Below are 110,170 nucleotides of genomic sequence, written 5' to 3'. Positions count from 1 at the left end.
AGCAATCAGCTGGAGTGAATTGCCTTGTTACAAAGCTGAATAGAGCACAGCTGTGCCAAAAACAGTCTTACTGGTCTGCAAATCAAGGCCAAAGGCTCATATCAGGGATGTGCGAGCATCATTGTGAACACCGACTTCTGATGTTGCCTCAATTCTGGTGAAAAGTAAGTGCATTGAGTATAAGGTAAAAAAAAGGCTATTCTTTTTTTTTCCTTAGTGGGTGAGGATTCGTGAAGACCCTGGTTTTCTTACATTTTAATACTTTAAAGGTGGTAGAATAAGGTAACAAAAGACAGCACATAAATTAGGTTACAAGGTGGTGATCTATATGCCCTTATGGCATGGCTGGACCCCAGGCTAATATAGAAGGTGCTAGTGAGGGGGACATTGGTTAGCTGAAAAATAAATGCAAATTTGATCACATTTGAATTCCTAAATATTTTAAGTATTTTGTTGCACATGTATGTATGTATGTATGTATGTATGTATGGGGATTCTTCTAACCCCTTCCCCAGATGTGGAGTTTGGGTAACATTTTGACTTGATGATTGCTGTTTCTTCCAGGCTGGAGTGGGTGATTGTGGTTCTCCAGATGTTGGACTTCAACTCCCATTAGATCCCATCAGCTTGGTCTATGGCAGGCACCCCCAAACTGCTGCCCTCAAGGTGTTTTGGCCTACAACTCCCATGATCCCTAGCTAGCAGGACCAGTGGTCGGGGAAGATGGGAATTGTAGTCCAAAACATCTGGCGGGTCGAAGTTTGGGAGTGCCTGGTCTATGGTCAGGGATGTTGCTACAGGCACTATTAAGATGGTTGGGTTATAATTTTAAATAAATTGGAGTGGAGAGAGAAGTATGTGTGTGAAGAGAAAGGTGAGTAAGGAGTGTTTGAAAATGTGGCTTGGGTTAAGGATTCAGCATGTTCTGCGTCGGGTGTAGCGATGTGTATAGATGTTAGGAGACTATATATTTATTAGATGTTTTGCTTCCTCACATTTGTGAGTTCAGCAGAGAGCATCCTTTTGCAGCTTAAAAAGCAACTTAGATAGGCTAGTTTTAGCCTTTCAGTTTAAGTAATGCAGGATGCTTTAAAGCAGACTGGATTCTCCTGATACCCCCCCTTTTTCTCCCCCTTAAAACAATAATCACACAAACAACATTATAAAAGGTAAAAATAGCCTTTACTCAGAGTTTCTGTTGCAGAATAACAGATACAGCAGCTTTGTTCAGGCAGGCTTAAAATGACAATTGAATTAAGCGGTGTCTGAACTACGAAGCTCAGCCATGCAGATTGTTCTCAGCTCTCTGGCTTGTGTTGGGCAAAAAACTTTTTTGCCTGGATTTTCACATTTTGAAACATGGCAACCCTAGGTAAGGAGAATAAATCTCAGAGTTCTCTCTAGCAAACTGGTCCAGGAGCTTCAACTTCTAACACTGCACAGGTAAAACATTCCCTCAAAGGGAATGTTTAAAATGCTGCTTAAAAATTCTTTGTCAATAGCAAATAAAAGCTAGGAAGGATAAATATGCGTAGCATGGAAGTCTAAGCAAGCTAAAGAGAGATCAGTGTTGTTTCATAAAAATCACCTTACGATCCTGAGCGCACATAAAGATATGCAAGGTGAATATATTCTCTTAGATGTAGAACTGGTGCAGAATAATATTCTTGTCGATGTGTAAGGTCTTAATATGGATGACCCTAGACTAGGGATGAGGAACCTCTGCCCCTCCAGAAGTTAATGGACTCCAATTCTTATCAATTCCCCCAGCCAACGCAGCTAGCTGCTGGTTGGTGATGGGTGTTATAGTTTTAAATACTCTATAGCGCCATAGACACCCCCCCCCCACCTCTATTTTAGGCCCTCTTGGATAAGTAACCTGTATCCTAGTCTGAACCAGGACCACCTTCTAGTGTTTTTTTTTTTAAAGCCTGGGTTTGCCAGTCATAAGTCCAGTATAAAAGCCTCTAGGCAGAGTCCTCCCACATCAATGGTGATTTAATATGAAGCTACCAAAAGAGCCTTTTCTTTGGACAATTCACGAATTGTCACATGAAATAATTTATGCAGCATGGTGACACTGGGGAAGTGAGCTTCCTAAATGTTTAAGAACACTTGAAGGCTTTTAAAGGGAACTTATTATAGCTTCTACCTTTGCAAAAAAATAAAGTTGGAATTGAAGTTTCATTCACTTTTTCTTTTCTTTTCTTTTATTATTCTTGCTGGCTGGATTTAGGGAAGCCTCAGCAGTTCCCCTCCACGGGGTACTGAGCTGAGAGGGTGCAAAGCCCATTTAAAAAGCAATTGTGTATGTGTGGAAAATAAGAAATATGGGAGGGCCCTTGGGACTGTGGCTCTCGCCCTTGTTTTATTGCTTGGGGGAGTTTCGACACTCTTCACGCTTTTTTTAAAAAACACTTTTGTGAGCCGCCTTGCAACCGTCCAATATCAATACCGCTATGGGGGTGCAGTTAATATGCCACAAACTAATATTCCTACTGAGAGGAATAGACTCTTTAAAAAAAAGAAAGGGGGAAAGAAAAGCATTTAGGAAGCAGCCTCATTTACATGAGGAGCCTTTAATTATGGCGTCTCAGCTGAGCAGTTCTGAGGCGCCCCCTTAAGCCTCCTCGTGGCGGGGGCGGCGGGGAATTGCGGGCGCAGTGCATGCCGGTCCCGAGGCGGGCTTCACCCGCCGCCTCGTCACTCGCGCTCGCGCTCTCTCTCTCCCTCAGCGGCTATTCCGCCGCCATGTTGCATTGGGCCCTGGCTGCTGCCGCCCGCCCCTAGTGTCTCGCCGCCCGCCCCTCGCCCTCGCGCTGGCCGGGCCTCGGCGGGAGGCGGATAAAGAGAACCGCAGTCGGGGCGGGGGGCGGCCGGGGCGGGTAGAGACGCTGAGGGAGCTGCCGTTGCCGCTCCTGCTCTCGCCGCCCGCGCCATGTCCGGCAAGGAGGGGACTCGGGTTGCGCTGGCGACGCCTCACGGTACCTGTGAGCGGACCGTCAAGGGTGAGTGACAGGCCCGGCCCGGCCCGGCCGCCTCGCTAGGCCCGCCTCCTGGGGCTGGGCGATCCCGCGCCTCGCCCGTCAGTTCCCCTCGCTCTGCGTGTGTATGTGGGGAGTTCATACGTGCTGCGGGTGCGGGCCTGAGAGGCGGGTGCTGCTCGCGTCCTCATGCCCGCTTCCTCACCCGAGGGAGGGAAGAGCGCCTTGGCTGCTTGTTTGTATGGCGCCTGCCTGCGAACGTGGTTGTGTGGTGGACGTCCATCGGGATGCCGGGGCGGGTGGGGGGATTTTTCTGTGGTGAGCTACGGATGTTGTAGTTGTTTCCTTTATGCAGCGAAGGTGTGGGTTGGGTTTTGTTTGGTAGTCCTCCGAACAACCCTCGAGTTGGGCTAAGAGAGAGTTTGTGGGGTTGCCTCCCCCCACCTGAAATTTCGCAGGGATTTGCCTATTTGAATCATGGGTTTTCTGATTTGTGTTTTTTTCCAAGACAGGGAAACAAAAAGGGGTGAGATGGAAGGGAAATACAGTACATTGACGGTTCCAGCTGGTATCGCACAGCTGTTCTCTGTCCAGGGCAATCTATTTAAAATGTATTACAATCATTATGTATTTAATTTATACCTTGCCTTTCCCCCTGATGAGCACTCAAGGCAGCTTACAGATAAAAAGAACCACTAGGAACATGATTAATATTATTATTGAAAAGCTTTTCCTTGTCAAAGGCAGTATAGTAGAATGAAATATTATTATCTATATATTTATACCCCAACTTTCCCCCTGATTGGGACTCATGGTAGCTTACAGATACGGTAAAAACACAAACTGCTAAAAACATCATCATCGTCAAAATACAGAGTGATTTACTATATATATATATATATATATATATATATATATATATACATACATAACGTAGTAACAAACAAAAAAACAATAACACTGTTCCCCCCCAGACTTTTTAATTAGCCAAAGGCCTGGGAGAAGATCATTTTTTGCCTCCCTCAGGGGCCACAACAGAAAAGACCTGTTCTTTTGTTATCACCCTCCCAACCTCATGGAAGGGGGCACGCGAAGGAGGAGTTCAGGTGTTGATCACAGGGTCCAGGTTGGTTCATATGGGGAGAGATAGTAATGTAGAAAAAAATCATTAACATACAGTTAAACTTTAACAGAATTAAAACTATATATATATATATATAAAAAATATGTATAAAACACTGACAATTACAATAAAAACAGTGCAGCACCAGTCCTTTCATAAAATGCCATAAGGTCACCAAATGAATGAGTTGGATTATGTAGAAGGAGACACTCAGTATTCATTGCCATATAAATCACCAACAACCTGTTAAACTTGGCTTGGTAGTTCAGTTGAGCACATGTGTGTTATGTGCACAGTAGAATGTACCACTGAGCATCCTATCCACTGTGTTTTGCACTAGCTGCAGATTCTGAATACAGTGGTACCTCTACTTACGAATTTAATGCGTTCTGAATGCACATTTGTAAGTCGAAAAAAATTGTAAGTCGAATCCCATAGGAATGCATTGGGAGAAAAAATTAGTAAGTCGAAGCAACCCTATCTAAACCGCATCCAAGATGGCGGACGGAGCTCCGTTCGTAAGTAGAGTTATTCGTAAGTAGAGGTACCACTGTAAACTGTAAGGACAGCCCTACATATAGTGCAGTTTGGTGATTCAGCAATATAAAAATAGCAGAGGTAAATAATAAGATGAAATAAAATAAATAATTTAATATGGAGGCTACTGTATCGAAACTGTCTCTGTTCAGGAAAGGGTTCAGCAGCCAAAAATTGGGTGTTTTTGGTGGTAGAGTGTCAAGACACATTACATTCATTCTACACCAAGTGGACTGGTTGACACTGCTTCCAGGTCCAGTTTCCTATCCTGATTTTTAAAAACTTTTATGTACTGCCTTTATGCCTATGAATCTGTGGCTTAAAACTGCCTTTGCAGGCTTGCTCCTTCCATACCATCAGCTCCCATAAACAATCCGGCCGCCAAATTTTGCATGAGCTGCAGATTCTGAACTACCTTTAAAGGCAGCCAATGCACTGCAGTAGTCCAAACTAGGGTTACCAGTGCACAGGCAACAGAAGTTAGGCTGCCCCTGTTCAGATACAGCTAGGCCACCAGTTGAAGGCTCAAGCAACATAATTTATCCAGAATTACCCCCCCCCCAAAAAAAAACCTATGCATTCCCTCCTTCCAAGAAAGTATATATGTAGTATTCAGCCTTGATTGTTGTAAATCTTAGATTTATTTCAACACCATCATCTTGAAATCAGAAACACTATGTCTGATCTTGCTCTAGATGTAGTTTTGTCATTCTAAAATCAGTTGATAAGAAATGTAGTATAACATAATTTGGTTACAATTCCTGAAACTTGAGTTCTTTGCATGGTTTAGGAGTGGCTCTGGGAGAGAGCAGAGCTTTTGCCATGAATGACTGTTTAGCAAGTGGAAATTAACAATCTGACAGACATTTTATTTGTAATCTCTTATTTGTTTTTTCTGTGAGTCAGTGGCCCTTAAAAACAATTCAAATATTTCCCACCCCTGCCTTATACTTACCATAGTAAAAAGACCCAGACATGGATTAGTCTCCTAACCTGGTTACCATCTTCCCCACTATGGGGAGAGCTAATTTACCTATAAATTGGTATGTGCAAATGTGTATCCTCTTTTGGGAGAGGCAATACATATATTGTGTACTGGGCCCAAAGAACTCTGTTGGTACACTGATCCCTCTTGTGTGCCCCAAAACCTGCCCCCTCAGACAACCCCTCAGATGTGGGCAGGGCAGCAGGACCAGACCTTTGTACTCGTAAGGCTTGTTCACATTGCTGAGGCAACAGCTCTCCTTGTGGGAAGATTCTCTAGCCACCACCTTCAGGAGTGTGCTGTCCAAGGTCCTGACAGCCCCTTCCTTACCTGTTGTGACCCTGCCTTGCTTTGCCTGCTGTGACTGAAGGGCAATCTGAGCCTTCAGTCTGCTTTACTGGATGGGGTTTGGTGTCCCTCTGCTGAGCCCTGCTTGGATCTACCAACAAAGAGCAAATATCCAAATGGGGAAAAGTTGCTACCAGCACCACTGTCATTACCGTAATTCCCACCCCATGTCCTTCCTTTTCACCTAGGGAGATTAAGCCCTCACTTACAGTGCTGAGTGCGGCAGCAGCACACCTGCCATTTACCACTTCACAGGGACTATCCCAGTCAATTAGACAAAAATAAGTTAAAACAATCTCCTTTAAGGAACAAAACAAGTCAGAAGGTGGGGTGGGTGCCCTTGCGGCATTCTCCTTTGGTGTCATCCCTTTGGGATTAGCCCACTGGCACTGGCCTGTCACATTGCAGCATGTTGCTTTTAAGCCCCATGGGCAAGAAATTAAGCCAGAGTTAATTTTTACTGTCATATCTCCATTTGGTACTGCCATAACCATGGAGCTTCACAAATGGTTGAGGAGAGGTGATGATAATATTCTGTGTCCGCTGCCCCTTTCCTCCACACTGTCCAGCACAAACACAGAAAAAAGCGCAGAGTTTGTGACTTTCTACACCAAACCATAGCTTGCGCTAACCACAGCAGCTTAGAACCCAAACTGTGTCCTGAGCTTCCCAAAGTAGCTGGTTTATAATTGCTTTTCTGTTTCCAGTTTCATTGTCAGGTTTTTTTGTTTTGTTTACTCCAGTCCTTATGGTGAAACAGCCTGTGGAGGTAGATTATAATTATGACTTTGTTTAACTGAATTCAGACATCACACCAGTTCACATTTAGCACAAACTGTGGTTTTTCGGTTCACACAGCTCCTCAAACTGCTTAATGAACTTTAGTTTGGCATTATGTCTGAACTGAACCATACTCTTGTGCTCTAGACTAAAAAGGGAACCAGGAAAGGAATGTACAAGTTGCTACAGTCACAAGATGTAGGGAATATGTTTATTTCAAACACCCTTTTATTTCTCTAATAATAGTGACTGCTACTTTTTCAGTGTGGAATACTAAATCAATGCACATGCATTTCTGAAACTGAATGGCCTTGCCCTCACTGCCAAGGAAATTAAACCCTGTAATGTATTCTATCCTCACACATTCAGCCCCCTCATTTTCCTAGTACTGTATACATACATAAATAACCAAGCCAACTGTGTTTCTTTCTTCCTCTTTTTTTTCACTTTTTTGTCTGTCTTGGATCAAAATGGTGCTCAGAGCTTTTTTCTAGTCACTGATTGTAAGTAATATTTGTGGTATTTCATTTTCAGCTGTCCCTTTTCCACCAACACACCGATTAACATCAGAAGAAGTGTTTGATGCAGCTGGAAAACCTCGGGTTGATATTTTGAAAAACCACCTAATAAAAGAAGGTCGGGTAGATGAAGAAATTGCACTAAGAATAATCAATGATGGTGCTGCAATTTTAAGAAGAGAGAAAACCATGATAGAAGTTGAAGCTCCTATTACAGGTGCAAGCTCTGGCTAACTGTTGCCACTTTTAATGTCATAAATGTATGGAATGAGGTTTCAGTACCTTTGGAAATAAAATAATTTAGGTAGAAAGATTGACGGCATAGAATTTTCGCATGAATGGTAAAGAAAAGAAAAAGGGATTATACTCTATTAGCTTTGAAATATACTGGGGTAGTGATGTCATTGATAAGCCTTGAGCACCTGTCCTCCCACTTTTTCTTCCTCACTTGCTACAATTGCAAGGAGTTGATTTTTTTTTTACTTTTGCTTTCAATTGACTACAGTTTAACATTACATCAGAACATAAACCATTTAGTACAGTACTAGCTATGATTTGCGGCCAGGTGGGGGGAATATTCATAATCTCTGGTTGGAAGTTGGCTTGTTTCAAACAAATCATAGTTCATATTAACCACAGTTTGTTGGGTTCAGATGCAATGAAAAGCTGCAGTTAAAATGGCATTGTATCTAATCTCCTTGCTGCTGTGCTAAAGGAGGAAGCAGAGGGTGAGTGTGCAAGTCTCAGACTTGTCTCATATCATTCTTGTCATTATACAAATCATGATTTATTGTGATGTTTGAACCAGCTCACTGTACCTTGGATGAAGCTTTGCTTTTCAGCTTGCTAAAAAAATACAATTTAATGGTCCAGTGGAAACTTGAACAACATAGCTGCCAAGTTTTCCCTTTTCTCGCGAGGAAGCCTATTCAGCATAAGGGAAAATCCCTTAAAAAAGGGATAACTTGGCAGCTATGTTAAACAAGTCTTTCTGAAATTTTTAATTTGCTTAATGATTTTAGTAGTGATATAATTTACACTTCTGAAATTGAAAACATTGAAATTTTATCTAAGGCTTGGTTTGGTCATTTATAAGTTTGGTTATGTATCAAGTTTTGCTTTTCATTTTTATTTTATTTTATTTTATTTTATTTTCAGGGAGGCAGGATTAAATACTTTAGATTTCTTAATTGTAGAGTTTTAGCATTTCCCAAAACACATTGGACTTCATAGAATAAATAACATATTTATGCACCCTTATATTGTCATGCTTTTAGACTTTTGCATCATTTGCTTTTGCTACACATAAAATACCCATCACTTTATGTGCAAAGATGATGGTGCCTTGTGACAAGGAATGCACAAGCATTTCTGCTGCTTATCTGAAAGAGACCAAGCAAAGAGACCAATTATATCCAAATGAATGTTTCCCTTCCTTTGTGAATGTTCACTAAGTCTTGAATTTTTGTTTAGTGTTTCATTAGTGAGTGACCACACGCAGGTGGCGCTGTAGGCTAAACCACTGAGCCTAGGGCTTGCCGATCAGAAGGACGGCAGTTCGAATTCCCGCGACGGGGTAAGCTCCTGTTGCTCGTTCCCAGTTCCTGCCCACCTAACAGTTTGAAAGCACGTCAAAGTGCAAGTAGATAAATAGGTACCGCTACAGTGGGAAGGTAGCGGCATTTCCGTGTGCTGCTCTGGTGACTTTTCTTGGTGAGGATTGAGATTACTAGTGGGAAACTGATGGATGTGCATCATTTCTGCCTGGGATGAAGGCCCTCGGACACGGCTGGGACATGGACACTGCCTACCACCTCTCCAACCTTACTTTAGGTCCTGGACAGAACAGAGAGATCTTGGGGCAGGGAAGGGGGGGGAGGTGGTACTCGCAGGATCAATGTGATCATGCACCCTGCATGCAGCAAAGCTCCCAGGGAGAAATTATGTGCATAGCATCACTTTCCTTACGGGGATTTTGGAACTGGTAGTTAAGAGTTTGTGCCAGGAAAAGCCACTCTACCAGGGCTTTCATCATTCCCCCCACAATCCTCCCCCCCCCGAAGATTAGTTACTGGTCTTTGGGGCAAGGAAAGGGGGAACACTTGATGGTGCTTACTGAGTCAAAGCAAGGACAGATTGCCCTTTCAGCAGGCTGTGAACACAAGCATTCAGGCTGGGGCGCTGCTCACTTTTGCAAGTACTCCTAGCATCTTGAAGATTGAATTGGCATGATTTTTCATAGACCAGAGGTTAACTAATTAATTAATTAGATGGTAGATTAATTTGGAAAGCTGGTAGATACATAGGCAGTGGAGGTTGCATCATAAATAAAATGAGTTCATTAGCAAATTTGACAATGTTTATTTCCTTTTAAATTAAGACGTTTGTATATTTCAGAATATAGCTTTATTCTTGAACACCTAGAACTGGTAGGTATTAGTAATCTACTGGTTACTGCAAGATGATAATAGGGGGGGGGGAAATTGGAAGAGTTGGCAGGTGTAATTGGTGATTAAAATAAATCATGTCAAATGGCTACAGAAAGTTGATATGATTAATTCTTTGCTGGAAAGAAAGGCTACCTTTTAATATTTTGGAACTGGACAAAACACTGGAAAATATTGCATAAGAAATATTGGTTCTGAAAAGAGATGGGTTTTTGTGCTTTATTTTTTAATATAAGAATTGCTTTAAAGTTTTAGATTTGGATATTTGAATAGTATGACATCAAAAATGTGAAGGTTAATTTCTTCTGCAGTTCTCTTCTGCATTTTTAAAATATTGTATTATAAATTTATTACTGTTCAATGCAAGTTAAATACTATCGGCTTAACTGGTGTTCTGACTGACCTTATTCATGATTCATTTCTTGGAAATTAACTTTGCCCCCTGATGCATGTGTTACTCAATTAACAACAGGTAGGTCTTTCCTCAGTTAGCAGCCTTATGTCCAACTTCCCAGATTAAGAGTTCCTTTCTTTGATAAAGCAGATGGTTCTCTGCTTGCTACACAGATGCTAGACCTTTTAAGAGCGGTTTTAAATCAGTTTTTACTTTGAAGTCTTTCTGTCCCTTTATCTTTATGAAAAAATTCCCCTATCCCTCAGGAGATAGTGCTCTTTTTACTTTCAGGCTGAGACTTTTTCAGCTAAAGAGAATCCGCTTTCTGAATGCATTGCAGCTGGAATATCATACTTTTGACTGGTTTCCATATATAGTGTGTCTACCTCCATTGTGTGTGTATGTGTTTCTCTCCCCCCCCCCCCAAAAAAAAAACAAAAAAAGTATCTATCTATCTGGGATCGTAGCCCCAGAGAATTCTACAGCAGCATTAGGAAAAAAACTGGGAGCCAAATACACAATGCCTTCTATTAAGTCAAGTATGTTTTCCTATCTACCACCATTGAGGGTAAAGCTGCATGGTGAACACCACAGGGAACATTCAGTCAGACTTGGCTGTGGAATGGGATAAATTTCGTGGTCACTCAGAAAACAAGTCCATATGGGAAACTCTGTTTCACACTACCTTGTTAAACAGAGTAAATGCATGAAATGTCATGTGCCAGAGTTGGTTGCCTCCAGGACTATATGCCATTGGTGTGTGAACACTTCCACCCAGTACCATGTTGTCATGGGAGAAGTGAAAATTACATGCAGAAATAGTTAGCAGGAAGAAGAGGGGATGTAAGGACAAAAAATGAAAGGAAAATTAGGAAAAAGAAGAAAGGTCAACATGAGGAAGAGATTGGAGCAAAAGTTATGGTAAAAAATGAATGGAACAATAGCAAGTGATAAATTAATGAGGAAAAAGAGGACAAGTTTGCTTGAATACAATTTACGATTCTAGTTCTGCCATAATCTAGACTTGAGAAAGTTCAAATAACTTTAGTCTTCCTTTAGGGAAGCTGGCAATAAAAATGTTTGATAGCTTCTAGGGTATGCAGATAACCTACTGAATAGCTCTGAACAGTTTATATGTTCCTAACACTTGAACATTCTTGGTGGCACCTGACACTGCAAATATTTTTTCCCCAGTCCTATTAATCTGAGTGTGAACAGTAGCTGAAAAGCAGATGGTGCAAGATTGGTGTTGGGGTGGGAAGTCATTGCTACTTAAAATTAAGATGCAATGACTAGATTCTTGACCTGAAATTCTGATTGAATCAAGTTTGGGTGGTTTCCCCACCAGTAGAACTTCATCATGGTTTTTTAATCAGCAGCATTTTTATTGCAGTGTGTGGTGACATTCATGGCCAATTCTTTGACCTAATGAAGCTATTTGAAGTGGGAGGATCACCTGCTAACACAAGATACCTGTTCCTTGGTGACTATGTAGACAGAGGATATTTTAGCATAGAGGTAATTGAATGTGTGTGTCCTGATGTTAATATCAACAATGGTTTTCCCATTTATTTGCTATAGTAACTGTTTCACCGTGGTAAGATGTATGTTTCTTCTTCTCTGAAGGAGGTGATGATAAAACTGCTATTAAAAAAGCTGAGTCTAGATTCCTCAGCTTTGGAAAATTACTGTCCCATTTCAGGCTTACTGTTGCTCAGCAAGGTCCTAGAGTGAGTGAAGTCTTGTCAGCATCAGGCAGTTTGGAGGACGCTAGTTATTTAGAACTGCTCCATTTTTTTTCTTTTGCCTGGATTCAAGATGGAAACTGTTTTGTTTGTCCTGGTGGGTAACTTATCCTGAGATCACTGAAAATATGACCCCACTGGTTCTTCTGGGCCTCAGGGCGGCTTCCAATAACATAACAATAACATCAACCATATTATGTGCCTACACCCTTTATTAGCCTTACTTTGGTTTGTAATTTTTTCCACAATCACAATCTTTCACATATTGCTACACCATAAGGCAGTGTTTGGGTCTGCTAGAAGTTCCCATATGCTAAAGGACTTCTGTTCCTCCTCTTGACCACTGACATTTGGAGTGCCTCGGGGCTCTGTTTTGCTCCCATGCTTTTCATAATCTACATGGAATTGTTGGGAGAACTAGTGTAGAGATTTGGGCCGCAGTGTCATCAGTATGCAGATAAGACACAGCTCTTCTTGTTTCTGTAATCTAATCTCAAGGAGGCGATGGAAGTTCTGAACAGGTGTCTAGAGGCAGTTCTGGGATGGATGAGAACAAGACAGATTAAGCTTAATCCTGACAAGATGGAAATTTGGCAGGTTGGGAAACTGCTGATCTGGATGGATGTGTGCAGTCTGTTTTAGAGATGATTGCACTCCCCCTGGAAAATGAGGTAGACCGTCTGGGTTTGCTTCTGTGCTTGGCACTCTTGATGAGGGCACTGGTGGCCAGAACTGCTTTTCATCAGCATTGGCTAATTTTCTAGCTATCACCCTATCTGGAGAAAGTAGCTTGCCTTAGTGGCACGTGCACTGCTTAGATCCAGGCTGGATTACTAATGTGTTCTATGTGAGGCTACCTTTAAAGATGGTTTGGAAATGCTGGTGCAGAATGCAGCAGCAAGAATGCTTATATGGGCCCAAGCAGGTGCAGAATGCAGCATCAAGAATGCTTACTTATATGGGCCCAAGCAGCTGGAACACATTGCACCAATTCTGTACCAGTGGTTGCCTGCTGGTTTCGTGGCCCAACTTAAATTTGAAGCTGATAGGTTTCAAATTTGATTTGAAACCTATAATAGCCTCAGAACATTTATGTACAGCAGTCTATTCTCTGACTTGTCAATAAGAGATGCTGGATTGATGGGTCGCTAGTACAGGGACTTTCTGGGAGTGGCACTGGAATCCCTCTGGAATTTTCTATCCCCGCCCAAGAAATAACTGTGGCACGCATCATTGTCAGTTTTTAAGAGAAATGTTAAAACATGTTTATTTCAATCCACTTTTTATTAATTTTACTAATTGATTAAAATTTGCTCAGATTTCCTTCTAGAATGACCACCCTTGCCACATGATAGGCCTGAAAAATAAGTTGTACCCCTCTTAGCTGTACGTTGCCTGCTCCTACATTACTGTTGGAAGAACATCAGTAAACCATTAGGAAACTGACTGATAGGAAGCAAGCATTCTAGAGTTCTGTGAAACTAGATTCAAAGATTCACTAGATTAATTGTGAACAGCTTTTTATCTTTTTTTTTTAAAAAAGAAAGCAACTTTCCTATGTGCTTAAAACACCATACCATACAGAATAGTGTGCTCTTGGAGCAGAGACACCTAGGTTGACAACTGTGTGTGCAACGGCATCTTAAGACATTTGTATGCATTTTTTTGAAACACTGGGCCTTTTGAAACTGATGTGGCTGGTTTTATAATAGTAATGCAAGGACATTCCACTGTGCTGCTGTACACAGGACATTTTGCACAGAATTTGATACTATATTCTTGCACTAACAGGAAATATTCATTAGCATACCTCTGAAGTGTCAGGCAGTTATTGCCAAGTAGTAATGGATTTTAGGTTACCACCATGTGTGAACTCAGCTTCAGCCAGAGTAGAATTACATACAAGTGTGGATTGAAGGATCCATTGAGCAGTATGTTTAACCCTTCTGCTTGTCAGTTCTCATCTCATCACTTCCCCAGTAGGTTTGTTTCTTGATGGGGAGGGGGTAAAGGGGTATCAGGGGAAAGATGGTCTCAATATGCTATTCCCACCTGCCAATTATTGCCCTTGCCTCTCAGCAGTAACACAATGTAAGTTGGGGAATTCTGTCTTATGGTATTCTGTGTCATTCCTTTCCAAATTGCCATGGTAATTTTCTAATACACTATCCTGAGTTCTCTGAAGGAAGGGTGGTATACAAATGTGATAAATGAAGTTTAGGTGAGCATTATTCTATATGTCAGCTGGATATTACGCTGTAATACTTGAAATGAGGCTATCACATATGACTAGTACTCTTGTTTTTCAACAGTGTGTGCTATATTTGTGGGTTCTGAAGATTCTGTATCCAAGCACATTATTTCTTTTGAGAGGCAACCATGAATGCAGGCACCTCACAGAATATTTTACTTTTAAGCAGGAGTGTAAGTATTAATAACCGTGGTAATTGTTTGCTTCCTGAATACTTAGTTATCAGTCCCCACCCTCCTTTTTTACACATTTTTGTCTTGCTTCATATGTATTTAAATGTTTTCTGGGATCTGGTGCAACATTGTAGTCTTGAGATATAATCTATAACAGTACTGTGTATGTGTCTCTTTTGTGCACTTTCCCATGAAAATATTAGAATAGGACATATCAGTATGGTTATTTCTGTAATAAATCTTTGTCCTTTCAGCCCAAGTGGCTGCCAGGATAGGATGGCAGCCTTCCTTGCTATTAGACTCACATGGATTTCATTAAGTGACTTACCCCTATCTACAAATTGATGGCTCTCCTACAGCTCTTACGACTGTGCCAAACAGCAACAAACCCTTTGAGCTTAAGATAACAACCAGCCAATCAATTAAAAAAAATGAAGACAACATGTAAATACATTTACCAAGAAATGAAGCTAGATCCATATATCACAGGTCAGTTAGCTAACCTTATAGAAAAGATGCTTTAGTATAAGAAGGCGGCTGCAGAGCCTACATACAGATTGGGGCTTCCAGCAGATCAGGTACATGTGGACCATATATCCACTTTTTAACTGAGTCAGGACAACTTCCTGCCTGCAGTTCTTGAGGGATACACCTGACCATGATCAGAGTATTCCAGCATTGGAATTTAAGATGGCAGGCTGATTGGAATTTTGTATGGCCAACTGGGCTACTAATTATTTTTAATGGAAAGGTGATTTTTAGTGTACTCATTTGCAAAGCTGGTATTACATGAGCAGTATCCTTTCACATTCTAGCATATCATATTGTTAAGACACATGTCAGCTTATATTCATCTAGTTAAATGTGCTTTGCCAGAGGGTTCTCCCTTTTATTTTATTTTTTGTTTAAATTATGATACCCACTCATCAATTTTTCAAGGAACCATCTTGATAACTTATTTTTATGCCATCATAAACAAATGTATGTCATAGACTATGTCTCTCTCTCCCCACCCCCACCTTTATAGGTAAAATAAAATATTCTGAAAGAGTCTATGATGCTTGTATGGAAGCTTTTGATTGCCTTCCTCTTGCTGCACTTCTAAACCAGCAGTTTCTTTGTGTCCATGGTGGACTCTCTCCAGAAATAAATACAATAGATGACATTAGGAGGGTGAGTGTTACTGTGCTAAAGGCATGGGGATGTTGGGGTCTTTTGTAATGGTCTTGAAGTGCCACTCTGAAATGTAAAGCTAATTCTTTTCTTGTCCTTTGTTAGACATCAAATGAAAATTAACTGCAACCCTATACGTGCCTGCTAAGAAATAAGCCGCATTGAGGCTTAGTCCCCACTGCGACTTAGTTCCTGGTAAGTGTACATAGGATTGCAGCCTAATTCCCTGATTTATGGAGTTTTTCAGTCTGAGAAGGTAAGTGATAGATGAAAAAAACATAAAGTAATGAATATCCTTTTATTTCTTTGGTATGATTGGATGTTTGTGATCTATACAGCTTAACAAGAGAGTGAAAATAATAAAATAAAATGGACATACTGAAAATGAAGATCACTGTGGTGTTTTTCATTTAAACAGCTAGATAGATTCAAAGAGCCCCCAGCATTTGGACCAATGTGTGACTTGTTGTGGTCAGATCCCTCTGAAGACTTTGGAAATGAAAAATCACAGGAGCATTTCAGTCACAATACAGTCAGAGGATGTTCCTATTTTTATAGGTAAAAAATAAAAGTGATCAAATTGATAAATGATTGCATGAAAGCATTACTTTATACTCATAGTTGTTTCATTTTACAGCTATCCTGCAGTTTGCGAATTTTTGCAGAGTAATAATTTGTTGTCTATTATCAGAGCTCATGAAGCACAAGATGCAGGGTAAGTATCTTGCCCTCCCATGATAAAAATATTCAGTACTCAAATATTCAGATTCACCACTTCCTTTGTGACACAAAGTCAACTGGTCTTATTTTACAGTTATAGAATGTACAGGAAAAGTCAAACGACAGGGTTCCCATCATTAATAACAATTTTTTCTGCACCTAATTACTTGGATGTCTACAATAATAAAGGTAAGAGCATATTGCTAAGAAAGGTAAATATGTCTGGAACAATCTGTCTTTGTTTAAAACATTTCTAAACTGCTTATTATTTTTTTAAAATCTCTTGTGTATGCTATTTACAAAAAACATTAGACATTTAAACAAATACAAGATAAAAGAAATACAGTGCTAGCTTGGTTTAAGAACAGCTTAGTTTATGAACAACTTGGATTAAGAACACTGCAAACCCAGAAGTAGGTGTTTTGGTTTGTAAACTTTGCCTTCGAATAAGAATATGTTTCGCTTCCTGTTGAGTGTGTTCCATTTGTAAATTGAGTCCCCCACTGCTGTGGGAAAGCACGCCTTGGTTTACGAACGGACTTATGGAACGGATTAAGTTCGTAAACGAAGGTACTGCTGTAACACAATATAAAAGCATAAAAGCAAGTGATACAGAAATTCAGGGGATTCATGCACATTAATCATGGTCCAGTCTTACAGGTCAGGAAAGCCTAGATAAAAAGATACGTCCTTACAAGACACCTGAAGCAACTGGTGGTTGCTGCTTCTTAGTCTATAGCAGAGTGAAGGGTATTCCACAAAAAAGGAGGGCAACAGCAGAAAATGTCCATGTCCACTCACCCCCCCCCCCTATGATATGCTGGTTATGGTTTCACAAGTAGAACGTTTGAGTAGCTGAGGGAATGAATGAATTGTACAATATGTACACAATTGAACACAAATGTTCACAGTAACTTGTAGAAAAGAATCCAGGAAGTTCTTTAAAATGCTATGGTCTGGTTCTGCTTCATAGATTCTATGCCAGGCATAGGCAAACTTGGCCCTCCAGATGTTTTGGAACTACAACTCCCATCATCCCTAACTAAAAGGACCAGGAGGGCCAAGTTTGCCTATTCCTGTTTTATGCAGTGCCCCGCACGGTCTGCAGAGGCACATTCCCATATGCAGAACCATCTGGAAACTTCTGGAAGATTAGAAGAACTGAAGTGCAGATGCACTTATGTTTCATTACATATCCACTCAGGGTAATTTCTCACACACACATGGCCACAGCAGAAAGGGTCCTCTCTCTATAGAGCTGCTTAAATGTTTGCCATAAGTTTGTTAGATATCTCTCCAATATTCAGTTGTTTCTCTTTAATCAAGATTTTGCACCATGGAGAGAGAGCTTTGTTTTTCAAATGCCATAAGTGCAGCATCTACATTCCAAAATCAGGCATTCATGGTTCCTGCCTTACATGGTTGAGTGAGAGCCTGGTCATGGAAATCTACAAGTACTTTCAGAAACCCAGTGAAAGAATTTACAAATTAAATGCTCAGTGCCACTGTGGGTTAAACCACAGAGTCTAGGGCTTGCTGATCAGAAGGTCGGCGGTTCGAATCCCTGCGACGGGGTGAGCTCCCGTTGCTCGGTCCCAGCTCCTGCCAACCTAGTTTGAAAGCACGTCAAAGTGCAAGTAGATAAACAGGTACCGCTCCGGCAGGAAGGTAAACGGTGTTTCTGTGTGCTGCTCTGGTTCACCAGAAGCGGCTTCGTCATGCTGGCCACATGACCTGGAAGCTGTACACCGGCTCCCTTTGCCAATAATGCGAGATGAGCGTCGCAACCCCAAAGTCTGTCACGACTGGACCTAATGGTCAGGAGTCCCTTTAACTTTACCTTACCTCCCAAGTCACTATGTGAAAGAAGCCCTTCAAGACATACTTCATCATACCAGTCCTCCTGTATTCCTAGGCGGAACTTCTCTGTAGGCTTCTGCCTCCCACACTTCATTGTGTTCTGGCCCCCTTTCCTGCTGTTTCTTCAATATCTGACCTGAGTCGCCTATATCTGGCTCCTTGTCACCTGCTGATCCAGAGTGTCCCACGGACAGCAACCCTTAATACCAGTAAAGCCTTCTGGTTCCAAATCTTCCCCTTCTAAGAATTAGAACTAGATATTGAACTACCAATGCATTGTCTTCAGCGTTTAGATTCTGAAGTGGGGGGTTATTGGGTTGTTTTGATTTTGATTGTATATTTTGGGGTTTTATATTCTGATTTTGTACTGTGAACCACCCTGAGACCTCCGGTATAGGGCAGTATATAAATTCAATAAATAAACAAAATTATAAATCCTCAGCTCCTGAGCATTTCAAAACTGATTGCAATATTTAATCCTTCAGTGGTTATTAAGGTTACTTCTTCCTTCTAGTCAGGACTCAGGGGGTGGCAATCAAACTCATAGCCCTCATGTAACTGATAATGAGTGTGGCACAGATCTGTTACCTACACTCTCCAACTCAGTTCCAACAGATGAGAACGGGTGGGGAGAATGAGGACAGTATGCTCACATTGCAGGTCGGACAAAACCAGAGTTGTTTTCCTCTGTTACAGCGTAGGACACACAGAGACAGACAGACAGACAGTGATGGAGGGCAGCAGGTTGACAATAACTTGTAATATAATTCACTATTATCCCTATATTGCAGCTTATGGTGGGGGTTACCACAAATTGTGTTGTGTTCTCCAGATTTCAGGTGAGGGCGCAAGCTGCTTAATAGTAGCTTACAACAAGTCTCTTTAATGGAAATTGTGTATCACAGATACAAGCCCCCATTGCAGTACTACAGAGTGTACATGTGTTATCAAGATGCAGGTAGTTACACAGGATATGCATTTCAAGTCTAAATCACCTGAAGCGCATCCACATTGAAAACAAGACAGCACAGGAAGAAATAACTCCTACAAAAAATACTTCAGGTAAATCTCTAACCATCTCCTTTGCACCACCAGCAGCGCACTGAAAGACAGCCCTCAGTTAAAAGTAGACTCATTGTGCTTCACTTACAAGCAGACACTTGCTTTTACCCCATCCTATAATGTAGAATAGAGATCCCAAATAGGAAAGCAGAGTGTGACTAGCCCTCTGGAAACAACCGGCTTCACGAACCTCACCCAATGCATAGAATTCTATAATATGTGGGATGAGGGGCCAGTGTTCCTAATCTCCAACACCTTTCTAAAATGTCACTACTGTATATGTGTGACTTCACAGAAAACTGACTTATAAGAACAGGTTACAGGTAAGCAACTCTGTATTCACTCTCTAGTGCCTTCGGAAAGTGGGACTAACACTGTTTGAAGTGAGATCAAGCTTGCACTGGAGGCAGCAATTGTGTGAGCCAGTGCCTCTATGAGTGGGGATAAACTTCTGGCCCAGCACTTACCCTGTGTATTCCTGAGATGATGGTGAGATGTTGAACCAGCTCTAAAAGAGTGTAAATACTCCACTGAAAAACTTTTTAAAAGGAGGAAAGTGGAAAATAAGGCAATAAATACCCCCCCCCAAAATGATGGGGTGAAAAGAAGGTTCCCCTGGAATGAATCCAAGTAAGCATTAGTGGGAAGAAATAGGAATAATATGAGGGTTTCAAAAGCAAGGAAATAGCTAATATGAAAACAGTGCTGTATATTTTTGAAATAATTCTCAAAAGGATTCAAAACTGATGAAGATGCTGCATTTCATATAGATTGAAATGGAGAGCAAGTGTCTGAGGCACTGAAGAAAAGCCTGGGGCACTCTAAAGCCTGGCTTTAGAGAATGCTCACATGAGAGTTTGGCTGAGACAATGGAAAGACAAGGATGGAGCCTCAGTATTAAGAGAGAGAATAGGCAGCAGGTTTAATTCTTCTTAGAGCAATGTCGCACAGCATCATGTATGTGCGTGGCTGTCTGGGAAACACTTTCCAAGCAGTGTCAGGAGTTTACAGGAGAGACATCCCCACATCTACTAGCACCCAAGACAACCAGGTTATATACTGGGAGTGGGGAACAAGAGCTTTCTATTTTCTGTCTTCCTAAGGGGAGCAGAAGTTCACAGATATCAGGGTACTTGGCACCTGCTTATACATCTGTTCACTAGTGGTGTGATCCCTTCCCTGTTGGATGGAGGGGAATGTTCCCTCCTGTGCCATCACTTCAGACTTCTGCATTAATACTCTTCCTCTAGGGAGGTGGCTTGGTTTTAAAGTGCTCTTTCTCTGGTACAAATCTCCACACATCTAGTGAAAGACTTGTTCTTGTTTATATTTTGATTATGTATTCTGTTTTATTCTGTGAACCGCCCTGAGACCTGTGGGTATAGGGCAGTATGTAAATTTCTTAAATAATAATAAAAGACCGAACTTAATACTGTACTAAAATATATGTGCAGCAGGAGTGTGGGGGGTGGGAATCAAAACCTCAGCAAAACAAGATATATCTACAGAATGTTGGAAAGTGTTTAGAGATTGGCCTCCCAAAGTAACAATTCCCACAACCTAGGTGCTGAAACGGAAACCTCTGATGATAAAGAGATGCAGAGCGAGTCCTCAGATGAGAATCACAGTAGGTAGACAGGCTTATGTGGAAGAAGGCAATCCTTCTAATAGCTTGTTATATGTAACAATCAGCACTTGAATTCTTTCAGCCAGGACAAAATTAACTATCAGAATTAATATGCTCTGAAAAACCACCATATTTTGCACCACCTAAAGTCTCCAAACACATTTAAGAGACCGTGTCCCATAGGGTGCATTTCATTAATCTCATCTGAATGTGACCAAGATAGTACAATTTGCATTCCTGAATTATATTTGAGTCAGATAAATAGACACATGTCATGTAGACACGATATGTTAGTACCTAGTAGAAGCAGCAGCAGCAGTATTTTGTGAAAGTCCTAAGGGATAATTGCAGCTAGTCATTCCAACGTACCTACTACTTCAGGTCAGAAGGAATGTTTCATTACTCAGGAAGAGACCATCTATGTTAGTGAATCTGAGCTATTGTAGATGCCATTACTCAGCTTCCTTATCTTTTGCACCTTTACTTTAGCTAAGACCAGTTGGCAAGGCCACAGTTGTTCTGGATGAGAAAGAAGCACAAAGGTCTCTCAGTATACCCTGATACAGTGGTGGTAAAACCTCAAGTCTGATCATCTTGTGCAGAATGAGAATTTGACTCATCTAAAGCTTTAACTGGCTTTCCTTCCAGGATCTGCAACTTTCAGGGAGAGCACTCATCTATCTTTGGAAATTCCTGCTATGTCCAAGATGACACTAGCTTGTGTTGCTGCTGCTTGTTAGAGGCCATATTGGATTACATCCTGCAAGTTCCACTGTGTGCCCACTATGGTTGTGGCGGAATAGTTACAGGGGCTGTTTAAGCATAATGCCAAATGCTAACTGTATAGTGTTACAAGAATAGAAAAGGCATGAGCCTGGTGCTTCTCTCCTCTTGTGCTCTGAAATTAGTAGCTCCTAGTCCTTGTTTGTGACAATGGTTTATTATTTTGTTCAAACAAACCGATTCATGGTTTCTGTTTGCCTGCTAGCCAGGCTCACAAACTAAGGGGCTTGTGCCTGCTTAAACTCAGATATGAATAGCCTCATAGAATCTACAATTCACACAACTGTTGGCTGTTTAAAAAATGTCAAACAACCCTCAGGTTGATAAGGTGTTGGAATTACCGTGTTTCTCATATTTTAAGGCATCCCTACAAAATAAGGCATTGCAGGATTTTCCTGAGGTGGAAAAATATAAGGCATACCTCGAAAATAAGCCGTACCGGGTGGTGGAAGAAGGTCTGTGGCAAAGAAGGGTTGCTGCTGCCGCGTTAACCCCCGAGACCTGGCTGCAGCCTCAGCGCGTGCAGCCCCAGAACCCGGCTGTAGCCTTTGCGCGCGGACACCCGGGACCCGGCTGCAGCCTCAGCGCGCAGCGCGCGCAGCCCCAGGACCCGGCTGCAGCCTCAAAGCGCAGCGCGCGCAGCCCCAGGACCCGGCTGCAGCCTCAAAGCGCAGCGCGCGCAGCCCCAGGACCCGGCTGCAGCCTCTGCCTGCCGCGCGCGCAGCCCCAGGACCCGGCTGCAGCCTCTGCCTGCCGCGCGCGCAGCCCCAGGACCCGGCTGCAGCCTCTGCCTGCCGCGCGCGCAGCCCCAGGACCCGGCTGCAGCCTCTGCCTGCCGCGCGCGCAGCCCCAGGACCCGGCTGCAGCCTCTGCCTGCCGCGCGCGCAGCCCCAGGACCCGGCTGCAGCCTCTGCCTGCCGCGCGCGCAGCCCCAGGACCCGGCTGCAGCCTCTGCCTGCCGCGCGCGCAGCCCCAGGACCCGGCTGCAGCCTCTGCCTGCCGCGCGCGCAGCCCCAGGACCCGGCTGCAGCCTCTGCCTGCCGCGCGCGCAGCCCCAGGACCCGGCTGCAGCCTCTGCCTGCCGCGCGCGCAGCCCCAGGACCCGGCTGCAGCCTCTGCCTGCCGCGCGCGCAGCCCCAGGACCCGGCTGCAGCTTCTGCCTGCCGCGCGCGCAGCCCCAGGACCTGGCTGCAGCTTCTGCCTTCCGCGCGCGCAGCCCCAGGACCTGGCTGCAGCTTCTGCCTTCCGCGCGTGCAGCCCCAGGACCCGGCTGCAGCCTCTGCCTGCCATGCACGCAGCCCCAGGACCCGGCTGCAGCCTCTGCCTGCCGCGCGCGAAGACCCGGTGGGAGCAGGTCTGTGGTCTGTACAGATACCGGTACCGGTACTTATTTTTTAATTAAGACATCCCTTGAAAATAAGCCATGCTGTGTTTTTTTCAGGAAAAAAATTAATATAAGACATGACTTATAATATGAGAAACACGGTAATGTGCTAGCAGAAAGGTTTGCAGTTATTATTGATTGCTTGATATATAATTTCAGCTAATCACTGAAACTTTTTTACAGCTGCTGTATTGAAATATGAAAATAATGTTATGAATATTCGGCAGTTCAACTGTTCCCCACATCCTTATTGGTTGCCAAATTTTATGGATGTCTTCACATGGTCTTTGCCATTTGTTGGAGAAAAAGGTACATCATATCATGAAACAAGGCATAAAAACAGGTTGTTGCTCAAACATTTTCCGCTTACCTAGTGTTACATTTATGCAAGTAGATTTAAACGCATGCTTTCAATTGATAGCCACCAATTCAGACACCACCTACAAACTGTATTTTTGCCCATTGTTTGATAATCATTTTGGGTTTTGTTTCAGGCAGGTAGCTAAATTACAATGCCTGTTCCAGGCAGGTAGCTAAATGTGATGCTTGTTGAGCCCTGCTGTTTGACTGTTAGGTGGGTTCAGCATAGTACGTTACACAGGGTACTATAGTTGTGCTTTAAATTGTTGGGCTGCAGATTTTTATGTATGTATGTAAAACAGACATTTCCCAAAATTTATAACTGACTGGTAAGAGTCAGCAGCCATCAATATACTGTACAAGCACTCCCCGTTTTAGGCGCAACTGATATGCATGCAATCACGCACAGCACCAAACCCAGAAGTAACTCGGAAATGTAATAAAAAGTGTCATTAGAATGGCATGGCAGGATGGGGTGGAGTAGGGTGGAATGAGGCAGAACAGGGTGCTTTAAATTGCATGTGATTTCACACAATCACCTGGAACGCAACCCCTGCTAGGAGCAAGGGCTGATGCCTTCATGCCCTGTTTGTGAGCTCTCTAATGGCAGTGATTGTTCTTACTTTATTTCTGATCCAGCACTGCTGTTTTTTTTATTAAATTGACTTACAGTGAAGGACTTGAAGTTGACCTATTTAGCTTTTCATATAATTTTGTTCTCTCTCCCTCCAATGTATTTTGCATTTTAGTAGTATTGTATCATTTTAAACTATTCAGCTTATAATAAGTATTATGATATGTTGGAATTTTTTTAAATTTAGTGACAGAAATGCTGGTGAACGTTCTGAGTATTTGTTCTGATGATGAACTGATGACTGAGGGTGAAGATCAATTTGACGGTAAGGGGCTACTTTTATGACTTACGGTTCTGTAGTGTGAATTCCTGAAATATTTTATTCTGTGCATAATTTGTGAACTTATAAGGGTTTCACTTTTGAGGAATGCTATTAGATTTTTAAAGGGGAGTCTTCAAATGATTCTGGTATATTAAGAATTGAAAACTTGGTGTGCTTATATTTTCTATATTAAAATTCTTAATGTAAAATATTCCATTGCATACAATAAAAAGACACAAGACCTGCTTCTTCATTGTCTCCCCCTGTCCCCTGCGACGCACGCGCACACACACACAATCAAACAAACAAACAAACACACACACACACAATTGGCATCATGCAAGGAGCAGAGTAGGGATGAACTATAATAATAATATCTTTACTACGGTCATAGACCAGCAAAAAAGAAAAAGAAAACCAATAATACATAAAATAGATAGTTCTTAAGTATCATAGGGATGAACTATTTGGCCCCAACACTTCCTACACATCCCCAACATATTGAGGGCTAAACCTCTTCAGTAGGGAACTTGAGGAGGCTCCCCAGCGCAGTCTGGAACCCTGACTTGGGGGCTAAATCATAAGTGGAGCCTGTGCACGTAGAAAAGACTCCTTGCTGCACAAGTTCAGCCCCAAACACTGTGGGGAGAAAGATAAGGGATTGATAGCAAGGGAAATTTCTGCTTCCTGATACATGTAAGTTATTATTACTCATTGCAAGGAAACCTGTGAAGCCTGTTTTGTTTATAGAACTCTTAAGTGAATTTGGCCGATATACGGTTCAGTAGCTACAACTTTTACTTTGGGGTGCTTTTTATACTATATATTTAACAGTGTTTGTTTGTATATTTGTGTTACTTGAAATTTATGTACTTCCTACACTTTATATCATCATGTCAACAAACTCACTGAATACTGAACAGACGTTACAAATGCTACCAATATATTTAAAAAAGGCACTCAGCAGTATGCAGTATTCTATGAGAGTAGCAGTTTTCCATTTTTCCTCCTCATTTTTCTTTTCAACTTCCATTCTTTATTATCACTGCCAATGTAAAAGCTCTTCCTTTTAGTTTTCCTCACTCACCTTTTTCTCCATCGTTCACTTTCTTTTTTTCTGGACTCTCCATCTGAAGAACGAATCATATATGGCAATAAAAAAGGTACAGACAAGACGGAGTAATATTGTTTTGAAATATGACTTACCAAAGTTATCAAAGTAGAGAACACATTTATATATTTTCCTTATATAAATGTGTAGTATTTGTTTTATTGCCAGTCTTTCTGTGCATGAAGGGTTTCTCCTCTTTTCCATTCCCCTTTTGTAGTAGCTTTCATATTTTCCCTACTTTTAATATCTCTTTTTCTGATCCTGCATGTGTAGGAAAGTTTTCAGTTGTCTGCCTTGTTTATGATTTTAGTGTAAGCATTCTACATTACAAATGGTGCATGAAATGTGATCTCTGTAATGTTTCAGTTGCTGTTTGTGCAGTAATTTTGTTCTCTTCTAGCTAATATTTGTATGAGAAATATTTGTAATATTTGAAATATTTGTATGAGAAATATTTGTATGAGAAACTATTGTGCTAGTTTCAAGTTGATGTACAGTCATACCTCGACAACCGAACGCTTCGACTTCCGAAAACCTCAACTTACAAAGACGGCCATGGAACAGATCGTCTTCGTAAGTCGAGGTACCACTGTATATAATAGTAAGTTAGAATAATTTATATTGCTAGGGTAGCTTCTTCCACAAAGGGAAGAACTAACCAGGCCTACAAGCAGAAATTCGCACAAAGACTTTTGCTAGCACAACAAGGCTTTTCCTGCACCATCACCTCCCCACAAGCCCCCTGTTAAAAAAACAAAAACACCCCCATTTGCATGGTGGAGGTCAGGAGAACCTCCAGAAAGGCACATGGGAGCATAAGCATAAGTGTTTGCACTGATAGAGCAATCTGCTTGGCGCTATGTGGAATTCCTCCCAGAACTTTCATAATGAGCAGAAGTACTGTATTTTCCTGCATATAAGACTACTTTTTAACCCAGGAAATCTCAAAAGTCGGGGGTCGTCTTATACGCAGCCACAGAAGCAATTTCTGGCGCTGTGGACATTTTGGATATGGGCAGCGCAGGCATGTTCAGCCCACGGACAATCGTAGGAAGAGGGGTAGTCTTATACGGCGAGTATATCCCAAACTCTATATTTTAACTGGAAAAGTTGGGGGTTGTCTTACACGCCAGAAAATACGGTATATTTTAATAGCTTTGAAAGAGCCTGTTTCTAAATATTGCTGCAGTTATTGCCGCAGATCCAAAGAACTGTACAACTTGCTCTACACACGTGAGGGAGCTTTCGACTTGTGTTTCTTTAATGGTCCTCTCCCAGCCTCCCAGTTGCATGGAAAACCTTTGGGGGGGCTTTTTAAAGCTGTGATATCGCATAGTGGGGATGGCTCTACTGTTTAAAAGTAAAAATTAAACATTCCATGTTGCTTGCCCAAATCCTTGGGTGCACCAAATATAACCCAACCATAACCTTTATTGACCAGGCTTTGGGGACAGATATTAAACACAATTACGATAAAAATGTAAATTATGCAATCAGTATGCTGGTAGTGGCATGTTAGATTGCCTACTAAGTGTGCATCTTAAATAAAGAAGAAATGTCCCAGTAATTATCTAGTCTTCCTTCTGAAAGCTATATTGGAAACTGCCTTTTGTCCCTTATATGTCTCCCGGTTGCACACTGTATTAAGTACAGCCTTACAGTTCATTGGTTGAGGAGACAACTTCCATTCTAGTCTCCATCCCCACCCACCTTTCTGCTTTCTTGTGTTGTTGGCGGGATTTTTGTCGTTGTTTGCCTCTGACCCTGCCCACCCCCTGGCAGGCTGCCCAGAAGGGAATGTGGCCCTTGAGCTGAAAGGTCCCCCACCCCTGTCCTACAGTCGCTGTAGACCACATCCCTGTAGGAAAATCATGTTCGTGTGTGTATGAGAGTCTAATCTAATTTTCCCAACAAATTTTTCCGTGTATTTTTCCGTGTATAAGACAAGCTTTTTTGACCCAAAACTGAGGTTCAAAATTTAGAATCATCTTGTACACGGGTAGTGCTGGGGGGTGATGGGTGAAAAGTTTTTTGGCACGAGCCTGAGATTGTAAGCGGCAATTGGCCGCTTGATTGGGGGGGGTGTGCCGAAAATCTCTCACCCGCCAGAATGCAGCACACAACCGCTCGCATCGCTTACAATCTCAGGCTTGTGCTTCTTTTCAGCAGGTGAGCAATTTTCAACATTCCCCCCCCCACACACACACACAATCAAGCGGCCAATTGCTGCATATAATCTCGGGCTTGCACTTCGTTCCAGCGGGCTTTCAATTTTCAGAATTGACCGCTTGATTGTTTGGGGGGGGGGATGCCAAAAATCGCTCACCCACTGGAATGCAGCACACAACCATTTGTGTTGCAGCTTCCCAATTGCTGCCATTAGCCCTCCTGATTGCTGCTGCGGCAGCCAATAGACAGCTGCCCTTGTCACAGCAAGCAGGCACGTGATTGGCAGGTGCTGGTGGCGATCAGGAAGCTGATAGGTGGTTTCTGCTATCAGCTTCCTGGGGGGAGCGGGGGGTCCGTTTACTGCATGTGTGGCAAGGAGCGGCGGCCTGCTCCTCACGAGCAGTGTTGCCCAGCTCCACGTGATTGTATCCTGCCTGTTCCCTAGCCTCCAGCAAAGCAGAGCAGCTCAACAACTCTCCCCCACCAAAGAAAGCAAAGTGTGTATGTGATTCTGCTGCGAGAGAACAGCTGATAGGCAGCTTGTTGGACGCATTCGGCTGGCAGTGTTTGTCAACCATTTTCCCTTAAAAAAGCAATCTCCCCCGATTTTCTAAATTTGGAGTCCCCAGAAATAGGGGTCGTCCTATACATGGGGGCGTCCAATACACGGAAAAAATACGGTATATGCCTGGAAGAACCTTACAAGTGAAACAGCACTTATGTTGGAATGAAGTATACATGCTATGAGAGGGGATGTTAGCTAGCTTAATTGAATAAATGAATCACTTCCCACAACAGAAAGTCGTGAACTTATTTACATGAATAAAATATAGTGAGTGAGGGAGATAGATGGATGAATAGACATGCTGTTCAGTGTTCTAGAACATTGTTGATTTGGAGCACATTCAGAATGCCAGCTATGGTCTACGTTCCATACTCTTGTTTACTCCTTGAATTTTCTAGCAGTCAAAAGCCTAAGAATGAAATGTGATCAGTAAACAATTGGCAGCAATTAATAGTCTTGATATTTGTCACTTAGTGTTTAGAACTGTTTAATCTTTTCAGGATGTTTGGTGATCTGTGGACTGAAGAGATTTGTCTGTGATGAGGCATCTTTATTCAATCACCTTAAGTTCCAGGCTGAAGGAGAACCATATGTTATCACAGTTTTATTGATGGTCACATTGTATGCAATTTTTGTTGTGTGCTCCATTAGCTTGAGACTTTCTTCTTCCATTGGAAGTAGGTACAGCTGCAGCACGAAAAGAAATAATCAGAAACAAAATCCGCGCAATTGGCAAGATGGCAAGAGTCTTCTCTGTTCTCAGGTAATTACTATTCTCAACTTGCCTGATCTGTTTATATGGAAATACTACGTATTAGCAGCTCCCTACCTGCTCTTGCAATTAAGTGTGACTGTAACTTTTTAAATAGATGAGTTATCTATTGCTAATACTGTACTTCTACTAAACATTTATTTAGCACCAATGCTTGTTTTTCAGAATGTGGAGCTAGCCTAACCCTTTCTCATAGGGTTGAATAATGAGAGCAGAGCAAAGGTGATGGCAGGTTCAAAGGGTAAAAAATAATGGCAGGAAAAACTGTGCCAAAGAAATGGGCTCTGAAGGACAGGTGCAAAGGAGGAAAGGGAAATGATGTCAAGAAGCAGAATTTAAAGGCAGCAGGAGTAAGAGACGAGAACAAAGGGATCTGGTATTTTGTTTCGCTTAAAAATAATAATCCTGCCATATCCAAGCTCAGAGTAGCTCCTGACATATATTTTTGAAAGGCAAGAAGATGCCAAAGATGTACAGTCATACCTTGGAAGTCAAACGGAATCCGTTCCGGAAGTCCATTCGACTTCCAAAACGTTCAGAAACCAAAGTGCGGCTTCTGATTGGCTGCAGGAAGGTCCTGCAGCCAATTGGAAGCCGCGGAAGCCCCGCCGGACATTTGGGTTCCAATGAACATTTGCAAACCGGAACACTCACTTCCGGGTTTGCGGCATTCAGGAGCCAAAACGTCCGAGTAACAAGGTGTTCAGGATCCAAGGTACGACTGTACGTATAATGGGAGGAGGAAATTCCTTCCTTTCCTTCCTAAACACCAGGGAGCAGGGCTGGCAGACCTTTCCTGAGATTGTGTTCCCCAGCCTTCACTTTCCTCTCACTATTCTAAATCACACCCTCCCTGCTATTTTCACTTGAGGTATTACATTTCCTGGTTTTCAATGTTAGATAGGAGATAGTGGATTTGGGGGATAAGAGGAGCAAGAACCTGCATGCAAGTCTGAAGCATATTGGGTATGAAGACCTCTTTGGGTAAAACAGTTTTCCCCCTCTCCCCTTTTTTGTCTCCTAAATTCAGGGAAGAGAGTGAAAGTGTACTGACACTCAAGGGTTTGACTCCCACTGGAATGTTACCTAGTGGAGTATTGGCTGGAGGACGCCAGACCTTGCAAAGTGGTAATGATGTTATGCAACTTGCTGTGCCTCAGATGGAATGGGGCACATCTCACTCTTTCGCTAACACCACACACAGTGCATGCAGGGAATTCCTTATGCTTTTCAGTTCTTGTCTTAGCGGCTGATGATAAAGCATAACTTTATGTATTAATCAGGCAATGTAAAATCAGTATTTAACCAGGGTATTAAACAAAAAGCAAACAGTATTAGTCACGCTTTGCTAATCTTTGTCTGTCTTTGAGCGTTCCTTGATAGAGCATTTCAGATAGCAAGATTATTTATGAGCTGGAAAAAGATTGGCAGGGTAGGTCAGAAAATTAAAGAGCCATCGTTATTCCATCAGATATCGAATATGGCCTTATCCTTTATTCCTACAGTTTTATTACAGACGTAAATCTGTTTAGTAAATGCCAGTTGCCTTTTAGTATTGATAGCTACAAGTTTCCAAGCTCAATTTTGCATTCCACGGATGGAAAATGTGCTTTGTTTTGTACCCTGGTGATTGATGCCAAAGTTTGTTCCTTCCTGTTGTTTGTCACATGTTCTGTGTAATACTACTTGACCTCCCTGAATTGTCCTTGTAAGTTGCTATTTCCTTCCTCTGTAGATGTAGCTGCTTTTTTTAGATCTGTCTGTCTTTCTCTAGGTATCACTGTATGTCTGTATAAGTGTGTAAAAAAAATTAAATCACTATCTCAAACACTTGTCTGTCTCTTGATGTACAAGCAACTTTGTAGCACCTTATTTTTGAGGTTGGCTTCATTTAGTGCTGCACACGATGCATTCCAATGGCTAATGTAACTGAAAAATAGCCAATAGCTGTTATAAAATCCAAAGGGGCTAAATGAAAACCTTGTAAATAAGTCAGACTCCAAGGGAGTTTAAATGTGCTTATATTTTTTGCATGAAAATAAAAAGAAAATACACTTGTAATCTGGCTCATTTAATACTTTATAAAAGCTGATGGATTAGTTGTTGCCAGAAGAATATTGTGAGATTCCTTTTTTTTAATTTCTTCTGACTATATAGTTCTTTTTTTTGTAATGGATGTCAAGAAAGAAAGTGGGCGTCATAACATTCCTGAGCTTTATTAACAGAAAACATTTTAGTTTTCTGTGTTGATATTTCTGTAATATCTGAGTTCAGTTTTACAGCACATGTTTTCTCTTGTCTGTCAAAAAATTTTTTTTGCCACCTAATGTAATCAAAATTCAACATTTTAATGTAAATTTGTGAAACTTTTCTGGTACTGTGTCAGTCTAAAGTAATTTTTCTTTGAGTTAACACCTTTTTAAATTATGTAAACTGTTTTATTTACTATCATTATCCTCTTGGAGCATATTATGTCTGCAAGTTCACTTTTCATATGTCCTTATATATGTATGTGATCTGTGAATGTCTGTAATAGCAAATGGTGTGTATGTTCCTTGTATCATCAGATTTCCCCCTCTAAATGTTACTTTCAGTGTGTATATTCACTACCCAGCTTGCATATTGTCGTTTTCTCAGCAGTATGTAAGCTGTAGAGAATTGGAACATATGCATTTGATCGGACTTGATAATGTTGTCTCATGTTTGTTTTAAAACAAGACAAGTAGACCTGACATATAACATCAATCAAAATTTTTAATTTCAGCATGACCACAACTTAGAATTTTAACATTTATCTTTACTCCTTTAGGAGCCTCAAATGGCAACAGTTTAACAGAAATGTTGTGAATACAGTAGATTTGTAAGGTGCTCACACAATTTCTACTGTTGTTGATAGGATAAACCAGATGATTCCTGTTGCAAGTTAGATGTTTCTAATGTTTAATGGAAAGTTGTAACACAAATCTTTCATCACTTACAACAATGAAACGTTATAGTAAATTGGACAAATAGAAAACTGGCATTCAGGAGTCATTTTGTTTTCCAAAGGAGTAATGGCATAGTGTTGTCTACATTAAAATTAATGTAGTAGCAATATAAATCAAATGGCTTCTTGTGATGAAAGATTTGATTGAGCACCATTGCTTTTATCCTATATTTTATTTTATTTTTTTGTAAGAGCAGCTGCATCTTATGGGTGAAGCTGTTGGGAGTGGGCATCCAGCCCTTAATAGCCTGACATTTCCATTCTTTAATTCAGGTAATCTTTCAGAACTATGAGGTACAAATGAAATACTACATCAAGATATTTGAGTTTTGGTATCTCTTTTGCTAGAGGGGGGGGGGAAACCCCTGCCAGAAATGGGATTAGCATTTCAGAGAAGCTAATTCAGCTCACTAGTTTGTGCCAGACCTGATGCAAGTTAGGTAATTTCATCATGTTTGGTTGGAATTACATGCTTAAAATGGTATCTCTGATTGTGCTGGTATGTATGTGTTCTTGCATCCCCACAATCACCCCCCTTTGCACTGTTGTTGTCTAGGATTTAACCATCTTACACACTTGTAGATGGACTGGTCTCTTAGTAAGTAGTAAGATGGTTGAAGGTGAACCCTGATAAGTGCACTGTTGTTGCTACTGTATTGCTTGCCCTAGGAGGAAAAATTACTTTAAGAAAAAGGCAAATGTTTCCCTGTCTTCCTTGACTAGACAGAATTATTTTTAAAAGACAGTGACATTTATGTCACTGGTTTTCAGTGGCCTGGGTTGTGGTGCAATGGAATTCAGAAAAAATATATGATATTGTCTCTTAAGTTTGAATGGTGCCCAGTAAACAAACCAGGCTTTGCCTACAAACTAATGCTGTGGCCCTCTTGCTATGTTCACACAGAATGATAAACTGTTTTACCATTACAAGAAGGAGCCTAGTCAACCTTGTGCTCTTCTCTGCCACGTTTAGCACAGCCACAGGGAGGAGATTGGAATCTTCAGCTTCAGTTGTCAATTAACCACAGTTTAGGGATAACATTTAACCTGAACTGTTCATAAACCACAGTTTGAAATTGGCTTCTTTCAGTAAACCACAGTTAACACCAACTGCAGTTTATCCAGTTTCAAATGTAACATGAAACTGCAGCTAGTCAAAAACAGAAGCAGAAGCTTTTGGTGTTTCTTCACAGCCAATCCTATAGGAGCAGAGAGGAACAAAGAAGCCCACTGCCTTCCTAGGTTTATTCCTACAATAATAAACCGTAATCTATTGTTGCGTCCAAACTCAGACTCTGTATGTCAAGGAGGGCTTTTTCAGTCCCATCCCCAGATCAAGGAGCGTGGCAAGCTGCTTTTGAAACTCAAGGGTGTTCCTTAAGAAATTTGAAGTGGGCTTTTGTATTAGAGGAAAGTTTTATTAGAGTCACTTGGGACTTGAGTTTGGTTATTCCTTAAAGAGGTGAAATTAGTTTCTACAATGTTTTTATTAGCCCTCTTCTGTTCCCGCGGTATCTTGGGAGGTTTCCACTACCATCACTACCCCAAAAAAGCCCTGATTAAAAAATAAAACAGTGTTTGGGTTGTTGTTTTTTAATGCACATAAAATGCATTTTGAAGCAAAACTTTTATCACTGTAACCTCTAAAAATATATGCCAAAACAAATGTTTCATCGTATTTCAAAGAATACGGTTCTGCACTTAAATGACAAACTGACAATCTAAAGCTTGAGAATTAAAGGTTGGCTTCATCATCTTTATCAATGGTTTCATTGTGGGTGAGTTTGTAGGTAATTCTGTAAACACAATATTGATCTGAAAGACCTTGTTGCCCATAATTTCTCCCATTTTCACTCCTCTATATTCATTTGTAAATTTTGTTCCCACCTATTTCTTAATCCTACTGATGGTAAGCGCAGAAGAGGAACTTTTTTTGATGGTAATAAGAGATCATTGCTTTATAGAAAACAGGTATTTGTCCTCTAAGATCTTACTGGGATAATGGCATGGGTCACTGCTTTTTCAGTTGTCATGGAGAGTACACAGAGATGTTTGAATATTTCATCTCTCCAAAGGAAATTACAAAGAAAAATAGTTAATTCTTGATGATGTGATCATCAATTTGTCTTACCTTGGCTATCAGTGAAGGGTCTTTACATTCCTTCTCATGTGAAATAGTGTTAGTCTGTTAATAAGCATATTAGAAAACGTGCAGAAGAATATCCAAAGCTTTAGTTTTTCATAGCTACTTTAAACAGTAGGGGGATCACATCCATTTTTAAAATCTGGGGATTCCCATTATTAACTGCAGCTCACCTACAAACATGCAGACTTTCGTCTTCTTAGTTTGCATGGGAACTGGTTACATTTTTTAAAAAATATCATCGTATGTAAAGCAGCAGTTACTCATTATGATGATGATAAGAAATATTCCTTTCTTAAATTCTTGTGTTTGGCTCTGGAGTAAAATACTTGATATTTTATTGCATGTTGTTATTGCGGACTAATGAAGAAAGTCCTCCAGAAACATTACAAACTGTCCCTTTCAGCCCTTTCCATGTTGTTGGGAACTAATGTGGTTTCTTTAAAAATAAATAAATAAATGATAGTATCAAAGCCAAAAAAGCACGGAAATTTTTATTTTCAAAAAGGACTTCTTAAATCAACCTTCAGCTAGTATAATATTAATCATATTTTTTCTGCTATGTGATATTACACTTCATCTTTCTCATTCATTTTGCATGCATCTACTCACTTCTGTACAGCCACAGTAGAGGCAATTGAGGCTGAAAAAGGTATGGTCTCAGTAGGGATTGGGGTCTGGGAGGGAATTTAAAAGTCTGTTCTGCTCTTTCAACTTGCACAACCAGAGATGAATCAATACACTGATTCATTTGTTGTTATCTGTAGCATTTTGTCTTGTCTTGATGATGACTGTTGCCTTTTGCTTTTTGGGTGATTTGCTTTTTCTGACTGTGGAATAGGGATGTGTTGTTTTTTGTTAGCATAATAGCATGCTATGTTTATGTCCCCTCTTTTAGTTGACATACTTCCTCTGGTGATAATGGATTTTAAATGTCTCCAATCCAGCAGGCCACTTTTAAGTATATGCATGGCTTGAACACTCAAATTGAGCTTTTCATATTTGCTAGCTTCCTCCCCCCCCCCCAATATTTTGAATGTCACGTCTCAACAATACATCATAGCCCGGAGTTTCAGAAGTAGTTTCTAGTGCCATACAATAATGCAGCCCTCCTCCTCTCTTCCAATGTGCTCAGATATCTTCCCATATGGTTTTCTGGATTGAAGTCTGTGTCTTTTCATTTCTTTCTCATAACCCATCTGGTAGTGCAAGATTTAGTTTTATAAAGGTGTTGTTATAGCAGTGTGTGCACATGTCATTGTTCTTCAAAACTGAAAAAATGTCTCATTATCAGTGTTCAAAATAAAATGGGCTCCTGTCTGATGTATGAGGTGATCTGTTGAAGTCTAGGTACCATCCTTATTTTAAGGTGGCTTCCAAGGCTGTTGTGGTTATTCTCACATGTTTAGCCTAGGTATTCACAGTCATATCTTGCATTGCTGCCAACTTTGGTTTTTGTGTTCTCATAAGGGACGCTTGGAATGCCTAGTGGGCTTAAGCAGAAATTGGTATGATATAGTGAAGAAGAAAAGTCAGAGAGGCTGTACAACTCTGCTCACTTTTTACAAGACAAGTGTAAATACATAAAATCACATTTAATCTAACTTACTGGTTTTGTAGGTGTCCCCCCCTTTTTTACATTTTGATATTATTTCCTTAGATGTTATTAAGAATACGCAGAGCTTTTTCCCATTACTGACCTGTCTAATTTGCATTTTGTTAAGCAATACGAGGATTCTCTCCACAACATAAAATCTGCAGTTTTGAAGAGGCAAAAGGACTGGATAGGATCAATGAGCGAATGCCGCCAAGGAAAGATGCTCTTCTTCAGGGTGGCATTAATTCTGTGAATGCAACAAATGCCAACGTAAACAAGGGGGCTGGCAACAACAATGCACAGTGACCATCGCATCTGCTTACTTGCCTAATAATTCGCTGAGGACTGCTTCTTGATAAGACAGTAGTCAAAACATCCCAGGGAGATACAGTCCGCATGCTTTACCCGGAGCGAAAGCACAACTTGATCTTACAGAAGAGAAGCCATGGTGCTTTGGAGATGACAGCCACTCTTCTAAAAGTGACAACACGAATATTAACAGTGCATATTTGGAACTCATTTGTGGAGAGAGATCCAGGGACAAGCTTCTGCTGTTATCACTATAGACTTAGCATGTTACTTTTTTTATCATTGTCAACACTTTTTATGTTTACAGAATGGGATTGTAGAGCTAGGTGGTGGGTTTGTGAGGTGGTTTTCTTTTGTTTTTAAATTGGACATTCTAATGCATCCGTATTTATTTAATGGTCTTATGAACTGTCTTTAAATGATAGTTTTACAGTGGTCTTAAAATATAAATCTGAGGCTGCAGACAAGTCTGTGTTTTAAATAAGTGAGGAAGAAATGCCAAAAATCTTAGCAATTATGTAAATTTCTGGTCTTGGGTATACTCCTATTGCTAATTCTGTATAATATTCAACATATTATTTTTAGTTAAAACTTACCAGAAAATTTCTATATAAAAATGTTTATTACTTGAACCATAATATTTTAATTTAGAAACTTTTTTGCCCAACTTTTTGAGACTTTCCCTACACTTGAATGTTAAAAGAACTATTAACAGTTTTAAAAAGGTTAAAATTAAGGTACTTCTAACTGAACTTTGTACATTACATTTAAAGTAAATTTGATTCATATCAGATCTGTAAAGCTTGGCTTTGTATTTTCTGTATGCATGTTTTAATTTTGCAAATATTTAATATATAGACCTAGGATGTACAGGAGAAAACATCCTACAGGTTATGCAGCACAGCTGTTATGGGTATTTTTAGTTTATTGTATTAAAGTTGCTTAAATAGTTAATAATTGTTGGGCTGAGTGGCTGCAAGTGTGGTCCTTTCATTCTGTTTGGTTGTTTTTGTTTTTGTTTTGAACTTTTGGCCATACAATGCATAATTACTCTGGACATTAAGATGTTAGTGAAGATATAAAATCAAGATGCATGTTATGTTTTTGATAGCTGGACTGTTCGGTTGAAATAAAATCAAACCATGTGTTGATCTAATGAATGATGAACTGTAGTCAAATTCTCCCGACATTTTGTTACTTAACTTTCTTCTTCTGTGGGAAGCTGTTGGAATCTTAACGGCAGTGGATTTCATCTGCAGTTTGTTTGCCACAAAGTGGAATTTGTTTGTGGCCCTAAGTTGGCTATTTGATGCATGTTTTAAACCATTGAAGTACCAGTATTTTATAATAAGAAGCGCACAATAAAGTTTGTGCATGGGCCTCAGCTCGGATTGGTTTGCTTCTGTTTTTGTTTGAGTAATGAGGAACGCAACAAAACCAACCAACCATTCTAGTTGACCACCTGGGTTCAAATACCTGGAATGGGGAGGTTCCCAGCACATTTTAGGATCTTTGATGTCCCCGAGTTAAGGAAGCCTCCCTATTTCAGAAGTTTGCTCCAACTTGAGGAAGGTGACAGGGGCAGAGCTGGTGTGCTCATTCCTACAATCCTTCCTCATATAGTTACTTGGGTGTAGAGCAGTGCTGTACTTAATTAGACTATTATATGGTGATTAGATCTCAAGCACAGCTAACTAAAATGGCAAAGGGAACTTTTTCATTTGAAAGTCGGTGATGGTTTTGCATGTATGGACAACGTAGAGTTACCAGCTCTGTTTATTAATGATGTGTGTAATTTGGGGTGGGGTGTTGTTAAATACCAAAGTTTATTTTTATTGATTTTTTTAAAAAAAATAAAAATTGGAACATAACAGCCATATTCATGCCCAGCATTCCCAGCCTTCTCCATCCCTATCACAGGTGACCTCCCATGACCTACGTCACAAGCTGGTTGTGAGGTTTAAATGGGGAGAGGGAGAACCATGTATGCCACCACGAGGACCTTAGTGGGAAAGTATATAAATTAAATAAATAAAGGTAAGCCCGCAGGTACAATACAAAAGCAGCGAAGAATGTCCCATTTCCATAGCTGCCAAGTTTTCCCTTTTCTCGCGAGGAAGCCTATTCAGCATAAGGGAAAATCCCTTTAAAAAAGGGATAACTTGGCAGCTATGCATTTCCAGTGCCTCATGTATACGATCATAAATGTGTATGAAATACAGTGGAACCTCAGTTGCCGCTTGACTTCCGAAACGTTCAACAACCGAGGCTCAATGGGCGGTCGGCAAATCCCTCTGAGAAAACGCGAGAAACGTGCCTTGGAAGCTATTCAGCTTCCGATGGGCTCGAAAACAGAGGTTCCGCTGTATATTGAAGGGGGGATGTCATCGCCTCCTACATCAATTAGAACATGCAGCAAGTATATGCTATTTAACACCAATGCTGCTCTACAATAAATGTGTTGAATAAGTAATAAATCTGATTAAACAGATAAAGGGTGGGGGAGGGGTGAAGTGGGTGTACATAATGTGGGACAATACTGACTCTCTTTTCCCCTTTCCCCACAGGTTAATCTGAAGCTTCCACCTTTTCCAATCTGCTATGCCATTCACTAGAGGTGAGATTTCAAAACAGCAATGTCTCTTAACTTGTGAGGTGGGTGGTTGGTTGGAGAGATTAAATGCTTAAATATCTGAAATGTTTAACTGCAAGAAAATGCAGTTCCAGTCAGCTGCATTTGTTGTGAATTGACTCAGTGACTTGGCCACAGACTTATTCCATATTAATTTTATACCTTGAGATGTCCATCAAATGACTTATTTACGTGCATTACTTGAGGCACAGCAGCTGTCCCAGAAGCAAGATAAAAAAACTGCACACAGTGCAGTTTTGTTTTCTTGGCATAAAATATTGGTTCCTTTTAATGTTTGTGCCCTGATGTCTCGAGGATGCCAGAGCAATATAAACTAATAAGGGACAGCCCTGCCACATTCTTTTAGCATCTTCACGTCCTTATACAGCCTGAACACAGACATAATTATTCCGAAATGCTTGTCAAGCATCTTCTCAATTTAGAACTCATTCCAACTGCTGGGAATTACTATTTGTGGTATAAGCCTGTGGGTTTTTCCAGACTTCACCCTCCCTATGTAGAAGGGCTCCTGTCAGTGAGGCTTTTGATCTAGCAGAGGGATCTCACGTAGAAGAGAGGCGGCATACAAATGAACAGTGAAATTAAATGAAATACCTCATGCCACTGAATTTTCATATAATCAGGATGCATAAACCTGAGTGCTGGCAAGGTCAAAAGTTTTGTAATAAGATTCCTAAATTGGGGCATACAGGGACCTTCCTCTTTAGATAGTGGTGGTGCTTCGGGTTACGCGTTTTCAGGTTACAGACCGCGGGAAACCTGGAAGTACTGGAAAGGGTTACTTCCAGGTTTTGCTGCTCGTGCATGCGCAGAAGCGCCAAATTGCATCACGCACACGCAGCACTGCAGGTTACGGACGCTGCGGGTTGTGGACATGCCTCTGTCACGGATTACGTCCGCAACCCGAGGTTGCACTGTACTTCACTTCAGTATGTACTAAGCTAGAGCTTTTCTGTTTAGGGCAGAATAACCAAGGACTCCCAAAGTCTGTCCTGCTGGCACTACACTGCTTGAATAGTAAAAGTGTTTCTATGACTAGCAAGTAACAGGGACTTTGGCAGCTCAATTAGATGCCTCACTCAAACACACAGTAGCAATATGGGTTCAGACTATGGAGAAATGGTTCTTGAGTAACATTACCATAGCTGCCAAGTTTTCCCTTTTCTCGTGAGGAAGCCTATTCAGCATAAGGGAAAATCCCTTAAAAAAAGGAATAACTTGGCAGTTATGAACATTACTACCATATGAACAGGGTTTTGATCACTTCATACAGTCGTTGAAGATCTAGTTAAATCATAATCCTCATACAGTACTCCTTTTAATTGATGCTGTTCCATTTTACCAGCAGCAAGTATTTACATACTTTGAAAACTGGAAGGGTGAAGGATAAAGCCCTGGCTTAGGCACTTCGAGACTGCAACAATGTGTTGTAGTGCAAAGAGCTGCAGGTTTCAGCTCTTAGTTTTTTTAATTGTTTTTATTAAAGGTTTTCTTGGGTTACAAAAGTACATACATCTCTGTTTTTGCATCATACAGTCCTTTCAACAGATCAGTTCTATTCAATGTTAGACATTGATGTTTGTATACAGTATAAGGTTGTGGGAAGAGAGGTGGGGTGTAGTAAACTTAAATTTTAGTGTATGTGCCAGGTTTTTGTGTTAGCGTCACATGTGTAGGTTCCTTTTCTATTCATTCATTCATTCGTGTTCATTGGGGGGGGGCATGCTTAGTTGCCTTCAGTGAGTTTTGTTTGTGTATGAAGGGGAAGGATTGTTGGGTCAAGTTAGTCATGTCGATTCGCATGGTCCGTGGGTTCTTGGGTTGTGTGTATAATAAACGGGAGCCACACTGGGGTAAAGGCATCCTTGTTTATTTGTCCCTGTGCTCGTTTCGGTTTGTTGGTTAGCTTTTCTAGTAAGGCTATTTCCCATACAGTTTGGTACCAGTGCTCCATGTTCAATCCTGACAGCTCCCTCCAGTGTTGATGCTCTTGGCTCTTGAGAGTAGGTGGGGAAATGTTCCAACAGGGCTAGTTCTGGGGTGGCTTCTAGTACCTGTTTTGCTATTTTGCATATTTACTGTTCAGCAATTTGTTGAAGGTTTCAGCAAGACAGCCATGCAATTATTCAAAGATACTTCATTTCATTATAGCCTTTTCTTCTCACCCCCACCCCCCCCCAGCATGTTTTGAACTGCTGCAAACTTTCTACATATAGGAAAAAATTCCTAAGTAGAAATGGCTCTTCTATGTAAATGTGAAATGATCACAAGAATAAGGTGTGGTTGTATCCTACTATTGTGGTTCATTAAGTCTACTCTGAGTAACATAGCTACAATCCAAGGTTACTTAATATTTCTAAATAAGAGATATTGGTTTATATTAATGTATTGAGTATAGCCACAGTAACAAGAAAAAGACACTTCACTACAACTCAAACAGCAGGTGTCTTATTTTATATTGTAAAGTACATGATGTGCGAAATTAAGGCAATTATATGTGCAAAATAAACTATCCTTTAGAAGCATACTTGTTTACATTGTCTAGGATAACTTATGTTCTTATATGCAATGATAGTCATTTGCCCAAGCAGCTCATTTTCCATTTTCTTTGTTTCAGCGTGGTCTATTGACCAACAAGAGCCAAGAGCAGACGCCTGTAATCTCCACTTGTGTCACTTTGTATCATTGTGCCCAAAGTCTTCTGAAACATCTGGGTGAACATCTGTTTGATTTGTGCAAGATCAATCTGTGCCAAAAGAAACAAAGCAAGGTTAGCATATAGCAGACAATTCATGACTCCTATTAAACTCAACAGGCGGGTCTAGTGCCACTGAAATTCCTGATGGATTGTGCCCCATTCACCAGCACCAGGTATTAAAAATTCAGTGCCAGTCATGTTCTGCATCACCCAAACTTTGATGATGAGGAAGAATTAATGTGACACCAGAAACACCGTCTGCAACGTTACAAAGCTACTTGAGATATAGGTTTGCCTAGCTCTGCAGCCTCCATTACTCCATGAACAAGTAAGTAATGCATATATGCTACTCTCTGGTACAGTGGATGATGTGTAATGCAAGCTGCGTTTCCACATCGGGAGAGAATTTTATCATGTTATTTGTATGCTACCTTTCCTGAAGGCATACAGTGGTGCCTCGCTAGATGAATGCCCTGTAAGACGAATTTTCCGCTATACGAATAGGTTTTGCGATCGGAGGTTGCCTCGCAAGACAATGAGGTTTATGGCCACCGCTTCGTCTTGCGAAGTGTGGCCATAAAAACCTCCGATTGCAAAACCTAGCAAAAGGGGAACGAGCTGCAGCACAGGAAGAAGGCAAAGGAAGATCAGCTGAGAGGCGGTGACAGCTGTCACCGCCTCTCAGCTGATCTTCCTTTGCCTTCTTCCTGCGCTGCAGCTGGTTCCCCTTTGTTTTCCACTGGTCTCTGCCGGTGAGGGGCAACCAGCAGAACACAAAGGGCTGTAGCGCGGGGAGAAGTGGAGGAACTGATCCGTTCCCCCACTTCTCCCACCACCACCACCACGTCATGGACACCCGGGAGCATCAGACGGGGCTTCGGAGAAGCGCTGCACCTCTCTGAAGCCCCGTCCGATGTCGGCTTTGTGCCAGGCGGCAGTGGGAGAAGCGGAGGAGCCGCTTCTCCCACGCCGCCTGGCACACAGCTGCTTGCCTCGGCAGCCGCCACCTGAAGACAGACGGTGGCTGCCGAGGGAAATGTTCCCCCGAGGGGGAGGCAAACGACGAAAAGCCCCCTCCCACGCCGCACTTCGGCTCGGGGACTGGCTTGGCGGCAGTGGGAAGAAGGGGAGGAATTAGGCTCCGCCCCCATGTGCTTTGGCTCGGGGAAGCAGGCAGGGAAATGGCAACAGCCCGGGAAGCTGCGGGCTGTTGCCATCCCCCTGCCTGCTTCCCCGACCCAAAGCACATCGGGGGACAGATCCGAAGATCGGTGGGCGCTGTTTGCCGGGGTTGACAAGCCCCGGCAAGCAGCGCCCCCCGATCTTCGTGTGACAGGCGGTAGGGAAGGCAGGCAGGCAAGAGAGCAAGTGCCTGCCTTCCCCACCACCAGTCCCCCGGAGCCCATAGGAACACATTGATTAAGTTTCAATGCCTTCCTATGGGAAACCGGGACTCGCTAGAGGAAAGATTCGTTACACAAATTGACCCGTGGAACGAATTTAATTTCGTCTAGCGAGGCACCACTGTAGTTTTCACTATGGAAAGATAGCATACAAATAACATTTTCAACACTGTGATGTCTCACCAGCAAGGGGTGAAACCAGCCTCGGGTCTCACTGTGGAGCTTTCACCACCCCACCCCCCACCCCCAGCGCCTGGTGGATGGGAAGGATCCTACCTGCCCAACTGAGCAAGCCCTGGTATGCCAGCAGCAGGGGACCTCACGGCTCCTTTTGGAGGCGCTTTCTGCTGGCATGGTACCTTTTTCCGCTGGGAGGAAGAGGCAGCCAGCTTGCCACACGCACCCCCACTCCCTGAAGACGGAGCAGGTGGCAGGAGCCAAGTTCACAGGGCCTGTCAGGCTCTGTGCGTTGACTGCCCTTGCGGGGTGGTAACAGACAGCCCACCCTCCCAGACAAAGGCAGCCAAGTGCACAGAGCCTGGTCCTCAAGCTCTGGGTTGCAAAACCACTGTATCCACGCAGCCTCTGCACCCCCTGGCTGAGCCCATCCAACCCCCTAAGTGGCAGCAGTTGAGGCAAGTGCACACAGGTTTGCCTCAGCAGGTGAAGTCTAACTTCTCTGTTGAGGGGTGTGCACACCTCAATGGAGAAGTGTCCCCCAGCCACAATCCTGCTCATGTGCAAGCAGGAGTGGGGCTGGCAACCACTTTAACGGAGCCCCCACCCTACTGCTGGCTTGTGCGATGAGAGGGCAGCGGCATGCTAAGCCAAGCAGTTTAAAGCAGCGCAGGGAGGAACAAGCTGTATTGTGCCTCGCCAATGCAGCTTGTTTCTCCCTCTGCCGGTATGAGGGCACAATGGCATGGCAGCTTCACTCAGGAGGCAGACGTTTCACCCAGAATGTGAAGCTGTCATAACAGTCCGTCCCTCCTAGCACTCCTATTGGTGTATTGCCAGGCCTAATAATATGACAAATCAATCACGCACAATAAATAAAACACATGAAACAGTACACTGCTTTCATTCTTAAAGTGCATGGCTCCAGCCTGTCCCCACCTCATGTTCATAGCCAGTCTTTCTACCTGGAAAGCCTCTAAAGCAATGACTCAATATTGAAGACTGAGGTTGGGGCAACTATCACTGTCAGGAACAATGTGGCACTGAGTCTGCTACCTAAAAGAGTAGTGCTTTCTGTCTTCTAGATCTGTGCCAGCTCAGGTAACTGGCATCACCACTGATGGCCTTTGAATCTATACAATGTGCCACTTGGATTGTACAAGTTTAATAAAGAAAGCTGCTTACACCAGAAATTTTTCAACAATTTGTCAAACGTGTTTACAGCTTCTGTTACCTTTCCATTGTGCCTGAACTTCATACAGCAAAAGACTCTAATGCAGGCACCCCCAAACTGCGGCCCTCCAGATGTTTTGGCCTACAACTCCCATGATCCCTAGCTAACAGGACCAGTGGTCGGGGAAAATGGGAATTGTAGTCCAAAACATCTGGAGGGCCGAAGTTTGGAGATGCCTGCTGTAATTCGCGTTTTAATAAAGGAGCAAAGCTTAGTGCAAAAGCCATTTGACCCATTTGGAAGTATGGACACAGATTAAATAACCAGCCTTTAATTACCAGTACATATTAGGTAAAATTTACACATAATAAATTCTTACCTCACTGCGAGTGACTACAATTCGAACCAAGGTAGAGTCATCTGTACCAGCCCCTTTCATGGAATGATAAAGCCTCTCTGCAAAAAAGGCTGGGCGATTCAGAGCACATTGCACTGCAATAAAACAGTATTAAGATCAACTCAAAGTTGACACTGACAGCTTATAGCCACAAGAGTCTAACAGCATCAACCTGCCAGAATCTTTAATCCAAATTGCATTTTTGTCATTGCATCCCCCCCATATTATAACATAAAGATTATACAAAGAGCAACAGAGTCCAAAAGCATAAAATTATCCAACCCAATAGTGTCATTAAAGTAACCATCATGTCCTTACTAGGCAAATTAGAGTTAAATGTTATTAGACAAGTCCTAAATGGTTCTAGGGAGGAAATGGGTGGTGCATCTAGCCCAGGCCCCAGTGAGGACTTTCTTTAGGGAGTGTGCCTCCTAGTGGAGGGAAAGGATAACTGCACCACCGGCAATCTGAAGCAGTGGTACCTTGGTTCTTGAACAGCTTAAGTTGTTGAACAAATTGGCTCCTGAACGCCACTAACCTGGAAGTAAATGTTCCAGTTTGCGAATGTTTTTTGGAAACCAAACATCCGACATGGCTTCTGCTTAAGTGCAGGAACCTCCTGCAGCCAATCAGAAGCTGTGTCTTGGTTTTCAAACAGTTTCGGGAGTTGACTGACTCCCGGAATGGATTAAGTTTGACAACCAAGGTACATCGCATGTGCAACTTAAGCAACTGACATCAGTCCTCTTATTTTGCATAAATTATTTTACAGGTCTGGGAAGGGCACTGAAGCCCCAGCTGATGGTCATTTATCAGTGAAGTTTCTAGCACCTAATAGTTGTAGGTGCTTGGTAAATAAATTGCCCATAAAAATGTCCTCATTGAACAATGAAATGCAGGAAAAGTCCCTTACCGATAGCCTTCAAGCCACGTTCTACATTTCCTGAAAACTCCCGGCCAATGCTGCTTAATAAATCTCGGTTAGCAACCTGCAAAAATATGAATAGAAAATGTTAATTTTTTGCCAAAGAACTGATGGAAGCCAGATCTAGTCCAGTCTAGTCCACACAAATGGCCTCCCCTTCTTGTCTACCTGAGAGTAGGCTTCAACTGTGGCTTTCAGCTGGGGAAAGCTTCTGGTTGCCAGGACCATATTGAAGGCAGACTCATCAGTCCCCAGCTTCCCTTCACCAGCTTGGAAAAGGCGCTGAGCATCTTGTTGAGCCTTTTGATAATCTACAGTTTGATTCTCATCCCGATTACCCTGTAAGAGAGAAAAAAAATTGGTTACTATTTTATACAGTAAGCCCACAACTTACGTGGGGGTTACGTTCCAGGGATCGCAATTGAAATTGTGTATAGTCGGAACTTATTGGGTTCAGTGGCAGGTAGAATTGCCAAGTCTCTTTCCCTGGATGCCCACCCTCTATTAATTTACTTTTTTTTGCCAAGCACACAGGTTAAATGCATGCAAGTTGCAGGCTTACTGTACTACTAGCCTTGCTTGCAAGTTGCCTTCAGCTAATTGGTGATCCCTTTTCTCTTTCATTTAGACATAGCAAATCAAATGATTAAACATCTGGCCTCCATTTATGCTTTACAGTATCCTTGTTTGAACACAGCTATGGCTCCACAAATATGCAAAATGAAATGAGCAAACCTAAGATCAACTGTTCAGTCATCTCATGATTTAAACCATCTAGAGCAGGCATGTCAAACCTGCGGCCCTCCAGATGTTTTGGACTACAATTCCCATCTTCCCCAACCACTGGTCCTGCTAGCTAGGGATCATGGGAGTTGTAGGCCAAAACATCTGGAGGGCCGCAGGTTTGACATGCCTGATCTAGAGCAAGCATCCCCAAACTGCGGCCCTCCAGATGTTTTGGCCTACAACTCCCATGATCCCTAGCTAACAGGACAAGTGGTCAGGGATGATGGGAATTGTAGTCCAAAACATCTGGAGGGCCGAAGTTTGGGGATGTCTGATCTAGAGGACAAGGCAAGATTGCCCCCCTTTCTCCCTATATTTAAAGCCATTGGTAACTGTGACCAGGGAGAAATTAGAAATTAATTAATTTAGCATTACAGTGGTGGCTAAATTAAGCAGAGCCACAGTATAAGATAAACAGTTTGGTCATGTTAGTAATATTTAACAGACTAGTCCAATACTTTTATTTTAATCAACAATGACAATCACTTAGGGGAGAGATTTAAACTGTGCTGGATAGACAGACTAGTCTCAAACTTTCTTGGCACTGGAAGATTATGAACATTGAAATGAACCAACTTTGTTCCCATAAAAAAGGAGGAGGAGGAGTTTGGATTTGATATCCCGCTTTATCACTACCCTAAGGAGTCTCAAAGCGGCTAACATTCTCCTCTCCCTTCCTCCCCCACAACAAACACTCTGTGAGGTGAGTGGGGCTGAGAGACTTCAGAGAAGTGTGACTAGCCCAAGGTCACCCAGCAGCTGCATGTGGAGGAGCGGGGAATCGAACCCGGTTCACCAGATTACCGCTCTTAACCACTACACCACACTGGCTCTCATAAAGAGGATGGGGGAACCTGCAGCTCTCCAAATGTTGCTGGACTAAACCTCCCAACATCAGTGGCCCATGCGGACTAGATCTGGAGGACCAAAGGATCAGTCACCCCCACCATAGAGCAAGATATGAAAGAATGGCAGCACATTAATTAATATGCCTATTTTGAAGAAGAAAAAACATTTCAATACAATGTACAAAGAGAGGAGGCCTGGCCCATGATCTGTGCCCGTATCAACACATTAACAGGTTGAACTGGTTAGGAGAGATGTATTCCAAATCAGAGGTTTGGTTTGGGCAAGATGGAACAGGTGTACTTTGGTTGCACCCAAGAGGGGGGAAAAATGTCCAAGACAGCCCTTTTTGGGTGCTGTACGTGAGATCACAACCTGATACACATCTTACACAACACTGTGGTGCTCCCCAAAACACATATTTTTGGGCACGATGCTTGTATGTGGGCCAAATGACTCGTGCAGGAGCACAGCCCAGAAGACACACATCCTGGTTTTTGTGCTGGGACATGTTGAAAGGTATGGTGGCACCATTCACATAACAAAAACTACCACATTTTCAAAAGTAGGTCTGTGGCTTGGATTCTGAAAAGGGAGGATCCACAGTACTAAGCTAATTGGGAGCTACTGATCTATTGTGTCTGTTTTAGTCAATAATATTATTCAGTACATAATAGGTCTCCTTCAGAGCTGGATGTCACATTGATCAGGTCCTAGGTGGTCATGTTAAGTCAAGACCATTTACTTCAAGAGATAGGTATTTGAAATCTCCATCCGATAGAAAAAGCCTAGTCCTATAATCAAATCCTATTTCATACAAGGAATGGTACCTACCCAGGATACATTTCAAAAGGGGTGGAAAACTTTGTGCAAACTAGGTACTTATATGGTGGCCTTGTTATCGAGAACAAGGTAAACATAAATGTGACAGAAGGTGGTTGTTCATCTTACCTGGCACATAGATACAAGTAATCGTTCAAAGTGTCCTGACGTATCAGACCGAATATCATGCTCGATATCTCTTCCAAATTCATTGTTGTAACATCTGACAATTTCTTGAATCTCCTGGTTTGTCCTTGTGCACAGAATCTCAATCAGCACATCCTCCTGTGTGCCTGCACCCTGCAGGCAGAGAAACAAAGCACTACAGACATTACCTCAATGCAGGCTGCTCAGAAAGCTGACCAGAACATCTAATTGTTTTATTACATTAGAAAGAAGATTGATCACTTTTTTGTACTGTAGGAGCATCTGAGCCATATTACTTCATTCAACTAGATCACGTTGCAAGCCCTTGTGCATCTTTCAGCTCATGCAAACGCTTCATTTAGCAACCATCTACCAATAGTTCCCAAGGTTTGTTACAGAAGAAAAGTATTATAATCTAAGAGCATAATCCAGTGATCGTCTCACTGGAAATGAACAGGACGCAGGCACAAGCACGGGCAAACATGACTTAGGTCTACTAATTTTAATGGGCTTATGCATTAGTAAAACTCAGCTGGCTACAACCAGGGAACTCTGTCTATAGGGCATTTGTCACTTGTGTCTCCAACACATACATATTTCCATATCTGGGTACATATAGAAGTCATGCTACCAGAAATATAAGGAGCTTGAGCAAAGAAAGCTAGGGAGACCAATCAATCCTTCAGTTTTTCAGAACATAGAAGGCCTTGTCCATTTCTTAAAATGATTAAGGGATGTGTGGAGAGGTTCATGTTAGGAATCGGTACCATGTACATATAAATTACACTGGGGCACTGCTATGCTCTTTGCAGAGGTTTCATTCATTGTCAGTGGAGCAATATTTTCAACTAGACTAGCTTAAATTCACAGAATGAGCATCCCTGCCTCCCTCCTGAAGTACTCCCACAGTTGTCTTACAGGTATTTCTGCATCCAGATCAATCCTAGTCACCCAGCCCTGCTACTGGTGACAAGCCAGCGCTGCATATCTGACTTGTTGGCTGAGGATGACAGAAGCATTGTCACACTCCTTTCCTTCTGTATGCCTGGCATTAAAAATTTCTCTCACCCGCCTCCCCACCCTAGACCTTGCTACTCCCAACCTGCCTTTCTGGAGAATCGAAGGGGGCTGAGATGAAAACCAGGAGTGGATTCCAATGGCTTTGGGGGTGGGGGTGCAGGGTGTTAATGTGTTGGGTTTATTTGTTACTGCCAAGCACAAGGTGTTCCTGGATTGCACATGTGCCCCATTCCCCAACTAACAGGGTGGGGGTGGAATAAAGAACTCGGGGAGGGGAGAACAATAATCTCTGACTGAAAACCAAGTGAATAAGAAAACAAGAAGTGGGGTTCTATGAGTAGCACAAAAGAATATGCAAAACAGGACCATGTTTAATTTTGCAAGACAGGCATTGGGGCCTATTTTCATGAGAGATTTGCCATAATTTTGAGAGAGTGGGAGCAGATTGCATTTGTCTGAATATTCTGGAAATGTACACTGTATATATTCCTTAATTTTAAAAAACTATTAACACAATTTTCACCTTTATTACTGAAAATAAATTTTGAAATTACTTTGATCTAGTTGAGCATTTATGGTCCTTTACAGTTAATGTGATCATTTTACATGAAAATAAATGCCAGTGAAAATCATACCTTCATGGCATGCCGCAAACTCCAAGCATCATAGTAGGTACTTGGCATGAACAATGCAAGGATCAGCTCTTCCATATTTCCACTTAGCTCTGACTTCAGGTCTTTAATTAAATCCTGTCCAATTACAAAGTGGTATCAGAAAGACATACATTCATAAAATATAAAATATGCATGAGCACAAAGACTGAACGTGCAGTTCAGTTGCTGGCAAATCAATGTTTACTGAAGTCTAGTGAGACATATTTTCAAGACAAAATGAAAACCATCTATGATAGGAGAAAGCCTCTGCCTGAAATAGGTTGCATCACTCACTACATACTGAACATTATACTGAACTGTCTACACATTATACTAGTAAAGCACGGCCAGAGGCTATGTCCACTCCTAGCTTTCTTGCAAACCACTACAAGGGTGGGTCCACTATTTGACAAAATAAAGAAATGAAGTTAAATTGCAGACCTCACTCTGCTTGAAACAGTTAAGCACACAAGCTGTCCATATGCTGTACCAGCTGTTGATTTGCTTTTCATCACCATTATTATTATTACTAAAACATAATCACCACCAATCATACCTTGCCATACATGGTCTTGAAAGCAGCCTTAATTTGCTGTCTCTGACCATTGGAGCGGTTGGACACAACATCAATGATTGCCTGTTCATCCGTTCCTAGGGAGCAAGAAGGCAACTCAGTGTAGCCTCATATCAAGCCATTTCATCCCTTTTATTGTACACCCCAAGGCATGGGGCAAAAACACTGCTTTAATACAGAGACACTGCAAACTGCTCACATTCATAGATTTCCTATACAAAAGGAAACTCACTTCACTGCAGTGTTTGAATTCACAGGGATATCGTAGGCTTGCTTAAAACAGGTATTTAGCAATGCACACTGTAGGGAAAAGATTTCAAATACGGAGACATCTGATAAAAGCTCTGGGGTAGATTCCAACTTTGTGCAAGTGGACTTCTCTCCTACAATGGAACTTCACCCTCCTCTCATACAATAAATTTTCACCCTCCCCCCACCTGCAGCCACCAAATCAGGCACCACCAAAATCTGCCCTGGAAAGTGTTGGATACACTTTAGACAAGGGAGTTCCCTGCTGAGGACAGTATCGAGGCACATCTAGTGCCCTGCATATTGTGCAATCCTCTCCCATGGCTACAATTCTTCATGCCCCATTCTACAGACCTGTCTTTCTACTCTTTTTCACTGTTGCCCAGTATTTCCATTTTTAAAAATCCAAAATGGAAACCAAGCCATTGAAAGAGGAAGCCATGTTGAAAAAATATTCCATATAAACAATTAATTCAGGTTGTAGAGTGAAAGGCTGATTTGCACCCCAAGTTATGTTAAAGACTATGGTTAAAATATATACAAGTGTTGGAAGGATCTAGCACAGGATTAAGGTAGAGAAGAGTGTTTGGTTTCTGGGCCTACACAAGTTTAAACACGAACACTGTATGAAACACAAAACAGCTCTTACCAAACCCTTTCATAGCCTTGCGCAGAATTTCTGCATCCCGCCCTGCATCAAAGTTCGGAGCTGGTCGAATTGTGCCTTGCATATGTTGAGTCATTGCTGCAGGCTGAGATTGAGAAATCTGTTTTACTATGTTACTGATCCATGTGAAATGCTTATTCAGTCTCAACAATGAAATCTTAGGCATCAGTACTTCAGAGGGAAAGGAGAGACATCCTAAGTCAGGCATCCCCAAACTTCGGCCCTCCAGATGTTTTGGACTACAATTCCCATCTTTCCCAACCACTGGTCCTGTTAGCTAGGGATCATGGGAGTTGTAGGCCAAAACATCTGGAGGGCCGCAGTTTGGGGGTGCTTGTCCTAAGCAGTCGGGAGGCCAATATATTCCAGTGAACAGACTTTGTTTACTAATATGATGGGGCACCTGTCATCGGCTCAAGCCTTTAGAAGTATTTGCAGGAAATTTCCCCAGCAATCAATTTCAGGCTGGAGCAATCAATTTCCTTCCTTAGCATTCAGAGCTACAACAGAAACACTGAGAGAGAGAGGTAGGCTTGAGGCGAAGAGAGGGTGAAGGAGAGAACAACTGAAGATGCAGCTGCAGGAAAAGCTCCACAGCATTTGAGGCTTTCAACAGGAACACAGGCATAGTGGCCAAACAGATGCCTGTGGGAAGCTTGCAAGCACAACAGCCTTCTCCCCTCCTGCGGTTTCCAGCAACTGGTATTCAGAAGCATACAGCCTCTTGACTGTGGAGGCAGAACACACCCATCATGGCTAGTATTGATATCCTTTATTCTATGAATTTGTCTAACCCTCTTTTAAAGCAGCTGACTCAACGATAAGTAGGAGGGTGGCAATCTCTCACTCCCTTGGGAGTCAAAGGAAAGTTTATTGGGTGAGGCAAGAAGCAACAGCACTGCCTGTGTCAACTGTTACAGGGGCCAGTCAGGAGGTAGAAGAAGCCCCTGGGAGGGTCCTGTGATGAACTGGGATCCTGAATTCTGTGAACAAGGGCTCACTATGTCTACTCCAAAACAAGAGTGGCCTAAACCTCAAGGGGGGTGGGTTAGAGGGGAAACCACCCTGTTGTGAAATGTAACTTTTGCCCAAATCTATTATGTTCCAAGTTATCACACTGGAATCATCAAGGCTGCAATTCTCAAAACATGGAAGGCTTTTACAAACGGCTACTGCAGAAGGGTTTTATTAGCATTTATTTTAAAAGCATAATTTAAAAAACTAGTATCAAACTTTTTCTTCCATTTAAATTTCAGTATTTTGACAATTATTATTTTCTGCCCCCAGGTCTTTCTTTTACATGGAAGGCTACAGCTCAAGCTTGCACAAGCAATCTTCTCCTTGTGTACTCCAATTCATCTACCATCCTTCCCGATTCATGATAACAATAGTTTATTCAAAATCAGGCAAGCAAAATCATTATAAGTGCCTCTCCAAACCATAACTGGAAACCCATTTCAAATCATGGTTTCCAATTCGGGCCCAGAGGCAAAATATGCAGTAACTATGGTTTGCCAAATTTGGATGACAAACTATGGTTCTCAAAAAACAAGTGAGGTAGGGAATTTGACACACACCGGAAGTATTGCTTGTGTATGTCTGAGCTGAGATTCCACAACCTCCCTTAGAAAGTTTTCCTTATAGTTTCATTAAGCATACCTTTTTGTAGTTTAAACTGGTTCTGATTGTCCACCCAGAGCCCTTGCAACAACCTAGCCAATACAACACTAAGTTTGCTTAGCTTGATTTCCCTCAAAAGGAAAGGTTGCCCCCTAAGACTGAAGGACTCAGTTATATTTATGGTATTCTCTGGCTTCTCAAGCCAACTCCAATAGGTGTATTCAAATACGCTGCATACACAAGTGAGTAGTTTTCTATACTGATCTGCAGAACTAGACCACAACATTTTTTTCTTTGTCAAAACAATTTGCATTCCCACCATGACCAAATAAAACCAACAACATTGTCCCATTTTATAATACAAATGACATACCTGAGGCGGTGTTGGAGTTGGTCCACCTGGATACCCAGCTTAAGAAAAATATAAAATTGAAATAAAATGTTATTGTTGCCATGCTGTGTGCATAGAAGATGATCATAGAAAAATGTGAAGTCTGCTACTGATTCATGCACTGGTTTTCAGCTAATATTTCCTCATGCAGATCAGGGAGAACTTCAGGACTTGCAAAGAAGCCTGCAGGCTTCACAGTGACATGAGCACCCACCAAATTCTGTCACTTTCAATCACACTTCGGATTTTTGTCTCTTTCCTTGCATCTCCTGCTCCCTTCAGGGAGCTGTGCATGGAACAAATACTTGTTGGATGCAAAGCTGACCATTAAAACACTATCACTTGCAGCCTGGAACTCCCTGTCTTTATTTCCAAGACGCTTTCCAACACATGCTGAAGTTCCCAGGTTAGGAAGTGGGACTACAGATGGACCCAGTGCAGATGTGGCATTAACAGCAGCTTAACCAAGATGAGGAGAAATGCCACAAATTCACAGGTTCCCTCTCCCTTTTTTGCACCAATTTTCCTCCTCCTTTTCCTGGTTAGTATTTACTCGGGTGTCATGTTATACCTGCATTGCGACTGAGCAGATTAACATTAACGATAGAAACCAACTACAGCAGCACCCATGCAATCCAGGATCATGCAGGACCACTAGTGGACTCACAAGCCAGCTGGGGCTGTGCATAGATGCTGTTTCTGTGAATCACTGTCCCCACATGGGATTATACAAGAGTCACAAGCATTCGTCCATCTAGAGAGACCATGAAGTGTGCTTCTGGGGTTGAAGTTAAACTGCTGGAGAATCACAGCACCTGCTGTGGCTGCAGAGACTAGTAGTTCATAGCTGTTGCCTCTCACATTTGTTTCTGCTATATTAGCAACATTGAAGTGACCTCTCTGAGGCAGAGGCCTGGGCGGTGTGTATGGAGGTCCTGGGTTTCCCAGATGACAAGAACTGCACACACACACACCGGCGTCAAGGATGTGGCCCCAAGGAAAACAGAGCAATACATTTGGCACCAGCTTGACTGCAGGAATTGCCAGGAGAGTACAAGGCCCCATCCAACCATCTTAGGGAGTTCAAATTTGTGGAGGGTTTGCTCCTTGGCCTTTTCTTCTCCTGAAGATGTCCCGCAAGGCATTAACAGTACTTACAGTACAGTTAAGTACAGTACAAGGTAACAGTACTTAAGCACTATTTTGTGTTTTAGCAGTGGAACACAGACTTACAGTAAGACTTACAGATACAAGTTTGCTTCACTAGTCTCATATTTTACAGGATGCAATCCACCTATAAACCCATAAACAGAATGATTTATCTTTTCCATATCCCATCACAATAGTCGTTCAATACCTTGCATTTGTGCTTGTCCACCTCCAATATAATTTTGGGTTGGAGGCTGCGGATAGCCATAGCCAGAACCATTTGAAGGTACTCCAAACCCAGCACCTGGAATAAATACATTTTAAAAAATAAAAAAAATGTAATACCATGCAAGTGCAACCAAAATATTTCAATCACAAAGTACAAAATATATAGTTAATACATCAATTTAAAGAGCTAGAAAATGTCTCTTTGAAAACCTATATTACTTGTGCTCACTACCAGAATCATAATTATTTTTTCCCTTTATATTGGGTAAGGAATTTTCCCAAATGAATCAGGCAGCTCACTGCATGTTGTGGGCAGAGGAGGGGGGCAAGTTAAAGAATCATTCAGCAGACACTGCAGAGTTAAGGCTAGCTGTTTCTAGGGCCAGCATTATCCACACTTTCCAGGCACGATACATGCGCTTTAGAGCTCAGTGTCTGAGCACCTTTCTCTCTTTTTTTGCTTCAGAGCTTTCACCAGAAAAAGCTGGTCTTTAAAGGTGAATCAGGGCAAATGGCAATCCACAGAAAACCCAAATTGCCATTTGCTCAAATTCAGCTTTAAAGAGTGGGTTGTCGCAGGGAAAGCTCCAGGGGGAGTGTGGTGGCACACTCAGACACAGAGCTTTAAATAATGGACTGTGTCTGGAGAGAGCAAAGGAAAGGTACGTCTGGATAAGCCAGCCCTTGTCTGAAGCTTACCTATTCCTTGACATGGTTCTGGTTTTATAGTAGGTTTTTAAAAAGTCATTCAAGTGGGGCCAATGGTGGCAAGTACGCAGTAAGTTAATACTATGTGGGATTGGGACTGGTGTGTGTGTGGCCTTGAATAGTCACTCTCAGCTACACAGTGTCCTTCCCTAGCCTGTTCAGTGCCTGTTTAGAAGACAAATGGGAGCTGAGCATTTAGCTTTGCCCTTTTCATCTAAGCTTCTCTGACCTTTCTGAAACACAGAGAACATCACCACCACCTCACTGAGAGCATTGGTTCATTTCTTTCTTGCTTAGGGTTTTGTATGAAGTTGTCCTGTTAGTCAAGGACTTCCTCTTCCTCATGCCCACCCCCCGCAAACCCATTATGGGGGGTTTCCACAACCTTCCAGAACAGATCTGGAGGGTGTGTGGATATTTGGTAGAAAAAGAAGTCCTGCTGCACAGATTGAGGGCCCTGAACTAACAGGATGATTTTGTTGGATACAACCTTGTATTTCTTAAGCCACCAAACACAGGCATTCAACTACAGCAGAGATAAGCAGCCAACAGTGTTTCAGCACATTACCTCCAGGATAAGTTGGCATCCCACCAGGCTGAGGAGCCCCAGGGTATCCAGCAGGCGCAGGGGGGTACCCACCAGGTGCGGGTGGGTATCCTGCAGCCCCTGGGAAACCACCAGCTGGCGGAGCAGCAGGATATGCACCACCTCCCATAGGCGGGAAGCCTCCAGGAGCAGCAGGGTAAGGATATTGACCAGCAGGTGGGTAAGTAGACTCTTGTCCTGTAGGCTAAACACAATCAGTAGATCAAGAGTTAACACGGTTGCGAAAGAAAGTCCTAGAGAAATTCACAGAAAGTTTAAAATCTATACTGAGGCTCTCACTTCAGCTTCACCACTTGCTGGATTAAAGAAAACAACTCTGTTGTACTTTTAGAAAAAACAAAAACCCACACATGGAACGAATATGCTTGCCTAATACATATAGTGCAAACCTGACCATTAAAACAGTTAATGCAATAAATGTAAAATAAGTAAATTCAAAATGTATTTGCCAAGACCAGAGACAGTATAATAAAGCCCCAATCCTGAAGTCTTATGTACTCAAAACATACATTTCAGAAAACTAACTTTTGCAATATGCATGCATGCATGTAACTAGAGATTAAAAACACACCATAAAACAATCACATTAAAACAACACAGTAGTTAAAACAGGAGACTCAGGTCGATAGGTCTCTTTACACGATACCAACCATATTACTCATGGGAAAGATAAAAACAAACAGTAAAAATAGTGAATTGCAGAACAAAAAAATTTAGACATGGAACAAACAAACAAAAAGCAGCTAAAAGGGGGGGGGGAGGAACCACAATGAATAAAAAAGGGAGGAGGGAGAGAATGAGAAAAACACTGGTAAAAATAATACACATTATAGTAGATTATAAATAAAAATCAAAATTATAACCAAAAAAATACAAAAACCAAACATGAACAAAAGAGCAAACAAGAATGTAAAGCATAAGCAGACTGAAACAAGACAAAAAGTATGAACAGAAGTAAAATATACTATTATGAAGAAGAAGTGGACGAACACAAGAGCAAAACAATGGGTGTCCATTGAGTAAACAGGAAACAGGGGGGGGAATAGAAAAGTAAAAGTGCCATTGAGAGTATTTGCTGGAGAAGCACAAACTGCTTTTATGTGGTGAAAACCTCAGAGCACTTCGGAGGACAGAAGATGCCATTATGCATGACAGATGCAATTTGATGTGTGAGAGTCAATATCCTTCAGCACAACAATTCAAAACACTAACATTTTCTTTCCCTATGCAACTTCAAAACCCAATCCAAACACAATGCAATAATGCTCGCAACAATAACATAATTTCTAGACCAGCTGGACCTTACAAATCACATCTGTGTTTATAACAGGGGGGAAATTCAATTTAATTTTTATTACGCAATAATATGCGTTCGTTATTATACATAGTTACAACACAAGCCTCAGTGTTCTGGAGAAGCAGCACTGGCAATACCTCTGGGAGCTGTTTGAAACCTAAATAAAATAAAAGCTACCCTGGGACTGCTTCAACCACTGGTGGCTAACCTGCAACTCTCCAGGTGTTGCAGAGATCCAACTCACATTGTCCCTCACTATTGGCCATGTCCAACAACATCTGGAGGGCCACAGATTAGCCACACCTGGCTTAAAGGCACCATCTGATTGAAATTTTATGCCTACCAAATACACAGCAAAACAGTGCAAATCATCTGCTGCTGCCCATCATTACTGCTCATAGAATTAGGCTAGGATCAAGCTGCTCTGAATCTTAAAGGTAAAGGTAAAGGGACCCCTGACCGTTAGGTCGATTCTGGGGTTGCAGCGCTCATCTCGCTTTACTGTCTGAGGGAGCTTCCGGGTCATGTGGCCAGCAGGACTAAGCCGCTTCTGGTGAACCAGAGCAGCGCACAGAAATGCCGTTTACCTTCCCGCCAGAGCAGTACCTATTTATCTACTTGCACTTTGGCATGCTTTCAAACTGCTAGGTTGGCAGTAGCAGGGACCAAGCGACAGGAGCTCACCCCATCGCGGGGATTTGAACCGCTGACCTTCCGACTGGCAAGCCCTAAGCTCAGTGGTTTTGACCACAGCGCCACCCGCGTTCCTGCTCTGAATCTTTCTTGCAGTATAAGAGCTTATTTGCTGATGGCAAGTACATCTGTAGAAGTTCATTGTTCCTAACTAAGGATCACATCACACCTTCATCATTACCTGCACAGAGACAATATTTGTGATGTGGAGCGGGGGGCGAGGGGGGAACATACTTCAAAAAGCATGCAACATAGTACATCACCCACGAATCCAATTTTTGTAAATGAACATTTCATACACTACAAACTTGTAAAGGAAATTCAGAGGATCCAAAAGATTGTTTTCTAAGGCAACATACTTCTATAAAAATACAGTATGACCTCCTTATATTATAAATTTTAAAAATAGCAGCTTAAAAGGTAATGCCTGCTTTTTACTTACTATTGCCTATACACGAACCTGAACTCTAAACACCAAGAGAGGCTTCTGTATAATATTTCTTGTGAGAAACCTATAATTATCACAGCATATCTTGTCCATGATACATGAGGCTTATTCATATTCTAGACTGAAGCCTTTTTAATTTATCCCATAGACTCAAACAGGAGAACTAAGCCAACCACCACCTACATAATCCCATTCTAATTACCATTTTTCAATCATGCTAGAGTGACTGGACTACAAGTCCCATAATCCTTGGCCATGTAGGCTTAGGCCAGGCATCCCCAAACTTTGGTCCTCCAGATGTTTTGGACTACAGTTCCCATCTTCCCTGACCACTGGTCCTGTTAGCTAGGGATCATGAGAGTTGTAGGCGACAACATCTGGAGGGCCGTAGTTTGAGGATCCCTGGCTTAGGCTTATGAGACCCGGTGACCAGCAATGTCTGGAGCAATATTGTATACTGCTGTGCTAAAGTGTGACAAAGAGATATAACTGAGATATAATACTTACAGGATAGCCAGGGAAAGCAGGGTAACCTGAAGGGGGATATCCTGGGTACGACATTCTGTAAGACAAAAGAAAAGCACTTGAGAGCTTTTACTTAAGAGCCAAGTGATTTCCTCATGTGAGTACAGTACTTCACCAGCAAGCAGTGCAAGAGCAACAAACAGAGAGACGGTGAAGAGCACATGCAAAAGGAGGGCATTGACCTCTTGAATGAATCTATCACCTGTAACTTAGCTTTAGCCTCAGTACAATAGATATGGTAAATAAAATTCAGTATATCTGTTTCCAAGGAGATATTGTCAATTAAAGTGTAGCTCTTTGATATAAGATGACAAAAACTGTACTGAGTCAAAAAGTAAACAACTTTATTAGAGCACAGGTCAATCTAGCCCATTAGGTTCTCCAGGGCCTCTGGTAACATTTTCCCACTAGTTCTATTGCAAAATATCCTTTATCTGAGTATCACGTGGGTTGAACCTGTTAATTTATGCATGTGCTCCTCCGCTCATAATACCCCCTTGTATTTGAAGGCATAAGAAATTAAGTGGACTGATGCTAATAATTTAATCAGCCAGGGATTGGGTTGCTGTCTATCATCAATTACAGAAACTGAAGTACAACAAGTGGATAGCTCAGTTGGTTAGAACATGGTGCTAATAACACCAAGGTTGCAGGTTTGATCACCATATGGGACAGCCGCTTATTCCTGCTTTCAGAGGGTTGGATTAGATGATTCTCAGGGTTCCTTCCAACTCTACAATTCTATGCAATAAAATATCATTTTACAATATGGGTTTGTCAATCTTTGTTTAACTCACTTCTGAACCAAGAAAGCTTGAAACTGATTTGACATGAATTACTGTACAGTATTCTCCTTTCCATTTGACACAGGTTTACTGAATTTTCCATTTTCTCACTTTTACAAAGCCTTTAAATTTTTCAAATGCCTCATTTTTGTTTTGCAACAAAAAACAAACACAAACTATAGCCATCAACTAGCAAAAATAATACTAGGCTTTTCCAAAAAGCAGGGAGAGAAAGACCTTCGGCCCATGGGCCAAGTAGCCTGGCAAGAGGTCCAAGTTGGCCCAGAAGACCACTTCCCACAAACCACACTCACCTGTCCCTCAACTGACATCACTGGGGGACTTCAGCTGATGGGCGGGGTTCAATCCTGCTTCTTCAGCATGCTCCCCGCAGAGTGTGCACTGGCAAAGCAGCGAGCTACACAGCAGAACTGAACCGTCAGCTCATCAGCCGACATCACCCAGTGGTGGACACACTGGTGAAGCAGATGGCTGAAGCCAACAGAAGGATAGAACAATTTGTTCATTGGTTGGTGCTGCTCGCTATAGGGTTCTGCTTCACCAGCATGTTGCTTGTGGGGGAATATGCCAGCAAAACGGACCCTTGGCAGGTCTACTTGACAGTTAGGTGATCCCACCCACCTATCAGGTGGCCAACTATTGGATAGGTTTGATCTTCTTGTAGTCCATGGGACTCTCAAGAGTCTCCTCCATGCTTTTGAATTTAGGTGCTGGAGGAGACTCTTGAGAGTCCCATGGACTACAAGAAGATCAAACCTATCCATTCTTAAGGAAATCAGCCCTGAGTGCTCACTTGAAGGACAGATCCTGAAGCTGAGGCTCCAATAGTTGGCCACCTTATGAGAAGAGAAGACTCCCTGGAAAAGATCCTGATGCTGGGAAAGATTGAGGGCACAAGGAGAAGGGGACGACAGAGGACGAGATGGTTGGACAGTGTTCTCAAAGCTACCAACATGAGTTTGACGAAACTGCGGGAGGCAGTGGAAGACAGGAGTGCCTGGCGTGCTCTGGTCCAACAACAACCCCTCCCACAAGTCAAAGTTGACCCACAAGGGCTGGAGGGAGATAACGATCTAGTCCATGGGCCAAAAAGGTTTCCCACTCCTGTTTTAATGCATGTGCCATCCATATTATGGCCTTGATAGTCTTTCATCAGAATACAAAAAGGCAGGTTTATTTTTTTCCTTTCTGAGCAACTGGGTAGCATATGCACATTGCCTCCAAATAAAAGGGATAAAGACTTAGAAATCAGAGGTGGTGGATTGAAGTCAAGCCTCCACAAGCTCCACAGTGCCTATAGGCCTCTCAGGCATTTAGTTTTTCCAGAGAACTGAAGTCACATAATATGAGTTACAGGTAGGTAGCCGTGTTGGTCTGACGTAGTCGAAACAAAATAAAAAAATTGTGCATGCACATGAAAGCTCATACCAATGACAAACATAATATGAGCTTACTAAAGGCCAGCCAGCTATCTTTCCAACTCACAATGAGTCACTAATCCATGCTTCAGAGTACTGTATCCTCCTGAAGTAAAAGAAATGAGGACCACACCCTCCACAAAGGCAGTTACGTAAGGCCAAGCAGGAAACAGAGTACTGTAGTTCATTTGACTGTGGAAAACAATGTGTGTGTTTTCAGGAAAAGCAGTCTAAAGTTTAAAAGTTTTCAAGATAATTTAAAAGGATCTGCCTTTTTATATTAAGGCTATCTGGGTAGCACTCAAGTTATAACAGGCTCTCTTCTCACAAGTTTCATAGCAATGAAAATTAAATTTAGACATTCTTTCTAATTCAAAATCTTGGAAAAGAAGCACTGATGAGGCATAGCTGTGCATTTTATCACTAGATTAGTAAATAAAGTCTCTACAAATCTACAGTACTTTCCAAGGAGGCCTCCATTCATCATAAGGTAAGATAACAAATCTCCCCTCCTTTTAACATGGGAATGGGAAGGAGAGGTTTAATGTCAAAAACAGTTCCAAGTGTTTCTCAATGCAAAGCTTGGAAGGAAGCTCAGGGTAACGAAAGCCCCAGCCCAGGGGTCCCCAATTGCCTTCTAAATCCGGCCCACAGACTGTCCGGGAATCAGCATGTTTTTACATGAATAGAATGTGTCCTTTTATTTAAAATGCATCTCTGGGTTATTTGTGGGGCATATGAATTCATTCATATATATTTTTTCAAAATATAGTCTGGCACCCCACAAGGTCTGAGGGACAGTGAACCGGCCCCCTGCTGAAAAAGTTTGCTGACCCCTGCCCCAGCCTGCTTGTTACTTGGCCAGATATGAAGATTCCCCTCTTCCTACTAGGCAATTCTCATCACCCTGTTGTCTGGAGGCGGTCACAGTGCAATTGTGTGATATACGGTACTTCCTCTTGCACATACAGGGGACTTGGAAGTGAGGGGTCAGAGGTGTCCATAAATTATGACTTGCTGGTGAGCCAAGTCAAAATCTGTAGATTCCTGTACCAGACTACAGTCAAACCTGTTTCTGAAAACATCCCCTTCTTCCATGGCTACACCTTTCACATCTGCCGGTGCAAATTTAACTTTGTTACATTGCCCATTTAACTGGGTCAAATCTGAGATACAGATGAGACTATGCCATCTATTTCATTTCACTTTGCCATATGCTTCTATGAATGTAACAGTTGGCAATGAAGTTGCTTGCTTTGTCTGTGATTCTCTCCCATTTCCTCTTATTTATACGGGGCCTGTTCACGACTTCAGCCCCAAGTATCGCTACACGCTACAGACCTCTTCTATTCCACACACAGAAATCTTATTCATTAGCTGTTTATTCATTAACAGGTTCACTCAGCACTTTCTTCCCCTTCCATACTGCTTCCTAGCAAGCCATGCAAGAATAAAACAAAATCCAAAGTTGACTGTTAAAACTGTGATGACGTTCAGCAATGTTAGAGAAATTATTTTAAAGAGATCTTGACAAGGGAGCAGACAAGCAGAGATGTGGCTATACTGTACTGTACTGTACATACCACAGTCCAGGACTAGGTAACCCTGCATTTACAGTTAATGCTAGACTTATTTTCAAAGGAAAAACCTTTACCTCTTTTTCCCAACCTTGTCTTCTCTATGAATGATAGCAAAACATATTTCTGATTAGAGATTGTTTTGGGAAGCTTTAGGGTATTTTTGCTATGCTATCGTTCTTGCATTAAATTCTAAAGCCTTTTCAAAATGGGTAATGGCATAAATAAAACTGACAAATCAGGAAATAAGCATGAAGAAACACAAGAACAAGGAAACTTGACTAAAGAGTTTGAGAAGGATGAGACACCAAAGCAGCATCATATCAAGTAACTGCAGGAATGCGAGACGGAACGAAACCCAAACATGAGATAAAGGTACCCCCTACTTCAAATTAAGCTGCAAATATAGAGGGAAGGTTATTACAATTTTTTAAAGTGCAATAGATGCACCCTTGTTACTAAATTGTGTTTTGGAATCCAGATATCCTCTACTTAAGGTAATGTTTTAGTGACAGGAGGAACCAAGATTTTTTTAAAGCATTCAAACCATCATATTTTTGTTGCTGGAAAAGTTACATTCTTCCCACATGCTAGTGAATCCGGTGCTCTTGCATAAGCATCACAGGCATCAACTAGATAGCACTGCAATATAACTGGAGAAGAAAAAAATAGGGGAATTCTGTAAGTAAGATTTCACAACAGAAATTGAAAGAGCCACAGGGAATAAAAGGGCCAAAGCTACACATTATGTTGGAGATCGCGTATTTCAGCATGTATGCTTCAGTGCAGAAACATTTATAGTGTTTTATAGCGTGTATCTGAAGAAGTGTGCATGCACTCGAAAGCTCATACCTATGACAAACTTAGTTGGTCTCTAAGGTGCTACTGGAAGGATTTTTTATTTTTATTTTGACTGTGTCAGACCAACACAGCTGTAATTTATAGTGTTATTTGTCATATCTGATTATATACACACTGGTTTCTAGCCTACACTAATTCCTATATGATAGTGTCTAAGAAACCCATATTTGTGGGTGTATAAATGCTTTCAAGATTATATGACTAATTTATTTTATTTCAGGTTTTTTAAATGAGACTACTAAACAGCAGCCACTTTTTTCTTGTAGTTGCGTTTCCCCCCCTAGCTTGGGCTGTTTTGAATTAACAGAAAATAATGATGTACTATGAAGCTGTACTATGTGTGCTCCGAGAGATTGTTCTCAAAAACAGAGTCTCCTAAAAGGCAAGTCAAAATTCGTAACAGCCTCCTTAGGAATTCCAACACAAGCTATTAACATCAATATGGAAGGCTCACTTTGGGAGAGAACATAAAATCACTTTATGTATGATAATCATTTTAATCCCCCGTCTACCTTTCAATTACTGTTTTTGCATGAAACAGCAGCTAGAAATCTATAGGGGTAATTGCTCACTCCTGTATGATCAGGGGTGATCATTAAGAGTGCACACAGGAACATAGGACACTTGTTCTTTTGTAGGGGTAGTCTGTTAGGGCTAGTTTTTAGGCCTAGTTTTAATAGGAGGTAAATTCTGAAGAATCAAATAATGGTTGTTATCAGGTTATTTAAATTTTAGTTTTATGGACTTAAAGTGTTACCCATCTCTGAGATGGGGCAGTCTATATGAATAAATAAATTGCAACTACAGGAACAGATAACATTGTTTGATTAAGGAGAAATTGCAGTCGCATTCTGCCTGAAGTCCCGATTTCAGGATTACTTCATAATCTCCACCCCATATATAAATAAATGCCACACCTTTTTTCATTCTGTTAACTACTCAGCCTGCTTGTTTGCAGAGAAACTCAACAGCAGTTAACAGATCTTTAAGATTAACTCAAAGTTCTACAGGGAGAACTTGTTGAATGAGGGCCACTGTGAGCACACAAGGCAGGATGGCAAATCCAGGGTTACAGCTACCTTGTGTGACTCATGCGTTTGCCCGTTGTCACACTTTCCGTTTTGGACATACAGTACTGTACAACTAAAAGTAAATGCGTCAAGAATCATTGCATCGCAAAAAGACCGACAGTCATAGAATCACAGAATTGTAGAGTTGGAAAGGACCCCCAAGGGTCATCTAAATCCAAGCCCATGCAATGCTTCTCTTCAGCTTAATCCAGAAAAACTCTAGTACAGTACCGTACTTTCACAGTGTGTTAAACAAGAGGCGGCGGCTTAGTCACCGTTAATATTGAAAACACACCTGCAAACAAATTTCCTCCAAAGAGCATGCATGCAGTTCAGTAACCACTTTAAAAAAAAAAAAGCAAAAGCACGTATTTCTTGAATTTATATACTGCCGTATACCCGGAGGTCTCAGGGCGGTTCACAGAATATATATATCTATCTTGCCACAAGCATCATAAAAAAGACTCAAATGGGGTTACAGGGCCAGCCTAGCAACAGAGGCAAACCAACCCGACGAAGCTTCAATTCCTGGGGCTTCCTCTGTCTCTGCCGCTTTAGGCGAGGCAGCACCTCTGCCCATACTTTTTTGAGCAAGCAGCCGGTTTTGAAAAATGCTAGCAGCTGAAGAAATCACGCGCTGATCTCCGTGGCTGCCGCCTGGGGCGCAGGTTGAGGGGAAGGAAATGTGAAAAAATAATGCGCATTTACTCCTTAACGTTACCCTCAGCATAGCGCGAAAAAGGAAAGAGGCGAGCTCGCCTAACGCACCAAAGCAAAGCGAAACTCTCAGCCTCGGTCGCCTGATTTCCAAGGGAACCTCGCCCAGAGTTAAAAAGAGTCGTGGTTGCGGCTGTTAATCCGAATTTGATCCACCACCGAGGGAGGGAGGGGAGGGAGGCAATGTCCGCAGCATGAAGAGTTTGCAGTTAAACTCTTGTTTGCTCGAGCCCCTGGACTTCAGCAGGATTTCAAAGTGGGTGGAAAACTTGGCACGCTCAGAAGAGGGGAGAGAGACCGTTGTACACAAAAAAGAGGTGAGGACTGAGGAGACGTCCACGTCGTCCAGGAGGAAAACACACAAACACAAACACGGGTTTGGTTTAACACACACACACACACAACACGGGAAACCTCGCTAGAACTTAATATCCCTATTACTACTGCTACTATTATTACGGTATTTTGCCCCCTACACCTCCCCCCGCGGGTTCCCGCCTTCCCGCACTCACCTGAGGCGCGGCCGACAATCCTCGGTAACGCAGCTCAGCGAAGCAAAATGGAGACGTCGCCCGGGCGAGCTGAGGCCGGCGGAACCCGTCCCGCCCCTTCCCTGGGGAACGGGATTGACTTTCGCCCCGCCCGCCTTGAGAAAGCGAAGACCCGCCGCGGTGCCCCAGCGGCTGTGAGGAGAAGCGGCGTTGTTGTTGTTGTTCAGGGCGGCTCTTTCCCGGCCTCGCGGGGGAGGGCCCCGCCGTCACGTTCGCACGTTCAGGGCGGCTACGTAGGCACCACCACCACCCACGAACCTGGGACGTTTGAACGGCTCACAGCTGCTCGCGAATGTCGCTCAAGGTGGTGGCTATAACCACTCCAAGCTCTCTCAGCCCAGAGGTGGATTATCTAGACCAGCCGTGGGTGGGCAAATTGTGGCTCTCAGGTTTTTTTTTTTTACCGGATTGCATTCCCACCATCCACAACCATGCATAGCTGTCAAGTTCTCCCCTTTTTTTTTAAAGGGAAATTTCCTTATGCTGACTAGGCTTCCTCGCGAGGAAAGGGAAAACTTGACAGCTATGCAGCCATGGGCTGTTGATGGGAGGGCTGCAAGGTTCAAGACCAGTGTTAGAAACTGGGACGGGAACTAAAGCTAGGAGCTAAATGGCACCTTAAACCTAGGTTTATGAGCGTCACAACGGAATGTCATTTTGATTGCAAGGCTGAAAATGAACGAACTGCAGCTAAAATACTATGTTCATTTTTCACATGGTCTTCTAGTCCTTCCCCTGCCCACCCCCCTAATACTCTTAAGAGGGTCTCTTCCCCAGGCTTCAGAGAGTAGCTACGGTAGAAGTGGGGAGGCAGAAAAAAAGTTCCTCCTTTCCTTCCACTCTGGAAGTTTTAATGTGAAATATTAGGCGCAGTATTGCACCCAGAGCTCAGAAACCACTTGTGCTAATGAAATTCCCCGTTGCAAAATGCACCTAGAATGAGGAGAGTTTCGAACGCTGTTCAGAACCACTAATCTACACCATTTCAAGCCAGCCTTGGTCGCTCTAATAGCAGGAGACAGAATGCAAGCGTAACAATTTTATTGGACCTTCCAGTGGCTTTTGATACCACTATTGGCAGTATTATTCTGTGGGTAGGAGCCTAGAGATAGGAGATTCATTCATGACATCTTGGCTGTGGATCCCCAACAGGGTTCCACCTTATCCCCAATGGTTTCTAACATGCACATGAAACTGCTGAGGCAGCTGATCCAGAGCTTTAGAGTGCAATGTTACTAATATGCTGCTGACCTCTATTTCTCCTTGTCATGGGAGTCATGTGAGGCACTTAAAGTTCTGAACCAGTTCCTGGAATCAGTAATGAGCTGGATGAGGGCCAATACACTAAAGCTAAATTCCCAACACACTGAGGTTCTGTGAGTGGAAAACGTCTCTGGGTGGCATTTGACCTGTTTTGAATGGGATTGCAGCACTCCCCCGGAAAGATCATGTTCAGTCTGGGGGTGCTCCCCGGAGGACCATGTCTTTAGTTGCATAGATTGATTTAAACAAGTGTGCGCACTCACGCACACACACACATAAACAACAAACAGGCAGCAACTCACATTTTTAAAGCTCCATATGTGCCGCATCTGAAAATCCCCAATGAGCAGAGATTACAATCGCCACGAGGGTTCTTCATTTGTTTCTTCTCTCTACTTTAACGTTATTATGTGGTGCTGGTGTGGTGCATGAGAACCCACATAGCTAAAGGAACACTGTAGCAACCTGACCACACATTGGACTCATCTGTTGACTCCTCAGGATGCCCTCACCCTCAGCTGAGGCAGGTGATGACTAGGGAGGGGGACATTTTCAGCAGTAGGGCCCCCCTGAATTCCAGTTCCTAGTAATCCAGTATTGGCACCTGCTTTGCTATCCATTTGTTGTCTGGCAAAAACTTCATTCTCATGTGCCTTAGTTGTGGCCGGTAGTTCAACCATTTAAAATATTTTGAGGGCTAACCTGCAGCCTTCCAGGTGTTGTGGGCTACAACTCCCATCTTCCCTGACTGCTGAATGTGGTGGCTAGAGCTGAGGAGAGTTGGGAGTCCAACATCGTAAGTAATCCTTCATAATAGATTCAGGTAGGTACCCGTGTTGGTCTAACACAGTTGAAATAAATAAAAAACATAGTCCAGTAGCTTATACCCAGAACAACCTTCATAATAGGTTTGATTCACACAGGAACTGCTGCTAGAGATGGTCTCTCTATATTTTTGTTGCCTCCCAGTCTTCTACGTTGTTTGAATATGATGTTTCATCATATTGTGTTTATTGTATACCAACCTGCAATTTGCTGAAGGCCAGTTTAGACATTAAAAGAGCTAAGGAAATGCCAGCATCTTCACCCACTACCCCAAGCAACATAATTAGTTGCCTGGCTCTGAACTAGGCATCAAGGAATGCTGAAAGAACACGAATCTCGGCTTTCCTTTAAACTAAATGCAACAATTGTATAACCACACTCTATCCAACTTAAGCTAAGCAGCTGTCAAGAGATCTGAAGGTTGACCTTTCCCTATGCAAATTACTGGTCAATAGTCCAGAATGGCTAATTGATGTTTCATCAGTGGGAGGCAATTGTTAGGCAGGAGATCAGAGTTGGAAGGATGATATACCAAGCACAGCTTGACACAGCTGAGAGGAGGGGATAAATATTGGCTGAAAACACTGCAAAATGGAGAGGAAGAAGGTCAGAGACCTCTGCTTCTCTATCTTATATTTAGGAAAGTGATTTGTCCATCTGTTCTCCATAAGTTTGGCAGTCTGTTGAGATATCACAACCAAACTCAGCACGAGAGTTCACAAGCTAGAGGTGGCAGACATTGCTGACGTTTGGACACTGGACACAATTTTGAATCAAGATGGTGGACTGAAATGTGACTTTGGTGTGATTTTTTTGGCTTAGGTTCTGCCACCTTTCAAGATATAACCAAACTTGGGGTTAGGGTTCCTGGGGTGGGTGCAGCAGTCTTTGTCAATGTTTGGAGTCTGGGTATCATTTTAAATCAAGATAGCAGACATAAATGTGACTTTGACATGACATCACCTGCTTTTGGCATCATACAATCCATTTAAAACTCACAGTATTTTTCGGTTTCTGAAATTTTCTGGGCAGCACCGAGCACTCCCCACTAGCATATTTACAAATAGTGAAAATATTACAAGGACACCCTCTATCTCTAGTGCACTCACATCTAAAAGGATACCAAAGCTGCATAGGGTTGCCTTGAAACTTTTCACTGCTCATCATCACTAAGATGCCAAAGTGCAAAAGAACATGCAGGCATAAAAAAGATGGCTGAAAGGTGTCACTAGAGCTCACAATGTACTATATAAACAGTAATATTGCCAAAACCACAATATAGGTGCATTTTGTGATAAGGAACAAAACTAAGAGGTACCAACCAACCATATGTGAGAAAGGTCCCTTTCTTTCTCTCTCCTTTCCCCTATCCCACCTATCAAAACTGGTGGAAATTTGTAATCTACTCCATGTTTTTGTTCAACACTAAGTTTCCATTTGTAACATTGATGAAAGAGCTGCCCCTCCCTGGCAAAGTTGTTCATAAATTTTAGTTCGAGGGTAAGCTTGCAGTGTCTTGAGAGTATGAAGGGGCTCTGTAGCCTTGCTAACAGGTGGAATGCCAAAGGCTGCTGGTTGAGAAGACAACTGTCAAGGCAAGCTTTTAGTATTAATGAGTTGAGTGGGGCAGGTGATAGGCAGAAACTGCAGTTCATTCATTAAAGGACATGCTTGTGAACAACCTCAGAAGCAAGATATACCTTTGCCTCCTCTCTTTTGTGTTTTTCTCTGCCAAGCATACAATATATGCTGATAGGGGACAGACTAGTAACAATGGCGTGTTTTTACAAGGATCACAAAAGAGACCACAGATGCTGCCATCTCAGGTTTCTCAAGGGCCATTGTGTCACTACCATTAGCACAAATTATGGGTTGCCTCCACCACCATTTGACAGCCCAAGTAAAATAATAATAATCCTAGTGCAGACAAGGGCAGCAGAACATCCAGAGATGTATCCAAGTTTAAAGGGTTCCCCAAGCAAAGTGACCACTGATGGGCCCCCTCCTCTGCCAACAGGTTCTCTCCAACTAACCTGGTTTTGGTGGTAGCACTCAAAGCTGTGTTGGGTATAGCCATCTTTTTAATTTCCCATAATTCCCTTATGTGGCATTAGATCAGGGGCATTGTTGGTAATTAAAAGGTTGGTAAATCCAACCAAGTGGCACTTCTTGGAATATCAAATTGAAAATAGAATTTAGTGGATAAGGGTAAGAATTGGCAAAGGTGCTGGGATCCTAGCACCTGCCCAAGGACATCAGGTCCGAACAATGGCGCTGAGACCATCACAGGCAATGGGAAATGCTATTCACATCCTCAGGTTGAAGTAGTGTTTGCTACCATGACCAGAATATAGAGTTTGGGCAGGCTTGCATGCAATTACTTGTCTGTTTTGGGGGTTGCAGTTAATAATAATCAGAAGTGCTACTGTAGAGCGCAAGTCTCCAATGGGCAAAAGGCTGACCAAGTCAGGATCTTTGAAAATGTTGAAGCTTCCTTTTATGTGCATTAAAGGTAAAGGGGCCCCTGACCATCAGGTCCAGTCGTGTCCGACTCTGGGGTTGCGGCACTCATCTCGCTCTATAGGCCGAGGGAGCCGGCGTTTGTCCGCAGACAGCTTCTGGGTCATGTGGCCAGCATGACAAAGCTGCTTCTGGCGAACCAGAGCAGCGCACGGAAACGCCGTTTACCTTCCCGCTGTAGCGGTTCCTATTTATCTACTTGCACTTTGACGTGCTTTCGAACTGCTAGGTTGGCAGGAGCTGGGACCAAGCAACGGGAGCTCACCCCGTCGCAGGGATTCGAACCGCCGACCTTCTGATCAGCAAGCCCTAGACTCTGTGGTTTAACCCACAGCGCCACCTGTGCATTAGACTACATTTAAAAGATTCCAATACCTCTCTGTTGAGTCCTCACAAAGACATCACAGCAGGAATCTTTTCCATAAATGTGGAGATGAAGTGTGGTTACTCTTGTATTTGGGGTTTAAAATCAGAAAGGATATTATTTTTCAACTTCATCCTCAGGATAGCAATAACTTTGTTGCCCAAAAGGTTCTCAAAATGAGAAACTGAGGACCACACTTTCTAATCAATCTGTTGACTATTGCCCATCACAGATTAAGCTAGCAACTGTGTAAATGTTTTTTAAAGCATAATCTAGGAAGATCAAATTGATCTAGAAAGCCCTGAATGCTTATGTTCCAACAGATTGTGGTGATAAGTACAGTATAGGCATACAGAGAGGCTTTCAAAGGTTGCTTCGTGTAGTCCCAAGATGAGGAACTCTGGTGCACACCACATGTTGTTGGGATTTCAACAGCTATCAACCCAGCAACCGTGGGAAAAGTGGGAATTGTAGTGCAACAACATCTGGAGGGCCAAAGGTTGTAAAATTATTTTTTCATATTACGTATGAGAAATAGCACAGCTGTAGAGACCTGATGAAAGTGAAGGCTTCAACAAGCTTGGCAACAGTGAGTGTCAGAGAAACAAAGAGTTTGGAATGCACTTTAGAGAGATTATAGTTAATCATGACATACACAACTAAGTATCATATGCCTCTTGGCAGGATAGCTCCCTGTAACAGAGGAGACACTGTTATGTGTTTAGCCGGAAAACATGCTTAAGAGCCATACCCCCTTGCTAACACATGTGCTTTATATGGAAAACTGGGACTTTAAACAATGGCTCCTTGCCATAGCTTAGCATCAATTCAACACTGTTCTGAACAAGTCCACTTCCAATAAACTCTTGTTGCCGCTTGGCTGGAATCTCATCTGTACCCCCGATTCCAAGAATATTGAACTATTAAGAGTGTCTTGGGGCAGAAGCCTCTAGGCCAAGGAAAAGTCAGGCAACATATCCCGCTCCATTAGAGTCTCACAATTCTTCACTATATTTTATAGTTTCTTCCCCCACCCCAAGGACTTTTGAAGCCCAAGCAGAGTTTGGGTAGTGCTGAAAGAACTTTGGACATTTAGTGGAAAGGTTTCAAAGATCAGCAATATTTTATGTAGTTTGTTTTTGAAATGTTTGTGGTATGTATTATTAGGTTGTTCTTCTTCTGCCCTGAGGTGATGAGTTTAAGAACATATTTGTCAAAAAATGAATTAAAAATGATGGGATTTTACTCAGTTGGTTATTACTGTCAATTTCCATCCTTGGTAACATGGTTGTAGTAGTAGAGGAGTCCTTTAAGTTCCTGGGCTCTATAATTTCTCAAAAGTTAAACTGGTCAAGCAACATCAATAGTATTATTAAAAAGGTCCACCAGAGGTTGTATTTCCTGCATCAACTAAGGAAATTTAAATTGCCCCAGGAAGTGTTGATCCAATTTTACAGAAGCATTATTGAAACTGTTCTCTGTAATTCTATTACTGCTTGATATGGCACAGCCTCCAAGACATACAAGAAAAGGCTCCAACGAGCTGTAAGAATTGCAGAAAGGGCAATTGGTGCTAGCTTGCCTACAATAGAGACAATCTATGCTACCAGAGTTAAGAAGAGAGCAGAGAGAATTGCAGCAGATCCTTTATATCCCAGACATCATCTGCTAGATTTACTCTCATCTGGACGTCGCTACAGGTCTTCATATACAAAATCGGCCAGGCACAGGAACAGTTTTTTCCCTTGTGCCATTAAATTGTTAAATTTGTAGATGTGTAGCTGAAGGGGAGGTCAATTATGGGTGGGTTTCTTTGCTTATTTGTATTGTGAGTGGAACAGTGTGTGTATGTTTACATTGCAATGTAGCCGAAACAAATTCCAAGTATGTTGGAAAATGTACTTGGCCAATAATAAATTATTCTTATTCTTAAGATCTAAACATGAATAGGCAAGCAGCTTGGGAGTTGCTAGCTTATTTTTAATTATTGTCTTCCTCTTTGTGATCCTGTTTTTTGGGGGGTGCGGTTTTTCAAGGGTTGGAAAGAGGGGCCAGGATAAAGTTGAGAGTTTAGTTATCAGTCATTTCAAAAGTTATAGTCCAATTATAAGAACTGAATGACAAGGTTACAACTCCATAGTTTTCTTCACCTTCTCCTCTAATAAGATGGTTAGGAGTTAATTACAGGTTTAGGATTTTTTCATTGAGTGCAATCTGTGACTGTGTGAGATTTGCCAAGTAAGTCACCATCAGCAGGTCCTGAAAAGAAGAAAGGAGCATGCATAAGATTAGGCAGAAAACAATTGTATAAAATAATAATCTGTTAATTTGCAGGAGCATATTTATACTTGGGTCCACCTGGTTGTGCCAAGAGACTGCAGAGCCTCTTAAACTCCCAGTTCCAGATTGTTTAATGCAGCTTGAAAGCCTTGCCAAACAGTTACATTATCATGAAGCTTCGTACCAATGGGATTTAGTCCACTAAGAGAGGTGCTCTACTAATTTTGATCTCATTCTCTGCAATATGGTACAGGAAGGGAAACCTTATTCTGCCTGAGGGCCACATTCCCTTATAAGCAACCTTCTGGGGGCTGCTTGCCAATGGTTGGTGTGGCCAGAAGCAAAAGTGGGCACAGCAATAAATGAAATTCTTCTCTCTATATGGTAGACTAATTCCAACCATACAAAAGCCAGAGGTTTCTACATGGACATGCTACATCTCTTCACACACAAACACCCCCATCCAAACAAGCAAGATGAATTATCGAAGTCTAAGGACACATTCCAACCGTGCAAAAGGACTTGAAGAGAGCATGGAGCAGTGTCAGTTAGGTATGTGGCCTGGGTAGCCGGGCCGCAATGTTCCAGACCCGTTGTACACAAAGGCTGCACAGTTGCTGTGCCTCTATTTTCCAGACAGGAAACCTGAACCAGAGGTTACCACCACTATCTTGAGTTATGCAGTCTGAACTGCTTGGCCACCACCAATAATTTTACATGTCCAAAACTGCCATGTGCAGTTGGGTAAACCGAGGCACTGGTCAAGACCTAGGCTGTGACTGCAAAACTACACAGCAGCATTCAAGGGAGCTTGTGGGAAGGAGCTTATACATAGAACATACTGGCTTGGCTACCATCCTTTTATAAGCAACGTGTATGCACACACCCCACCCCAACACTAACTTTGGAACTGGTAAGAGTCCATATTTTTATCCAAATAAAATATAGAACGCAAGTTCTGTATTTGCAGGGAAATAAGCCTTCATAAAAGGTAGCCAATTCAAAGTCCCCTCTGGTTGTTCAGGAAGGTTGCCGCACCAGATATCTAAGACTGTCTTGCAAGTCAGTACACACAAGAGGTGCTACTAAACTCAACAGGAATCACCAGCTTACCCACCTATACATCTGTATCTTAGCCAATTGTGGCACATTGCTTGCATGGAGGAAGCTTCCAAGCAAGCAATGCTTTTACAAGCCAGCTCTACGGACTTACGTTGATATTGCTGTTCAACATTGTCTCAAAGTCCTCTGGCGAAATCTTTGGAACCTGGGTGATGAGGTCCATCAGGAAGCGGCCAACAGTGTTGTCAGCAGTCACCTTACCAGACTAGATATGAAGACAGGCAATGTTAACAAGTCATTCAAAATAAATGTGCACACAAACAAGGGTGCATTTATTTTCTGGCCAGACCACAACACTATCCTCACCAGCACATCTTCGGCATACTGCAGAACCGTGCTCAGGGTATCCTGAATCCGAGCAGAAGCAGCTCCCACTTGCTGAAGGTCACTGGATAAACTGATCACTCGATTTGGACTGAAGCAAGTCTTCATGACGAGATCAACTGAGAAGACAGGGTGTGGGAATGACTGTTAGAACAGCATTTGTGGCCACTGGCAATTCCAGAAATTGAACCTAAAGCCATGTACTGTAGCAAAAATGGTGCTTCACTGCTCATATGCAGCCTTCTGAATCCAATGCCATGGCCTTTCTAGTGGGAATTCAACAACAATTTGATGCTACTGTCTCATCTCTTTCCCCTGGCCATTGTATGGTTAGTTATTCAGCTGAAAGCATTGTTGGCAAAGCCTTTCACTCATTGAAATTGAAATCCAATTGTTAAAAATCCAGGTTGCTGAAGGTTGATATTGCCAAATACAGTAGTGTGCATCTTCCAATTTAGGGAAAGCATTTAAAAGCTGAACAACATGTTTAGGTGCAGAACAGTGTCTCTGGGCACACAAGCATGTTGCTACTGTTGCTGCTATTAGTGCTTAATTTCCTTCCTGTCAGCCAAGTTCCCTTGCAAGTCCCTCCTCCCACCTGCTTTCCCTCACAATGTGGCAGACATATACTGTATCTAGGACCTGAGCTGAAGGAAGCGGGTTGCAGGGCCAAAAAGTAATCAATTGGAGATTAAGGCCCCTCACTCTACCCACCCGATTCAAGCTATGCACTCACTGCCGTTTTGCAGCTGTTGGGCAGCAATCCAGGTTACCAGACCTTGGTCAGCAACCGAAAACCCAGCTGGACCCAAATATTTATAAACACAGTGGTATCTAAGCACTGATCAGCGGACAGCTATCATTGTGCCCTCATTGCTTCAAGGAAAAGCCAGCACCATCCTACTGCCCAAGAGCAGGTTCTCTAACCCCTGGAACAAAGTCGTGTGGTGGTGGTAGGCTGTTTTCCCACATGGCCATGGCCGAACTTTGAAAGAGCAGCAACTGGAAAACAATACCTTTCCCACAGCCTTATTTCTGAAAAAGAATCTTACATTTGTTGTAGGTTCATTTTTATTTTTTACTGTGAGCTGCCTTGGAGGCCTACTGACAGGCAGAGAGGCAGGATATATATGGTTTAGAATTTTTAATATAAGCTAAATAAAAGTCAGTTCATTCAAGAAAATGTATTAGTTGATCAGCTGGTTATTCCACCTGAAGTGTTGTACATTTAACTGTATTATAGCCTTAACTATTACTACTCTACATCATTCAGCTCCAGCCTTACAAGAGTGTTGGGTAACTGAATCCTCAGTCTTTTGTTCTAAATCACCCACAGCAAACCACCCCCACCCCCACTACTTGGAAGTAGAGAGAGCATGTACAGAGACAGCGGCCATAATATGCGGAGGCAACACAAAGGAGTACTATGAATGCTCTAGACTGGAACACACTACTATGGTCAGGTTGGTGGTGGAATAAACATATGTGTGCATTTGATAACTACTTGCCCCAGGCAAACCAGATGGCTGCTGTAGATTAATTAATCATCATTTTTCCTCCTCCTATTAATTTATCTACAATTCTTTCTTTCTGTCTTTTCTTTAACTGCCAGGCTAGGTATCTCCCCACTTTATTAGAATATTCAAAACTTCTTTGCTTCAAATATCTTATCTTGTTTTCTATTTAACTAAGATCATCGAGACTTGGTTCTGTAATACTCTAATATAAATAAATAAAATCCCAGTCTTCCAACCTAAGGGTCAGCATCACCCATAGGAATGAGTGGCAACTATTTCACTTATACGGGGAGTAGCAAAGGAGTGATCACACAAGCCCCACTCCTTATCCCTAGTAAAATCAGCATCAGGCATAAGTGGCAGGTTAGGCCACTCTCAACTGTGTCCTAGATTACAGCCCTATTACTCTATCCCACAGATAGAGTCTGTCTGTCTAGACCCATTTCTTTGTCACACTAGAGAGCAGCCCCAAAGAATGAGGGGAACTTGGGAGGACAGGCACACACTACTTTAATCACTCAAAGACATTTATCAAATATCAAACAAGTATGAGAATACTTACCACCTATCCGTTCTGTGTCATAGTAAGTATACTTCACTGTGAGCGGAGTGAACATTACTCCCATAGTCTTACCAGGGACTCCCATTGCAGTACTAGAGGAAAAATAGATTTTCTTAGCACAGCACTTCCAAACAAGGGCTCAGAGGAAGCTTTATAGCACCCAAGGAGGTGGTTACACCGGGAGGCCTCACTGGCTTAATTCATATGGCATGGTAGGACAATCTATGGCTTACCGTGATGGTGCAAATGTGTGGGGTTTTGGAGGAGCTCACAATCACTTGGCTCTTCCCGGGTCATTTTTGTTCCCACATCACACCAGACTATGCCTAAGTTTGCCTTAGGGCGTCATCTGAACCCAGAATCATGGTTAAGCTCCCTCTTCACTAACCATCAGCTAATGCCAAGAAAAAAAACCTTGGTTACACAACTCATAGTTAGTGAAAAGAGAGCTTAACTATGAATCCTGCTTCGGGCAACCAAGTAAGCTAAACTTCGGCAAGAACTGCAAATATACAAATAGTACTTCTGAATGCTCAAGTGGACAAGTACCTGATTAAAAAGCAAGGAAATTACAGAATGGTAGGAAACAGAAGAAAGCACAAATGAGAACATTAACACCTGTTCTCATCTCATCCCTTCCCCATACATAGTACGTGGAGGACCATATCTCCACAACAAATGCTTTCATCCACACAATTAGGATCCTTAAAAGCAGGATGAAGGATTTTTTTCCTCCTTCCTCTGTAATGCCCATTGAAACGTTCTCCAAGTCCTTTGTTAATTTGAAACTTACAGTCAGGAGCCCTGGAATGTTCTCATAAATTGAATGTCCTTGGGTATATGAGACAGACAGTGCCTTCTCCATGGTAACGACCAAATAAGGCACAGTCTCCCAGGAAAGTTCCACTGGGCTCAGTCTTTCTGTTTATAGATATGCTTTGAAAACATTTTTATTTCAAATAGTCATACTTATTTGATGGCCTATTGCATTTAGATTTTTGTTTTTGATATTTTATTGTCTTGCTTGTTTTTGAAAGGCTATTTTGTAAAACACCAGATTTCTAGTTAAAAGGAACAAAGATGGAGGCAGAACAAGTGCAGTACACAAAAGTTGTTTTGTAAATACCTGATATAGGCCTTAATGCTCATGCGCCCATTTTGTAGACTGGTGTCCACCGTGAGGTGAATTGGATTGTGTGCTTCTCGACTGTAATATTCGTGAATCAAGACAGAGTGTTCTGTGATGTCATGCCCTGTTGCATACCTTCAAAAACATAATTAAGACTAATTAATACCTGCACACAATGAAGCCCATTCATTCAACACAGACCTTTTAGACACAGATGAGATATGCCAGTGAGATATATTAAACAATGCTAATTCAGATGTAGATACATCCATAAATCATTCTTGTGCTGTCCTCTGAATTACATTAAAGAAATATAACTTGGTTTGGAGGCAAAAGATTCCTGTATTGCAGGGGGTTGGACTAGATTACCATTGTGATCCCTTCCAACTTTACAATTCTATGATTCTTTGATAAACCAGTTGCATTACAAAATAAATACTAGGGAAAAAGATAGCAAGAGAATTGCCAGTACCTCTGCTGAGAAAGCAAAAGCCCAGTGCAATTAGAAACTGAACTTAGTTAAAATAAACCAAAATCAAATGTTCGACATTTGTTTAAACTAACTACAGTTAGAACTAGCCACAGTTCTCAGAGTCTGGATAAAATAGAGAACTGTGATTAATCGAAAAGTGAAAGCAGATAAGCTTATAATATCCTCTTGGTTGTGTGGAGAGGAAAAGTAGCAGGGAGGTATATGCCTCTGAGGCTCACAAAACACTCATTCCTTTAATCACAGCCCACGGTTTGTCATTATGTCTAAACCAGGCCCTTACACAGTGAACATATGTTATAGGTATGGGGAGACTGGCATATCCAACATTCATAAGTAATGTAGCCACATGATATTCCAGCCATTTAACCAATTGGTCTATATGGAACAAGATGTTCCTCTCCTCCAATTAAATGGGCAGTCAGTTATTTACTGCAGTCATTGAGGTCTCTTGTTGGGTACAAAAATATATTTTTGAAATGTTTTTGTGTTGACTGTAAGCCATCATGGAGGGGGGGTACTTTGGATTTTGAAAGATGTCATAAAGAATATTAACAAATATGTATTTATTTAACATGTTTATATCCCACCCTTCTCCCAAGTTGGGACTTGGCAGCAGTGCTTTAAAAAAAAATCAGATAAGACACTCTAACATAGAACTAACTGAAGTCAGGAAATTGCTGTAGTTCTGCCATTTTTAGGTGTCACAATTAATTTTACCTTCTCTGGCATGAGTTATGCAACACAGGAGTAAACACACTTTTGCCCCTGCATAACTTGCACTGTACATCAACAATTTTAAAAGCCCATTAATGCTGTTCTGTTTTTGTAACAAGAAGACCAGCAACCTACCATCCCAGAATAACCTCACTGGGAGAAACTTTCTTGTGCAGTTCATACATATTCTTGGCAAATTCCATGTCAACTGCCACCTAGAAGTAAAGAAAGGAAGTAAGTAAGAGAATCTGTAGCAGTGAGTCTCATCTATTGCAATGGTAGCAACTCTCCAAGGCCTGAAGCAGTCTTCCCTGCCTTGTTAACTAAGTTCTTGTGGCTGTAGATGCCGAAGATTGAACCTGGAACTCTACATGCACAAAACCTGCTCTTTACAAATGGTCTTATAGTTTCCCTGCCTTCATTTCAATCAATCACCAGGTTATCAAATTTCCAAGAAATGATGCTGCACCAGAGTCACAGGGATTTTAAAACCCAGAATTCTCTAATCTAGCTATCAACTATTTCAACACCACACTGGGCTTAGCTCTGAGTGGCCAGTACATGACATAATACAGCACGGGGAGAAAGCAGGTACTCACCTCATCTTCTGACTCATTGTGAGGCACTGAGAAGCAGTTGGTGACTTCTACTGAATGCTTGTCAATGGTGCCTGCAAAATTAAGGACAACATGTTTCTGTAAGAGAAAGCCTTTCTAACCAAGGCCCCGGGATCATGCAAGGAGAGATTTTGTAATTAAGGTATAAGACAAGGATGAGCGATTGTCAGCTGCTGGGCTGGTCTCAGCTCATGAAGCCTTGCAATTCCAGAATGTTTGTCAACTGTGCCTGTGAAATTAAGAGAGATGTTTCCATGAGAAAGCATCAGCCCAATCCCTACCATGGCCCTCTCCAGTTTTGTTGGGAGCTAGAGGGAGAGGCAAAAGTGCTGGAGGGTAGAGGAAGGAAACCCAGATTAATAGGCAAAATGCCTTCTTTATGCTGGAGTGTCTGATGTTATCCAATTGCAAAGTGTTGTGGGTCCTTGGGGAGAAAGAAACCAAAATTTAGGCTGCTGGAGGGAAAGGCAAGGGGCTTGTTTTTAGGGGTGCTGCTGCTGTAGAGTATCAAAGCATTTTATGTACTCAAAATGCAAAGTGCTTTCCCTTTTATTGCTTTCTCTTGGAGGGAGAAAGGGAGGGAAGGATGAAGTCCTGGATCTACCAAAATAATGTGACCCCAGACATCTTACAGCTGGTGGATTGCAGCCCTTGACAGAAGATTTCCCACCCTTGGCACAGAACTTAGGAAAAGCCTGACCAAAAGAAGCAGAACATTCAGGTTTGCTAAGAAAGTATGGTGGAATTAGAAACATCACCCAGCTTTCTTCTCCATCTTCAGTTTCTTTCTGTATCTAGCAAATACTACTTTTTATTGTGATGTACAACAATGTGGCCATAAGTTACACTGGCTCATGGGATCACTTTTCAGTATAAGGCCTGAGTATTTTGACCTGGTGCAAAAAAGAGCTCCTTGTTCCTTCAATAAACTATTTAGAAAAGTACACTGCAACAGGTGCACTTTTCCTTGCCTTTTATGACAAGCTATCCTCTTCCAAAATCCCCTCTTCTACGTAAATTTGTAGAATCATAGTAGAGTTGGAAGAGATCTTGGGGATCATCTAGTCCAACTCCCTGCAATGCAGGAATATGCAGCTGTCTCATAAGGGGATCAAACCTGCAACCTAGATGTTATTTAAAGCACATTTAGTTCTCCACTACATTTGGGCATCCTAGGGTTGAGATATGTGACCATGCAAGAGGTAGCACAGCCTAGCGGCTTGACCTACAAATCAGTAAGTTCCTGGTTTGCCTTGTCTCTTTGCCATAAAGCAGGCATCCCCAAACTTCGGCCCTCCAGAAGTTTTATACTGCAATTCCCATCATCCCTGACCACTGTTCCTGTTAGCTAGGGATCATGGGAGTTGTAGGCCAAAACATCTGGAGGGCCGCAGTTTGGGGATGCCTGCCATAAAGTCATAAATTCAACACCCATCTGCAATATGGGAATAATCATTCTTCTCACTTGCCTGACAAACTGGTTGAGATACCATAGTGAGTGAAGTGTTCTGAGAGCCACTACAGTTGACGTGAATAGAACAGGGAGATCTGGCTTCCAAATTCCTTGCTCAAGCCACTGCAGTATACACAGGTGGGCTGCCTTTTAGGCTACTTCACAGGAATGATCCTGTGCACCAGCCAAACATTGACAAGAGGAAGCAGGAACAAAATGCAATAAATAATGCACCATTACAAAACGGGAGCGGCGAAGCAGCAAAGCTGCCATGTGACCTCGGCTACAAGGCCAGATTCAAATTTCGCCTCTGCCTGTCAAATACACTTGGAAAACTTTAAGAGGAGGAATGGGACCCTATGACCCTCCACTTACTGTTAGCCTAGGGATGATGGGAGCTCGGGCCCACCAATGTCTGGAGGCAAAAGGCTCCCCCATCCCTGTCTAGGTAACCTTGCAAAGCAGTCTAAACTAAGCACTGCATAAATGCTGCAAAGCAACTGCTTGTAGCATTTTAACTTCTTGTATATTTTCAACGCATGGTAGCTTTTTCCCGGTTTTATCTTTTTGTAACCCGCTTTGAGGGTTTGGGTTATTGTTGTTTACAATTGATCTATAAACTTCATGAAATAAAAATAAAGCATCAAATTAATTAACTAGCATAGCTACATTTTAATTAGTATGAAGATGACTAGCTGGTTTTCTATCTTGATTTTATTTTAGGAACCGCCCTGAGACCCCCGGATATAGGGCAGGATAAAAATTTAATAAATAATAATACAGTAATGATTTTGAGTTTGATTGATGACCAAGCAGTGTACCGGTATATATATTATGGGATAAAAACAAAGGACGCATAAAGTTATTAACTGGCAAAGCTACATTTAAATGAGTACACAGATGACTGACTTCCGAGTTCCACGTTTGTGTTTTAACACCCAAGCGGTGTATACATTTTACGAAATAAAACTCAACTGCGAACTAAAACGTAACAATGCCAGTTAATTAATTTATCGCTTCCGTTTCATAAAACCTATACGCCAGTCGGTTATAAAACAAAAGCAAGCCAGCGAAACTCCAAGCCGATTATTACCAGCCTACCAGTAGAGACGGAGTGCAAGATAGGTAAAGAACGAAAGGCGGACTTCTGAGCATGTGCAGAGTTCCGACCACGAGTAAAAGCGGCGGTTGGGACGGAAGGGTGTCGTTGGTCTTACCGAGCAGCGTCCCGATGACCCGGGCGGCCCCCTCGTTCCGCCGCTCGAAGCTGTCCACGATGGAAGCGAGCACCACCGGATGGATCCGGACCGCGCGGCCGCCGGGAAAAGGCGCCGCCAAAGCCGGCGGCGGGGCAGGGGCCGGAGTCGGGGCCGGCGCGGGTTGGGCCTGAAGGGGAACCGGAGCTGGAGCCGCGGGGGGCGCCGACAAAACAGCGGCGGCGGCAGTGGAGGCAGCTACGGGCGGGGAAGCAGCCGCGGGAGGAGGCGGAGGCGGCGGCGAGGGAGTCGCGGCGCTCTGAGGGGAATTCGCTGCTACGGCCGCCATCTTGTCGGCGAAAGGGACCCGTGGAAGCGGCTCCTCGGCGCTGATAGGCTGAGCCGATGCGACGGAGGAGTCACGTGCTCCGCCTTCCTCCCGAGGAGGCGCGTCACGCCTTCCATCCCCCGCGACGCTTTGGTTGCCGCCACCATAGACGTATAAATAATTATAGAGTGACGCGTTCAACCCGAGTGGCGTGGAGCGTCCTAGTTCCCTTTTCACTTTCTCCTTCCTCCTCCCTTCAAAGTGCCGATAGAGTAGCAATGGAGAGTTTTCAGCTTGCTTGTTGCATGGCGGCGAGTGTGTCATCTTCCATCCCACCAAGAATAATAGAATTTTAGAGTTGGAAGGGACTAGTCCAACCATCCCTGTAATGTTGGAAGCCTTTGACCAATGTGGGGCTCGAACCTACGACTCTGATATTAAAAATATCATGCTAAGCGATTGAGCTACCCCGTGTTAAATAGGTACTGATCCTTCCCTGCCAAATTGTGGATATTTGATTTCTCGTGGGATGGGGAGAGAGCTTTAAAAAGGTTTTGTTTGTTTTGAATTTTTTTAAAAAAAATAAAATAAAATACCAATACAGTCCAGTTATAGTGCTGGTGGGTGGACTGCACTTAAGGTAGTTTACAACAATCCTGTAACATGCACTATTGATATAGCACAGGGGTGGGCAACCTAAGGCCTGGGGGCCGGATGCAGCCCGTGGTCCAGGAATCGGTGTGTTTTTACATGAGTAGAATGTGTGCTTTTATTTAAAATGCATCTCCGGGTTATTTGTGGGGCATAGGAATTTGTTCATTCCCCCCCCCCAATATAGTCCAGCCCACCACATGGTCTGAGGGACGAAAAAGGTTGCTGACCCCTAATATAGCAGGTATAAGTGGCACTGAAGGCATATAGATTCTTACATCAGTGCCCTGCAACTTAGAACAGCATTATTATACCCATCACACATGGGTATGACAACAATTAGGCCTATGTTGATACATGACAACCCTGCAGTGTAGTCCAATATTATCTGGTCATCTACTACAGGTTTTTTTAAAGGGTATTTTTACACTTGGGGCAGAAAGGATACGTTTTTCTTACGCTGGGAAAACATACAAGGCTGTTTTGGGAGGTTTTTAATGTTTAATAGATTGTTGTATTTTATTTTTCTGTTGGAAGCCGCCCAGAGTGGCTGGGGAAATCCAGCCAGATGGGTGGGGTATAAATAATAAATTATTATTATTATTATTATTATTATTATTTTTCTAAAGGATTCTCAGCATTATCGGCTGACATCTTCATGCGATATCAACGGTGCCTTGAAATCAGCTGCCCTGCTCTCCCTTGCATGAGCAATATATTGCTGTGTCTTGCTGGCTCAAAATCATTATTGTGGTGTGATTTCAAAGCCAATTTTGGCCAATAAGCTGAAAAATCGCATGGCGCTAAAGCAAACTATAAAATTTGAGATATTACCATGCAGGAATAACAACAATTTAGTTGGGAGGGAGGCAAGAGATGGGGCTGTGATGCCCCTGGGTGCATTCCATAGACCCCCAGGGGTCCCCGGACCCCTAATTAGGAAACACTGGTTCAGTGCATTCACATCTCAAGTGGGGCTTGCTTCCTGCAGCAGCGCAGCCCTAGATTCCAGGGCAGGGGAAATAATTTTCTTGTTCCTTTAACAGCTGTTTGAGTCAGAAATTCAAAAAGCTTACCTTTCTTATTATGGAAATACAATTATAGGAAAAGCTTCACCCTGACTACTCTGATTTTGTGATGTCTCTTCTGGGTGGCAGTCTTTTGTGTTAGTCACACAACGGCTGCTGTGGAGTTTGTCCTGAGTCTGAGCACTCACTCAAAATCCAAGATTTGCCCACACGTTGAGGTAAGCTTTGACACCTCTTTTCCATTTGAAAATTAGTTGGGTAGGAAGCAGAGAAAATATTGTGTTGGTGCCCCATCTATGGAACACTCCCCCCACCCCCTGGCTGGCTCACCTGGTGCCTAAACACTGCAAGCTGCACTAAAGGGCTGAATATAAACAAATATTGTGCAAAAAAAACCCCATCACTTAATTTGCTTATTTTGTTAAATTGGCAGTGTTTGTCCTTGTGAAATAATCTATTTTTTTTTTTGGAACAGGAAACAAACCAAAAATTGGAGAGACAGTGGCATCCATATTGAAATTTGGGTTACCGTTCTAATTAGTTTAGGTAATACTTCCAGCTTCCAAACAGAGGCAAACATCTAATCTACCGTGGATCATAATGTGCTATGCATCCCACTACTGTGCAATCTGTAAGGATTTCCGTGAAGTTTGTGCAGAACCCCTATGCACTGCTACCTGAAAAGAGATTGCCCAGTAACTGTATGGAGGATTTAATCTGCTCTGTTAGAATTTATGAATAAAACCAGTGTTTATAAAATGAACTGCAAACACTACCAAAATAGGAGGGCCAAAATCATTTAATATCTGTCTGCCATTTAGATATGAAAAGAACTGCAGACCCACCATGGAATTTAACTACACATATAAAACATTTTCAGATAGCCAGCTACAATTCACTTACAGTAAATTGTATTTATTTCTCCTCTTCCACAATTTTCCAAGGTGAAAATAAGTATCCAAGTGAACTTACCTCGAGAAAACTGTTTTTGCTTTATACATACATACACCATACACACAGTTTAGGGCTAACCAACTCCCCTCACAGTAATTTGTCTTTTGGGAACATCTGCATTATTTGGAATCTGCCTTGCCTTGGGCTATACATGTTAAAATTAATCTTTGAAAACAAGGAACCCAGAAGGCCTTGCTGCAACAAATCTCCAGAAATAACTGTCATTTGTCCACTCTCTATTTCACCATCATAGCCTGTACACTTAATAGGTACCTCTTCTCATGAGCCAGAAAGCTTCTTTCTAAATTAACAAACCACACTGGAATTGGAATGGGACCTATCCTCTGGTGTTTGATATATGGAGAATATGTAGCACTTTATTCAAGAATTGGTATTCTGCTGTACTGCTTGAAAAAAAAAATCAACTGTGAAATTTATCTATTTTTTACAATCAGAACACTTGTCTGAAAAGTTTATTTTAAATTTTCTGAACACTTAAAGCAGCACTGCTTTAGGTGTTACAAATGTGTCCAGAGATAACTAAACAAAAGTAAACTTATAAATTACAAGTTTTTGCTTCTGAAAGAGCTTCAGTCAACAGAAAACATGACACACACACACACACACATTGCGAGGAACCCCCCCCCCCCAAATTTCATGCAACAGCAGGCAGGATGTAAAAAGCCACCTAAATTCACACGTTTGTACATTGAATCATCAGAAAAAAGTATTCTTTAGTAAATCTGTACATCCAAATACATTTGGGAGCTACATCTAAGTTACATCATTTAATGTTTTATACACTTGTTACCCCTTTTAATCATCAAGTAAACACGCCAAACCGGGGATGGGCGGCTGAGTTAGGGGGGAAAAAATCATTGTAGACATTCAATTATTTTTGTTACCTAGACCACCAAGTGTTGAATAAAAGCCGATGGCATCATCTTTATTTACCGTTTTTTCTTGCTAACTGTACAAAAATTGCAGTGCAGAGAATTCCACCTTTGTACTTAAGATTCTTTGGATGGATCTCAGATATAGCTGGATATTCCTTTAATGACGAACCAATGGAAAGTTGGTCCTATTAGACTGATACTGCATGCAAATATTTGCTTTTTTAAAACAAATGCATGTAAATGTTAGAATAGGTGATACTGCAAATTATCCTGCTGGCATCCAGTGTCCCCCTTACCCTGTAGAATAGCACTAACAACTGGATGGAGGAAATCTTTCCAGAATAGTATTTTAAAGGACCAGAAACAAATCAGCAAAGTTTTAGGATCCACAAGTTTCATTTTCCTTTTATAATTAAATGGAACAAATGTGTAAATACAGTTTTGTCCTCTTCACTGAAGAGAGCTAGTCTATTTCATCTTTGTGAGCTAGTTTTTGGGAAGATTAGCATGTACTGGGGAGTGATGCCTACCGAATACAATCCAAGCTTTTGCTGAGAACAGTTGAAGAAAGTCAGTAAGAACCTAGGATCAATGAAAACAGATGTTGCTTTAAATGATCCACAAAAGAGAGACCCACAGAGTGCCCAGTGTTAAATACACAATTTTCTCCTTGCGCTTTTTGGTGTGCAAGTTTATATACTCTGTCCCCCACCCCACCCCACCCCAAGGGTTAACTGTTCCAAAGTTCACTTTCCTTAGTCAATTTTCACATTAGTGTAGATTTTTCGAACAAAGGCACTTGTTCCCATATAGCCAATAGCTCCTGCAAAAACAAGGCAAATATATATAGGTTAGATTTGCTTAAGTTCTACAAGACAATGGCTGCAATCCTCAGCTACGAATATGTATTACTGAATTCATTAGGACTTCCTCCCAAGTAAAAACACATCAGATAAAGTTCAATAATTATGTTTATGCCATACAATCATATAGCTTGCAAAAAGTTCATTCCTTAAAAAGCTTAAGATATGCACCATTGTCTTTTTTGGTATATCATTTTTTAAAATTACATTTTGTTCACCCTGGAGTGCAAGCTTCTTTTCATCTCAAACAACACATGCATTTCAGCCTAGAGTTTGTACATGTGCTGCCAAGAACCATACATATGACAAAAAGTTTAAAGACTAAAAATCTGATAAGCTAGCAAACTCATGTTCCCCAAACAGAATGAATCAGGTCCAGAAAACGAATTTATGGAATACTTCCCCCCCCCCCATTTAGGATTCTTCCTAGCTAGTGTTCTCTGTTTTCTCAATAGACTACGAACTCACAGACAGGACAGACACATGCTAATTTAAGGCTGAAACCACAATATAACAGAATGGGCCTGGCAGAAAAGAGAGATGACAGCATTTCAGTATGCTGCAGAAAACTTACCGCACATTATTCCCAGCGCTGTGCTAAATACTGCCATATAACCAAAGTAAAATGATGTCTGAAACAAGCCATACATCCTGGGGGGCAAAAAGAGGAAGAGGAGTATTTTTTGTATCTCCCATATTACGAATAATTAATCATTTTTTAAATAAAAAATGTGAAGTATTAGCTTTATTAATTTAAAAGGGAAGGCAAATACAAAATGTCAAAGGCTACGTACTTTGTCTTGAAAAAGTAGTAATAAAAGGAATACATGTAAACATAGATTGCAGTTGAAGCAGCAGACAGAAAACTTGTCCATTGCCTGAAAAACAAACACAAATATTTAACAACTGGGAATAAAAGCCTGGCAAACAGTACAAGAAAATCTAGACAAGCACTGTAACAGGGAGTCATAAAATTTGTTCAACTGTTTACCACCTTGCATGAAAAAACAAGCTAGCTTTCTCAAGCTTTCTTCATACTATTGCACAAATTGTCCACAATCCTTGTGCACTTTTGAGGAATCGCCATTTTCCAGTTCTGTTTTTCACACATTTCTTTTTCTTGGCATAACTTTTAAACAATGCATTTAACATTGTTGACTCATCACATAAATAAAAATGTTTACCTAACAGACTATGCATGCCATTTAACTGTAAAAATCTTCCAAGCATTTTACACAAAATGCACATTATAATTGTCAATAAAATGAAGTCAAACATAAGTAGACCTAAGCAATTCAAAATATAATTGAATTACCAGTTTTAAGTTTACATTATTTAAAGAGTACACATAAAAATGCACAACAATGTTATGTATCTGGGTAGGCTTGCTTAATACACACACCCCTGCCTCAAATCAGGCTTCCTCAACCACGGCCCTCCAGATGTTTTTGAGACTACAATTCCCATCATCCCTGACCACTGGCCCTGCTAGCTAGGGATCATGGGAGTTGTAGGCCAAAAACATCTGGAGGGCCAAGTTTGAGGAAGCCAGGTCTAAGTGTTACCCCACTGAAAGACAGATTTCTTGCAAGTGCAGAATATACATTCTGTGGCACTAATTTCTAGGTTTTTTGCTGCTTAAGAGTGACTTGTAAGCGAAAAAACAATACTTACCACCTATAGTCCTCTGCATTCAGTAGAAAGTATGTACACACGATTGTCACACATACGGTCACAATGCAGAGAATAACCAGAACTAACATCATGAAGCCATAGACATAATAGATTTTGTAAGCCCAGAAGGAAGTGAATATAAAATACCTACAGAATAAAGAAGCATTGTTTATTGCACAGACATGAACATTTGATTAAACTAGGCTGATAATGCCTCGTAAAGCGCTTGCAAAGTTCTCTAGGCAGAAGACTCACATTTCAATGAAAATGGATCCAAATGGGAGAATCCCACCTAGGCAAACAATAACAGCTGGTTCCATAAACCTGAAAAGAAATTAGAATTAACTTTCGCATTTGACCATAACTAATGGAATAGCTCACTTAAGAGAGGGGCTCTTGCAGAATCACTGAAATCAAACAGAAGGTGATAGTTGATTAAAGGATGCACTGGTGGCAAGATCTAAGAGGACTGTGATCACTTCATTAAGATTCAGACCATGTGAGTCCTGATTCTCCAGAACTGTTGCTGTGTTAGTTGCATTCTGCACACAGTTAGTGCTCTGGATTAGAGTGCCAGCCCCCAAAATTCCACCTGTGCAAGGAGTTCATCACTGCTGGACCAAAAACATGGTAGCAGTTCTAAATCAGGAATAATGAACTTCTGTTCTTCAGGCCAAATTAGGCACACAAGGTCTTCTCCCCTCAGTTGCACCCACCTGTCCCCACATCGAAAACGTGTGGGGCAAGGAAGGCTATGACTGCAAAAGGAACAACTGGAAGCTTTAATGTGCATCCCAAATTGTTCCTTGGCAGGCTTGAGTTGCGTCTGGCACCAAATGCAAGCTCTACTGGAGTTTGCAGCACTGCCAAATCTTTGCAGCCCCAGCTTGGAGGGAAGACTCGGGAACACACTTAAGAGTGAGCTCCCAATTCTTCCTTTGACTTTTGGACCATATGATTGACAGCTAGTGACTGCCCACCTGTCAAAAGCAGCCCACAGAGGGTAGCCCAGTTCTCTAATCCTGCTCTTCAAATTATCCACAATACTCATCATTGGCGCTGTGGTCTAAACCACTGAGCCTCTTGGGCTTGCCAATTGGAAGGTCCATGGTTTGAATCCATGTGACGGAGTGAGCTCCCATTGCTCTGCCCCAGCTACTGCCAACCTAGCAGTTCAAAAGCATACCAGCACGAGTAGATAGATAGGTACTGCTGCAGTGGGAAGGTAACCAGCGTTTTCATGCGTTCTGGCATTCGTCATGGTGTCCCATTGTGCCAGAAGCGATTTAGTCATGCTGGCCACATGACCCAGAAAGCTGTCTGTGGACAAACGCTGGCTCCCTTGGCCTGAAGCGAGATGAGTGCCACAACCCATAGTCACCTTTGACTTGATTTAACCATCTAGGGGTCCTTTACCTTTAATTACAGGCAACAGACCAGAAAGAAGACCATACATTGCCACTCAACCACTGATAAAAAGATGTGGCAACTACCAGTGACACCCATAGGATTTTTATCTCTCAGCAAGTATTTAACCTAAAATTGAACTGACCTTCTTGGTAGTTTGGCTAGTAAAGGGGCAAACCTACTTTCAAGGACAACCAACTACTTCACCAGATGCATGAATGCCAAGAGAAGCAATTTATACTTTACCATTTTTTCTCTGGGATTGGACGAGGAACAGCATTGACCCGGCAAGGAAAGTTGGGCTGACCCGAAAGGTTCCGTCCCAGTATTGTGCCAACCAGGTTCAAAGGAAGGATAACAAAGAAGCAGATGCAGCACACAGCTACCTGTAAACTCATAATCACACAAGAAGAGAGGATATAAAATGCATCAAAGCACATGCACCCATTATAACAATTTCTGCTTCCTAGCAACATTAAACTTAACATGCCTATTCAGAATAGCAACACTAAGATTCATTCCATGAAAGGGTAAGTATCTGAAGGGGTGGGGGTAGACAGCACCAGGCATGAATTTGTCTTCTCCTCTCCTGGTGGAGGGAACTTTGGGAGCCCACTGCATCAGCTGTCCTGGAGCTCAGGGTTGGAGAACTCACACTCTGCTTGGTTTCTCCCCCAATAAAGACAGGTCTGGGGGTCAGGAAGAGAAGTCCCATTTCCAAACTTGGACTGCATTCACAGGGCCTTCCTAATCCAGCTGCTCTCCTTCCCTCAAGAGAGCAGCGGATGACTTCTTTTTTTTAAAAAAAATGGGGGAAGTAGGGATTTTTTGGTGAACCTTTTAGCTGCTGAAGTCCCTTTTTGTTTGTGTGTTTGTTTTCAACTGGAGTGAAAACCGAACTTAATATAAATATGTCAAAGGAAATCCTGCAACTGCAACTGAATCTAATCCAGCGAAATGAATCACAGGGAAAGTGCTATGCTGGATGATTCCTATCTCTGCTGAAGGACCAGCTGCCTTTGGTTTTCCACAATGGTCATCTAGAAGCAGTTATTATATCAGGCTAGTTTGCATCCCGAACTGCTTCCATGTAGCTAGTTGTTTTTAAAAATTAACTAAGATTTGTGGTGGAGCTTACCTCCCCGCACCCGCCAATCCCTGTTTCTTGGCATGTTGTGTATTTTATGTTATAACCTGTAGGGCAGGGACTGTCTTACTACAGATCTTGCAAGTCATTGACATGCAGACCCCCGGAAGGGCCCCCCCATCCTTGCTTTAAATCAATTAATTATCAGGATGCATCAGTAAACCTAAGCTTTTGGTTTTTTGTTGACGTGATGTAATTCAAAGTTTTGCATGCAAGTTCCCGCCTACTTTAAACTGTTAATTGCCCAAGGCCTTCTTGATTTAATAGACCAAACCTACAGCGCTAATGTACTCACCATTGTTCCAAAGGGAATAGCCCTTGATGCATGATAATAGATGGCAATGAAATTAATGAAGAAGGCTGTGCCACACACCATTGCAGGAATAAGGAACGCCCCAATGAACATCTGCTTTATCCACCGCCTTCCTGCAAGGAGAAATATCCCAATGAAATTAAGATGCAGGACGTGAACATGTTCCTCTCTGTAACCAAAAACACTGTATTGTGATATAGGAATGATTAGGTAAAAGGAAAGCATTATATAAAAATGGTTCAGGGAAAATATTAATATGTTAAGATCAAAGTGATAATTTTTTGGCTGGAAATGTCTGGATCCTAGTATTAACTTTCTTGTGTAGATCTAAAACAGACTCACGTCTCAAATGACTCTGTCAACAACCTTACTTGTACAGTCATACCTCGGGTTACAGACGCTTCAGGTTGCATGTTTTCGGGTTGTGTACCGCGCCGAACCCGGAAGTACCGGAATGGGTTACTTCCGGTTTTCGGGGCTCGCACATGCGCAGAAACGCTAAATCGTCTCTCAGACCTTGTGGGGGGCCGGACTGTATTTTTTTTTTTAAAAAAATGAACGAATTCCTATGCCCCACAAATAACCCAGAGATGCATTTTAAATAAAAGGACACATTCTACTCATGTAAAAACATGCTGATTCCCGGACCGTCCGCGGGCCGGATTTAGAAGGCGATTGGGCCGCATCCGGCCCCCGGGCCTTAGTTTGGGGACCCCTGAGATAGATCCATAGCTGGTTGAGCAACCATAGGTAAAAAGCGCTCATAAAACATCTCTGCATCAACCTGGAAGAGGGCATTGTCCCAAGTACTATACTGTTCAACATCTTGGCACAATTCTGTCTTTCACCTCTAGGATTTTCAAGACAAGGAATAGATACAATTGATATGGTATCTGCAGGAGAATTGCCCTCTTGTTGTTTGTGGTGTCTGCTGTCACCTAGGAAACCCCTGCAGCCTCCCATTCCTCTCCAAAGCCTTAGGTTGGGATGTATTATTTTCCCATAAATGAGAACAGAGTCTGGCTTTCAGTAGATTCCAAGGGGTTTCTTCAGATGGCAACATATGCTCAAAGGGACATGAGAGGATACTGCAGCATCTGTTCAGCTATTCCGATTAACATGCTGCTGAGGTTCTGTGAGCAAGAACCTTTCTCTCCCTCTGCCACAGGACACAAACTTGCTTACCCTTCACTGACTTAACCGCCGAGCCCTTCTTAACTCCTTTCTGATCAGGTGGGAGCAATCTATCCCAAAGACAACAGCATACTACTACTGTACTATATTTGCAACATCTAACTGCGACCACAGTGTTAATTTACTCTACATTTACTCAAGGTATTCTTGCCACAGAGAAATTTGCTAGGCACAGGTAATCCCAAAAAGTTAAAAACAACCCAGGATGGTGATGAGATATTAAATTCCTTCAAAATTATTTTTAATACGAAAGTAATTTTAAAAGTCTCACCTCCTTGCCTGGCATAAAGGCTTCCTCCAAAGTAGCCATTCACTGGGGATGTTGCAGCATAAACAAAAATAGCGGTACTTAGCATTGATCCTCTCCTAAAATGAAAGACATGTAGTTTTGGCTACACAAATGACTGCCTGAAGTCTACCAATGTAAAAAGTTACAAGGAGCAAATTGTGGAAGATATGCTGAAAGTTTAGCTTCAGCTAGCGCAAAACACCAACAATTTTAATGTGCAGCAAGAACAAAATCCCAAAGTGCTTTGAACATCTGGATTAAGTATTCCATTACAGCCACAGTTACATGTCACCATAAACTGCCGCGTGCTGCTCAATCACACTTCCCTTAACCAGGATTATGGTTTGTTTCTTCCTAAACAAACCACAATTAGCAAGTCATAAACCTTGGCTTATGGAAAAACAACCCATCTTCCCAGACCACATGGTAATCCAAAGTTTGTAGTTTGTTCCTCACCTAGCGTGAGCAGGAGCAATAATCAAGCAGTGTGACTCATTCATGATAAGGTATGGTTTGTAGCTTACCGTGACATGCAAACTGTGTCACATTGCAAAAAAGTAACAACTAGAACAGTTCCAACAGTTTTGGGGATAAGCAACATTAAACTATGTTAAAATATATATTTTTTAAAACTCTACCTAAAAATCTTTTGGCCAAATTCTATTAAAAGATCTAAATTATTTAACAATTATGCCCTTATAATTAAACACAATTCCTTGGAGATCAGAAGTGCTGGTATCACTGCTGTAGCCTAGCAGTACAAGAATCAAAACCATAGGAGATACTGCTAATTCTGATGTTGGTCTTTCGATTCACAATGCAAATCGTCAAGGAGCTCTCTAGTGAAATATCAGAAATGTCAGTATTTTTCAGATTACAGCAGCCTGGAAACGATACTCAAAGTTTTTGTTTCTGCTAAGTTCTACAAGGATCACTTGGAAGCTTCTGGCTTGTATATACAGTTCCAGAGAGTTTCCACAAAAACAAAGTGTCTCTCCAGAAGAGATACTGGGAGAGCTGCAAGAGGCGGTTTCTCATCACTGGCCCGATGCTCGCTCTTGCTATTCTATGCTTTATTTATTTATTTAAAAGCAGGCACCCTTTTGTGCACCCAATCTGTGCTTACAGGGTTAACAGCTCAGGGGACATGGCGTCCTGGTCACTGGGGTGTGTTCACTGTGCTATGTGAATGGTCTTTTCTGTTTTGCCGAACAGGGGATTCAACGTGTTGTCGCTTTCTCCTGGCTACGTTGTTGTACGTTGCTGTAAATAAAGCTTCTTAGATTAGGAAGAAGCTGTGTCCTGGGCTTTATTGTTACCTACACACAGACAACACCGCTGCTGAAGAAACTCTGCTACAGCCGGGAGCCAGAAGCAGTGAGGTGCAGCTGAAGGGTGCTGGACACCATTGTGTTGAGGCTCCAGGCTCAACTGGTTAAGGTTTTAACACCATAACTGAACAATGAATGCATGTCAGTTGCTGGAAAAACAGTCTTGGAATCCAGCAGCTTTTGGGTTCTTATCTAGTTCTGCTGTTTCATGGCCAAGTCAACTCTTTTGAAGTCTGAGACATAATTCATCAATTGACGGGCTACACCTTTCCAGGTTGCCTGAGCCTCTACAATGCTCTCCCAAGTAATCAGTTTGTGTTACTAAGTATGCTTTTAATCTGCACGTAGAAAGTACAAAATCAAGGTTTCTGCCAACTCCTCCCTCTTTCCATTTGGACCACACTATTTCCAAAGGGTTCCCCAGCCCTCAAGGGAATCCTTGTTCAGGGTACATGAACTCTTGTTTTGTTCATGGAAAGAAAGCCAGGATCCAAGAAGTTGTTTTAAACTTTGCATTTCTGAAATTTATGCTCAAGGGTTCTGCACCATGATGGCACCATGTTAACAATGATTTATGCACACAGTGGTGGTTCTCATAGAAAAATTTCCCCAATGTGATCCACTCTGTAAACTGTAAGGAGTTCCTGACTCTCAGCCAGGAGCTTTTAAAATATGATGAAGCCATGAAGCAATACTCACTCTGTGTATAAATCCTCCAGCATTGCAACAATGATCACTATGAAAGAAACTGCAAAGATCTGGCAGCCGGAACCAATCAAAGATGAAAATATTAAAGGATGACTGGATGGTCTGAAGACATCGCCATGAACCTGTTTCCAGCCATATTCATCACCTAGATCTCTGTCCTGCACACAAAAAAGTTTGAAAACAATCACCAGGAAGGAAATGGCTAGTAGTCAATCCCATTTAAGCAAAAATACCCATTTAAGGAGGGGGAAAAGAGACAATGGCCAAACTGCCATAGGAAGGAAGCACTTTGTGAGACGCTATGTATCCTGAGATGTAATAAATAATCCAAAGCACCGTGCATGAGGGTACTAAAGCTCACTAAATGGCAAGTGTTTGATACAGTGAGGTCGGAGGAACATCACCCAGCTTTGAGGCGTGAAGGCCGCTCCCTGCAAGGCCCTTTCCACCTGGCCTTTCCACCTGGCCTAGGGGGCAGGGCCCAGACTCACCCAGCCCTACTGAAGAGGATCCTCATGAAGCCGGAGGAACATCGCCCAACTATTGTTTTATTTATTTAACATGCTGCACACCGCTTTGAGGTTTTTATTTAAAAAATATAAAGTGGTATAGAAATAATAAATTAATTAATAAAAATTACTTGTGGTTAGAGTGAGTTGCCATGGTTGGCTATGATCCATTCTCTTTGCAACACTAGGGTGCCACAACACATTTGTATTTCAGTTGTACCCATTCCATTAGTAAGAATTCCTGGAAAAACACCACCACCAAATCCACTGTAAATTCTTGGGGCTCTGTCACTCAAATGCTAGTTCCCAGAGAGCTGCTCTCCATAGACAATCAGCTGGGGGGGGGACATTCTGTGCACAGCACCAGAAACCTTGCTAAGTGCTATTATGGACTGCCCCAAGGAGAAAAATATTTTCTTTCAGAGGAGCTCAAGCTTAGAACCACCGATGTAAGGAGAACATTCAAGTACTGTGGTTCTTGGTCTTTCATTTCCAGTGTTCTAAATGTTAGGTGTTTCACAGGATCTCTCTGCAATCGTTTTACCACCACCAGGAGTGGATTGCTTGGACATAATTCCTGACTTATATATTGATTGGCTCAGGAGTCAAAAAGCTCTTTTGCGAATGAGTTCATGCTTTTGAGTGTCAATACTCTGCTATACTACTGGTGGGGATGAAATGTATTCAAATGTGCCAGGTCAGCAAGCTTTTGAGAAAGTTCTTTGCCATAATCCACTTGCATTCCTTTCTTTTGAAAAAGGGCCGAAAGAGTAAAGGAATGTTGCTCCAAGCAGCTTTTCTTTTATGAGGCCTTGCATATTTGAATGCTCTGAGACTTTCCAACACCACAGTTGCACTTGTTTGAAGTCTACTCCTTGCACTCTAAAATAATTACCTATAGTGGTAGGGAGTTCTCTTGACTTTCTGTCCAGGCATGTTGGGGTTGGGGGTTGGAAATGCACTCCAATAAAGGAAGGAAGATGCAAGCAATTAAACTGAATATATGGGGGAAACATAAACTGAGTCAAACATAAACTGAGCAGGTAGACACCCCCATCCCCATGTCAAGGAACTTCAACCTTCCTGCATTTAAGCCCTCACATAAATTACACAGAAACACCCAGAGGAACTGAAATCTGACCGAAAACTTGTTCTAGAGATCCTTTCTTTTTACCGAAAAATTACTGTCATTTGGACAAGTTTTCTAGAAATGAAAATGCAATTTTTAAAAAGTAGTACTAGCAGATGAACAAGACTTTTACCATATCATCCATTTCTTCTTCTTTACTGTATCGTGCGTAATCTTTTCTCAGTGTCCTCATTAAAATCATAGAAACCAAGCCCACCAGGAAAATAACCATCATGAAGGAATTGAAGATTGAAAACCAGTGAATCTAAAATAAAATAGTGGAAATGTGTTAGCTTGTTTATTATTTAAGCAAGCTACTCAAAAGATAAAATAAATACTGTAGCCCAGGGATGGGGAACCTCAAGTAGAAGAGTCAAATGCTGCCCGGAAGGCCTCTCAACTTGGCCCTTGGAACTGTTCCCAAGCCACGCCCCTCACCGTCCTGCTCCACACCATCAATGCTCCCCCCCCCCCCGGGTTGGAATGTGACTTATATCTAATAATGCTTCTTGTTTGACTGGATGGAGAACGGTGGGTGTTTGTTGCATAGCTGAAATATAGCCTACTGTACTAAGGTTTAAGAGTCACATCTCATGACAGAATATGGGCCTTGGGCAGAAAAAGGTTTACCATCCCACTACAACCCCAAAGCAGGTCAGGTCTAACTATGTCCCGTTCAGCACACAAGCCCAAAGGTCTTGGGAGTTGAAGAGGTCAAGACAAAAGTCTTTTAAGGGATGGTATGAACCGCCTTAGAGACTAAATTTGACATCAGGTTCAATAAAATGTGACCTATACATTTTAAAGCCCTGTTACTTAAAAACAGCAAACCAAAATGACACTACATTCCATACCACCTTTCTTTCACCTTCAAGAATTACAGATCAACACATGCACAATTTACCCATTTTATCCTCACAATTTGGCCACTCAGTCAGCATGACACCTGAACAGGGATATGAACTAAGCTCTCATATCCAAGCCCAACACTCTGTGCTAGGAGGGTCCAAGTAGCGCTGGAAAATCCAGTGCTACTCAGGCCACCTTCAAAATGTGTCAGCATTCATAGTTCTGTATGGCCCAATCTTCAGTTGGGACCCATTTGTTTCTCAGCTCCTGTTTAGCAATGAGGAAGCTTAATCACAAGCTCAAGTTTGGACGACATCTCAGGCTTAGTTCAGCAGAGTGAAGACTGAGGAGGAGCAAGTTCCCTCTCCAGGAGCCCACACATTCATGCAATCTCGATAAGCTCTAGCTTGGCTTCCCATGACATGTGAAAGAGGCAAATGAAGAAGTTGAATTGGGAAGATAGTCATAGCTATTTAAGCTTCTCTGCATTAAAAATAAATAAATTACATTGTTTATGTAGGTTACTGCTTGCTTCTGTGAAAAGGGAAGTAAGTGTAGGTCTGAGCTGGTTATTTATTTAGCTAAATAGTTAATAAGCAAACAGATTGTCCACTTTTAACAATGATAATTCTTCTCGTGGCTTCTTCTGCCCCTGCACGTAGGAGATATGATACAAGCAACTATCAGGATTGCAGTTTGTATCCACTTTTGGTCCAACTCAGAGTAGAACCATTGAAATTAATGAGCAGGTTTAATATAGGTTCCATTCATTTCCATTCATTCATCTAATTTAAGTTAGATGGAAGATCTTGATGCTGCCTGGCTAAGAGATTTTTTTTTTTAAAAAAAAGTATGTCATTTAGGAAGTGCATGTACCAACATTTATTGTGCCATGAACTTTCACTGGCAAGAGCTTATTTTGTATTCATATTATTATTATTTGCATTTATATACAACCTTTATCTTCCGAAGATCTCAACATGGTGCACATTGTTCTCCTCCTCCCCATTTCATCCTCACAACCACCCTGTGAAGCAGGTTAGGCTAAGAGATGGTGACTGGCCCAAGGTCACCCAGCGAGCTTCGTGGCTGAGTGGGCATTCAAACCCTGTTCTCCCAGGTCCTAGCCCAGCACTCTAACCAGTGAGATAGCTTGGTATCATATACACACATGGGCTAGGTTGGAGGGGCAAGGTGAAATTAAAAGATGGAAGGAACATACCCTAGAAGCAGAGCTCATATGTAAAGCTAATGGAACTAAAGAAGAAGAAGAAACTCTTGTTGCATGCTTCTGTTTAAACGCCACAGGTTTTAAGTGACCTCCCCAACCTTAACCCTGGTTAAAGTTCTGAAGGAGAGTTCACTGTCCAATCTGGACACTACCCCTTCAAGCTTTAACCAGGACAGAAGTTTTCTGGGTTACTAATTATTATAATGTGCATATACATAAACTGAATAAAGGAAACATACCCTGTGTTGAAAGAAAGATGGGTCAAGGTACTTGTCAAATCTGTCTTCAAACTTCACGTCTGACCTTTTCCATTTCACCTAGAAAGAAATTAACACTTGGAAAGCTGAGAATATTTAGTTATAGGTCTACTGAATTCCAGTTCAGCAAATCACCTACAGTTAGGAAAAAATAAAACATGTGCTGACATAGTACAAATATTTTGTGTCAAGAAGACACAAAAATGAACTTTATACAGGGTAACAATTACCATGTTTTTTCTGAAAAGGGCCTGGTGTTATCCAAGCTCCATGGCTTGTTGAAATGGTTTACGAACTCCGCAAAACCGGAAGTTGTGTCCCGGTTTGCAAACTTTACCTCGGTCTAAGAACAGAAGCCAAATGATGGAAGGGCACTGGCAGCGGGAGGCCTCATTAGGGAAAGTGTGCCTCGGTTTAAGAACGGTTTTGGTTTAAGAACAGGCTTCCAGACGGATTAAGTTCGCAAACCGAGGTACCACTGTATAGTGTTTATTTTCACCACTGCATCCTTAGGTTGTGAACTGGCAATCTGAGTTGCCACCCTTCTTCATGACCCTACTCCTGTGCTTAACATGCAAGAGAACCTTTTCCTAGTAGGGAGACAGAGATAAAGAATCACTTGTTTATTTCAGTCATTATTTTCTCCATGTCAACTGCTGTTGAAGGCACAGGGGAAGGGCCATAAAAAAATAATAATGGCAAGCTGGCAACCATACAGGAAGAAGACTGTTGAAGCAGAAGACCATGTGCCAGAGCACTGTTAATATGCAAGAGCCAAACTTCAACGAGCACACCAGTTAGCTCTCAACGTAAGGCTAAATCGAAGAGATTACCTCAGCTTGCTGAATGGCCTAGTCACCACTAACATAAGAGTATAAATAATGTTACCCATGAATTTGAATTACTTACAGAGTAAGACATTTGGATTTTGGTGTTGGGAACTAGTTTAACTTTTCCTTCACTTGTCAGATTCACATCTACAATTCTATTTCCATTATAGCCTATTTCAAGTTTTTTGTACGTCCAGAGATAGTAATCTTCACCATTTTCATCAGCTTCACCAACAATACCTGCAAAGAGAAGGGAACGGATATAAGTAATATTATTAATTCAGGCACCAAAGCAGGTTTTGTTTTGCAGCAGGCTTGCAGTCTACAAGTGTGGCCCCCTTAGGGGAATAAAGATGGGCTTCAAGAGTTAGAGACTTCCCTGCTGTTGCAGAGATAGAGAGAGCTGCAGCCTGCAGGCAAACTCTGCATTCCATGCACACAAAACGATCCCGCAGGAATCCAAATTCTGGGTAAGAAAGCTAAATTACACAACATAAAACAAATGTGCATAGTTTATTTTGCTTCCACTAGTCATAGAGAGGGACAAGGAGCAATATAAGCACTGATGATTCAATTCAGCTACACCTTCTCTTGACTTCCCTACCAAGATTTCACCAAGCTTGCAGCCCATTAAATGATCAATTTAAAGTAAAATTGGATATAAACATTAAACCTGGAAGTTTAAAATCAACTTACAATGTAATAAAAAAAGAGCTATCACACACTGGGAAGGGATGGCTTCCATTTTAACAATCTCATTGCAGTACCCCAGTGGCCTTAAACAGATGCCTGCAAGTTTATCATTATAGATTAAAACTAAATTAACTAAATCTGTAGTAGATTAATCTACCAACCAGACAAATTACCATATCCTTGGAAAACTTGCACGGCTTAAAAAAAACCTAAAAAACCACAGACCGCTTCACAACACACAGCCATCAAAGTGTTGTACACAGTAAAAACAGAGTAAAACTCAGAAACACAAGCGTGAAGAACAATCGAATAAATTCAGCAAACTCTAAAACAACAAAAACATTTTCTCAAATATAAAATTTCACCTCAGCCTTCCTAAAATATCTATAAAGCCACGTGTTCCAGAACTCACAAATCAGACGAAAGTGCATGCTGGGAGCACAGGAGAGGTTGCAAAATAGTGCCCTCTAGCGATGGCTACACTGGTACTGCACCTAGGAAAACTTCCCTCTCCACAGCATATCAGCTTGGCTTTCCAGACTGGGCCGAGTGGAGGTGGGGGCTCGCCTGGGTGGGGGATGGGGGGAGGAGGGGGCGGGACAGGTCATGGGTCGGGACAGGGTGGGGCCAATCACAGGGATGAGTGGGGGTGGGGGGAGGGGCTGGGATGTAAAACAGGGGGACTCTGAAGGTGAGGGGAGTCTGAAGGGGGACTCTGAGGCTCAATTTAACAGACTGAGCCACAGCAACGCATGGCAGGGCCAGCTAGTACAGTGTGTGTGTGTGTGTGTGTGTGTGTGTGTGTGTGTGTGTGTGTATAGATATAATAAATGTAGGCATTGCGTGCGCAGAGGTCACTGCCTTTCTCCGTAACCGCTGAACCGTAATGTAACAAATTTGGCCACAACGTTCCATGCCCATCAGGGAGGGATCTGGCATAATTCCCCCCCAAAAAAACCCACACCTTTCACACCTAAAATGATGATTAAACACAAAAAGGTGGCTCACAAATTAGATGTCACTACCAGAAGCTCTGAAGTCTCCAGCAGCATCCAATAGAAAGGCAGATCACGCGCTGCCGCCTGCAAAGCCTCTCCGACATTGGCGCACACCTCCCAAGGCGACAACTTACAGTTGCTGCCTCCAACACCTGCTTGACATTTTAAGCTGCCACCTGAAACCGCTGCCTCCAACGGCGTGCAGCCATCCACTGCCTCCCGCTGCTGGTGCCTCACTTTGCACCATAATTTCATAATTTCACAGAACACGCGTATGGGGGGAATGAGTGTGTACAAAATGAAGGGGGACTCTGAACCAGAGAGGACTCTCCATGGAGACTCTGAAGGTCCATTTAACAGAAAAGGGTCCACTTAACACAAAAACCCACAGCAACACGTGGCCGGGCCAGATATATATATATATTTAGTAGGTGCCTAAACACCACCAGCTGGTGCCCAATTCCAGAAAGCTGGAGCTGCCACACTGAAATCTCAGTTTCCAAGTGCACTTCTGGGGCATATGGTAGTCTCAGCATGCAGTGCCCCATCTGAGGAGCACAGTTGCCAAGAAGGGATATTGTGGGCAAGGTGGTCCCTAAGATATCCTGGTCCCAAGTTATTTATGGCTTCAAATGTTAAAAGCAAGACCCTGAACTGTGCCCAGTAACGTACAGTGGTACCTCTACTTACGAATTTAATGCGTTCCCAATGCACATTCGTAAGTCGAAAAAATGTGTAAGTCAAATCCCATAGGAATGCATTGGGAGAAAAAAAATTGTAAGTAGAATCAACCCTATCTAAAAATTTGTAAGTAGAAAAAATCCTATCTAAACCGCATCCAAGATGGCGGACGGAGCTCCATTCGTAAGTAGAAACATTTGTAAGTAGAGGTACCACTGTATTGGCTGGCTACCCCAGTCAACAATTAAGCTGTTGCATTCTGCATCCCCTGCAGCTTCCAGGTTAAACCCAAGGGAACCCCATGTAGAGCATGTTGCAGTAATCCGGTCTTGAGGTTACCTATAAAACAGTAAAAAACTGTAATCATGTGTGTCACTCCAGCTGAGTAACACATACCCATTCCTTCCAGCATGACGCAGAGCTACAAACACAAAAGTGAGCCTAAGTAGCTCGTGCCAATTCCCACTGCCAGTTATTCAAGGTTAATGTGGAAGAGGCAAATAGGGAAGAAAGTAGGATAAAGCAGGAAAGAAAGGCGTCAGATAAGATCAAGGGTATACTACTTATTTAAATGTTTTCCGGTTCTGCAGGCAAACATTTCTTACCCCATATTGGCAAGTCGTCTATGTACATCTGATACCAATAATGATTTTTGATAGCATAAACAAATGCATCTCTTGTTTGCTTATCCAAGTCTATTTCACAGTAAGTTGTCTGCATCACATCATCTGTGGAAATTATATATAAAAAAATGCATTAGTAGTGCATTAACTGAAAGTTAATTGAGCCTTGGATATTACACTAACCATTATTTTACTAAAAAGATCAGTCACTCAAAGATGATTTCCCCCACTTTCAACCCCACTGAGCTCCTTTATGCTGCACTGTTGCTAACCCTTACTGCTGAACCACAAATAAAACTAAACCAACCCACAAGGCCCCAAAAGTCTATTGATGGGCATCAAATGCTCAAGGACTTAAGAACAACCCAAATCCAGCTTTTTGGCTTTGAGTATATACAGCTCTCAGTCCCTCAAAGCACACAGGCTGCATAGACTATCACTCCTGCCATGCTTTTCTCCAAACCAGTAACCAAACCACCAGATCACACACACACACACACACACACACACACACACACACACACACACACACGACTCCCACAAAAAAGAGAATGTGTGTATACCTAAGCTTAGGAGATAGGATGCTGCCTGTGCAAATTTTCCAGCCATCCTTCATCATGGTTAATGGTAACAAAATTAAAACCCTGGTTTCAAATACTGGTTAATAGCAATTCCCACTAAACCTTTTTCCTAATCTTAAGGTCAACACCAGCATTAACCTTTATGATGTTGAAGACAGGTGTGGGAAAGGCCCATGGAATGGAACAGGAGTGTGGCCTGCTTCTGAACCCTTAAAAATAATTGTGAACAAAAGTAGTATCAATGATGGTGTTGGAGGGTTAACTAAGAAGTCACTGAGCTGCAGTAAACAAATTTATGAACATAAGACAATATAATTCCAAGTGTGTGTTTAAGACTGGAACAGTCGTGTGCAAATTTAGAAAACATTTAATAAAAGCAGTTTACCTTTAAATTTAATGTCCAGACCACTGAACTCCAATTCGACTCCTTGCAGTGCTTCTCCAAGCGTTTCATGGTAGTGACCAATGCTTTTTTTGGATCCACCACAGAAAGGGAGAGAAAAGTATTTGTATGTCTCCTGGCGATTGTGGTATGGTCCTACTGTATTCATCCATAAAACAACTTCTTCTTTATCTTGGTACTGAAAAGAAAGCATATTGAAAAGTAAAAGGATTATAAATAAATATGTTATTTAGAATGGAGCAAGTATTCACAGGAAAATCTGTGAAGAATGTGCAAAACACAGTGGGGAACATTTTTGCTTTCAAGGGCCACATTCCCACAGAAGTAAACTGTTGAGGGCCAACTGAGCTGGAGCTAATTATAGGCTCCCTCCTTGCCACTCACATGAAATTAGGCCAAGCTTGTACAGCCTTACTTTAAAATTAGAACTGCACTACATATTCAAATCCTTTTCTCTCTTGCATCCATCTTCTGCTAATAATAATAATAATAATAATAATTTATTATTTATACCCCGCCTATCTGGCTGGGTTTCCCCAGCCACTCTGGGTGGCTCCCAACAGAATTAAAACACAACAGAACATCAAACATTAAAAACTTCCCTAAACAGAGCTGCCTTCTAAAAGTCAGATAGTTTATTTCCTTGACATCTGATGGGAGGATGTTCCACAGGGCAGGCGCCACTACTGAGAAGGCCCTCTGCCTGGTTCCCGTAACCTCACTTCTCACAGGGAGGGAACCGCCAGAGCGCCCTTGGCACTGAACCTCAGTGTCTGGGCTGAATGATTGGGGTGGAGACGCTCCTTCAGGTATACTGGGCCGAGGCCGTTTTGGGCTTTAAAGGTCAGCAACAAGAGCACCAGGTAAGCACACTGTTGGCTGAATTGTGTAAGTTTAGCAGGAATATGAAGTGTTTGTCATTTGTTATGTATGGGCGTTAAAATGTCCAAGAATCCCATCTTACTTTTGATGGCTGCTCACATTCAGCACACAATAGTGAGGTGCTGTGTTTTCTCAAAAAAAGGTACATTCTGCTTATTATCTCTTGACTTCCTTTGACAAACAATTATTGGTGGTTTGCCACCAAAACACACAGCTCCCTACTGGTGGCACAGCAGTTGCAGATCACAGCACTAATAGAAGCTGGCCTAAGCTTTGCCAAGCAAAGTGCCCTGGCAGTTGTCCAATGTCCATGCACCCTCACACAAGGCAAAGAAAATCTTGGAGCATAGGGCTACTGCAGTATCAAAAAGCTGAGGCAGGGCTGCAGCAAGTGGGTAGATAGTTAGGAGAAAAGCAACTGAACAGGACACAGGGAAGCTTATGAGACAGTTTTTGCTACCTACCTCAAAGTGACCAAAGTGCACTAGGTTTCTACCTAATTTGGGCAGCTAAATGTAAAAAAGTGCAGTAAATTATATATTTTTCCTATGCAAAAAGTAAGCAGTATCTGTACTCCTTTTTTAATAAGAGTACATGGGTCAAGTAACGTCAGGGAAGATGTTAGAGAGGCATGGGTTAGAAAACTAGCTGGAATATGTCATTTTGATGGGAACAAATGTCAAAGGCTTCAGAGGAGAGAAGCAATTAAAAGAAGCTAACAGGGTAAATAAGAATACAGAGTCCTGCGGCACTTTTAAAAACGAACAAATTCATTGTGGCATAAGCTTTTGTGGACTACATTCCACCTCATCAGATGCATAAAATATTATCCCTAGTTACAGGTATACATTGCTAGGGGGGTGGGGAATGTTATGAATAGTAAGGTTAGAGAGAAACCCTGTCACTTAGTTGGTTCGTGCCAGGGTGACAACCAATGGGATAAGTTTGTTAACTGGCTTCACAAGAGGATCAAACTGTTTTAACTAGGAGCATTCTAAAGTAAGTTGTTTATCATATTTATACCCTTTTTATCCTGACAGGGACTCAGTGTCTGTGTCGTTAATGAAAGCACATGCATCTGTTAGTGTATTAAATTTCATTTAATAAATATATTAAATTTATAAATTCTGTATTTATTTATTTAAATATATATTGTGTATATTAAAAATATTAACTATATTGCAAAAAACTTTAATTTACGATATGGTTATTTAATTCAGTGTATGGCCCACGGGTTCTGTGTCAAAGTACCGTACTCTTGTGGCCCACTTAAACTGAGAGGTTGGATCGCCCTGGTCTAGTAAATAAGGCAGGTGGCTGCTACTGAGGTGGGAGGAGAATTCAGTGAAGACAACATCTCTGAGCCACAAAAATGAAAAGGACTTCTGGCATGTAGGTTTGTGAAGTTAATGAAATCTATTCGATACATAACTCAGATGCTTTCTTTTTACCATGTTATTTCTCTTTTGGCATATCTTATTTTTTAAACACTTGTTCCATGCCACCTATGCTAACCATGGAAAAAAGAGCTTAAAACATTGCAGATAACTATAAGGTATAAAATAGGATACTGTATCATCCACATGGATCTGTGGCTTATTCTGCTGATACAAGCTACACTGCAATGACTAGCTAGTCCCTCTGTCCTGTAGGAAGCCCACAATATAGTAATTTATATGAAATGCAGATTTCATGTTATTTTTAAATGGGAGAAAAGACCAGTTTGGATTATTTCTGAGGCTTCCAATGGACACTAGGGCCAAACATTTCTCTTGCCCTACCAACTGTGCATTTACTTCAGCACAAAGATCCTGGCTTGTATTAAGCCAGTTCCTCATTTTGCCCAGAACACGCAATTCTGGCTTAATGTCTGTTAACCAACCAGGAAATAAGCCTGATCCTGGCTTATTTTCCTGATTTAACTATACAGTCGTACCTCTGCTTACTTATCCCTGTGGATACATAAACTTCGGGATGCGAACGCGGCAAACCCAGAAGTTTATACTTCTGGGTTTCGCTCTGTGCACGTGCGCAGAAGTGCTCAATCGCACCGTGCGCGTACACAGAAGGGCGCCTCCAGTTACGAAGTTTTCAGGATGCAGCCGGGCCTCCTGTTCATAACCAGAGGTACTACTGTATTAGGTCTGACAAAACACAGAACTCTTGGTTAATATACAAACCAAGATGTTTGCACTGAAACCAGTGTTTTCTTCTGTGTTTACCCATTCATCACACCCAAGAGGAGTTGTGGCTTCCTTCCAAGACGCTGCACACTTTTTGATTCTATGGAAGTGAAATCAGCTACACAAAACCAAACTATGCCTTAGCAGAAATAAGCAGGTTCCCAAAAAAGCTTGCAGTCACTTTACTCCCCCACAGGCCCTTTTGCTACTGTGCTGCACTGCGGTTTGGCTTAGTGCACCATCCAAACCAGGGCTTCCATTTCAGCGAGGTGAATCCAAGGTTTGTTCTTGGTTTATAGTTCATGGTTAGTCTGGGAGAGCTAAACAACTACTGTTACTCTGATTCAGATAACATGGTAAGGCAAATCTTAGCTTCACTTATTGCAGCACAGCTCCAGAAACAATGGCAGAAAGAAAAACAGGCTACCAGCTACTCCATGGGAGCCCACACATGTCATGTTAAGCTGCCCTACCTATCAAGTCAAGCATTCAATATTCTGTCAGGGAAAACTTTGTTGGTTTAGTAGCATTGTTATACCAGGGATTAAGGCATATACTATGTGCCAGAACACACTCATCCCTCCTTGTCTTTGACAGAGGGTAGCCTTTGAATAGCACTACATAGGCTAAGGCTGCAGTCCTAGCTCCACTGAATTCAATGTGACTTACCTCTGAGTAAGCATAGGACTCAGATCTGGCCATTTTCTGTAGTGGCACCAAGACTGTACAACCCTTTTTTGAAAAAAAATCTGCTTGCTGCTATCACTGCTTCTGCTTGCCTTTCAATAAACCAGGATATCCCTGATAAAGGGTCTGGAAACCAATGGTTGTGGGAGTTGGGTATGTTTAGCCTGGATAAGGGGAGACTGAGAGGAGCCATCTTCAAATATCTAAAGGATTGTCACATGAAAGATGGAACAAGCTTGTTTTCTCCCATTCTGGAGGGTAGGACCTGAACTAATGGATTCAAGTTACTAGAAATGAGATTCTGACTAAACATCAGGAATAACTTTCTGAAAGCAAGAGCAGTTCGACAGTGAAACACACTCCCTCAAAAGGTAGTCCTCTCCTTTATTAGAGGTTTTTAGGCAGTGGTTGGGTGGCCATCCATCATGGATAGTTTTGTGCAGAGTCCTGCATTGCAGGGGAATGGACTAGATGACCCTCAGGGTCCTTTCCAATTCTACAATTCCTCTTCCAATAGTTTTCAACAGGTATTGCTTTTAAAAAGGAATTCTGGTTGTTGGTCAGAAGACCAATGGCCATCACCCACCTCCAAGGAGACCACTTTGGCCCCATTCACTATAGATGGAAAGGCAGCAGGATGTTTGCTTCCCCACTTGCTGCCAGAAAGAACATTCAGCTCCACTTTAGGGCTCCTTAATGAAGGATAACAAACTCTGGAACCATCCACCAGTTAGAGAACCAAGGCCTGCCAGACAGTGTGTATGTGAGAGTTGTGCATTACAGTTGGTTGCTTGAAAGGGAGAGCACAAATCTTTAAAATAAATAAATATACTGTTTGTGGGATTGTTCTTTGTTGTTTTACAAATTTACTTTGAAAATATGTACTGTGGGTTTTTATGTTTTATGTTGTTTTAATTTTCTATCACACCCTTTGCCACTTTGAATATTCTTTTTAAAGAAAGGCATAGTGAAAAAGAAAGCACACATGAACAGGAAAAGTCCCATAATCAAACAATTCCATGGCTTTGCTGTTTCACCTGCAATGCTAAGCCAGCCTCTGGTTTCTTTCTTCCCCACCACAGCAAAGGGCTAGCAGGGGGAAGAGCGAGCTGGAAACTTGAACAGTGTGCATCAGTACACTGCTTGTTTGTATGAGACCATAGATAAAAATAAACAATAGCTTAACTTGACATGCGAATCAAGTCAATATTTTATGTGCTGCGCATTTCCTATGTAGGCTACGCACATTTCCTATGTAGGCTACGCACACCCCACAGCGCTGCAGGTAGGCCACTGCTTATGGCTGCGTATCCAAGATTGCACATGCTTAACTGCTCTCTAATGGGGCAATAACCTGCCACAGAAACGTAGGCACACACCCCCACACACTTTTGCCATGCTAGAAGCCAAGACACGCAAAGCGGCAAGCTGCTGCCTCTCCCAACTTTCACGTGAAGGGACGACTATCACTATCGCATCCACGCCGTTGTTCTCGAAACTTGCCAAGCACGTTATGCGATGTGAGACGAACGGTTTTTTTTGTTTTGCGGATGTGGCTGGCGTTTCCCCACCATCACGCCACCAAATTCTCGCAGCGCAACGTTCCCTCAAGGAAGCGAAAGGGATGATGCTATCCAGTGAATCTCTCCTCCTCCAACGTGACACGGGGCTACAAAAGTCTTACTCGCAATCCTATAACAGTACTCGGGGAATTTAACGGGGCCGGACGGCGCAGGATGGAGCTGCACGGCATCCTGAGCTCGGTCGCCCGCTTCGCCTCCCACCTCCACTGGATAAAAGGCGGCCCCGACGAAGCCCCCTCACCCCCAACCCCGGTTCTTAAGCCCCAACAGGGCAAGAAGCCTTCCTCGCTCGGAGAGACACGCGACGGGCCCTCACGGCCACCAAGCGAAGCCCCACTAGGCCCTCTCCCTTCTTGCGGCCCTCAGGACAGGCCTGGAGGAGGCAAAGGGGCCGCCCCGAATCAGGCCCTTTCAGGCAGGGCGGGCAAGCGAGCAACTGACTGACGGAAAGGCGGAAGGAAGAGGGGAGGCCGCCCGACCCCGCCGCCTCAGGCCCTCCGCGGCGCGCCGGCTCACCGTGTGCTCGTGCTCGTCGGCGCGGCCCCGCACCACCAGCAAGGCCGCCACGCACCACAGGAGCCCGGCCGGCGCCATCCCCGTCTCCACCAGCCGCCGCCGAAGAAAAGGAGGCGCCGCCGCTTCCGCCGTTCCCGCCACGTCATCCGGGCGCACACCGGAACAGCCGGCGCTTACGGCGGCCGGCGCCGCCCAAAAAGGCTCAGAAAGCGCAGGCGGGATAGTGGGGGGGGAGGCGTCGGCGTCGGGACCAAGCACCACCCCGCGCGATCTTGTGACGCGGGAACCCGAGATATAAGAGAGAATGCGGCCCCTGACGTGAGCTGGGTTTCCAATGAGTGGGCGGGGCGAGGCGGCCGTCAATCTCGCGTGCAGGGAGGAGCTGCGTAAGAACGGCATGTTAAAGCCATGCGGGGCTGCTGAATTAAGCGAGGATTTCCCGCAGTTTTTTTTCCCTTCGCGGGGGACCAATGCAGTGTCGCATCGCCACATCGTCTGCGCCTAACGATTATTTATTAATTTATTAATTTTTGCATCCCGATTCATCATCATCATTATTCTATAACTCTCCTTGAGTTCCTGTCAAGTAAGAAGGCGGGTGTAAATAAATATAATAATTAATATAACAATCACAGACAGAAACAGATACCGCTAAAAACATACTGAAGAAAAAAACAACAACAGATAAAGATCATGTTTGGAACAGGAGCGGGA

General features: G+C 42.3%; 4 protein-coding genes across 13 annotated transcripts; 1 reads left to right on the top strand and 3 right to left on the bottom strand.

The window, feature by feature from the left end:
- The first annotated feature begins 1,171 nt into the window (after positions 1-1,171).
- Positions 1,172-38,419, top strand: PPP3CB (protein phosphatase 3 catalytic subunit beta). Of its 9 annotated transcripts, none has more exons than XR_015949965.1 (14): positions 1,172-3,008; positions 7,292-7,492; positions 11,510-11,634; positions 14,174-14,285; positions 15,313-15,458; positions 15,877-16,016; positions 16,096-16,173; positions 16,273-16,367; positions 23,078-23,203; positions 24,076-24,153; positions 28,496-28,758; positions 29,798-29,895; positions 34,519-34,548; positions 35,621-37,186. XR_015949965.1 is itself a non-coding variant. In XM_035137691.3 (14 exons), exons 1-14 carry the CDS (start codon positions 2,939-2,941, stop codon positions 35,797-35,799), a joined length of 1,560 nt encoding a protein of 519 aa, XP_034993582.1. In that variant the 5' UTR covers positions 1,172-2,938; the 3' UTR covers positions 35,800-37,186. The 9 variants fall into 9 exon arrangements, 7 of the variants coding, with proteins under 7 accessions (XP_034993582.1, XP_034993580.1, XP_088525595.1 ...); XM_035137691.3 differs by having other exon boundaries at positions 28,677-28,758; XM_035137689.3 differs by having other exon boundaries at positions 28,674-28,758.
- A 2,462-nt stretch (positions 38,420-40,881) lies between these two features.
- On the bottom strand, positions 40,882-65,664 carry ANXA7 (annexin A7). Of its 2 annotated transcripts, none has more exons than XM_035137701.3 (13): positions 65,621-65,664; positions 58,642-58,696; positions 55,658-55,880; positions 54,362-54,457; positions 52,987-53,024; positions 50,976-51,078; positions 50,060-50,154; positions 49,486-49,599; positions 47,813-47,983; positions 45,398-45,568; positions 45,218-45,293; positions 44,287-44,399; positions 40,882-41,201 (listed from the first exon to the last, which is right to left on the bottom strand). In XM_035137701.3, exons 2-13 carry the CDS (start codon positions 58,693-58,695, stop codon positions 41,079-41,081), a joined length of 1,377 nt encoding a protein of 458 aa, XP_034993592.1. In that variant the 5' UTR covers position 58,696; positions 65,621-65,664; the 3' UTR covers positions 40,882-41,078. The 2 variants fall into 2 exon arrangements, with proteins under 2 accessions (XP_034993592.1, XP_088525596.1); XM_088669470.1 differs by lacking the exon at positions 65,621-65,664 and adding an exon at positions 65,160-65,528.
- Positions 65,665-72,590: 6,926 nt separating this feature from the next.
- Positions 72,591-82,403, bottom strand: EIF3F (eukaryotic translation initiation factor 3 subunit F). The gene is made up of 8 exons (XM_035137791.3): positions 82,060-82,403; positions 79,372-79,442; positions 78,908-78,987; positions 77,563-77,700; positions 76,437-76,528; positions 74,340-74,476; positions 74,125-74,238; positions 72,591-72,890 (listed from the first exon to the last, which is right to left on the bottom strand). Exons 1-8 carry the CDS (start codon positions 82,385-82,387, stop codon positions 72,813-72,815), a joined length of 1,038 nt encoding a protein of 345 aa, XP_034993682.2. The 5' UTR covers positions 82,388-82,403; the 3' UTR covers positions 72,591-72,812.
- A 2,423-nt stretch (positions 82,404-84,826) lies between these two features.
- TM9SF3 (transmembrane 9 superfamily member 3) lies at positions 84,827-109,723 on the bottom strand. Its single transcript, XM_035137789.3, has 15 exons — positions 109,457-109,723; positions 103,588-103,783; positions 102,604-102,726; positions 99,706-99,866; positions 98,779-98,856; positions 96,593-96,724; positions 94,813-94,979; positions 92,765-92,859; positions 91,282-91,412; positions 90,086-90,225; positions 88,688-88,756; positions 88,433-88,579; positions 87,553-87,636; positions 87,333-87,409; positions 84,827-86,718 (listed from the first exon to the last, which is right to left on the bottom strand). Exons 1-15 carry the CDS (start codon positions 109,532-109,534, stop codon positions 86,651-86,653), a joined length of 1,746 nt encoding a protein of 581 aa, XP_034993680.1. The 5' UTR covers positions 109,535-109,723; the 3' UTR covers positions 84,827-86,650.
- Positions 109,724-110,170: the final 447 nt, after the last annotated feature.

Source organism: Zootoca vivipara, chromosome 5 (genome assembly GCF_965207765.1).
Source record: "Zootoca vivipara chromosome 5, rZooViv2.hap1.1, whole genome shotgun sequence".
Taxonomy (NCBI): Eukaryota; Metazoa; Chordata; class Lepidosauria; order Squamata; family Lacertidae; genus Zootoca; species Zootoca vivipara.
Note: the sequence above shows the minus strand (reverse complement) of the source record. Positions and strands in the feature narration are given on the sequence as shown.

Excerpts from the sequence above, each read along its gene's own strand:
- ANXA7 (XM_035137701.3), bottom strand. The coding sequence starts at position 58,695 with ATGTCGTACCCAGGATATCCCCCTTCAGGTTACCCTGCTTTCCCTGGC. Across the intron at positions 53,025-54,361 it reads TGGACAAGCACAAATGCAAG|CTGGGTATCCAGGTGGACCA; the intron begins GTATTGAACGAC and ends ATTTTTCTTAAG. Across the intron at positions 45,569-47,812 it reads TACTTGTATCTATGTGCCAG|GGTAATCGGGATGAGAATCA; the intron begins GTAAGATGAACA and ends TCTCTCTTACAG.
- PPP3CB (XM_035137689.3), top strand. The coding sequence starts at position 2,939 with ATGTCCGGCAAGGAGGGGACTCGGGTTGCGCTGGCGACGCCTCACGGT. Across the intron at positions 3,009-7,291 it reads CTGTGAGCGGACCGTCAAGG|CTGTCCCTTTTCCACCAACA; the intron begins GTGAGTGACAGG and ends TTTCATTTTCAG. Across the intron at positions 15,459-15,876 it reads CAATAGATGACATTAGGAGG|CTAGATAGATTCAAAGAGCC; the intron begins GTGAGTGTTACT and ends TCATTTAAACAG.
- EIF3F (XM_035137791.3), bottom strand. The coding sequence starts at position 82,387 with ATGGCGGCCGTAGCAGCGAATTCCCCTCAGAGCGCCGCGACTCCCTCG. Across the intron at positions 79,443-82,059 it reads GGTCATCGGGACGCTGCTCG|GCACCATTGACAAGCATTCA; the intron begins GTAAGACCAACG and ends TTAATTTTGCAG. Across the intron at positions 76,529-77,562 it reads AGCATTAAGGCCTATATCAG|TACTGCAATGGGAGTCCCTG; the intron begins GTATTTACAAAA and ends TTTTTCCTCTAG.
- TM9SF3 (XM_035137789.3), bottom strand. The coding sequence starts at position 109,534 with ATGGCGCCGGCCGGGCTCCTGTGGTGCGTGGCGGCCTTGCTGGTGGTG. Across the intron at positions 96,725-98,778 it reads CATCTTTCTTTCAACACAGG|ATTCACTGGTTTTCAATCTT; the intron begins GTATGTTTCCTT and ends ATTTTATTTTAG. Across the intron at positions 87,637-88,432 it reads AATGCAGAGGACTATAGGTG|GCAATGGACAAGTTTTCTGT; the intron begins GTAAGTATTGTT and ends TTTGTTTTTCAG.